Genomic DNA, 124,709 nt, shown 5'->3' on the forward strand with positions numbered 1-124,709 from the left:
ATCTCAGAATAAAACTCTAGCAGAAAAGTATGCATCTTCCTGCGTTAATCAAACATCCAGCGCATCAAACTCCATCCGATTTGTGATTTTCATTGAAAAAAGTCACCTGCGACCCTATGTTTTCTGGTAATTTTTCATCTACTTAATGCTCACAATCCTTGCTCTGAATTTGTCTCTCGAATTTGACAACGCTCTCTGCGAACATCGGTACTGATGTTGCAGTGATGTTTTCTGATTCCTATTTCAGTTTTTCATGATTATCTTTAAAAGTCTCCAGTTCTCACACTACACTTTTATATCAAATTTTTAGAATATAAAATTCCTTACATTTTAAACCTTTTATTTTTCTTCAAGTTTTAATATTTTTGTAAATATGGGTTCTAAACTACTTTTTCGTTTTCAGTCATTTATGATCCTCTAGATCATCAAATCCGCACGAAACAAACTTTTGAGAATATGCTTTCACTTAAAAAAATTCGTAGTTGGAACACCATTTGTTACTTTTTCATTAATTTTTTACAGTTTCCAACAGTTCTCCGACTCTCTATATTTTTGCGATTTTCACCAATTAAACGTCGTTTGGGACCCCCATATTGTATGGTGATTCTTTATCTTCTTGATGCCTACAATTACCTCTCTGAATTTGTCGGTCGAATTCGGCAACACCCTGTATACAATGCTAGTTGTATACGACTACGCGTCGATGTGGCTCAATTAAATTTCTTCCATAATGCCGGGTTTACACTCGGCCAGTTATAAGACAGCCAGAAGACAGCACATGCGCAGAAAAAGGTTGATTTACGTTTGCCATAATTTCATAAGATAGATTCAATCATTCCATGCTTGGCTATAGATTGCCATTTTGACATCCCTAAATTTTTTTTTATTTCACTGCGTATCTTATTAAAATGATGGATATTTACACAAAGAAACATGGTAAAATAAAAAAAAAGGTCAACATACTTAAATTTGGAAAACTAAAGAAAAGAAATGGCAATTAAAATGAAAAAAAAATACACTACAACCTCGCATCAGAAAGAACAAAGAGCAAAAACTGTCGGAATTAATTCTATGATAAGTGATTACTTTTTTCACACCAAAAAACAACCCACCAAATTCTACAAAAACGCAGACACTATAAGAAAAAAAATACAATACAACAGCATGTCATTGTCCCGTCGAAACAATTATTGCCATGGACTGAACAGCATTTTTCAGCCTTTCTACGCATGCGCTGCCTACTGACCGTCTTATAACTGACCGAGTGTAAACCCGGCATAACTCTGTTGGTGATGAAGGAGTTACGAAGAAAGAAGCATTCATCTTGATTGGGATGCCTGGTGTACAATCTCCCTGTTACATCTTCTTTGAATATGACAATCTGTTCGTCGCCTCGTTCACCTCCTTTGCGTCGTTCCAATGATTTTCTACTCCCGTTCTATGTGTAATATGTAGTCACTTCCAAAAAGCATCAGTGCTTTTGCAATGGCTTATAATGTCATATACATAGATTTTATTATTACATAATTATTACAATTTTTAAACTTACTTAAGCATAATTTGATTTACTATTTCAAACACAGATTAATCAACACAGCTCAATTCCAATTTTATGAGAAGCGAAACATTTCAATTCAGTAGAACAACATCTATACAGAGAGACTAATTTCATGATATAATTTGAATTCAAATGAAAATCAATTGACAATCTTCATTCCACCACCACCACCAATGCACTAAAAAATAAGAATAATTAAAAGACAGAATGAAAGACAATGAAAAAAAATTCAATAAAATAAACACATGAAATGAACGCCATGGTGAACGACACAGTTCAATTCTAACGTAATATCTCGCAGAATAATTAAATAAAAAAAAATTCAATAATTTATTCAATTTAATAATGCATTTTGAAACATCAAAATGGAATCATAAAATAATCACATAGCGTACATTTCTTTAATATCCAACAGATGGCACTGTTTTCGAAAAGCATGTTTTTATCTATCACAGGTATGACATCAATGTAATAGGTATATAAAAATACACACATATCCGATTGCAAAGTTATGTCAAAAGAGAGGGTAATAAGAAAGGGTTAATCTTTATTCTAACCTTTTTTTTTTTTTTTCACAACTAAAAATAGGCTCCCTAGTACATGTTAACTAACTCAATAGATGGCTCTGAGGCCCTCCAATTATTACTTGGAATGACGAAACACATTACGGGGAGTGATATTTCAGGCACAGCTATGGACGCGAGAGGCTTCAATGTAGCTTGGCGCGGTGCCTTTCTTGTAGAGTAGTCTGGTAATTCCACTCAAATATGTGTCACACAGAAGGGAATACCTGAGAGAAATTTCAGATTAATATCTGTATTGTTTCTTATAAAATTCGACTTTGACGGTAAAAAAAAAAATAGAGTTGTCAAAAAACGCGTATAAATACTTTTTTATCCGTCCAAATTCGAGGTTCGAAATCCAAATGACACTGAAAAATATTGTTCTGAAAACATTGTTCTACCATTTCATATGGCTTACAACAATCAATTTTCGGATTATAATGCTATTTGAAATAGAGAATACTATTTTTAGAATAACATTCTTTCTCCATTCCCTACAAATTTACAGTATTTTTCGAGGACTCTGTTATTTTAGACGAAGTTAAATTTTTCGACATATAATGCAAATATCGGTTTGAAATCAATTATTGCTTATAAAGAAATTTCGTTTGAATTTTTAAAAATTAAAAATAATTTCCCAATTTAAAGATTTTTTTTAAAATTTACTCCAGTTCTTTTTTAAGCTATTTTATGTAGGTCTGTTTAATATAGTTTTTAATATGAATTTGAACTTTCCTCCTCAGATAAATAATCTTCGATAATAAATTAGATAATAATTTAAACTCGAATTAGGTAATATTTTTAAACTCCAAAAGAAGGTGTTACAACTTCTCTACGTCATCCCCTTCTTATCAAGAAGCAAACACGGGTACCTGTTTTGGATGCCTAATCCAAAAGCATATAGCAATAAAACTTCTATATTGTATTTTTATCACATTTTAATATTTTGCATGACAGTTCAACTAGATTTTCATTTGAATTCAAAATTTTTCGACAAATGAGAATTTTATTCTATTTTAATCTTGTCAAGTGACATCCGAAATTATTTAATGATGTCTAATAGTCCTCGATACATTCACAAAGATATTTTTTTATTGTTTTTACTAGCCGCCTACGACGACCAGCCGGTTCGCCAATCTCAATGATCATTAAAATTTTCAGTTAAATATTTTATATAACTTGTCATTAATAGCTTCTTCATCAAAAAATTTTTAATTTTCAAATTTTGATAGTCGTATAATTCACTCATACTATCATAAAGGCCTTAAGCCATAATGCATTATGTATCTCTCTAATTTTCTGTTAGCTCCCGCAAAACTTCAACTTTAAAATAAAATGGAAATGGTTAAACTGCAATTAATATAACAAATATTTTTTACTGAAACGCGCATTTCTTAATATGAATACTGAAAACAAAATCATTCAGCATTTAAGTTTTACATACATTACAAAATAATTTTCATTATTTATGTAGTGTCTTAAAAATTATTCTACTAAAATTTCTCAAATTCATCATAAAATACAGATTTTAGTTTTTACTTTCAAAGGGATTTAAAAGACGTTAATAACAAGGTCTTTAAATATACTTTAAAAAATTATAAAATCTAAATTTTACACAGTCCTTTGGTCTTCAGGAATCATATTCTGCGAAATATTCTTGACACTGCCACTTTTAAATGAGTAAGTGGACATTTCTATCTTCTGCTATCAAATCTGATTGATTTATGAAGTTTTGAATAGAATAGTTTAGAACAATCAACATTTCAGTAATTTTAAACCAAACAGGCTTGAGAAACCCTGAGTTGAAGGCATCATCTTTGAGACGGTCGATGAGGTGGTCTAAAATCGCCCGTTTTTTTGAACAGTGATATTCAAATTTTCATTAATCAATCAGTTTTAGTGACTGATTTAGTTGATTGGAGTGCAACTCTTTTTATATAAAATATTAGTGTCTCAATAATATTTTGTTAAATATGATTTGCAGAACAGAGGATCCTGATAAAAGCTAAATATTTTGTAGTTTATTAGAACATTCATTGACTCAAGATACATAAAATATAATTATTTACTTCATTTAGACCATTTCAACACATGTATTTGTATTATTAAAAGTTTACAAATTAGTCATTGGGCCCTGAAATGAAAGGATATATATTAAACCATGCATCCATACAATTTTTACTACACAATTCGAGGGGGGGTAAACTCGTGGCATTGACCAATTACACATTATAACCTAAATTTTGGTGAACAACCGTAGTTAAACATCAGCTGATGATTATTCACTGCTCAGCGGTTTATTCGGTATTCTCCAAACCAACCGGTTCGGTTGTCAAATTTCTCCTGTTTTGTGCCCTTTTTTGATCATCCGACACCGGATGATCACATTCTGATCAACTGTTTTTCAGTCAGACACAGTTGCTATTATTGTTAGGTTTTATTTAAAATTAATTTAATTATTTATCTCCAAGGTAGAGTTTGATATTTTGGAATTATATAAGCAATTGGTCTTAAATTTCAGAATTTTATATCATCATTAAAAACTGATATACATGGAACATATATGTGATAAAGTTATATGAAAACAAATAATCAATTGCTATATATAAAGAAAACATGAAGTCAAAATTATTTATTCAAGGCCTTTTAAAATATTATTTTGTAGTACTGTGTACTTCATCCATAAAATTTATGAAATATTTATATTGCTTTCAGTATAATTTTCAGTTAATCAATTGCAAATTTTGTGGATTTCCATTGATTTGGAAGCGTTAAATGAATTTGTTTAATGAGTTACAGGATTGATTTTTGCACTATAAAAACTTTAATTGTTTAAATTAATTTGGCTTCTCTGAAACCAAATGTCCAAAGATTCTAAACATGAGATATCAAATAATAAAGAAGCGAAAATTAGAATTCAAAATCTATTGCTTCTGATTAATAATCGAACGCATAAACTTAGCCATATAAAGGGAGTGCTATATTCAAGATTCAATTCTATTTCTAAAAGGAATTTACGATTAACTTGTTTTATTTTCTAATTATTCAGTATTTCCGTTCCTTGTTAATTTATTGAACGAATTTAAATTAAGAGAATTTTAAAACACTAATATAGAGATTCATTTTTTTAACCGTCTATTCCGGAACAGAGCTTACAAAGTTAGCTTTTAATTATTTATTTTTCCCCCCTTTAAAAAGACATTTATCCCCATTCAACTTTTAAATTGCCCGACCATATTACAGAATAAAAGTTACTACAACTTCTCCTCTGACGAATCAGCATTCAGCTGTGACTTTTTGGATTAAGTTATTTTTCGAAATCGGAAGTTGTTCGAATGTAACTAAGATGGATATGAGACTGTCGATTATTTTGATGACTGTATTATTTTGCTCATATTATCCATTTGGTTGGTATTATATTTGATGACTAACTTTTTTAAAAATATATATTAGTTTATTAAGATATTTTCACAAAAAATCGATACAGAAAGACAATTATGTTTTTTTTAACTAGTTTAAATTCTAGCTTTGTAAACAGAAATTAATCTGCATAAATATAGAATATGATATTGTAAATTCGTTGAAATGTTTCTTATTGCATTCAGTGATTTGCGAAAGTTAAATATTTTTGATTTTAGAATTCTTTGCTCTTTCAGATTTATATATGTATATTATTGTTTTGATTTCTACCTTAACTGAAAAACATCCGCTCACAAAAATCAATTAAAAAAGAATTTTTTTACTAATTTCTTGCCATTTGTTGTAATAATGATTATTTATATTGCATCTAAAACACATTTGTCACTTAATCTTGTATGCATCCAGGTTGCGCATTTTCGAAAAATTGGCACGATTTTATCCTGCATGGAGAAAACAGAACACTAGTTTTTAACTCTTACAATTGCAATGAAAAACTGCATTAAAACTAAAGGAAAAACACTAACTGTAAATTAAAAGCAGCCTTGATTTTTTTTACAAAGATGTATCTATTAATAATTATATCCAGTTTATTGATTTTGAAAAAGTGAATTTATTTTTCTTTTTTTTTTTCTCAAATATCTTGTGATGAATGTGATTTTAGATTTATTACATTATTAGATAACAGTAAATATCATAGCTTTTATAAGTAACAAAATTTGAATCCTTTTTGGATTTATATAAATCTAATTTAATCAGCACAAATATGATGTTTTTATGTTTCTTGTTATATGAGAGTTCAAATCATGAATTCTATAATAGAAATAAATTTAAAATGAAATAAATAACTGTGCTATTCCAGTGAAAAATCAAAGAATATCAGATTTAACTGTCTTACCATAAAGATGAAATTATGTTACTTCATTCCAAAAACAAGTCTACTAATATTTTCTCATATTTTGTTATACTAATGATTTGGTATAGCATTTTTCATCATAAAATTATTGCTTTAACTCAGAATTATAGTTTATATATGAAGTATAATTATTATATCACTGCGACCAGTGAAAATACCATTTTAAATGGGATTGATTTTTAATATTTAAAAATTCCAGAATTGACTAAGAATAACATCGTTTTTTAATTTAACATCATTATTATTTTGTGTTTAAATAACTTTAGAATGGAAGTGCAAAAATAGAACTTATCTTCTTAAACAGTAAATTAGTGAGATCCTAAAAATAAATATTAGTACTAAGATAATTTTATATCTTTTCCATGTCAGATTGTGAGTATTTATAATTAATAATAGTTAGGAAAATTTCTTTTCCATATAGTATTTGATTAAAATTCATTAAGTAACAATTTTATATTAAATTTCTTTTTATTTATCATTAATTTGTCCTTTACCTTCATATTTATTTTCTGGTTTTGTAAGCTTGCAAAATCATTTTCATGTGAAAAAAAAAACAATATTAAAGGCTGATAAGAATGGGATTAGGTGGAAAAAAAAAGTTTTTACATTTCTAACATAGTAATAATAATTTGAGTGTTCTTCATACCAGGTGCTGAAGGAAATAATGTTCCTAAAGGAGAAAAAATTTCTTTATCTATTCCAAGTTTGACAGAAGAAGAAATAAACAGTAACCACATGCCTTTTCATATGAAATGTGATGCTTGCAAAGCCATTTCTTTTCAAGTAAAACATTTTTTTTTTTTTTTTTTTTTTTTTTTTTTTTTTAAATTTACACTGTTAAATGCTGAAGATGAGAGATAAATAAGTTCAATGCAAAATTAACAACTTGTTTGCTTTCTACAATATATTTTATTTGTTATTTTTAGCTAATTGGTAGTCTTTAAAAATAATTGAATTGTAATAAAATTGATTGCTGATAATCAATGGTCAGATTTATAATATTTGCTTTCTGACATTTTTTAATTTACTGATATAGCTCTTTTAGTTAATGCAGTGGTAGTAATTATAATTCTGAATGAAATGTTACATATGTGAATTAACAATGCATGTCCATGGCAATGTCTTAGAATAATCTTATATAAAATAATTTGTATTAAACTTTTGGTAAAAGTTTACAATTGGGTGTCCTTATATTTTTTGACAATTTTTTTTATGCCAAGATTGGCGCCAGGGGGATTTTTGGTCGGTAACTCAACTGTAATGTCAATGAAAACAAAACATAGAAACCAAAAGTTGTGCTTCATCACTGAAATTTGTCGTCAATCGAAGGGGCACCCAAATCTGCACTAGAACCAAACTTCTAAATAATTTTCTGTTTGATCTACAGCAATCATAATGTAATATTGTTTCTCTTTCAGCATTGTAGCTACAAAAATATGTGTCAAATACTGCAACTTTACAAAGCATTTATTTATTGTTATTCATCTGACCTCTGAATTTGGCTTTTTTAAAAGAAAAAAAACTTATAATGACAAATATGTATTTGCATATTTTGTTTTCAGTCAAACAGCACTTTATGCAATATTAAATTGTATAATGTTTGGCATTAAGCCAAGGATTTATATGCAAAATTGGAGAAACATCGCTCACCTTGGTATATATGACTGTTGTTCTTGGCTCATGTGACATTCAAAATCAACGAAATATCACATATATTTTTATGTATGGCTGCTGTATTTGGTACATTTTGGCATGCAAAAAATTACATGCTTTTTCACTCTTTGCAGAACAAGCATGTAAAGCTCTCTCTTTACTGCTCCAGTATCACTGGACATATTTATAAGGGCTCTTTTTAAATTCTACTCTAACCTACTACTATATTTATAATCTTAGGTGAATTTTCAAATTCATTTACCACCACTCTAATAAAATCAACAAATCGCAAAGGATTAATACTTGTATATCCAACTTCTGTCAAGATTATGTAAAATTACCAATTTTATATTAGATATTTGTGTATTAATCACTTGCTACGGATGAACTTTTAGCTGAACTGCATGCCACTGGCAAATTTTAGGCATGTCATTGGCAGATATAGTCAATAGACTAATATGATATCTTGTGAAATTGATTTTTCATAAATATGTTATTTTTAACGATTAATCACTGGCAAGCTTTTAATATACTAGTACTTTTTATTGTATAGATATTTTGTAATCTCAAGAAAGAGAAAGAAAATGAATAAACATGTTGATTTATGATTATTCATAACTCATTTACAGCTTAAGAAGTTTTAGCTGTTCTAATAGTTGATATTTTTACATTTATTTCCGTGTTCCTGTATGTATTTATCGTAAACTTTATATTTTCTAAATTAAGTTTCAGTGCAATCCCTATAAAGAGAGACATTTAGTGTTTTACTAATATTCTTTATTTAAATACAGAAGAAATATATTATATGTAAATTGGAAATTGAAGTATTTAAAGAAAGATCTTATATTTTAAATACAATGAATGTCATTTAATTTGTTTGTGATTAATGTTATCATTCGTTTTATATTATCAAACTTCTCTGGTCCCAAACCAATGTATTAAAGTATGTATAAAAATATTCATTTAGTGTAATCACTGCATTGTTGATATTTTCAGACTTAAAGTAGAAAATTGATCAATTTTTCATTTTTTAATCAATCTGCCAGTAATTATCTCTTCCTCTGTCAAAGATTATTTTCATATTTTATAATTAATCCATGAATTAATTGCATGAAGAAAAATTAATTTTCATTCAAAATCCAATGGATAATATATAAATAATATTCAACCCTTCTATTGGCCAGAAACATGGAATTTCATTCTTTATACATTCAAGCAGTGTTGTTTTAGAGAAATTCAGGTACTGGTTAGTTGCTGGCCAATGGATTAAAACATTACATGCATAATAATACTAAACTGTGGACAAAAGCACTATTAGAATTGCTAACTATGTTAATGCATTGTTATGGAACTGATTATGTTATTTATTATTTAAAAACTATTTCTGTAATTTTAATTTCTAAAGAATTAATCCGCTCAATGAGACATGTATGGAAAGTAAGTACTGTTCTGATATTAAAAAGGAGTAAAAACTTTTTGCAAAATAATTTTAATATCTGATGAATGAATACATACTTTCAACTATTAAGTGTAATTGCTTGCTTTTATTGAGGTTAATTCCATATTGCTTCATCAGATTTATCTCCCCTCTCACCATTTCATTACTTTATTAGTGAAAACAATTATAATTCCTTAGATTTTTTTTATGTCCTATCAATTTAATAGTAATTCTTTAATGAATAGTTTGAGGGTGAAAAAAAAAGGAATTGTTACTCTGCCCAAAATCAAAACTATTACACTTTGTTTAATCTGTTCTCAGGGAAAACTCGTATGTGTTCAACTTGCAGTGAACCGTTTTCTCAAAGTAACAAAATTCTAAAACTGGTTATACATACTTCTTTCCTTATTTTAGATTGCACAACCTATTTTTCTGAGAATATTAGAGTAATTTCAAGTGTTCATAGTCATAACCCTCTGCAAAGATTTAACTAAATCCCTTTCTTATGTTAGAAATCAGTGCACAATTTTTTGTTTTAATTGAGAGCTGTGAATTAAAGTTCCTCAAGCCCCACTACATTTTATAATCTCCCAGATTGATGTTTGGGTTCTGGGCTGATGAAAATCTATGAATTGTTATTAGCCATTATAAGTTCATGTTCATAAGTTCAAAAATTTCTCACTTTCTGTACAATGATAATTATTTTCTTTCAGGAGATAAAAAGTATGTTAGTAAATGGTATATATATATATAAGGCGTAGTGTTTCATGTAAAAAGATTAATCTATTAAAAGTTATATGCAATAATATAAAAATAGTACTTACTTTCTATATGCACTTTGAATTTTGAATGACCAATACTTTTTCAACAAAGCTAACCCTTTAATATTTGTTTTATGTGCAATTTATTTTTATTTGAGATTCGTGAAGCCTTTGATAAAAAAAGAAGCTACAGACAGACTGATCTGGAGCATCATGAAATTTTGGACATTTTAGAAGAGCTTTGTGGCAAAGGATTTAATGAGTAAATCTATTCCTGCTGTTCCTTTAAACTACTGAATTTTTCTGACATTTTTTTAAAAATTATTATATTTGCAATGCATGCGTTGCATCTCAAATTTAATTATCTAGCTTTTTGTATTTAAAAATTTGTTTTCATCATATCAATTATTATGTTTATTTATTTGTTTAGTTATGGTGTGAAACAAGTTAATGGTGTTAACAGACTCTCAGGACCAGGTTTAGAAACAGAGCATGTCATGGGCATGACTCAAATGGGTGGACATTGGCCAAATAGGTATATGACAAAATAAGTGTTTCAGTTTTTTTCCTTACTAAATATAATTATAAAAATCTAATTTAACACATAAATCTTTTTATAGAAAAATAGATTTAACTTATAATCTGCTGCAAAATCACTTTTTCATTTCCATGCAGAACTATTCTTAAACAACTCATTCTTGTACAACTCATATTTTTGTACTCATTCTTTCCTGATTCTTCTCTATTAGAGAAGAGGTCCACTTGGGATTTGTGGCAAAGGGTTGTATATTCAAAATAAAATTTCATTAAAATATCTTCTCTAGAATTCAGGCATTCACTAAATCTCTCAATTTTAAATATTTTTTTACTAGTATGGTGTAGAAGTTGAAAGAAGGAAATACTGGCTCCAATATTGTCCTTGTTATCAAACTAATTTCAGAATCTTTGTAATCCATTCCAAATACTGCCTTAGATTTTTAATTATCATGTAAGAACATGATGTTGTTTTGGATCGAGGTTTTTGAAGCCCCAAATTGCGTAGGCAACAAATTGGCGATTTATCGCTTTTATCATGTGAAAATATGACGTTGTTTTGGTTGGGGGGGGGGGTGTGAAGCTCGAAATCGCGTAGGCAATGAATAAAGCATAAATGGGGCGTCCTAAGCTTTCTCTTGGTGAATCCCTGCAAAGCACCATAGAAATCCTATGGATTTATAAAAGATCTCCCCCCCCATGGAGTCATCTCTACGCATGCACAGATGGTTTTCGTTATATCTCGTAAATTATATATGTTAGAGACATGGGATTTTCACTTTTAAGTACCCCGGGGGTCCTCTAAGTATCCAAAATTTTGAATCCATTACGCATACGCAGTACGGACTTTGCTTAATATTGGTCGGATCGATACCATCCGACATGGGTCCTACGATAGTCTCGAAATGTCGATGTCAACTTCCGGTCAGACCGGAAGTTGTTATATCTCTACTTCTATGCAACGTAGAGGCGAGTGCGATCCGTCTACACACTCGTCTCGATAAACAGAGTCGAATGACATTGTTACTGAAGCTCTGGTCTCGATAGGGTCCAAGATCGGATCTCGAAATTTACAATTTAGAGTTACATAGCGTTTGCTCGTATCGTTGGATAGTACTCGCCGAAATGCACGTAACGATACACGAGTTTCACGTTGCTACTCCTAGTGGTTCGCTAGATACCGCCTCTCAAAGTTGTAAAAATTTGAATTTTCGAGCGAGGTTCTCGACCTCATTTTTACACAAAATCTCTTTACGACTGGCATCGATACACTCTACTCGATGTCCTCTATTGAACGATGTCACATTTACGTCATTAGAAGCCGAGAAACGGAAAAAGAACGTGTGTTGTTTGGGGGGAGGGGGTTGAAGCTCAGCTCGAAATCGTGTACCTTAAAACCTTCAATCAACAAAAACGAATGATTGAAATATAAAATTAGAAGCTGATCAAATTAAACATGAACGTAAAATAGCTTTAGAATGGGAACAAAGAAAGCGTAAATGTGTGCAGTGTGTTCGAGATTCTCAATCGCAACTTCAAATACAGATTGTGTCCATTTGGATTCTGAATCACAAACATCAACGCAAAACGTCTCCGTTTCGATTCTGAGTTTCAAACATCGCTTTCTAGCTCTAAGCAATTCATCGAAAAAAAATGTTCTCGCATGTTAACTTGAAATTTGCGATCGTGGATTTTATTTTTTCTTTCTTATCTCATGCACTGAAATAGGAGGTTCCGAGTTATTTTGAAGCTATTCTAACTGTATGGAGATTGCTTAGATTTATAAGAAATGCATAAAATTTTAAGTTATTGAAGGGGGAAAAAAAAGAACTCCGAATTTTATTATTTTATATAAATTAATGTCCCTTTTGAGATAATAGAATCCATTGAGTGGAAGGCCTTTGAGATCTGAAATTGTTTAAAATAGTGATATTCATTATTTCATAACTTAGTTTAGGTTTAAAAAAATCCTTGCACATTCAATTTTTCTTTAAAATTAAGTGTAAAAAGAATATACCATTAAATGTGAGTAAATGGAACATGTATAGATTTCATAATTCTTTCAACAATATAGTTTGTTTGAAATAAAAACAATTATTTACATCATCTAAAGCATGTTTCCAAATGAAACTAGATTCCTATCTCTGATGATTGAGAAATTACTTAATGAATACATTGAATTAGAGTGAATGTCTTATATAGGTGTATAATAAGATGAAGTTTTTAAAAATCACAATATTTAAAACACCTATTTAGTACAAAAGTTTTGCAAAATGACTGTTAACATAAATTTGAAATTCAGCTAATTTGTTACAATGCAATTATAAATTATATAAGTTCTGATAAGAAATCATGAGTGGTAAAAATTAAACTGTCAAAGAAATCAAATTTGGCACTCAGTATGACTTTAGAAATGGAGGAACTCGCCCTTTAAAAGTAAACTGCACATGTACATGCTATAGATCTTTCTTGCTAGCCTCAATGACTGTATTTGTGAATAAGTTCTTACTATTATTAATGCGTAATTCATTAAATTTGTGTTAATTTTGTTTGATATATTTGAATTATTTCATTTTATGCAGAGCATATAGAAATATCTTAAGACAAAATCAAACGACTCGAGGTCTACATATGGGAATGCGTCTAAAAGCTTTACAAATAGTATATTGCATTTTCAAAGAAAAATAAACCAAGGATTTGATTCAATTTAATAAATGGTCATTACTGTCATATTTCAAATAATTATGGGTAATTATTCAATATTTATCATAACAGGCAAATGTTACATAAGGAAAGAAAATATTAAGAACACTTTGAAACAAGAAGCTAAACTAAATTCTTAATATGTTTTTCAAAATGAAAAATTGAGAGAATTTATTAATAGAGAAAAATCTCATGCTTTATGTAAAACTAAGAACTTTTAAACATGTTTTTAAAATTAAAGTACCTGAAAATTTTTAATTACTAATATTAGCATTAAAACCAGGTAAATGCTTGAAGAGACATCATAAAGCAAAGAAAAAACAGCTATTAGACTTTCTTTTTCAGTAACAGAATCCTTTTAAATTTGAATATATTTTTGATTGTACTTTTTTAGCATAAGGATTTCATAATTTTTTCTATCAATAGAGAATATTAATTTGTGAACTTATTTCCTTTTGCTCTTTTTCAACCACGGGTGTGATGTGGAAGTTTGGAGAGGGGAATGCCAGCTCAGGTGTATATCGTGGTTCAAAATTATGAAGTCCGTCCCAAAATAGCCCAGAACTCAATGAAATATATATATTGGAGAATGTAGGTGCCATTAAGATGTAGGAACATATGCATTATATTTCGAAGGACTAGTCACTTGATTTCGAAGATCATGTTACATGCCAAATTTCAATCACTCATGGCTTCATAGAGCAACTGCAATTCATGAATGCATTTTTGTAAATTTTATAACAAGAATAGTCAAATTTCAAAGTTCTAACTTATAAATTAGCAAAGTTATGTATATTTGTTATGCTAATTTCAGTTATTAATAAGATCAATAGTCTTAATATGTTGGTATATAACTTAGCCTAATTTAAAATACTTGGGCTATTTATAATTTCTAAAGCATAAAACAACTCCATTTTTTTTAAAGCTACTTGATAGAATGCATATCCAATGCACCACCATTAAATATATTTTTTCAATTTTTGGCTAGGAAGCTTTTAAAAATGCCTGGATTGATTTAGCTTTACAATTGCTTTTCTATAAGTCATGTGTTTGGCGCAGCATGGCCAAATATGGCTTTTGCGCCACTAAAACAAACCAAACTTTTCTTTATTATATATATCTTTTAAATCATCAAAAGACAAAATAAAAAGTATCCCTTCTTTATCTTTTAACCCTTAGAGAAACTGATGGTTGTAATGTAATGAATCAGGTTATTAAGAGGTTCAGTAATATAACACAAAAAGTTGATTTAATAGATTGAGAAAATGGAATAAAAATTAATTTTTGTAAGCAAATTTTTCAGAGTAGCCAATTTCATAAAGGTTCATTTCTCTACATCAGAAAAATTAAGATTCTAAAATGTACAAAAATGAATTTATGATAAATGATTTTTTTATAATACTTTATCAATAAAACTGGCAAATCATATTATTCATTCTGAAATGTTTACAATTAAAATTAATTCTTGCAACTTATTTTTTCCCTCTACATTGCCTCAAATATGAATGTTTTATTTCTAATATTTTGTATAGTATATAGTATGAGATAGATAGTATAGTCGTAGATCAATTCTGGAATTTATATAATTCTTTGATTTGAAACACACTGGACCTTTATCTGTATGTAAAGTTCTAAATAATTCAACTTCATTATTTTCCTGCAGATTGCGAGATATGTGCTTCTATTATGTTGGAGAAGCAGGCGAAATTGACATGTATGATACAAATAAGGAAGGACCAGAGAAATTAATGGAATTATTATGTTATGGAAAAGGTGTTTATGGCCACTGTAGTCAATTAAAGTCACCTATTAAAACAGAATTATAAAAATGTATTCCTTATGCAAATACCATGAGCACTTAGAAAATATAAATATACATTTCATACTTAGATTTTGTTGAAAAAACACATTCTTATCTGTGATATTTTGTTTAGGTTTTGGCACAAAATAAATTATTTTGACTGTATAAAAGGTTTTATTTTCATGAATTAAAACATTTGCTATCTTATTTTCACATCTCATTATTGTGAGGAATAGTAAAACTATAAAATGTCCAAATTATTTTAACTTTTAGGAATTAAGTATGTAAACATTTGAAGATTCGAACATAGATCTTTCACAAGTAGTTCCTTTTGTATTAACTAAAAAAGACACCTTGTTAGTAAATGCCATTGACATGCAGTTTATAATTCAAGTGCACACAATTAAATTTTAATTGAGAAAACTGAATACTAAATGTAGTATAAAAGATACCAGCTGTTAAGTAACAGAACCATTTAATAAAAAACAAAACTTTTCTTTCATAGCCACTAAAAATGTGATGTATTTTAATTTGAAAAACTATATTCCTGGTTATTTCAAGCAACAAATATACCAAACCAATGCAATAAAGCTTTTATTTTGATTACGTGAAACAGTGAATTACAAGTGTTCATATGAAATATAGTTTACTTTTGCTGAGAATGTCAAACTAATTTTTGTAATAGTAAAGTAGTAGCAATGAGAAATGGGGTTTGTTTTTTTCTCCCCCAGCATGAAATATTAATAAAAATGTTAAGTATACAGGAATGAAACATAAAAATATGCTTCGGAAGCAACGTTTAGTCCAGCTGTTGGAACATTACAAAATACACAAGCCAATACAACACACATGAAATGAATGTTAATCTTGAGAACCTTCAGTTGACCTAATATCATCAATTTTGAGAATCATTCTAACCAGTTGTGTTGCTAAACTAATTTGTTGTCTTTTGCTTGTAAGAGTTTCAATAACATGTTGAGCTTTCATATCTGTAAAGAATAAAAATGACTTACAATGATATTTTTGAAATTTTATCTAATGATTAACAATTTGTGAAACTTGTATTCAGTAACAGAAAACAATTTTCTAAAATTACTAATTGGATAGCTCTATTATAATAATAAAAAATAAAAAAAACATTAGCAAGAAAAATGATAGAAATTAATAAAAGCTTATATAATAACACTTTAATTTTATAATATGGAAAAAGACTATATTGGAGCATTTTTATCAATAATTTATACATTCACGTTCCTATTTATTTTAGAGTTATAACTCTTTGTCAGTCTGCTTCAACTACAGGTAGCAAGTAAAAAAAAATTGAAGATATGTCAAATCTTTGCTGACATCTCACTTTTAATACAAAAAGCGAGAGCTATGAAATAGATTAAACATTTTTTTTTTTTTCATGTTCGAGTTAATACCCATTAATTGTACATCATGCATTAACAGAAATACAGATTTTGCACAAACTTCTTAGTGCAAAAAATTTTATTCAAAATAATTTTTAACTACACAGAAAAAAAAATCCAGGCATATGTTCTAAATAAATGAATTCATGTTATCATTGAGAACATTACCAGATGTAAAGAAAAAAAAAAATATGAACACATCAAAGTCAAATTTCTATTTGCAGAATTCAGGCAGCAGACAAAGAAGAAAAACACAAATGAAATTAAATAACACTGAATTTGAAAATTAATTTTATTTCAGTAAATATTTCACTAAAATATATGAATTATTATAAAATACATTAGGGCTATTACAAGATTATACATGTTCAGTAACTTTAACTCTACAGTGAAGGTCACTAGTTTTTGAATATAATATAAAAATTTTATTACTAAGAAAATTATGGTAAATTTACAGTAGAAAATCGGAAGCAAAAATTGATAAGTGACTTTTATAATGGCATTTGTAAATTGCCATCATATATATTTTTTAGCTTTGAATTAACTATGAATAAAATTGACAATTCAAAACAGAAATAAGGAAGGAAGATTCAAAAATAAAATTATTTTTAACTTACCACAGGTACCTTTACCCATGCAATCTATACCTAGCCATGGGTTTTTCTCTTTGATCTGCCTAGCTTTAATAGCTGTTACTTCTTCCATGGGATTGAGACCACTATTTTCAGCCAAGGCTAAGGGTATGCTCTCTAATGCATCAGAAAAGGCACGGAAAGCATACTGCTCCATTGAGGCGATCTAGCAAAGAGGAAAAATGGCAAATATATTTTATGTTTCTACATTTATAAATATATATATGTAACAGTTACTAAAATTTCCCAAGAAAAAAAAAATCTAAATACCATTTATATATAAATCAGATTGTTGATTTTTTAATATGACAAAAATGCAAAGATAAACTTTGAAATTCTTGATAATTTTTTTTTTCAATTAAAAACTCTCCCCAAATTACAACAATGAAACAGAACAATTTAAAAAATAAAAGTATTGAAACATTTATAAAGCATTTTTGGCAAATGTAAAGATTCCACATCAATGTTAGAAATAGTAATAGATTGCCTTGAACTTCATACAGAAAATCAACTACTAACACAATTTTTCTTTATGAAAATCAAAATGGCACTTCAGCAAAATATTCAATATCATACTAAGAAAAATTGCTATTTTTAATTATATTGTGAGATTTTACAATTATTTAGAAATATTCAATAACAGTAATATAAATCTGCAACCTTTCTTTCATCAAAGTCAGTTGCAAAAACAAAACAATGTCATTATCTGATCAGTATAACAAATATTTTTAAAAGGTTAAAATGCTTCATTTTCTTCCATCAAATTAAATGAAACAAAAATATCGTTACGAATACAAAATTTTACATTCAACAAAAAAGACTTACTTTATCAGCCTGTTCACCAACTACAAGAGAACAAGCCATTTCCACAGAGCCACCACCATATACAATTCTATTATCTTTTACTAGATTTCGAACAACACACAAAGCATCATGAAGACTTCTTTTTGCTTCATCTACAACCTGAAATAAACATATCATTAGAAAAGAATAAAATATATCAATTTTTTTTAAAGAAAATTACAAAAATATAAAGTTAAAAATTAAAATGGATGATGCAAGATTTAGTTCAATTGTATAAAGAAATCATTTTTACAAAGATATGGAATAAACAAAATGAATCAACTCGGCACTTAGCATAAGAATTTTTCTAATGCTACCAAACAGTCCTTCAATCTGCATGCAAAACTATAGTTCTTATTAAAAGCTGAATTATCTCTCTATTTTTATTTCTTTTACCTCCTAATTAGATGGTATTCTACTAGTTTTCAAAACCAAAAATGAAAACATAAATCAGGCATAGTATTACACACAGCAACTTGGTGCTTAAGAATGTCTACTGTTTAAATAAGATGTATTTTCAAAACCCACAGTTAAGTTCAATTTCAAAACTATGGAGAAAAATCGAGGAATTAAAAACATTCTGCTATGGTCGCATACAGTCAATATTAAAGTTTAACAGTGTAAATTAACTGACATTAATATCAGCAAATTAATCTCTTCAACTAATTTATTTCCAAAATAATATATCTTTAAAAAATGCATGAACCAAGACTATAAAGTATTTAAAGTATAGTCAACTGAATGCCAAATCTGAAAAAAGTATTCATTCTAAAGCGATTTATAATGCTGATGGTATCATCCTATAATGCAGATTTAACATACTTCCAGTGAGAATCCTGTTGTTGTTTATAATGGCACTTGCCATGGACAAGCTCGCTGACGAAGTCAGTGATTTTAAGCTAAGGGAGCGTCTCTTGTTTTTAGTAGCGCCAAAAGTACGTCTTAGCTACTCACGCAACACATTCGCTTGCACAACCCCTTTTTACAGGGGGGCACATTCACACCTCTCACAGATAGAACAGGAAGAACAACCATGCCCGAACCCAGGACGCCCAGGTCACGGGGAAGACGCGCTACCCCTATGCCAGGACGCCGACAGTGAGAATCCTGAATTAAATCATGAAATTAAGAATTCGGAAAGTTGATCAAATAAATTGAGCCCTAGTCCTTAAATATAGCAAAAAACAAATCACCTTTGTTTCAAAAACTAAAGTTTCAAACTTCCTTAATAAATAAAATTTGGGGGGAAAAAAACCATCTATGAAACCAAAATATACCAATTAAATTGTTAAAAGATTTTTAAAAACTTAAAAAGGGGGAAGGACTAAAAAAAGTAAAAATCTTCTGGTTTAGAGGTTTACTAAATGATTTACTTAAAATTTTACAAATATATTAGCTAGTTAATGAACTAAAGTTATATTTCTATTGATTCTTTAAATATTGGGATTGAAATGATAAAATAACATTAAATTTTCATTTTTCCCCCCACATTGTGAAGCATTAAAATAACGATAGAATATTTCTAAATTAACAGATTACTTACTCTAGTTCAGGAACTGTGGAACATATTATACTAAATTTGAACTAAAAAATATGCATTAGATTTTCATTTATATTGAAAATTATACCAAATTTGAATTTAAAAAAATACGCATTAGATTTTTATTTATTAGGATTTTTGTAAGAAAATTTTACCAAAGATTATAATTTCAGAAATAAGCACATAAAGATGTAAAATAGCATTAAAACATCTGTAAATGCGAATATAAATATCAGTATGATTTCCCCAAAAAATTGGCTAAAAAACAATTTAAATGGTTTATAAAGAAACTTGTTCAAACATTAAAAATATTAAATTAAAAAAAAAATTATAATTTCTTTAAAAAAAAAAATTAACTATTCAACAAAATTACTTAACTTATAAATGTAATTTATCACACATTAATATTTCATATAAATTTTTATTTGCCACTTAAGTCATAAAAACCTTTTTGGATAAAAAAAATAAGTTACAATTTTAAAAAAAAAAAACATGGCATAGGGAATAATTGCAAGATTATACATAGAACAAAATCGCTATCTGTTAGTGTTTGAAAATTTAAAAAATTAACTTTTTTAGAAGGAGGGAGGAAGGGCAGAATTTTCGCCAGTAATTCCAATGTGAACTAAATAACTCACCATCTTATTCCCTCCTCTAATGAAAATTGTCACAGCTCTTGAATTCTGGCATTCTTCAATTACAAGCATTTTATCTTCAGTTGTTCCAAAACTCAATCCCCTCACAATACCAGCTTTTCCAAGCTTTTCTGCAGTCAATTCTTCAAAACGAGGAACTATTCTTCCACCGGTGGCAATTGCTATAAGCTAAAGAAAAGTAACTCGTTAACTATTATAAATGAATTCCAAAACTACTCAACAAAATATTTAATTTCATATTCTGTTATGCTTAGAATATGCATTATATATTTCTGTGACAAAACTGTGAATATAAATAAATATCAGACTTGAATTTCAACAAGAACTTAGAAAAGGTGAAAATAAATTATTTACCTCAATTTCAGGTCCACCAACCCACCGAACTGCCGGCAGTTCATGTTTCAGAAGCAGATGATTAGCTTCATCATCAAAACCCCATTGACAAATAACTAAATTTGCACCTGTGTTCTTGACCTAAAATTGCATTAAATTTTTAACTGAATAAAATATTTTAAAAAATCTAGTAAAATGAGTTAACTGTAAATTGTACAATTAAAGCTATCTGATAAGAAAAAAAAAAAAATTATATACAATGCTAGTAGTAAAATCATGATTAAACAACAAACCTGTTGAACCATCTCAACGAATTTATCTTGCTCATATTTCACAAGCTCCTGATAGCTTTCAATTGATGTGACATCCAGCTTATGCTTGGTCTTGGGCTTTGGTGGTTCAAAGGGGCAAGTTAAGATTGCTACTTTAGCATCTTTAACTTCTTTAGGCATCTGCGGATGACTGAAATATTTATCAATAATGACTCCTTTCACAAGAATAGAATCTTCTAAACGACCCCCTTCTTTTCCTTCAATTTTAATGAGCTCAAAATCAACATCTCTGCGCTCAAAGTCAGCCACAGAAAGGATAGCTTGTACAGCAATTTCTGCAAACTGCCGCTGACATCGGTTAACACTGAAACAAAACCACAGAAAAATCTTAAAAATTAATATAATGATCTATTTCAATGCAAATTATTATTTCAAAACACAAAATGGCCATGCTTCAACTCTCCGAAAGCTCAATTATTTTCATCCAAGATGAGCCTTTGCCAAACATTTTTTAAATAATATTTCATCACATCTCTGAAATCTTCGAAATATTTTATTCTTGGAATTTTAAGAATATGTATGCATAAACATGATTAATCATTTTTAAAATGAATACGGATATTAGAAAAAGTTGAGTATGTTATTCTATATCAAAAGGTGAAAATGAAGCATATTTTATACCCAAGAAATTTGACATAAAAATTTGAAAATCAATAGAAGTATTCAATGTGCAGTTCCAGATATTTCTTTTAAGAAAATCAAATCAAATTTTTTTTCATCACAAATTGTTCTAAAATTAAGACCATTAACAAGAAAATAAAAAATATAGAAAATTGCTACAATTTTTCAAAACAATAATTTATGACTAAATGGCAAATAGTTTTTCTATAAAAAGTACATTTGCAACAGAAACATAGGTTAAAAAACAGTGTGTAGCAGAATTTTTAACATCAGGCAAAAAAAAATACATCTATACTTATAATAAAGCTTGATGTGTGTGTGTGTCTTGGCGCTCTACAGGCCAGACCGTTTGACCTACAGCTACCAAATTAGGTACACGTATACCTTGGAGGTCGGGAATGTGCACCTAGGGCCCTTTCCTTTTGAATTTTTAATTATTAATTAAAAACTAACTTTCCCACCAAAAAAATCTTCATTTCCCCATTGTCAAATGACTAAGGCTTCAGTATTTTTTCACATGCTAATGAGGTTACACTCAACATATTTCGACCGATTATTTCTAACTATTCTGTTTATTTTCTTAATGTTTGATGCATTTAAAATTAAACATTGTTAATTAATCGATCTTTCAGATTCATTCTGAAGTACTTTTGAATTAAAATAAAATAGAATAGAATAAAGGAAATTAAAAATTTCTAATCTACATAGGGTTACCCCAACTGGCGTAGAAAAATTCACGCATTTGCATTACCGTAACTGGCGTTGAAAATTCACATACGCATTGTGTTCTAATTGTTGACAACTATTTTCAACGGATGCGGACTAGATTTAAATTATTTTTAGGTTAGTTGCATACTTTTGTAATTAAATGGTATTTATGTTAGTTATATATTTTTTGTATATGCTTATAGTTTTAAGTACATCGTTTTTTAAGTAGTTTTTTTAAACCTGTTTTCGACCGATTATTTTAAACAATTCATTTTATTTTCTTAGTGTCTGATGCATTTAAAATTAAACCTTGTTAATTAATCGATCTGCTCCTGATGAATCCGAGAAAATTCTGTTGACAAATTCTTGAGATATTACAAAAATTAAGAAAGAATTCTTTAGTGCCCATAAGGTTTAAATGCTCAGTGACTCTGTTTTCAGTAATCATATTATAAAAAAATGCTTTGTTCCAGTAAAAAATATTATATTAATTGCAGATTAATCATTTCCACTTTAATTTAAAGCATAATTTCTACGGGAGCTAACAGAAAATTAGAGGGATACATATTAAGTTATGACTGAAGGCCTTTATAATATTATGAGATAATTATATGACTATCAAAATTTGTAGTTTCAAAATATTTTGATGAAGAAGCTATTAAAGTAGGAATTACATAAAATATTTCATTATTAAAATTTTAACAAGCATTAAGATTGGCGAACTGGCTGGTCACCAAAGGCAGCTAGTTATTAATATAATCTTACACTGATAGTTTCAGCTACACAATAATCAATGATTTACTTGAAAAATAGAGAATGTATATAAAAACACAGCAGAAAAAGTTTTATTATGTAGTTTACATTACTTTTCATAGAGAAAAAGAGAAATCAAAAATTACATTTTTGATCCTAGTGTAGTCATCGCTGTTTGTATAAGTGCCTCTAAATTGTCTTTATCAACAGGAAAACTTTCTGCAATCTTATCCAAATACTCAATCGCACAGCGAGCAGCTAATTCGTAACCATCTGAAATTCTAATAGGATGGATGCCCTTGTCTAACAATTGCTCAGCATGCTCCAGCAAAGCACCTAAAATAAATATATTTTAAAGAAAAATTGATTTTAATACAATATTGGAAACACACTAGAAATTCCATTAAAAAACCAGGTTTATTTTTATTTAAAACAAAAAGTAACAACAACAACAAAAAAAAATAAAAATAGCATACCTGCTAACACAACAACTCCAGTTGTACCATCTCCAATTTCATCATCCTGAGACTGTGAAAGCTCTACAAGAAGTTTAGCTATCTGATGATCAACATCCATCATTTTTAAGATGGTGGCCCCATCATTAGTGACAGTTACTTCACCGTCTGGTGAAACCAGCAACTTATCAAGGCCTGTAAACACATAAAAAAAGGGCCAAATGCAATTTATTAACGAAAATGAATTATTAATTTATATGCAGATATTTATGAGTTACAGAATTTTATAATAATAGCCAAGATCATAAAATTAAGATTATTTCTTTTTCAAGATAATACAGAGATAGTTCAATTTATTTTTAAAATTGGACAATAATTGCAATCCTTTTATGTGCGATACACAGAAAAAAAGTTAATACTATGCCTATCAGCCATACCAACAATTTCAATCTAGTACTTTTTACGTTTATTTGTATCATTAGAAATGGCTTAAGGTTAAAAAAATATTAACTTTTCTATACATTTAAAAGAATAGGTAAACTAAAGAACCAGTCTCCTAGCTTTCACTATTTCACTAATTTTTATGTTACACAAAATTTTGCTAGATGGTTGCCTGCCCATCATCACCTATTTTTACACAGAATCTCAAATATACTACTTCAGTTTATATTCTCTATGGGGATAAGAGTCTTTCAAGTCTCAAATTCTGCATCAATTTCACAACACATTTATTTCATAAGAAACAAGGGTGACAAATCAAAAATCTTGAAAACTAATTGAAATAAAACTAACATAATAGAGTAGTTCAGAATGTTAATATGTTACATACACATATAGAACACATTATAGAACAATTTCATTAGTAGGACAAACAGAACAAATTTGAAGGGGGGGGGGAGAATAAGAATAGCTAATGAATATTTCACTATTTTTAATAATTTTATGACACTCATATATTTAAAGTGCCAGTTAAAGTATCAAATGAAACCAGAGAGAAATGTTCATGAGAAATAAAGAATTTTAATAAGATGCCATAAATGAAAGATATCATAAATTTTCCATATAATTTTGATTAATGAAGTTTTATACAAATTTCTGACTCCAAAACATATATTTTTGTTTAAAAGAAATTATATTTTATGGTCTTCACAGCATAGAGGTCATCCATTTTAAAAGGTGTTCTCTTTTATCACAGATTCGCCCAAATAATTAAATGCACTTTCAAAATGAAAAAAACAAATTCAGCTAGTTAAGTCAAGACAGTATTTCATTTTCACACCTTCTTTTAGCTTGAATGTTGCATCATAAAGTAAATAGCATTAGTAATTCCAGTTCTTATTTAAGACAACTAAAAATCTATTTGATAGATTGATTTCTTTTTCAAACAACTTTTTATCTATTAAAATTATAATGTGCAAATTATCGACATTGACAAAGGAACAAAAATTATTGTTTCACAATGTAGAGCCGAATTAAACATGAAACTGGTTCATTTAATAGGAATGCAATTTGAAATTCTCTTTGGGAATATATTTAATTTAATTTTCTAATAAACTGATCTCACTAAGATTTCAAATAAATTAATATAATCATAACTACACAAATCTAAATAAATTCAATACAGATTAAATTATCAGGAGAGGTTCTTTAAATTCTGAACATTAATTTTTAAAATTAAGTAAAATGTTAAAATGATATATTTGTTCTAGATAAATTGTATAATGCCTTGTCGCCAAGCTGGCAAAACATTTGTCATACCATTGCCAATTATCACTAATGATTTTTTTTTTAATTTCTCCAAAAATATTCAATTTTTGTTTTTTAGGAATACAATTAAATATGTCTGAATTATCATAGCGACTATAGGCTAGGCTAGACTAGGCAATCTCCGAACTAGACTTCGGCTAGAGTTAAGACCCTATAAAATCTTAAGTCAAATCAGAAAAATTTAAGAAAATTAGCAAGTGTCAATAAAAATAATAACCCAAAAATTTTAAGTAGAAAATCTAAAACATAACCACTTTTATAAGAAAGTTCACGATTCCTATTATTTGTGCATTTTCTGGAGGCGGTTCAAGGTCACATTTTCTACCAGTACCAGTAAAGCGATAGAGAATGTGACCTTGAACCCGCCTACAGAAAATACTGACTACAGTTTCATTATTAATTATCACTTGTTCCCACTGCCCACCATTTTCAAGAGATATAGCAAAATCTTGCAACACAAACTTCAATTTCTTAATTTTCATGCAATCCTGGGCTGAATTAACCTTTTGACCACAGCTGAAAGTCGAGGAATTTTATAAAGCATTTTCTTTTAACAAAATCTGTAAACTAATTCTTCAGGTTAATATGAATACTATGTTTCAGCAAGCACATAGACCATGGTCACTAATCTTTAATTCTTTATATAAGCTTCTTTTGGCCAGTTCTAATCCAATATAATGCTGTTTTACTACAGCAATTTTAGGTTAAATTAAATGTATATTTTGCATGAAGATTAGAAACATAAAATTAATGCAAATAGACTAACCAGATTAAGGGTTACTTTTAAAAAAAGTTAAATGTATATTACAATTTGAAGCTTATAATTACTTATTTAAGAAAACCACAAATATTAAACTATCCATAAAAGATTCAACAGAAATTAACTGCAGTCAGTATTCCTCGCAAATACGTTGGTCATGGGGTGGGGGGCTGTTAATATTATTTTATAAGGTTTATAAGGGAATGCACAACGTAACTCTTTACACGTAAACGTAATTGTTTTTAAAAAATAGTTGTTTCCACTTTATAACTGAATAAAATTATATATGAAACTGAATTTATACATTGAAAATGGAAATAAAATTTTACTAATTAACTCGAGCTTAAAGAAATGATTTAACACAATCATATTACAAAATATAACAAAAAAAAAAATAAGACATAAAAAATCAATAAAATCTTTAAATGCATATAGATAATTCTTTAGTCATAAAATTAATCATTTTATACAAGAACACAGATTTTAGCATAGCACAATTCAATACAAAACTTACAGGCAGAAATAAAAAGTGGGAAAAATAAGAAGCACAAGTTGAAAATATTTTTAATCAATAAAAATTAATATATATATATATATATATATTTGGAAGTCGAAATTACATCATTTAGTAAGAAATAAAACTATTTTAATTAATTTTAAATATCATACCAAATTTTTAGCTATATCAATTACATAGTAAAAATTATCATTATCAGCTGAAAATAAGGCACTAATTTTTGACAAACATACCCAATAGAAATCTAAAGACAAAACAGAGACACAAAAGTTACCTTTTGGACCCAGAGATGTTCGTAAGGCATTAGCAACGCTTTTACCAGCATAAATATGAGTCTGAAAAATAAATTATTAACATAAAAAAATATTTTCATTAAAATCATAATAAAATAAAATAAGTATAAATAAAGTTTCCATAACCTACAATAAAAAACATTACTATAAAATATACAGATATGATTATCACTAAAAATTAATTTAATTGTGCTTTAAATGCAACTTTCAGAAATCCATGTTTAGATTTTTTAAAGGCATCCGTTGAAATTCACTTCTACAGAATGCAAGGTACACTGTGAAATCAAACTCAAATGTGCAAATTTGGTCAGATGTATACATATCTATTAATGGTACAAAATATCCAATTACTTATCTGGCTTAATGTCTCTTTAAATGCCAAATTACTTAAAATGACTTAAAACAAAAGTTTACAATTTTTTCTTATATACAATTTTTTTTTTTTTTTAATTTCTCTTTCTTATAACATTACTAGTTTTCTTATTTATCCACACTTGAAGTACGCAAGTAGAAGTACCTTTGGATCCTCATATGCAATGTTAAAACAAATTGCAATACATGCTGTATGACGATACAATTATAAACTTTTGTCAATAAGCTTTATAATAAATGAATACTGTTTCCAGATCCATGATTCTAACTAAACACCATTTATAGAGAGAGTATATGATAAACACTTCTCAGATGGTAGTTATTTTGTTACCTAAACTCTGCTTTAGGAAAATCGTTAATAAAAAGAAATTTTATCTAAAAGAACGATTTAAAAAATTTCCAAACATAAAAGGTATTTGCATCTTATAATTTTGATTATTTTTTTATCAAGTTAAATGCAACTACTAATTCAAATTAGCTTGTAATAAAGTTTAATAAGTTGGATAATGCTTAGTAATGTTTTCAAACAATTTTTAAACTGATCTAATCACATATACAACTGGTAGAGCAAGGATTTACATCCTAAGTACTTTTTATTATGAATATTGATTATAGGGAGAAATAAAAGAAAAAGTTGTTAAAAGTATACTATATACTTATACAAATCAAAGGTTTGCAAACTCTTATTTTTCTTTCTTTTCTATGGGTTATAATTTCCAAAAATGGCACTTTTTTTCGTCATCATTTTAAGGAAGACAGAAAGGAGGGACTATGAGAGCATATTTGGTTCTTGCAATATTTCAAGAAATATTAATTCAGCATTTTAACCCCATGCAAAAATTGACACATTCACAGACAGTTTTGAAATGTCAGTAGAACTGGCTATGTCAAATTTTAATGTTCTTCTGGATTAGTGATTTTTTTTTTCTTTTCGAATTTAGTAATCTCTTATCTATGGGTATAACTGTCATTTGTAATTATAATGTAATGTAATTATAATTACAAATGACAATGACTTGTATGCAAATAAGTTATGGTCATACTATCTGTGAATGTGTTAATAACTCAACACAATTAAAATAACAATGAAGCTGGACTTCAAATTTGTAGAAATTCAAACTGAGCAGATTAATTATAGATATTGTCATAATTTCACCCATTCACAAGTCTCATATGGCATCTTAAGGGCTCTTTCACCTTAAAATTCTGCGAAGATGGAACTGCTTAGTAAATATATTTCAGCATTTAAAATCTTAAATGTTATAGCAATTTAACTATGCATATAAGATTTATCTAATATTAGAAGTTACAAATGAAGAACTGAATATTTCAAAAAGACTAATGGGTGTGGTCAGTAATTGGAATTGACATTTCAACAGTTTTTTCAGGACACAAATGATAATCCAAGCGGCTTTTTGCAAAACATAATTTGAAGAAGTAGTTCTCCAGTTCTTTAATGCTTCTTATTCTTCATTATTTTAAAGAAAGTCAAATTATATATATTAAGAAACTTTTTTTTTTTTGGTCTAACCCATAATAAGAGCATAACATTGCATACCAAATAGAAAGGCAGAAAGGAAAAAAGAGCGACTGTCAGAACATAACTAAATCTTGCAAAATTTGTTTAGTTAATAGTTTGAACAACTTAAAAAGTAAAGTTACACTGAAACCCGAGTTTCATTTATTAAAAAATTTTAAAGTGCAGCTTCATTAGAAATTATTACATAAACATATCTGTGTGCAACAATTCAGTAGAACAATTAATAGGCTATTGACAAAATAGCTGGTTGATCAGCTTAACTATCTATTTTACACAAAAGGGTATTTTCAATTCAAAAATCACTGATAGTTCCAGTTTCAGCCATAGATATATAAAAAGGAGCACATACTGAAAGTAGTATTTTCTCGCCATGTTTGTACCATGACAGTCATAATTAAATTACCACTGGAGCAATTTTCTTGATTATAAAGGCAAATATTTTGTACAATTTTTTTAATTTGGATTGTAATTTCAAAGAATATTAAAAACATTTACATCACAACCAACATTTATCTTACACTGCCATTCTACAATACATGCAGAATAGGGAAAAGAAATTTGTTTTCAAAAAAAGAGCTTAAAAGATTTAAGATGAGGGGAGAACAAGAATTTGGTTCACATACAGTGAAATCGGAATTAAATACCACACATTGAAAGTTTTATAAATCATTTCGACTATGAAATATTTGCAGATGGTATAACCACATGGAGATGAACAAAGAAACTACATAGATTTTCTTCCCAACTTTCAAGTTTAAATGAAAAAGTCATGAACAAAATTACAGAATATATTTTATAAGATAATACAACTCTCATATTTCTACTTTATTATTTATTTAATTGCATGTTATTCATATGGAGAGGAAGGGAGGGGGCATTAGATTGGCAAACGCCATATTTGGTCACTTTTCTTTCTAATATAATCGAGTTGATATAAAACAATCTTTATAAATAGAAGATACCCACACAAGATTTTAAAGAAGCTATTCTTAATTTAAAATATTAAATAAGTAGCCCATTTAATGCAACAAAAGTAAAAGAAAAGAAATAGATTGTCAAATGCATCTGTGATTTAGAGTAGCTTTAATAGTTAACAAAACATTTTATTACTTTAATAATTAGCAGAAATAGACTTTTTATAAACAGAAAGTTATTTTTACCTTGACAGCTTCAATTCCTGTCAACCTAGTTTGTTTGTCTTGGTCTTTTAAAATTAAGAATGGTCTTCCGTATTCATCAAAATTTATACTACAAACAGCAGCCGTCATTTTTCTAATTTTTCACTGCAAAATTTTAACTAAAATATTTAAAATTTACTTGTGAATCACCGCGTTCACAATTACAAAATAATATATTGACAATCTTTTGATGCAAATGGATTGCTTCAAATCACCATCATTTGCTAAAGCAAACCGGCATTTTTTGTGTTTTTTTTTTCGGATTCTGGTGCTTTCTTCAAAAACAAAGATTAGAATTGGAAAAATAGACACTACACAAATTCTACTTTCTTAATAACCATACGTGTCTGTTATCACCACCAGGCAGAAATAATTAATTTGCAAATAAAAATTCTAATTTTTTTCACTATTATGATGGACAATTATAATATTAGTTGTTTCTAAAAAAATTCGGAATTTTCAAATTTGTTAAAATTTTAACTCATTATTGTTAAAATGTAATTAATAGTAGCAGCTGCTTCCAATTTCATATTTTAAATACATTTCACTGCAGTATCAGAAAAATTAAATATAATTATTAGAATAATGTTAATATGAATTCAATACTTTAGAATTATTATTTTCTCATCTATATTTTATGTAATGAAAATTAAAATAACTTCTTTTATTTATTATTATTTTTAAATTTCCAAAACTAAAATCGCAAATGCGCTATCTTTTGGAGAACTGAATAACTAATTTTTTCCGACGGAATAGGTCAGATTTGGCAATGTAAACAGATTTCCAGGTGAACATTTTCTCTACAGTCTTCATCATCAAGATCAACTATTTGTTCAAATAAACTGAAAAAATTCTTAGAGATAGATTCCATTTCACACGTATAGCAGTAGCAGAGTTTGTGTATACCTGTATTAATAAAAAAAACTTAACTATGGTAAGTAATTTTAGCATTTACTTTGGTTTGGTTAATGGGAAATTTTTGCGCACTGTTGTGGTAATATTATACCTTTTCAAACTACTGAAATAGGTCGACATTTCTGGATACTTTTTTATTTGCGTAATTACTAAATGAAATATTTGCCATTTACGTTAGTCGTAACATTTGTTCTTCTAGTAGCATTTTATACGCATGTATTTCGTTAAATCTCTGATTTACGTAATTTGAAATATCTGTTCCTTAACTGCTCCCAATTCCATTAGATTTTCTAACATTTTTTTTTTTTTTTTAACATTTCATTTACGATTCTTATTGACTAGTTTTGCTATTACTGTTTATTTGAAATAATTGTTATTATCTATATTTCTCACTTGCAATTGAGATTTTCTTGTGAAATTTTTACTAAAATGATACAAATCTGTAAAACTTTCTAAATAAGCATATTCTGTATGTAGTCGAAGTAGTTATTATTATACTTAATATATGTTGTATTAAATTCATTTATAGTAGAGTGATTTAAATTATGTTTTAAAGCTTAAATTTTAATAGTTTATCCCTTCTCTCATCTTTATTTTTATGGAGAGCAAAACTGCTGATAAGTTTAATTTTTTTTTTTAAATTTCTGGATAAAATATTTATAGTGACAAAAAAAAATTATCTCTGTATTTTATAAGTTGTATGAATATTGACTTATACAATAATTCTTAAAGGACAGCTGGTGTTTATGAGTGAAAATCCCACTGTGTGTCTAAAACATGTATTATGTTATGAGATGTTTCCCTTGTTTTTTGTTGTATATTCATAGCGAAACAGTTTATTTCAAATTTTTATTCAAGATTTAATATTTTATTTATATCAAAATAAATTTCGAATTGATCATCAAATATTTTTCATTCATTTTCAAATAGTTAACCCATTCCATGCGTTAACTCATAAAATCAAATGTTTGCAATTTTTTTTTTTTTCACTGTCAAAATTATATGTATCAAAAAATGCTCTAAAAACAATGATTATTTGAGTATAAAGGAGGAATTAATTTTTTTGTGATCTACTAAATTTTTATTATGTTCTCTTCTAATTTTTTTAAATTTTAGACTCCTGTTTTATGCTTTAATGATTTTGAATCATTTAGGTATTTTCTGAACTCATTTAGCCCTTTAAATTATATGTAGTATTGATGTTTTTACCAAGCAACAATAATATTTAGCTTATTTTTATTTATTTAAATGTTATTGTGTATCTTTATTAATGTAATTTAATTTTCAGGCATAAAAAAAAATCCAAATATTATTTTATATGAAATATTTAATTTTATTAATTTAATTCTTTTTTACTGTTATTTCTAATTTAATTATATATATTTTAGTATATTTTTCTGGAGATAAAATTATTGCATGAACATTTGATAAATAGTCTGTGAAAGAATTTAAACTTAATTGGAATTTTTCTTATCTGTATTTTGTCTCTAAAAAAGAGTGGCATGAAATTATTTAATATTTTAATCCTATAATACATCATGTAGTTTCTGATAATTGTGTAAATTTTTAATGGGAAAGAATTGGTATTTTTTTTTTATTATTAACATTTAATTTCTTGTTATTGTGTTTGGCATATGGTTTACATTTATTGATTTTCTGCATGTTTTATATATTTTTTTAATATCTTATATAAAAATTAATTTAATTTTTAATATCTAATAATAAGTCTATATTTTGTCACTAAAAAAAAGTATTCAAAATATATTTTATTGTAGGGTAATATTAGTTCAAATTTGATGTATCTTATCTTCCTATATGTAAAGTGATGTTGATATTAAAACCTTCCTGCTGTTAAGTAAGAATTCTTGTACTTAAGTCCTTTTTATTAAATACTGAAGCTACATTACGATAAAAAAAAAAAAAAAAAAAAAAAACTTCTGGTTGCCATTTTCCATTATATATTTTTATTAGATTTAGTTATTTATTAAAAAGTTTTATGAACATTCTACATTCCACAAAAATGACATTAAGTGAAGTGAAGAACAGAATTTATTATCTTCGGAGTAAAAATGATTGTTTAAGTTTAAAGGCCACTCTATTGTCTTTTTATTTGCATTTGTTACTAAGATTGCCTTGTCTTTCTTTTTTCTTAAATGAAATGTAGTTAAATAATATTTTTAATTTGTTCTTGCATTGTATTCTATGTGGCCTTCTATAAAGGAAAACATAGAAACCCTAGTGATAATTTTTTTAACTATTTGATTTTTTTAATTTAACTAAGTTTATATGAATAACCTTGGTTAATTATAACTTTCCATATGAAATAAATTAATAAATTGAAATTTATCAATTATTTAAGTCGGCTATAAAATGCTGAAGGCCCATTCCATGGATTTTGAAACCAAGGGGCAAATTTTTTTTTAATCTATTATCATGGTTATAACACATAATTTTAATGAAAAATATCTGATTTTGCTTGTTGTTGACTTGATTTTTGTGTAAAAATATTAGATCTCATCAAAAATTGCATTTTTTAAAACCTTGGCTGAGAATTTGTAAATGGCCTGTTTCATTATTATATTTTTTAAAGGTTTCTATAATTATTTCACCTTTCATAAGGTGCCTATAGAATTTTAATTTTCAATTGTTAATATGTTTTTAGTAATACTATATCAAAAAATTACAAATTAATGTCTATTTTGGCTTTGTTTTAACAATCAAAGCTAATGAAGATTGTGGAGTGTCACATACATGACCATTAAAACTTTTTTTTTATTTTTTGCATCATTAAATTAATAGAAAGTTCTAAATTTTTATTTTCTAAATATAATCATACTATTTGATGAAACTGCATTTAAAAATTTAAAAAATATTATAATTAATTTATAATTTTCAATGGTCAGGTATGTGACTTCAAGCAGTTATGTATGTGACATTGAATTATAAAATCCAAAGCAGTTATTTTAAATTCATCTCACCAGATGGCAGTACATTCCTTTACTTCTCCAGCTATAACCTAATGTTTGTTTTTAAGCAAAGGTTCACAGCACACTGTGTTTGAAGTATGCTGCAAGTCAGATTTTGCTATCTTTAAGCATCTTAGTCTTATTTTGCTATTTTAAGCTTAAAATATGGATGATGAACAAAGAATAAAAAATGCTACTAAACAAAAGAGATATTATGAGAAAAAAAGAAATGATCCTGATTTTAAAGAGAAAGAAAAGCTAAGGCAGAAAAAAATAAGAGATTTAAAAGCAGCAACTATGACAAAAAAGGAGAAAAAGAAACAAAAGCAAGCAGCTAGAGAAAGGCAGAGGAAATGCAGAGCAGCCAAAAAGATAAGTAATTCTACAAAAATTTCAAGTTTGAATTCTTCTATTGCGACTACCCCAGAATGTTCTCCTTATACAGTTCCCCAGACACTTGGCAAAGCAGTTAAAAAAACTTTGAAAGCCTTACCAACCTCACCTCGAAAACGAATGGCTGTAGTCAGCAATTTAGTGGAAAAGGTAGGTTTAAAACTGCAAAAGGAAAGAGAGTCCAATATCAGTGATAATAATCAAAACAAAGAACTTGTGGCAGACTTCTTGTGCCGAGCAGACATAGTCTACACTGCTCCAGGAATGCATGATGAAATGATAATTTGGGAAAATGGCATTAAAAAACGTGTTCGTAAACATTTTCTTACAATGTATATGAAAGAAGCACATGCTTTGTTTAAGGAAGAAAATCCAAGCATTAATATTGGATATTCAAAATTTTGCAGTTTAAGACCTAAAAATGTTCTTCTTCTTAAAGACACACCTAGTGATCAGTGTAAATGCAAGAGTCATGAGAATTTCATTCTTTTGTTAAAAGGATTAAATATTGATTATAACAATGATTTTTGGAAAGAAGTGCTGTGCAATTCAGACTTGGAATCAAAGTGTTGGGAAACAAAATGTGATAAATGTAATGCTGGAAAATTGCTTTTAGATTTTATTGGCAAAAAAGGATTAAATAATGCTTCTAATGTACAATGGCACCAATGGGTTAAGTCAGAAAATAAGCGCTTCTATAAAGAAACCAATGAAGGTTGCATAGCTGAATTAACTGATAATGTTTTAGAAAATTTTCAAAGTTTTAAGCAGCATGTAAAAATTAAACGAATCCAAGCTGCTGCCTTTCAATCTGATATAAAGCAAAGCAATACTGTTGTATTGCAAGTAGATTTTGCTATGAGTTATTCATGTGAGTGGCAAAGTGAAATACAGTCTGCACTATGGAGCCGGGAAAACGTAACTTTGTTTACAGCTGCATTATTTGAAAAGAATTATAAAACACAGAGTTATCTTATTGTAAGTGATACTAAAGATAAATCTAAGCTATCTGTGTCTGCTTTCATTTTGAAGCTTTTGGAAATTATTAAATTTCAGGCAAATAAACCAAAATTAATAATTTGGAGCGATGGACCATCCAGCGAGTTTAAAAACAAATTTATTTGTTACTTCCTCTTTATTTTATTCAAAACACAAAAGCATTTTTCTAGTTTCGAATGGAAATATTCAGCAACTTCCCATGGAAAGGGAGTTGTTGATGGGATAGGAGGTACTGCAAAGTCCCGAGTCTATGCGGAAGTAAAGGCAAGAAGAGCTATAGTACAGAATGCAGTTGATTTTGCTACAGTTGCTGCAAAAGTAGTACAAAATATCACTGTCATTCCTATGCTGCAAAAGGATATAGATAAAACTCAAATTGATTGGAATTTAGCTAAGGATGTTCCAGGAATTAAAAAAGCCCACATAATTAAATGTTTGGATGAACACATTTGTTTATTTACAAGTCAGCAAAATTTGGATACAACTGTGCAAGAGCTATGCTTTTGTAAAAATACAGAACAGTGTTTGAAAAGAACTCCATTACTTGCACAAAATCACACTTCTGCATATATTTCACTTGGCAAGTTTTTACTTGTAAAAGTGTTTGGAAAAAAGTCCTGGAAGCCTTATGTAGCACAGGTGTCTGCATTAGATAACACCGAAATCAATGTTATTTTCCTAAAGCAGGTATCCGTATGCAACTTCATTTATCAAGAGAATGATATAGGAGTTATTCAGCGGGATGACATAATTAGAGTATTGCCAACACCTATAATTAACGGTCGCAATACTGTAATATTTCAAAATGCAGTTATGTGAAATTGAACGATGTCACATACATGACTACTTGTCACATACATGACCTGTAAAGTTACATTTTTTTTTTAATTGAAAAATTAAAGAAATATTTAATGCATTTATTAGTTTGTCTTCATTAAACCTTTTTCTTATGGGAAACTTTTTTTAAGCACGTTTCATGCATATAATTCACTGATTTTTTTAAAGAAAGTTGGTGTTATCAAATCACAGTTCCAATTTTTGTCACATACGTGACTATCTAAAAAAAATTTTAAAAGGTCTCTCAAAATTTAAATACAAATATATTTTTCATTACCATTTATTAAAACTCTTTTTTAATTGTCTAACAAAATTAAATTTTTGACTTTCACTACATTTGTACATAAATTTATCAGATATTTATGCATATCTTTTAGTCCGATTGTCACATACATTACCGTGGAATGGGCCTGAATTTGTTTGCTCTTTTTTTTATTTTACTTCAAAATATAAAACGTAACTTCTTGTTAAAATATCTTAATGAAAGTATTTTTTTAAAAATTATTTATTAAATTATTTATTAAGGTTATTTTGCTGAAACAGTTTCATGTAAATAGGTTGGACTTATGAAGTGATAAAAGCAACATTCGTATACAGCCTTATGTGTATGATTTCTCAGGCATTTAAAAAAAAAAATATCAGAAGTAAAATATATTGAAATTTATATTAGATTTGGGCTGAAGCTTTTATGGCAATAATCTGGTCAGAGTGTTTTTTTTTAGGTGTTATTAAATAGAATTCTATTTTTTTTTTTAAGAAATAGTTAATAAGGGGGGGTTAAAATTCAATTCTTAGCTAATAACTTATGGGAGAAAAGTAAGGGATCCAAAGTTTTAATTAAATTTATGGAAAGAGAGCAATGGAATGTTTGTGAATGAATTTAAACTTTTCATTTAACGAAGACAGTATTTATTTCAGTTATTTTAAAAGTTTTATCTATTGCAAAAATGATATATTAACTTAATCTTTATTGAAATTTAAAAATAAAAAAAAAACCTTGATTGTGTGAAATAAGTTACTTAATAGTTATTTATTAGTGAATATGTTTTGAGAGGTTAGATTTTATTCCTTAATTTCTTTTTAATTGCAAAGTATCAGAGCATTATATTCAAAGTGTAATGTTATAGTTTGGATAGCATATGAACTAAAGGTAAATGGAATTTTTGTTTTTAACTCTGAAACTCTCATCCAAGTACCACATTTCTTTGCTTTGCTTTGAGAATGATAAAAATAATGATTATATATACATACTAATAAAAGATGAGTGTTTTTGAGCATTGTATGACAACTTGATGCGAGAATGAAAACACAAAAGGTCGTAAAATTTTGGACAAACACAGTTTGTATTGCATCAGTTGAATAAATATAGAAACTGTTAGAAGTTGGAAAAGGCAACAATTACTGCTTTTTCAAGGAAGGTGAAAAAGTCTAATTGAGTTTTTTTTTAATTATATGATTTTTTATTAAAATTAATATTGCTGGTGATGTCTAAATAAAATTTTATTGTTCTTAGCTCTCAGTGCAAGTTTGAATTAAAAATTTCTTTCATTTTGAAAGAATTCATTGTAAACACATCAAAATATGCTGAGGAAAAAAATCCTTTTTGTGAAAATTAGCATTTTTTTTACAGAAGACATAGGGATATATACAGTTGTCAATAACAAATTTTATTTCCTTTCTTTAATTTTAAAATTTTTAAAACATTTTATTTGATGTAATTGAAATTGTGAAAACTATTGTTTATCAACAATAGATCGGTAGAAACTGATATTTAAAAAAATCTACATACAGTTATGTACTTTTTCAAGTTAATTTGGATATTTTAGGTAGTTATTATAAAATTATAATAACCAAATAATGTATAAATCAAAACCAGTCATATGTGTAAAGTTATAGTCATATGGAAGAATGTGTAAAAATTGCATATTTTGACTATAAAATATTTCATTGAATAGAATAGAATTTTATTCATTTCCTAATAGTTGTACTTGCATGTATGCAGTAGGCAGAATAGCCTTAAACTAGAAAAAATTTTTATTTTGTATTTAAAAACAATTTCTTTTTTAATAAGTCTGAATAATTTAGACATATTGTTTCTCTTTTAGGGAAATGAAACATCGCTTCCGATGGAAATGTGCTCCACTTGTAAGTGTTTTTTTAACTTTTAGGTGAATGTGAGGAAATATAATTGAATAAATCATCCAGTTTCAATGCATTAAAGAAGATGTTTCCTAATAATAGTTTGAAAGAAGGTTGTTTTGCAATATCATGTGAATATAAAATTTAGAAAATGCCTTTTGATTTCGAAACTTTTTCAATAGGTTTTTTTTTTTTTTCTAAGAAATGTTACTTTGAAATGAATAATAATGCAAATTTTCTATTCCTTTACAACAAATTGTAAATAATAATATATCATTTAGGAAAAACTGAAAATCAATAGAATTCACTCATACTTGAATTTTTAATGAGTGTTCGTAATTTTAAGTTATTGCCCTTTCACTTCATATGTTTGTCCAAAGTCGTATCTTATAAGCCGTCAGAGTAACTTTTCTGAAAAAAATATTTACACTGGTATTTAAAAATTGAAGCGGAAGTACATATTATGTTAATTTTTGAATACAAAATTAAATTGTGGATGATCAAAAGAAGTTGAAATAATGGGGAAATAAATTTTGCTTATTCATTGATGAAAATGGAAATGTTTTAAGCTATATGATAGGTTTTAAAATTATATAAGATATAAATGGTGAAAAAAGCAGTATGGAACAAAATACATCAAATATGTACTTTGCTCTTGAGTTGCTTTTCTCCAGTCGATATAGCAAATGATTTAAATCAAAGAATGCATGTAGATGATTTTACCCATGGAAATACTGTAAGTAAATTAGAAGAATGCTGCTCACATAACCCAGTGACCATCCAGTACCTGAATCTCTCTAAAATGATGATGCTTGAAAGTACATACAACAATGTTCTACATTCCAATCATTATTGGTGAAACTCATTGGCGCGACTTCCTATGTACCTGCTGGTAGAAGAATTAAAGGCGATGCTCTGGAATTCAAAATTGCCTAATGCATTACTGCACAGTTGAAGAAAATTTATTAAAATTCAAGCAATTATTTGATGTTTTGATAAACTTGTGTACAATCGACCACCCCACCACCACTAAATGCAGCTGTATCAACAGTGTTTTAATATACTGTCAGGATTTCAGGAAATAATGATTGTTATGTAAAAATTATAGCCAGCATAAATTATCAGAAAGAATACAAATGAGTATGAATGCCTGAATGTCATTCTGCATGCAGAGATTAGAAAACCATACTAGTTTATTTCCCTATAAAGTAGTCAGATGTGTTTCTTTGAGTATTTTTAACTGAAAAAAAAGAAATGCAAGTGGTGTTTTGAAAGCATCATATTGATTCATCCATAATAAGTACTGTACACAGATGAAAGCAGATTTTGTTTATTGTCCTCTTCAATTTTGATAACTCTTTTAATCCAGAATTGCCTTTCTCTTTCCAGTATTTTGGAAATTGACCATTTTAGATGTAGTATACATAGTTAGGAAGTGTAATGTTGGATTGGTTTGCATAGTTTTGTCTTAGAAAAAGACACTACGTAAATACAAACTTATCTCCAGAATACTATTCCGTTGCCTCATGTATTCTTTTTTTTTTTTTTTTTTTGTGAAATAATTGGAATTTTTTTTTATTTATTTTATTGATAATGCTCAATGGCATTTGGTCACCAGTATTGGTACTCTTCTTGACATTAAGGAGATATATTTAATGGATTGATCCACATACTTCACTTTAATTCCATAAAACACATATAAAATATGTATGTAATATTATGGACATCATTGTATTAACTGATGTTTATTCTAGTTCTGTGGCATAAAACCAAAGATGAAGAAACTAAGAATTAGGAAATATAGGATTAAAGTAAAGAAAAGAAATCATGTAATTTATGCAACATATCATACAACATTTGAAATGTGACTTTTAGGATGAACAAATATGTTCCTTTTTAACTTCGGAAAAATTAACTCGAAATCTATACTGCTGCTAAAACTGCTACTTTATATTTGAAATAATTTATTAAATTTAAATAATTGGGAATTTTTGATTGCAGTTGATCCTGATGAGATCAAAAGGTTGGGGAAAAGGTTTCGCAAGCTGGATTTGGATAATTCTGGATCTCTTAGTGTAGATGAATTTATGTCTCTTCCTGAATTGCAGCAAAATCCTTTAGTTCAACGTGTGATAGATATATTTGATACAGATGGTAATGGAGAGGTTGATTTCAAAGGTAATTTTTTCTTTATTCAGAATATGAAGAATGCTGATTTGCTTGTTAATTTTCTTTTTGTTTTAACTATAACTAAAGAAATATGAAATACTTCAAAAGTTCATTTGATCATATCTATGTTACAATAATTGTATTCCTTTGTTAAACGTAATTCTTTATTTTGTGTATTAATGTGTTTTAGTAGTTTAAATCTGAACAGTAAATCAAGTCCTTAAATTTAAAATAATTAAGTAATTATTAAAAATTATAATCTAAATTAAATTTAGTTTTAATAAGCTTGTCCATAATTTCTATAATCTAGTTGAAATCTATAAGCTCTGCATCTTTTTCTCATAACTGTAATTGAAAGGAAAATTACCAAGATAGTTTTCTGTTTCTTTACATTCTTTTCTTTGATTTCCAGAGTTTATTCAAGGAGTATCTCAGTTTAGTGTTAAAGGAGACAAAGAATCTAAACTCAGATGTAAGTCTTTTGTTTGATGTCCCATCTTCATTAGTCATGTGTGTTGTAGAAATTTACATTTCTTTATGTCGAATTTTTCAGTTGCCTTTCGTATTTATGATATGGATAATGATGGATACATATCAAATAGTGAACTGTTCCAAGTTCTGAAAATGATGGTTGGGAGTAATTTGAAAGATGTTCAGCTTCAGCAAATAGTAGATAAAACTATTTTGTTTGCTGATAAAGATGAAGATGGAAAAATCTCATTCCAGGAGTTCTGTGCTGTAAGATCCTTAATATTTGTTTAAGAATACTTTGGTGATTTTAAAATTAAATATTGTCAGATAGAGTAGTTTTGTTATTTGCATATATCTAAATTTTGAACCTTTTTCTGGTAGAGAGGGTGATTTTTCTGTCTTATTTATTTAAATTACGCCCCCCCCCCAGTCCTAACAATTCAAATTGCTATAATTTTTAAGGAAGGTTGTAATAAATGAAATTAAAACTAATTTTTAAAAAATCATTATTTATATCATGGATTTTGAGAGAACTAGAATTATATTTCTTGTATAGTTCACTTATGTAATGTTTTTCATGTAGGTCTAAAATTTATTGAGTCCATCAGATTTGAGCATGTAGCAGTTAAGTCTAAACCTGACCTAAAAATTCTGGAATTAATTCTGAGTTTAAATAATAAAAATCATAAAAAAATGAAGTTGCATTTAATTTGAATAATTCATTCTAATTTGACAATTATTAAACACTGATATATTATTGTGAGTGGTAATTAATTTAAGAATCGGTTAATTGCTTGAATATTTTAATATTTTGTTTTATCAAATAATTAGATGCCTATGGAGATTAGTTGGTCTGCCAAGTTTAATGGTTACTAAAAATTTCAGTTACATATTTTATATTTCTGTATCTTAATGTCTTGTGCAGCAAAATATTTTTTTAGTTTCAAATATTGATAGACATATAACTCTTATTATTTTAGAAACCTTACACTATTCTATTTATTTTGCTATAAATCTCCTTTTTTTTTTTTTTTTTTTTCTTTGTATTATACACCCAGTTACATGTGATGTTTCATTTTTAGAAATTTTATGTTCCATATAATATTCAATATTGTCTGTGCTTATTGGTATGAAGTTGTGCAAATCTTTATTAATATTAATGTTTATTTTATTTATTTAAGATGGTTGGCAATACTGACATTCACAAGAAGATGGTTGTCGATGTCTGAAGTAACTACATGTGCTATTGCCTCTTCATCAAAACTATTATACATCTCTCCTCATTTGTAGATAGTGTATGTACAGTTGATTTTATTGCTGCCTTGGTCTATGCACTGAACTGTGTATGTAGATATTAGTTTTATATAAACCTCGTAACAGAAAACAAAATTATACTGGCACATAAGATTTTGGGGTAATATCCGTATTTTTGTGGTTTGAATTATATGTTATGTACATAAAATTATTTAAATTCAAGAAAAAAATTAAAGAATCTATTTATTAGAGGATAAATTTATCTGTATATAGAGTGAAAAACTATACAAATCACTTTCAGTACATTATTTTATAGAAATAAAATTCTAGTCTGTTTTGCAGTTAAGACTTTAATTAGGTTTTGACAAAATTTAATCAAAATATCCTTTTTTTTTTTTTTTTTTCATTTTTCCAATTAGTGCAATCAAATAGTGCAAAAATTTGAATGATATCAAATTATTTTCTGTTAAATTGTGTATTTTTATTTATTCTTTTAAATAATGTATTATTATGGATGTTTAAATTAACTAATGTATTATTATGGATGTTTAAATTAACTAATGTATTATTATGGATGTGTTTAAATTAACTAAGTTTTTAGATCCTAATAAAGAATAATAATAATACTTTGGGGGGAAAATAAGTCTGAGATTTGGAAGTACAACTTGTTTCAGTGCATACTGTGTAATATTGGCCTTTCCCTCTGGCTTCTCAATCAAATCTCGTTACACACATAGCTTATAAAAATCATTTGGGTTGTTAGATTTTTAAGAATTTTGAGCGTGACAAATAATGTTTTTTTTTTAATTTATTTATTTTTCAGTTTGTTTGGAGTGATTTTTTTTCTAAATTTTATTGATTTATATCTTCCACTATAGCTCAATCTGTAAACTTCCTCTGAAAGATATTTCATATAACCATTTTTACCTTCTGTATGAAATATTTAAGAGCAAAGTTCTCTTCTCTCTCACCAACAGTAATTTTTGCTGTGAATAATATTGCCTTTAGAAGCTACACGATAACGAGTTGCATGGAAATATTGCTTTGGAAGCTAACTGAAAAACAGTTTATCATCTATTTAGAGTGTTATTGTCTTGTGCTGTTTGAATCATGTTGAGTTTTTGAATGTAATGCTTTGCACTTTTAACATTTGAATGTATCTGGAGCGTGTTTTGGATAATTAATTCCATGTATTATTATTTTAATTGTTTTTCAGTGTTTGATCTCATGAGTAATTGTTTCCACATTTTGTGCGAAATATATTTTTTCCCGTAACTTTTTCTTTTTCATTTTATGCTTCTTTGATTTATTATTATTTTTTTTAATGTTTTGTTTTGTTAAATCTGATTAATATTGGTTTCACTAATTGTGCAAAGGCAATGGAAATTATTATTCTTTAATCAATTTATTATTTACTGTGATAAATTGTTGTGCAACTTTTCTTAAAAGGAATGTTATAATTGTGCTATATTAACATTATTAAATATTTATGAATTACAATAATTGTTTGAAATTAATTATTGAAAAATTGAAATTATTAGATTCTAATGAATATTGAAATTTAGTTACAAATGATGACAGTGCTGAATCAGTATTTTGCCTTTACACAATCAAAATTTTATTTAGAATTGCTTCTACTGCTTTCAGGCTTTTGTTTTTTGTTTTGCAGTTATTCAATGTGTATGTGTGACATAATTTTTTTTAATAACCACAGGAATTTATTTTCCGGAGTGTGAACTCCTTTTGAATGTTAGTAAAATTCAGGAAGCACGATAAAAGATTTCGGTGTAGTCACTATCTTTTTATACATATACTATAGGCACTCTAAGTAGTAAATTTAAAATTAAAAGCATTTTATTTCAATCTTTAATTAGCAATGAAATACATTTATCTCTGTATACACAATAAGATTATTTGTAAATAAAGTTCTATATGAAACAAAGTTTGTATTGAGTATTTATTTCAAATCTCTAGATTTATTTTGGAAATTTTATTGGTGTTAAAGGATGCATACATTAATAGAAGATAATACATCAAATCTTAAAATAAAGCCTGTTCTGAAAAATTTTTAAGGGTCTTTAGTTAAGGATATCAGTGATGAATGCTGATTAAAATTTAAGGAGGAAATTAAAAAAATATATATTTTTATTAGTGCACTAAAAATTGGATTTATATATTGGTTTTTAATTTATTATTCATTGTTAATATTCTCAAATTCTTTATCGGTTAGATCATTTGTAGAAAATAAAATTTTAACTGGTAGCTAAACTCTGTGATATTTAAACTAAACTTATTTTTTAACTAAACTTTATTAACTGGCAATATTTTTATTCAAAATATTAAAATATTTGCATTGAAAATATCATTAAAGAGTTCAAAGCTCCAGTATAGCCAGAAATTTAAAAAAAAAATCAATTGCAAATTTCCATTATACTTTAGATGCAAAACTAGTTTAATAAAAATCTTTATTATTCTTGGTATTTAATATATTATTGGTAAAAATAATTCATTCTTTTAGTTGCATATAAGAATTATTCTACACATCTGAAATCATAGAGAAAAAAAAAATTATTTTTTTTATTGGAAATGATTCTTTGATTTTAATGTAAATGCACTTTGGTAAAACTATAATTCAAGGTTTTTATGGTAATGAAGTAGTTTTACAATTTAAAAACAAAGCTCTTTTTAGAGTTTATGAAAGTTATTATGTGTAAATTATTTTGCTTTTCTATTCATCTTGAGATATTTCTGGTTATTTGAATAAATTTCAATATTTAAGTACTAAACAAAACTGAATTTAATTTGTACTTTGTGCATCTGGAAACCATTTAACAGAACATTATTTTGGATTTGATACATGTTTTAAGCGATGAAAAAATTATAAAAATAGAACTTGTTTAAAATAGAACTTCAAAAGATCATATTTTTGGAACTGCTGAAAATTATTTTAAAAAGTAGAGCACAATTTGTTACAGGTATTTGATAATGGCCATCAGTGCTTGGAAACAAAAGATAAGACAAGTCGAATATAAAGACAACCAAAGGATAAAGAAAATATAATATTAAAGGAAATGTTAAGGAAATACAAAATAGAAGCACAAATTCAAGTAATATCACCATTGGCAGATGAGTCTTAAAATCCTATTATTGTTACTGCTTAAAAGGAATTTAATTTACCGATTGGAATTAAGGTAGTTTAAAGGTAATATTATTTATTGGCTGATAATTTAGACCCAATTCCAACATATTCATAATGATGAAGACTTAAACGAAAATAAATTTCAGTATATCATTGAAAGTGAATCCAAAATCTGAGAAGTTGTAGAAAGCTTTCTACCAATTCCAAAAAAATATTTGGTAGAGATGAACTATTGGTAGAGATTCATGTTAGAGCTAACAAAGCTGATATTCATAAAAAAATTACAACGGCATTTCTTTATGAAAACTGATTAATGTACTTTGATACTTTATCTTATGGTAGAGTCTATTTCCAAGAAGAGTTTTGAAAGCATGGATCTGAAATACTTCAGCTAATACTGAATAGTATTTAATTGATATGATTTAATTTCCTTAAATCAGAAACTGAAGGGGGGGGGGGAGAATTAAGCTAGCCTTAGTTGGGTGCAGAGGAAAATCTCTAATCATATAAAGAAAGAATTTCCCCACATGATAAGTACTTATAGCTGCAAATTTATTGACTGTAATTTCAAAAGATGTGAAGAAAGTATATGCTCTCTGTGCAGTAAAGCATTCGAGTTCAAATTGCGTTTTTTTTTTCTCAAGAATTTCCTTTTGAGATGGAATATTTTAAGCTGTTTTGTGTGTTTGACACCACTGTATATAGCTCGTAAGTACGTAGCCTTTTTGGAATATGTAGTATACTGCAGGAATCATGTACAAGATACTAGATGTTTAGAATAAGGAAGTTCTGAAATCAGTACGCCCGATACTTGCAACTCAAGAGTTTCCTTCGAGACACTAAAAATAAAGCCTGTATCAAAATGGTAATAAAGAAATCTGTCCAAAAAAAGTCTTGAATCCTGGGTTTGAAAAATGAAAAAGCAAAAAGAGAATCTACCAGAAGAAATTGGATATATTCCAGTAAGTAAAAAAAAAAAAATCATACAATTTTTACTTCATAGCGTTAAATCTGATAAGTATGAAAATACTTGTTGTAGAATAAGATTAAGAAATTTAGAAAAACGGCGCAATTCTTAACGTAGGAACTTTGGTCCACTTCTCTATATGTGACACGATATAAGCGATGAGCTACAAGCATGTCCTAAGAATACATAAACATAACAGCAAACGAAAAGTTGGTTGTCTTCAAGCAATGTTATGCTAAAGATTTCCTCTTTTTTTTTTTTTTTTTTTTTTGTAAAAGAACGGGATAGTTTTTAAACGGGTTAAATAAGATTATTTGGGACTGAAAAATGTAAAACAAAAAAGCTGAAGGTTGTCAAGGCTAATAAAAATAAACTTAATAGGTTACCATGGCTTGAATATCTTTTGCTTTTGCCAGACAATTTTAAATTAAAAAGAGGTTTCATGTAAATTCTCAAGCTCAAAATATGAAACTTGTATGGAGTAATCTTAGAGAGAACATGAAGGCATCATCATCGGAGAGGTTCCTAAAGAAAAATGGAATTATCTTGCCACTACTTGCCTCATCGACATATGCTGAAGGTAAACATACAGATAGTATTCGACCAATATTTAATGGGTTTTTTTTTTTTTTTTTTTTTTCAAAACAAAAAGGAACTCTCAGTCTCAATGATTGTGTTAAGAAATTATCAAATATAATAGAATTAATTTCATCTGTAATAACCAGATTTCGTTTGCATAAATTTGGCATTACAGCTGATATATGCAAAATGTTCTTATAAATAAGTCTGTAAACAGGATATATTTCTTACTTTTTTTTTTGTATACGAAAGATAGGAAACTCATTGTCATTGCACATTTGTCCCAGGAGTTTATTGAGGCTGTTCTTTCTTATCCAGAACCATTTGAGGAAGACATGCAAGGAAATTAAAGATACTCTAAGGATAATCTACAACTTATTCATAATTTCTATGTGGATAATTGTTTAGTTATCGTCAACACGGAGTCATAGTTGAACCAATTTATTAAAGTCGCTCTGAGAAAATGGCTGGAAGAAAATGTGATTTGCGAAAGGGGCAGTACACCAAACCATCTGAATCCACAGTAATTCCAGCAAACATTCCGGGAATAATTTGGGATAAACATTGTGATCGTCTTACTATAAATATTTTTTATCTGAAATAAGCAATGAAGGAAGTCATGGAAAGGGATATTTTAGCTGCTTCGCACTAAGTTTTCGATCCTATAGGGAAATTACTAATTCGTGGTGCTATGTTCGAAACTCTGGCTGGAAACTGAATTGAAAACTAGTTGAATTAAAATTTGAAATTGATATAAAAACGATTCAAGATTATCTGAATACTTTAACAAGCTTAAATATTTAAAACACGTGAAAGTGCCATGATGGTTTATTCTGTAATAGATTCATTTCTTAACTGAAGCAAGTCAATTAGCTATTGTTTTTCTACGAGTTAGTGGTAAACACACTGTTTATGTACAGCTGGTGCAGTGCAAAACTGGAATTCCTTCTTAAGGGAGCAAAATGTGCAACGATTGTTCGATTGGAACTTCTTGATTGCGCAGTTACTGCTTATCTTTCCTCTGAAGTCCAAAAATAATTTCAAAATGACAATATTTAATTCTGGACTGTTTTTATTACAGCATTATCTTGACCAAATCGAAAAAAATATTGTAATGTATTTGACCAGAAGCGTGTTCCAGAAATAGAAGGTGGACGCTTGAAAACGCGTTCCTTGTTCTTTGATTCTTGCAGATCGGTCAAATAAGAATTGTCCACCGCAGCAGCTATGCAGTTTGTAATAGAAGACAGGTCGAAGGTAACTATATATTCCACCTCATGAATGGCCAATGAATAAAATGAAAAGAGCGATTATGCCCTTCGTGATAAATATCCAAATAAAGTATATCTAGAGCAATCAACCTATAGTAGAAACATCTGAGTGGTGGCATGGATTCTGCATTTTGTTCATAACATCTCATATGAAAGAACTTAAAAGATGGTTCATAAAAAATGCAAGCAAACGAAAGTTTTAATTTCCAAGTCCGCGCAATTAAAGACTTTTATACATGAAAAATTTCTCACTAAATTGTCAAAAAAAAAAAAAAAAAAAAAAAAAACTTTTGAGAGTAAAAATCAAACTTGTGGACAGTGATGAAAAGAGGAACTTTAGACGTCCAGTTCTCTTACCTGCTAATACTAACATGTCTTTAGCAATTAAAAGTGTCATCGAAAATTGACGTTATTTTCTTGACAAGAACAGACCTGTGAAAAATATTCCAAATGCTTCCTTCTAGAATACTGGCACCTCTGAAGTGAAACGTCCCATTTAGAAGAATCATAAGAACTCCTCCCTGTGTAGATCTTCTGAATTCGTTTGAATTTTCAATAGATCCAATGTGCGAAAGGATTTAGTTATTTTTCAAATTAAAAAATTTTCTTCCTCTAAAATTTAGATTACGAAGTTCAGTCTGTAAGTCTTACATGGTGATTATGTTTCATATCATAAAAATATTTTAATTCTTTTTGCCGAGTTTGTAAATATTTTTTATATCTTAACTCCTAAAAAAAAGTCTATCATAACTTAAAGAGATATAGAGAATTAATGAAGATCACAGAGGCTCCTTGATACATGCATCAGAAAATCGTATACAATAACTTCAAAATTAAACCATATGGAAAAAAAAAAAATCTTAGTATTTGCAATAATCTTTTGCAAGATAAATTTTCTAACTTATGAATCATCTATATCATGTTTTCGTAAGAGATCTAGAACAATATTTAACCAAATTTTTTGAACATTTTTCGGCTGCCAGAATGCGAGAGTGCCCAGTTTTCACTTGAAATCACACCCGTTTAGACAATCAGTAAATCGCTTCAATAGAAGTATAGCCAAAGGAAATTCTTCCATTAGTCATAGGCGCAGTGTCATTGAAATCTAATTGAATATATCGACTAGTATACTGCTGACAACCAAGTGAAAATTTATACACAACTACCACTGATGATGATCCTCTCGTATCAGGAATGGATTTTTATCGTTCTAAAAGTGATCGCTTTGACGACTGATGCTTCTATTGCGATTAAAGAGACTTTTGTTGGTTCAAAATATATATTTGGAGAAAGATGGGTGTGATTCTACATGAAAGGCCTGCTTGAAACTGGAAAATTCCATACATCAACCATGATCTTGTAGTTATTCTTGGAGTTCACGAACATTGCACATGTACTACTTATTATGTCAATGAATTATCAGCATTTTTATCTTTGGAATGTTAGAATTCTGAATTGATTCTAACGGTACGAACGGTGAAACGATTCTTGTCGGTACAGTAGCATAAGGTAAAGTAAAACATAAGTCAAAATGTCAATTCTTGTATAACGTCTCATCCTTTCCGGAGAAATAAGAATCGTGTAATTTTTAATTGCTGAAATGTTTTGTAAATACACTTCCTAGAAGAATACCGGGAATTCGGAAAACATCGTGGTATTTTGTAGCTGGAGAAGCATTGCCATTATATACAGTATGAATCATCAGCATTTCAAAACGTTCCTCGTTACTGGAGTATATTTCTTCCAAATGTACACAAATGCGAGCAAAGAATTTTATTTTATTATTATTATTTGCCCGGAAGTTATTGATTTTTCAAGTTTATTTTGTTTAAAAAATCGTTGTAACAATCAAAGTGAGCATATGATCAACAATATGCATGATTAGCAAATTTATTTCAAGTCATGATGATTGAATACTGAGCTTTTAGGCAAATACTTTCATGCGACATTTTTTTTTTTTTTTTGTATTAAAGAAATTTGCATTTTTAAAACAAATGTATCCATCAAAATTTGTGCTGTGCCCCTCTAAATTTAAAAATAAACATATTTTTGCGAATTTTGTTAAATAGGAGCTTGAAACTTGGTGTATAATATATGAATGCAATAGAAACATTTTACTTAAAGACATTAACCAATAAAAAATATATGTATATACACACATGCATTTTTTCATCAATCACCATAGAAGCTAAAATGTTTTCATTCAATGGCCTGCTTTATTTAAGAAACTTTATAATTGTAAATATATATCAAGTTGCAATAAATATTAAGGGAAATAAATACTTTTTCACTTTCTTCTAGTACTCTGCCTATTTACCTTATCAAAATATATTTAAAGAATTTTTTTTTAAGAGCGGATTTTGGTAACTCATCTTTTTCACTCAAACAAGACTGGGTTTCTTATATTAGATGAAAACGAATGAATTCAATCAGTTAAACATTTCCTCTAACGAAATTCAATCAGTTATTTAAAATTTTGTAAATGTATAAAAGTAGTAGGAAATTGACTTCAAACTGATGAACTCTTATTTACAAGAGGGATCAGAGTTCCGGAATTTTTATGCCAAGATTTATGGACTATGTAGTTTGTAATTTTGTTTTTTAAAAATACTTATATAACCTGCCTTCTAGAATATCTTTCAAAGTATGTTGATTACGTTCTGTAATAAATTGATACACAATTAATTTTTATTCATTTATTATAAACAATAATCCAGGAGTAATACAAGACTCGACATGTAAATAAAAATTGATCAAATGTATAAAAGATCTGTTGTCGATTTCAGTCAGCACAAATTGAAACAAATATGCTATCACTTTTGCATCACAACTGCATGAAATAAAAATCTTCACCTAAAACTGATGAAATTGTTACACTTCATATCACAACAATCTTCATATCACAAATGTTTAAAATACAGTGAATAACTAAATTTTATTGGCACTTTGGAAAGAATATATACAGGCATTTCTTTATATTTTCCTCTTGTAAACATTGAAGAATATTTCAGTATATATCATTTCAAACAGTGATAAAAACATTTTTGCGGTGCATCCATACAGCTATGATAACCCACAATGTAGTTCCCCACAGGTTTATAAAGAGTTCATTCAGATGTGTAGAATGCACTTGCCATCTCCATGGAAACATATTGTGAGTGAGCTCATGTCCAACATATAACATTATAGAATTCATACCTAATATAAATAAGAAATTCATATATTTAAGAGTTTAAGATTATTTAGTATACATAACTTCTTAAATTCATAAAATTAGAATTATTGAAAGAAAATTACATAGTGCTATCCAATTAACACATAAATTACAATGTTCAAATGCTAAGGATTGGATTTATTTTATAAGCAAGGAAATTAATTTTTCAATAAAATTCCTTTATTCAAAATATACAAATATTTGTCTTAAGAAAAGAAATAAAATATTTTTTGCAGAATATTTTATGCTCAAAATGCATATTATTATAGGAAAATTTCTCAAAAAAAAAAAAAAAAAGTCTTACTTAAATGCTGATTTAAAAGGAAACAAGTATCAGTTAAAAATATTTATATGGGCAAAAAGTTCTTTAATGTTATATTTTACTTACATTAACCGAATTAATTGAATGAGATACTTTGATTTACTCAAAATAACTGAGAATTTCATATAAATTTCCTCCAAACAGAAAATTCTCAAAAACCCAGGGCAAAACGATTTAGAATCGAATTCTGAAGTACTTATAAATTTGTAGAATTTTAATTATGAAAAAATCATTCTGCATAGAATAATACAAAACCTAAAAAAACTTTAAAAAAGGTATCAACATTTGTTTTAATCAGACATTATACACTGGTATATATTAATTACCGCAAATTTTGTTTTATTATTTTGTTAGTTATTTAAGTGGATTTCACCTGATACATATGTATAAACATAATAATAAAACATTCATTATTTTTAAATGTGTAAATACTAATTAATATTCCTACAATGAAAGTAATTCTAACATTTGAAAAATATATGAGCAATCTCAGTATTTTTTTAAGATTAAAAAAATTATGTTAGATGATACTATTTTATTTGCAGAAACTTAATATTTTGCGCAACAAAAGTTAATTGCATAGCAACTGATGTTGGATCTACTTTTCCCAGATTCACTATACTACTTTAAATACCTGTTTTAAACAGTTTTATATGTTTAAATACAATAATTAAAATAATTTAATTGTATGCTGGTACACATATAATACTTTTCAATACTCATACAAAAATTGCTAAGATAGAAACTTTTACTATTATATTTGATATATTCTATTAATCAAAAATAATATTAATTCGATTACTATGCAGTAATTTTATAACATTGAAAAAAAATTACAAATAACTAATGCGCTAATCCAAAAGAAACAAAAATAAGTATTCAAAAATATACTAATTCAACAAATTTACCTGCATGATAAAAAGGTCCCCCACTCCAAAGCTTATAGACATCATTTACAGCATAGCATATTGAGAGCAATACAAAAGCTAAACTAGAAGTTGCAAGAATGAAAGAAACGGACCTAATATAAAAATAATAAAATAAAATAAATCAACAAAAACACCCTTTATATTAAATGCAAACTATTCAAAGTAACAAACAAAAATGCAGTATCTGTAGAATATTATAAATTTCATTTGTTTCAATTTGCAGTCAAAAACATAATTATGTATCTAATAATCCTTTTTTTTTAATTTGTAAGATAAATTTAATGGTAATAGTTCCCATTGAAATTACAATATATACTTAATAGGAAAAAAAATTGGATTTCAAGCATCCTTAGACAGCAAAAAAAAAAAAAAAAAAGAATATTAAAAATTTTACCCGTCAAAAAAAAAATGTATTGATTTAACTTTTAATTTAAATTATTTAAAATTCTAATGAAGCTTGTAAAAATAATTTCAGACATATGTCATTGATTAAAAAATGCCTTAACATAAAAAAAATAAAAAATAAAAATAAAAAAAAAAAAATTTGAGTATAAATAAAGCAAAATAAAGTTTTTTTGAAAAGAAAATGGACAACAAAAGAAGAGGCAAAGTGTACACAGCAATCAAAATTTATCATAATATTAACAGAAGAATAATTCATAATAAACATATGTATTCATTATGTACAAATGTCCCTTATCTATATTTAAATTCAAAATTCTGTTTAAAAAAAACAAGTAAAACTAAAATTAGCACAATAATAATTTTATGTTGTTTTAATATATATGCAAATGATACACTGTTTCAAACAGAAATTTATAGTTACATTGGTTTAAATCTGACATAAAGCATGTTTATTTTATGGTATTTATAACTATTCAATATCGGAACATTTCTGGAAAGGAAACTTTTGAAAATGGTAAGATATTTAAGACTAATTATACAATGCAAATTTAGGTTAACCATCCATTCATCTATCGATTCAATAAGATATTACTACTACAAGAGATATTTACACATTTCTAGAACAATTTCGATAAAAAAAAATTTTTAAATGTTTTTGGATAAATTTCTGGAAATAGCTTATGCAGTAAATTTCCCCAAGAGAATGCGCTCTGCATTCTTCCGATGATAGCCAGATAGCAAAGTTCGCAGAGAAAGGACAGAGAGACATTAGCCGAGAAGTGTGCTACTGGAAACACATGATCCTCCGAAAAAGGCCAAAACTGGAATTCTTGCGTAGAAGAATTCACCTGCAAATGCCCAGTGTACCACACGTAGGTGAAAAGAAAGATCCTTTGAACAATATTAACTGTCCATCTTCATGTAATGTAAATTCCTTCTTCATCACTGGATTCTCACTTGTAAAAATCATCATAGTCATCCTTTGTTAATCAAGAAGCTAATCCAAGTGGTCTGATGCATTAAAACCCCATCACACTCACGCTTATTAAATGGAATAAGTAATACCCACTGCTATATTTAAATGAATACTTCTTTCAAAATGTTGTATATAAATAAACTGTGAATGAAAGGGTATGATATGTTTGTACACTTTCAGAAGATATATATTCCTATACCGTAATTCAAAAACATCATGAAATGCATGGCATTAAAATTTCTTATAATAAGATAAGCACCATTATTAATCAGAAAGGAGGAAACCATTAATCATTACTTCTGTATGAAAAGGAAATTCCACAGGAATACTTGAAAAATGGTAAGCACTACTTCATATATTTTAAAACTGAAATTATTAGCAAGAAGAGAAAATCTGTCAAAGCAGAAATCAATTTCAAAGCCTTTAATACATCTGTAGCAACAATAAATAAAATAAAACAAAATTTATAAAATATGGAGTTGGAAAATAATGTTTATCGACTTTTGACAAGCATTTGGCTCGCTGTAGAATACTTCATAGCATTCTACATGAAAACTATTTAACAGAAAATAAATGGAAATGCCCTGCGATCCTTGATGAAGCATGGGTTCACCTAATTGGTGAACAAAACCGTTGTAAAACATCTGCTATTGAAAAGAAAAGAAAAACGTTGAACCTTCCTTCCTTGAATAAAAAGAAAGTTTCAGTACAGGGTTTATGATTGTCACAAAATTCTTCCATAATGGGAAATTAAAAAAAAAAAAAACTATTATGCCTTTGGTCTGGTGAAAAGAGTTTTTTTAAGTGCAACACCATCACAATTGATAGATTCTAAAAAGTAGTGGAAGTGGAATGGACATTAAATACCTCTGGAAATTATATGAAAAGTCTTGTCATGGAAATCATGATGCAAATTTATAGTCTGGAAATAAAAACTACCAAATCAGCTATAGGCGATTACACTTAAAAGTAATCTTTATCTTTTAAATGTCCACCAAATCGTTCTCAAAATGTGTAAACACCCTCTGTAAAAGTAAGTATTAATGCAAACTTTCAAAATATATAAAGAAATTTTTTTTTAAAATACCATAAATTTTTGTTGACTGGAATCCATCCATCATTTTTGGAAAAGCAACACAAAATACCAGCAATGCAACCCTACAAAATGAACAGGAATCACAGATATTAAGCAAATAATTATTTATTAACGTAACACTGTGCAAGGTTGTATTTATGAATCACTCGACTTTTACTCCACATCAATCAAGCTTTTCCTATATCCAAGATAATATTTATCTCCGGTTCATAAAAAATCTCATAATTAACAGATATGCCTAAAAAATACTCATGCATTCACTTATTAATTTACAAGGAACAGAATGCAAAACTAAAAAATTTTGACAATTTTTTTTAATTGTTATGGCCTGCTATAACTTTAGATAGTTATTTTTAAGTGTCAAATAATATTGCAATTTTTTTTTTGGGGGGGGGGGCAGTAAAATACTAATAAATGAAAAAATGTGGAAATACATTAAATTTTAGCTCATTTTTATAATTTTAATGTCAAACATCAATTGATTTCATTGCTTTTTCTTTAATACTTTCATTGCCAGAAAAAATTACCTCTTTTCATATATCTTCATATGTACAAGTCATATTTTGTTCCTGGGTCAGCAAACATGTAGTTTAATTAATTAAGCATTTTTTTTTAGTTCAAGACATAGCACAAAAAGAAATTATATTAATTTATTAAATATGAAATAGAAAACTTTTTATACAGCTAGCTTATAGAGAAGTATAGGCTTTACATGACAATAAATGATAGCTTCTTAATTATTAGTTGTAAAAATAAATCGTATGTATTGTTTTCATAAAAAAATACATAAATCAAAAATTAATTTTTAAAACCATTTTTCTTACACAATTTACATTACAGTTATACAATTGATAGTTAAAAATAATGCAATAATATTAATACTTTCAAAGAATCAAAAGCTGAAACTAGCTTTGCAAAAGTAGAAATTAATATTTCTTTACAACACGTACAGTAAGAATGGCCCAGGTCATCCAACGGATAAGGCGAGCTTTAGGCTCTTTGAACATTAGTAAAATTTTTCCAGCCTGCAAAGATAGCAAGTGTTTTTAATATAAAAACAATGAAGCACATAGAAAATTTAATAAAAGATTTGGTAGTAAAAAACAGGAAATGGAAAGAAACAATACAAACCTGTAATCCTAAGAAAACTAAGAAAATAGAAGTGAAATATCCAAGTATACCTTCAGGATCATAAGGTTGGGTGCCACCATAGATAATCTAAAATGTAAGAAATACTTGGGTATTCATATTATAAAAACCATATTAATGTATTGAAAGTTATAATGGAAAAATTTTGGATAACTGCTTGCTAAAATCAACCATCAGAAAAAGAAGAAAAAAAAAATATTTACCAGAACAATTGCAAATAAACATATATTTTGCACATAAAATATAAGTAGATATCACTAAAACCGCTTGAAATTGCTATTAATTCACATTCATAAGATTGACACTAATTGTGTGATAAATGCAATAACATTTGAAATTAGCAGAAATTCTTTAAAAATTAAAATAACTAAGTTTAAAATTATTTGCATTCAATACAGAATTTTAAAATAAAATGAAAATGCACAATAAAATTTCAATGATTTAACTTTTTACATAGATTTATTTAACTGGTTTTTTTTTTTTTTTTTCAATATATTATGCCATCTGTATTAGACATTATACCTGTCAGGAAAGAATTTAACTATTCATCACAAATAATCAAAAAAAAGGGAAGGACAAAAATTGCAAATCCATCATTCCACTGTAAAGTCAAATCATACTGAGACTTCTCATTGCTTTTTTTATGAATGGTAATAAAAGACGAAACATGTGTATGTGTATTTCTTGAAACAGTATCCCAGGAAAGCTGCAAGCCTAACAAGCAAAAATCACTTTGAATGTAGATATATCACGAATTATTTCTCATAATAATTCTTTTTATCATTCAAAATTCTAAGCAGGAACATTTTAATGGTCTTCTATATATTGTGGACAAAAAATTCTATGACACTTAACCCTACAGTGCACTGCACAACTAATTGACTTCATGTTTTTATTTCCAATTATAAGTTTCACATGACTGTTTACCCAAAGTACAACAATGAGTGCTTGGAAATCTGTTTTTAAATGCTTTTTGATAAATATTTGCACAAAAAACCTATATATGGCAATAGCAGTACAAGAATTAGATTTAAACTGGAAAATTAGGAAAATATCAAGTTAGCTGTTGTAAGAACAGTTCTACCATAAAATATACTTTTTTTTTTTCATTGCAAAAAAATATATAGGTAAAAAGTCTTATTTTTGTTGCAGAATTGTTATGCGATTTATGTCACTGGGAAATTGTATAATCCATAATATAACCATTTGGCACATTTCAAATTTTTTTAATTTCAAAAAAAAAATTAACATTTAAAAATAATTTTCTAAATTATATGCAGCCATTCAAAACGCATAATTTTTTGTAAGAAAAATAAAAAATCATGCATGTAAGGGTTAAAGAATTTCCATATTTAACCATCAACATTTATACCAATACTATCTTGTTGCTGGGAATAATTAAAATAGTTATCTTTATTTCTTCATTTCCCAATCATCACATTCTTTTTTGTTTATTGTGAATACAAGATAAAAATAAGCTTTTTATTATAAGAAAATTAAGTCCTACCAGATTCTTGCAAGTGGAAAAATAATCTATTGTTCAAAGTTTCTTCAAAAATTGTTAAACAATCAATATTATATTTAGAATATTCAACATGGAACAGTATATGGCCTTATTTTAAAATGTTCATATGCACAAACTTCTTTTGCCATCAATTGATCAACATTAATAATTTAGAAATAGAAAGCAAATGAAAAGCCTAGTATACACAGTTAGAAATATGAAATTATATCAAGACTTACTCTTAAACTTGGATGTTGGTACAAATGAGAAGGTCCCAATAGAAGTCTGTCAATATAGCCAGCAGCTCCACCTGTGCAATTAAAATATGCCCCCTGGTCATGCAAGCCACCAGGTCCAAAATAACCCCTAAGCACACAGGAAAAAGAAGCTATCAAGCAAATTGTGATATATATATGAGAGAATAATTAAATCAACTGAAATTATTACTAACAATTTTTTCACATTTATCGTCAGTTTCATGAATTTAAAACAATATATTTCATCTCGCACATTGCCATTCTTCAGTCAAAAACAAAATAGGATAGAGAAAAAGTATTTTTCAGAAAACCTCAATTAGTTTCTGATAGCTTGCTCAGCATTATAGAGATGCTGAATTGTTGTTACCATACCTTTGAAATTCAATATTTCTGGAATGGCTTTTGCCAATATTTGTATTTAATCATCATCATACTGATTAATTGTATGTGTATGCCACTTTCTACCATTGTTTTTTGATTGATTCTAGGAATAATCACAAGGCAAAAATAACAGTCCCCCAAAGTGGCAGCTTAAATTTGGAATTAAAAAGAGTCCACAACAGTGAAGAAAACTTAGAAAGGATTTTTTTTAATGGCACCAGCTTCTATCCAATGCAAGTCTATATGGAGAATCAGCACTAGTTGTATCTTTCTCTGCAAGTAAGATAGTATTCTCAACAAGACACTGGTTTTTAATGTTTATGAGCAAAATCAAATTTCACAGGAAAATCAGCATCCAAAATTGGAAATGATAAATCCACTACCATAAACAACTATTTAAACTTATATCATAAGCTGAGATCCAAATTTTCAAATACCTGAAGTTTTATTTTAGCTTTCTAAAGTGTAAGCCATTTTGGAATCTTGTATTCAGTTGAATATCTGGATACAGAACTTCCCGCTACATCATTATCAATAAGAAAGTTTTAGATTTTGTTTTTTATTGATAATGTGTAATTGGGACTGGGTAAAATTCCATATGCTGCCACTGTCAGGAATGCTACAAGGCATAACACACCTATAAGCCATTTGGCTGTACATACGATATCAAAACATGCCAGAGCCATAACTGTGGAATGATCTAACATCAAATGAGAAAGATGTACGAACCCTTTTCTTAAGATTACTGGTTTGGCCTTTACTTAACTCAATAACCTCTTTTGTAAAGAATCAGTTTCAGCCTGCTATGTGTGTAAACTCAAGTTTTCACAAATTGCTAAAACTTCTCAATCAGAGGCAGAAATCTCAAACTTGTCAGCAGAAAGTGAATCAATATCCCCAAAGGAAACAGACAGGGTTTTGAATAGAAACCAATAACATTGGGTATATGGCTACAGCTCTAATAGGCAATGCCCCATCAAATAATTCTATTAATGCTAAAGCCAACTGAACAATTTGTAGTCACTGATCACAAGCATCCAGAATAGACCAATAATAAAGAGGAAATCTTTCAATAGGACAATACTAGACTATATACATCTTTGACCACTCAATGAAAGTTGGAGCTTGGTTAAGATATCTTAGTTCGCCTTCTGTATAGTTTTAATTTCGCATCTTCGGATTATTATTTGATAAAAGAAAAATTAATTTCCTAGAAGACTGTAAACAACAATTTGAATGGTTGTTTAACAATAAATCAAGGACATTCAATAAAAATGGGATAATGAAACTTTAAAAAAATCTCAGATTATCTTATATATCTGTGTGGTAGCACTTTAGGCTTGACTGTTTGATCTAGAGCTTCCAAACTTAACACAAATATAATTTTAAAGATGAAAATATGCACTTTTTTTTTATTGAAATTCTAAAAATAATTTTCATATTAAATTAAAATTTGAAAAAAAATCTGTTCAATTCTGTTTTTGCCATATGAATATTTTTTCTGCATTCAATAAATTTTTAAAAAATTTAGCATATTTTCCCTACAAAAATAATTTGAATTCCGAACAAATATTAAATAATAGTACAAAATTAGTTATTATGAAATAATAGTTTAAACGAATGTAAATCATAGTTTTTGTACTAATGATAGTACAAAAACAAAAATTTTGGAAGAAAGTTATTAATAAAAGTCACTATTAAAATTGAGATATTTCTTCGTTTTTGTTTTAAAATCCTAATTATATTCAGTCTTAATCAATATTTGCAAAGCAGATTTCAACAAAGCAAGTGATATATTTTATTTAATAGTCAGAAGAATCTAAAAGGTTCAAATTAATATTTAAAATACTATTAACATGAAGGAAGTTACTAACTTTTAAGTTATAAACTAGTTAACAATGTTAAAAGACTAGATATAGAGAAATGCAGAATTTTTTTTTCTGGCTGAAAATACAGGAAATTCATAATAAAATGAGCAGAATTGAAAAGAAACTTTAAAATATTTTGCTGATCATGTAACATACAATATTTAATTAAAATTTTTAGTGACCATTAATCTCAACACAGCTGGCCACCAAAAGCAACTAATTATTGAATAAACTTCATTATAAATATTTTTAAAAAAATTTCAAAATATCTCAAAAATTTGAAAGTATTTTCTGAAAAACCCAATACAAAATAATTTATTACTTGGGAAGTGACAGGTTTAAATTTTTTACAAATGAGAAGAGATTCTAAAATGATATAAAGCTCAAATTCATAATATTAGAAAAATTTATTTTTCACTATACTGATTTTAAAAAAAATTACTTCAGAACAATAAAAAATGTTTCAAAATATTGAGATTGGAATAATGTGCCTATGCTATAAAATTCTGTTTGAATTTTTTCTGATTTTTTTAAAGAAATTTGCATGGTTTAAAAGTATAAACAAAATAAATTTTATAAATGCACTTCAGTTATTTATTAAAAATAATACATGTTTTGTGAACAAGTTCAGGTCTACTATATTTCAACTAGGAACTCCTAAATAATCAAGCCCAAGTAAGAATTAAAGTAGTCTTAATTATATCTGAAGGAATTATATTTGTTCTATAGGCATAATGTAGAGCATATAAATGTAAATAAATAAAAACATTAAAATCAGAAGAACCCAAATAACATTTTTCAATGCCTATCCATATAAAAAAAAATCAACTAAATTTTTTCAACTTGATTAATTTATGCATGTTAACTGTTGAACAATGTCTATAATACTTAATCTGATACTTTTTTTTTTTGAAATTCTGAAATTGCCTTAGCTAATAAAAAAGTTTTAACCCATTAATTTTTTAATTCACAAGATGGTACATTAAAAAAAATCTAAAACTTACTCTGGACAATCAGGTTCATGGACAAGATACATGAGAAGAATATGTGTAGTTAAAAATGCCAACATAATCAACCATTCACCACTATAAGAAATAATATCCCTGAAGGGAGAATTAGAATGGCCCTAAGAAAAAAAAAATAAAAAGACATTAATTTTTCTATAGTAAAAAAGAAAAAAAATTCATTGGCAGCCAAAAAAAAAATAATAATCTAACAAAAAATGAATGTGATGTCAAAAAAACTAATATGCAAAAGAGCTAAACTTAGGATCTCAAAATGGATAAGAGGCAATAGATACCAAAAATTAGTCTTTAGTTTTATTAAGTACATATTTTATCTGATTAATAATGATCTTTCAATTAATCCTTAGAGGAAAATAAATAATTAAAAAAGAGCTTATATAAATTAAAGAAATTGCAATTTCCTGTTTGATTTTTCAAAGCCTTTAAAAATTTACATCAAATCCCATCTCCAAATTTTGGAGAAAATTCAGTTTTACAGAAACTTGGATGCATTCAAGTTTTCTCAGATCTCATATTTAAACTGAACTTTTTAATAATGCCTCCATATTCATACAATTTTTCAAAATTATAACTGGGATTTTTACTATAACTATTTTCAATAGGGCAGAAAATTGTGTAAAAAGAAATTTTAAAAAAATGAATTTAGAAACATTTATACAAACAGATACAAATTGCATTTAAACAAAAAACAAACTCTAAATTGAAAACTTGCAATATTAGAGTGAAAACCATGCTGAAAATTTAACTTCATTTTAGTTTACACTCAAACAAATTATTCAAGGATTTCTATCCTAAGGATTATTACTAACACCAAAGTTAGTGTCCGATTTAATAACTTCATCCATTATTAAATCAGCCCTCATGATCATCAATGCTAATAATAAAAATGAATACGGAAAATGTTTCTGACAATGACTTTGCAAAATCGCATATCATTACTTTTATTTAAATGAGTAAATATAGAATCATAGCAGAAAAAGATAATTTGATTTATACTCCTTATATCTAAAGCAGATACATTTACCCTACGTGTTGGAGAATGATCATTTATCGAAATAATGCAATGTCATGCCCATAACGCTGATTTAAAAAAAAAAAAAAAAAAATCAAAGATAGGTATAGAAGAAAATCCATGATAAATTTTGATCAAAGCATTATAAACACAATTTACCGTGTCATCTGCAGATGCATAAAACAAATGTACAGTTGCTACAACAAAATAGCAAACTCCAAATCTCTGCAACACTCCTAGAATTCTAAGTTCGTGCAAATTCACATCTGAAATAAAATACAGAAAACAATAAAAATCTTCAAGTTTAGCTACTCGAAACAACATACTAATTTAATGTAAAAAAATCACCATTTCTTGTGCTTTTAGATAAACATATGATAAAAAGTTTAGGTTTAAATAAATCTCTAGAAAATTTGTATGCTCTAAGAACGAAAAATTGAGTGGGAAAAAAATTCATAATAGGCCCTATCAAAAAAGCAGTAGACTTCAATAATTAGAAGAATTACTTAGTCTAAAACACCAGGAATAAAAAACAGAGCATATTTATAAACGCATTAGTACAAGATTAAAGAATAAATAAATTGAAACTTCTTATTAGTTTAAAAGTGATAAAAAAAAATCACTATTTAATAACCTTTTTGAAATCCAGAATACATGTTGAATAAAAGGTGAAAAATCAGGAAAATCCAACAGCATCAAATGGTTCTCCCTTTCTCTCTATGTTTTTTTTTTTTTCTGTTAATTATAGAGCAGTGTTTGCTTGTTGCAAATTTTTTTTTTCATAAAGTATTTACAGATATTACAACAGAGGTAAATCTCATTTTTGTTTTGCTGCCTTGATTATTTTACAAGCCGTAGTTCAACTTTGATGAAGAGAAAAAAGACAACAAGTTGCACAAATTCAATAATTAAATAAGATGGTCATTAAATGATTTAAGCCATAGGCATCAGTCATCATAAAATTAAAAATGTTATTCAAAACAAATAAAATTCCAACAGATAGATTTTTCTTTATGCAATTAAATTCAGAAAAAGATATTCAATGGTTTGCTTTCCATACATTCTTGTTATTAGAACAACTTTTGAACACTTAAGCTTATAGGAAGCTACATATTGTAAATGGTTCTCATCACAAACTTCTCGAAAGTTTGCACAGTCTCTCAATCATAGTGCCAGCAAACCAAAAATCAACATTTATTCAAAAATTATAAAACTTCAATTCATGCTAATTTGATAACAAATTAACTGCAGCAATTCTGATTAGATTTCAAATGTCAAGGCATACAATGTAGAGAGGGTTGGCAAGTTCAAAGATGAGGGCCTACAGCTTTAAGGTATAGTGCAGGGACGGATTAAAATTTTTATATCTCTCCCAAACTCCCTTGCTATTTAAGATGGCTCAAATTAGTTCAATTATAATCTATAACTATAATGTATGCATCATAGCAAACAATCTTTTGATAGCTACAACCATTTAGAATTTAAACAATGAATTAGCTGAAAAGAATTTTTTTTTAATGAAGCTGCAATTGCTTGGCATTGCATTCAAATGGTTGCCATTTTACAACAGATATATAAAAATATACTCAATATACCCTTTCTCACAAATTTTTCATTCGAAATGCTCCTTTTATGAATAGTTATTTTGCCCAGAAGGAAATTTTTTCCAAGCACTTAATTCAGTGCAACTTTTAATATTTTAGTATACAAAGAAAAACTATGACAATCATAAAAAAAATCCGAATTTGAGACAGATTAATCTATGTTTCAAGCTCTTTGAGTTCATAAAGTACATTTTTGGAAATATGCCAGTCTGAATACAATAACTCAAAAATGCTTTCAGATGGACAGATGAAATTTGATGCATGGTTTTTAAAGCAAATTTGCAGATTTCTATAAATTTTCGAACAAAATCCATTCAGAGGAAGTTTGTCTGCCCGGCTGGCCAAATACGAGTGAAAATGATAAGTACTAAATGGCAAGAGACAAAATTTAGCATATAAAATGAAGTGGATCCATATCAGCTATAGCTGTAAACAGATGGGCCACCTATCAGTATTTGCACATACATATAAATGCAATGGCTTAGATAAATAAAATTTAGTTTGTGATCTTGTCAATGAAATTGTAGTTTTTGGTTTCAATCAACGAAGAGGGAAAAACCTAAAAATGCATATTTGGTTTCCTTCATGACACCATGAAACACATAACCTTTATGAGTAAGGCTCAAAAAATAAAAATCCGAGTACTCATGGCATTCATGGCTTTGCCTAAGATCCAACTGTTTTCAAGGGAAGAAGGGAGAATAATATCTTCAGTAGGAAAAAATTTGAAATAATTCCGGGATGGGGGTAGTTTAGTTATATTAATGTCCTGTTTTAAAGCAACACTAGGGCTATTTTGGGACGAACCTCGTAAGTTTGAACCACGGTCATATGGCGAGGACGGCACCTAAGCTGGCACCGCCCTTTCTGAACTTTAACACCACACCAGCGGGAGGACGTTTGGCCCCGACGGATTTAACGTTTACCAGACTCCCTTATACGACGATTAATTAATGGAATCGGGTCTCGAACCTGAAATCCTCTGGTTCCGAAGCCGAAACCTTACCACCAGGCCATTGCGGCCCTTTCGGGACGGGGGGGGGGCAGGGATCATTCCCACTGGTTTATAACTGAAAAAAAAAATGATCTTAAATAGAAAAAAAAAATACTTATCATAACCTCTGTACTTGAAATAAAAAATAATTTTCAGGATTTCGCGATAATCATAATTCACTTTCATGTACACATGCTAAAATTAAGATTTTTAAAACTCGAAAAATGACAAATTTAAAATAGATAAACAATTACTTAAGCAAATTGTGTTCAACATCACCCCAAGTATAAACAATTTCACAGAGCGCTTAACGATTTTGTAAAATATCTTCTTCTTTGACACAATCTTTCTTAACTGAGATTTCAAAGAAAAGGCCATTGACATGCCCATCATCCAAATAAACCTAGATGAAAAGAATTGTAATAACCATAAAAGAAAGTGAAAAGATTTTATTCTACAACAGTTCAGATATTTTGACATAAATAAATATTCAGTTCTGGATTATTAACATCAATTTATACTAATTTAATTGTTTTTGTATTAGATTAAAAAATGTTAATTAAATCCATGCCGTGTAAGCAGGCATCATAAAAAATAAAATTATTTACATTTTCTTAATATTATTTAAATAAAAAAAATAGCCCAAAATAAATACTGAAAAAAAAAAGTGTTGAAATGTGAAACTGAACTGGTTAGCTCATTAAAAGTAGAGCCTAATAATGTTCTCCGTCTCGCAATGCAAATGCATATATATATATGCCATTGCAAACTGTATCAATTGTAAACTAATCATAATAACTTATATTAAAAATTTCCTAATGCATTAAGTCATTTGTCTTGCTATAACCTTGTTAAAACGTATCATTTTTATTCCAAGCATAATTATGCATAATTTTGTTACAATTAAATATGCATAAGAAGTCTATGTTACTATTAAATATGCATAAATATCCAATACATAAAAAACATATCAAAACAAATTTATCATACAAAACAAATGAGAAAAAAAGTGAAGTAAAGAGAGAGAGAAAGGGCAATTAAATAAAAATAATATAAATAATATAAGCAAAATTAAAAACTCTGGAAATGTACAACATATTTTTCAAACATTAAAGGCGAAATTTGAATAGGTTAATATATAAAACATGCAAATGTTAAGGAATATACATGAAAAAAATATATCAATAATAAATGCATTTTTTTTAATAATAATTGTTATATAAAATTTTTAACCAATGGGTGGAATGGGATAGAGATCAGGAATAAATGGAAATAGAAAATATTTATTATCTATAGTCACTTTTTTAAAAACCTAAAATAGTATCACATTTTAAAATATTATTTAAAAATTTGTTTTATTTTTAAAGTTTTAATTAGCATTACATCGAATTCTATAAAATTTTAAGTATATCCCATTTATTTTAGTATGCATTCATAAAATATGAAAAATATTACTTTTCAATTAATTATATGTAAATTATCATTTTATTAACTTTAAATACAAAAAAAATTTGAATGAATACTAAACCAACACTTCAGAATTTAATTTTAAAACAAAAATTTTGGAAGTGACAGTAAAAAAGAGTCAAAATAAAAATTTTAAAATTTTAATGCCATTAAATTAATTTTTTACTAAATTTACACTTTTAGAATGGCTAATTTACTAAAATAACACTCAAATTTTTTTTCTAAATAGTAATTGCATAAATTTAAATGCAAATTTCCTTTAATCAATACAAACCAAGGAAATACAAGATCTGCTACAGTTAAACCATTCCAGTGGGCATGCTCAAAATACCAATATCTTCCTCCGCCATAATTGACAAAAATCATCACAATAATAGCAATTCTAGAGGAAATATAAAAGATAACAGGCTGTGAAAAAAAGAATGGAATTCATGCATTTAGCTGCTTGATGTAAGTGAAAAAAAAAGTAGATACAGCTAATAATAAGAAAAAAGTAATAAGAAAAACCTAAGTGCATACAAAACAGATCATTACAACATGCAACAAAAGCAGAAAGAAGCAAGTGAAATAGAAGAGGAAAATGAGGAGACGGAAGTGGACAACTTGCAACTTTGTGCACAGTTTAAAAGAAAATTGCTGATTGTGCAATATGCACTTTGCATTTTGAAGCCACTAATTTTAAAATTCACTATGAGGTGTTAATAATTAAGGCATGTGCAAAATAAGTAATTCAGCCTGAATAAAAAATAACATGCGGAATAAAGATGAGTTTCCTGTTGTAAGATTTTAAAAAGTATTGAAAGACACCAACCAAGGGAAAACTAAATCTGCAACTGTTAAACCATTCCAGCGAGCATGATGAAAATATGTATATTTGCCACCACCATAATTCACAAAAATCATGATAACAACAGAGATGCTGAAAAAAGAATAGATAAGCTCACATATAAAAGGAGAATAAAAAGTTTTTTGCACACAACATAAGAGTTATTCAACAAACAAAATAAGTAAAGCAATAAAACATGAACTATATTCTTCAACATGTTGCCACACATTTAAAATTTAATGATCATGCTGAGAAACAGAGTTTTTTTTCAATTGTTTATGACCGTCTTAAGAAATTGAAAATCAATCATATGTTCAGAAGCGAAAATTAACACAATTTGCTAAAGAATTTCCCAAGAAAACTTTCAATGAACTGTAACTGTCATTTGCTTATCTGATATTTTTCTCTCCACAAAGCAAATGACGGCTACAGCCATCATTTGCCTATATATCGCCAAAAATCGAATAATAATATTCATCATTTGCGGCAACATGTTAAAATCAAACAATTCAGACTAAATAAACAATTTCTACATTCATTTTAAAATACTTTTTACAAATTAGTTTTATAAAGAATCCATTAATGAAATGAATAAACAAAATTGTTTCATAAATGACACTTTTATTTTACGACTTCCATCTATTTATGGAGCAATATGTACTTGTAGGTGAAAAATTACACTCTTTTATACATTCTACAGATATAATGAAAAAAGTAAGCCCTCCCTCCCTTTAAAAAGTTCATAGCTCACTTTATCAACTTACAACTCTTTCAGTTACAATTTTTTCATTCTCCTACTAATTTCAATATATAATTAAAATTTTTAAATAAAAGATATAACTTCAATATATGATTCGATTCTTAATTTTAAATCTATTAATACTTTACTGGAAAACGCTGCATAAATAACTTTATGCACCAATCACAGAGTGCTAAAAATAAATGATTTTTTTTTCCTTATTTTAAAAGCATATATTTTTTTTAATATCATAGCAAATTAACAAATATTATCATAGCTCTTTTAATAATAATGGGAAAATACATGGAATGAAAAATTTTGGAAACATTTATTATAGTAGAAATAAATGAAATTGTAAAACAAACAGAAAACAATCACTACAAAATTCACTAAATGAAATAAAAATATTGTAGAAAATTCTCAGATTTCAACATATTAATTATTAACAGAAATGCAAGCATGTTGTTCATCTCAAATTTATTTTTTTATCATCTTTTATATGCATGATGGGAATTTTATAAATTGAATTTGTCTTCATGATACCTTCATTATAAAAATCACTCTTTTCAGGATAAGCAAATAATGTATTAATGAATGTGAAAGCACCAAAAGGAAATCAATTTAAGATTGGTAATAATCATTTCTTATCTTTCAGTGATAATATCAGTAATTCAGCGTATCGTACCGCAAATTATTAATACATTTATTATAATTGATTTTACATTTATCTTTATATATTTTTTAATTTATTTGAATCATCATAATTTTCTTTATTTCATTTGATTGATGCATTTGTCGCTTAACTTTTACAAGATTAATAAACAAATCTTTTTCTAGACCAACAAACTTATATTAAAACATTAAAAGTAAAGCAATTAAGCTCAACCATAAATGTGATAGGAGGATTATATAGAAATCATCTAAGGATCTTCGAACAAGAGACAAAGCTCCTTAGTTCTAAATAATTTTGAATTGACTTGTAAGTTGCGATTTAACACTTCAATTTGAAGTCACATTTTGGAATAGATTTTAAAATTTTCAACCAGCTTCAACAGACATCAAAACCAGGATGCGAGATTCTTGACTTCGATGAACTTATTACGAGCCTCCAGCTAAAATGTAACAAAAATACAACTCATCGTCCTTTATTAATAGCAAATATCTACAATTCAGCTTTATGCTTTCTCATATTGATTTAAAATGCACACTTCGAACTAAGCTATATGATATAAACTAATATCATTGTGAAGGTGAAAAGGATTAAGGAAATATTGGAATAAACATAATTAAGAGAAAATTTCTTGGAAATACTTTCGATTGGTCATCATGATCAATGTTTTATCTTTAATATTTAAAATTAATAGACTAAAATGAGAAGTAAAAATATAACTGACATTTAAAAGCAGTGACTTTGAAACATCAAAGTATTTCGCATGTTTTTAAAAAAGATTTTAAAAAAAAAAAAACGAGAATATTTTCCATGACAAGTTATGTAAAATAAATCAAAATATTAAGAAATTCCTCTTCTTATTTAGTTTCCTACCATATAAAAATATCTCAAAAATTACCTGTAGTATTATTGCAATTTGTAAAACAAAACAAAAATGTAAAATTAGGAGAACTAAATGCTCAACAGTCTAATAAAAAGATATCAAATAATTACCCTCTCACTGTATCCAATGACCTTAATCTCTGCTTAGTAGATTTTGGTTTTTTATCATCAATAGTTGAGCTGGCAGAAAATGCAGCAGCTAAGTCCTAAAAAATGAATGAAAATAAAAATTTCAAATTTGGTAATAAAAATACAAAACAGAATATTGTATGGATGTTTTATATTTTCAAATAGAAATAAAATAAAATTTTCAGCTGATTAAATTATTGTAGTTACCAATGATTACAAAAACTTTTTTTTAAATTGTCAACAACAAGAATCTCCGTGGTAAAGGAATTCCCAAATAAACAATTATTATATTTTCAAATTGTCTCTAAATAAATGCAAGAGAATAAGAACTTTGCTGGCGTCCTTGCATAGGGATAGCGTATCTTCCCAGTGATCTGGGCGTCCCGGGTTCAAATCCTGGTTCGGGCATGGCTGTTCTTCGTCTGTGTTCCATCTGCGAAGTGTGTGAATGTACCCCCCCCCTATAAAAAGGGGTTGTGCAAGCGAATATGTGTGTTTCATCTTCATATGAGCTAGAAGTCAGACTTCTGCCCTCGGGTACTCAGGGGTCTTTACCCTCAGAAGCTACTGCACCCCCTTCCCGTGGTAAAGCGGACACGACATCATCATCAGAATAAGAATTTTAAACAAATTTCATATCGTAAGATCTTAATGAATAATATTTATAATATTTAGACTACTTTGATATGTATGCAAATGAACAGAAGATCTCAGTAGTCAAAACACAGCATTAAACAATAATTTTAATGTTTGCATATAATGTATAATTTAATAAAGTTGAGCAGAGCATGAAAAAATTCCAAATAATTAAATTTATGAATAGTAATATTTATTATATATAAAAAGTTAGATATTAAAAAAATTCAAATAAGAGTACAAATATCAGCAATTAATAAAACAATTAATAAATGTGAATAAGAAATATTGTAACCAAATATTCTAGAATTTAAATGAAGCAAAAAAAATCAAGAGATAGTAAGGATTTTAAAAATGTAATCTGCACAAAAAATAAATACAAAATAAACCATTTAATTCAAAAGCAACTTGCAGCCCATAAATGCATTAACTTGCAATTCAAAAGGATAAAATAAAAATTACATAAAAGTGCAATGCTAATCACAAGCAGATCATGTGCTTTGCTATAGTGTAGTATTTAATTCATGTATAAAAGCTGATCATACACAGACAAATCAGTCTTTCTAATAAAAATAAATATATTTAACCTTGTCACTACTAACCTGGCCCAATCCAACCATACTATAGTAATGTTCTATACTAATGGGTATTTTATGGGGCAATTTTCTCTTTCAAACAAGGAGTGTAGACTATAAAGCAAGAGCATCATTGATGACTTGTTTTAATCCTGCATCCCTTGTTTGAAACCGAAATCGGCACCAAAACAGCCCATTAGTATAAAGCTTTCATGGCCAAGTTGGGCAGGATTACTAGTGAACAGGTAAATAAACAATTATGTTCCAAATAAAAGTAAAAAGCAATAAAATACTTATTGCTCAAAAGAAGAAAGTGAAAAAATTTCCAATAAAAAATATGTAAATACAGTTGAAAATAATAATTTCCTGGTAAGCATTATACAGCTCTTCAACCACAAAATTATACCTGCACCTTCCAAGCAAAAGCTTCATTTCAAGCAATCAGCTCCTTGTGCATAAAGCAGTTCATGCAAGCATTTATAAAAATAAAAACGTCAACTTACAGTACTTACATCCAAAGAATTACGGCGGAATAAAGCATTAAAGAAAGCAGATCTGTAAAGAAAGAAATACAAAAAAATTTTACAAATAAAAAATTTGTTCTTAAGTTAATTATTTTGACTTGGTAATTAACACAATAACAAAAAAAACTGTAAAATATTTATATTATTCCTTTCTGTAGGGTTTTGTATGCTCAAAAATACTTTAAATCATTCTTTGCATTTAAATATTTATAACTGACTAGCATCCTGTTAGTCTTAATTTGTTTCCCAAAGATTCCCTATAATGTTATTTTATTGAATTCTAGCACAGTTATGAAAATCATTTTCTCCTATCCTTTTATATTTCCCAGTTTAAAATAGTTTGTTGTAGTAATTACCTCAATCCAAATTCCGTGACATATTAAAGAAGAATTTTTAATAATTAGTTATATTTTTACAGCTTAACTAAAAGATAAGTAATTTTGTTAAATCAGCAATTTTTTACAAGATCATAATAAAATGCTTTATACAATTCTTCAAATGTATTAGTGAAGATAAAACTAATATTAAATAATATTTATATAACATTTAACAAATTAATTTTTACATTTGTGTTACAATATTTTGCAAACAAAAGCAATATAATATAAAAGACATTGAAAACTTAAAAATAATTTTGAAACACATAGTCAACATTGCATTTTTCAGACAAGCAATTTAATTTTTTTCTTTTATTGCTCTAGTAGTAAAATCCATATAACAATAGATGTATATGTAATAACACCTACAACCTCCTCATACAACTGGCAATTAATTGTCTTTGTATTATATTTAAAGGATGTAGGGGACACTCAACTTAGCCTCATGAGATATCTTTGTACGAATGGCTATGTAATTATTTCCTCTCTAAGTTAGTCTTACATACTATAAAATGCAATCACATAAAAGAAAAGAAATATAAATCTCCCCTGTTTTTGAATAATTTACAATCTAAGGAGATCATTTTTTTCTAATACTAAAAAGAGACAAGATGTTATGAAATGGGACGAGATAAATTCATTACAATAATACTTGTATAATAATCATGCATTGTTAAAAAATAACATATCATAATCATGTATTGTTAAAAAAATGAAATGCATATAGAGAAGCACATAGTACTAACAATATAGAGAATTCTTTTTATAGGCTGCATTTTTCTTACCTGTATACAAGTCCGCCTAGAGCATATAAGATGAAAAGCAATCCATAAAATGACAAAGCAATGATCATAGCTGTAAGATAAAAGAAAATCCATTGATAAATTCTGCTCAGTATGGAAAAAGCTGATAAAGATTTACAATTAAATTCAAACATTATGAATTGTAAGTTTTATTTAGCATTTTACTACCTTAAACTATTATTCTGTTTTACTTTTAATAATTCATAACACAAGTGATAAATTTTTAATAAATTCTTTCATACTGATACCCAAATAAAAATATGCAAGGCTTTTCATACAGAAACTGCAAATATATATATCTGTAATATACATACAGATATGTAAATGTATACATAGATTGTATACATATCTTGTACATAAAATAAAGAAATATTATATCTATTCTATTTTTCTATACTATTATTTCTATTTTCTATTCTATTTTTTTGTTGTTGTTGAAAAATCTTATAAAATATTAAAATTTTTAATAATTTTATGCAAATCTGAAATGTAATCAATAGATGGACACATTTTAGAATATCAGCATACCAAGCAAACTGGGGGAGACAGATAATAACATTTGGAAAAAATTAATAATCTTATATTGAAAGTGTGAAAATAAAAAATTCTTATTAATGATAATGCAAGGAAAAAACAAAGCATATAAAATTTAAAATGAAAAAAAAATCTAAAATATAAGCAGCTTTATTTTCCAAAATGTGATGAAGTTACAAGATATCAGTTGCTTTAAAAGCACTCTATTATTCATATGCAATTAAATTATAATAGAACTTTAAATAGTAACAAAAATTAATGTCTTGATGTAAATGATTCCAGATATTAAGAAGTAATATTGCATCACATAATTGTAAGTGACATGTGCTTAAATTTAAATTATGTTTCTCAATATCTAAACTTTTAATAAAAAGAGTATTAATATCATACAGTTGAATTCCAAATTTTGTTGTTTCAACTCATAAAAATATATATAAAATATATAAACTTCATATCCTAAAAATATACACAAGATTTATGCCTCTTTTTTTTTAATTAAAAACATTCAGAAAAACTTACTTGTATTTAGGAAAAAATTCACCCGAAATAACATTTATTAATGAACAAATGTTCATTAAATATAGCTGCTTTTATTTAGAAGCAAATATAAATAACATAGTTAATTTAATTATATTTTTGTAAGTTTGAAATTAATTAATTCACTTTGAAAATATTTTTAACTAAGTTTCTTGAATACTTACGATAATAAGTAACTTCTGCTTCTTTATCACAAATAAGAAAGCATCCAGTTTGATTAACATCAACATGATACCAAGCTTTTTCACCTAAATAATTCCTACTCAAACTAAAAATAAAAACAATTTTTTTTAATGAAGATTCAAAACAAAAATATTTTAAGCAAACTTTGCAAAGATACAAGTTTGACACTTAAGATTTAATGAATAATTACAACTCAGAATAGCAAATGTATCATAGTGTTAACATTTGAAACAAAGTATTGAGTTGATTTGCATATAATACAAAAATTATCACGGTAAATACTCTTCAAAATTAAAAAAGTAAATTTTTTTAATCTAAAAATAAAATTATTAAAGAATTTTGACATAGCTATCAATGTTTTCCTCCCTTATGAAAAGTTATTATAGGAAAAGAATACATTCAAAATAACTAATAATTTTCACTAAAATATCTTAATTGAATTGATGTACTATTCATTAAATTTTTAATGCCATACAATGAAATGGTCACACAAATCTATCATTACAATTATCCACAAGATTCCTACTCAAAAATCATTCTTTGATACACTACCCATTTACCAGATTTAGCATCCTGCAATTTTCATTTTTTTTTTTTCTTACAAAGATTACATAAAATTTACTATAAAAACATTTTTGGTAATATTACATCTGTCTCAGCAGATGACACGTTACGAATTTGGCAAAGGCTCATAATTCTTGTGAACAGAAGAAAAAGAAGCCCATTCCAAACTCGAAACAAATCTACTTTAACAAGAAAAACAACAGATCAAACATTTTTGTTCATTTGGAATAACAGTCTTTGTTTCCTCATGAAAAAGAAATTACCCTTATTGATTTGCTTTCACACACACACACATACATGCATATAAATATATAGTTATAGAAGGCTTTAAAACATTTTCAGTTTTTAAATTATAAACAATGTTTACTAAACAGGTAGATAAAAGGCAGTGAAAGTTTATTTATCCAAAATTAATACTATTTTATAGTTAGTAATGCATGAGCATTTTTATCATATTCATATAGCATAAAATACTCAATTCACAAATGACTAGCAACTCGGTACTAGATGACTCACTATGCCACATGCAACTAACAGTTTGATGTCAAAGTTATTCTATTTTAATAATTAAAAAATTTTTAATAGCAAATGATGCAGATAGTTGTTATTAATGCTACTGCAAACTACAGATTTGAATTAATGATATTAATACATTAGTTAAAAATCTATAATTTTTTTATTAGAATTATATTAAAAAGCAATCATTCCATAAATAATGAATCTGAGCTGCCATATCAAGAAAAATCAAAATTACTGATCTGATTCCTAAACTAAAATAGAAAGCCCACAAACTTTAGTCCTTCTCGCACTACAACATATAATTAAATGGACAAAGCACCTGACAAATCCAGTAAACATTTAGAATGATAGTGAATCAAATTTATATGCCCTGAAATTCTACAAAACTTTAAACCCAAATGCAAAATCAGTCTTAACTCACACAAAAACAATCACTTTGCATAAATAAAGGCACACACTGGTCATCAAGGGAATGAAAATTCCAACAGTTCAGAGAAACAAGCTGCCATCCTGTCACATGTAAATAATTTAATAGAGTTAATAAAAAAAAAATGAAAAATCAAACAACCTGCCTTTAAACTAACGTTCCAATAGTTTCAAGGATTCGGTCACCAGTTGCAAATAGATTGCTTCTTTTTGGATGTTACAACACAAATGAATTTATTTAATGTAAAGTATTCAACTATCATATGGATAGAAAGTTTCAAAGAAGTTGCAAATACTATCAAACAGAAATATGTAAATATTTTACTGGCAATTTCACTTTAATTTTTAAAAATATACTGATTACCTTATAAATAGAATACTTACCCACATATAGTTTTATTATGTTCATCTTGAACTTTCCAGATTGTGCCAAACGATGCAAGCTTTAAAGTAAGTTGTTGAGAATGATGAGGTAACAATGGTTTAAGGGCTAACATAGAACACTAAAAAAACAAAAACTACAATTTTAAAAATATCTAAATAACTCTTTCACAGATTCATTCTATATAGAATAAAAATTTTAAAAAATTAAAGTAAAAATTATAACTGGAATAAAAAAAAAATTAAAGGAAAAATTATAACTGGAATAAAAAAAAAAAATGAGCAAAAAACTTATTTCTACTAATAACAAATTTTTATTTGTCAAATTATTTGATTTAGAACAACCAAACTCGGAACTTTACAGGGTGCACCTCAGACTGAATTTTTTTAAAATTTTAATTAAAATTTTATATGATTAAAAATTAAGTGAAATGCTTGGTGTTTTTCCAAGATAATTTCATAAATATTAAAGCACAAATATAATCTTTATAACATCGAAAAATTTAAAAAATATCTAAAACATTTTTACAATAATATATTTTATTACTGAAATGACAGATCGTTTTTATTATTGCTATTAATATTTCATCTTGGTGCTTCTTTCCCAATTTTGATGACCCAGGTGATCTGGTTTATTTTTCCCCATGTTGAATACATTTTAGTATGCTTTTAATAAAATTTCTGAAATTTTGTTGCACATACAATGAAATCAAACTTGAGAGTCAAGCAATAGGGAAAATTTTTTTAAGTACACACATTTTTAAACATTGTTGCTCTTTCACCTTATATAAATGGTTGTAGAAACATGTAGATAAAAAAAAAAAATCAGGGAAATGCATAGCAAGATGAACAGAACGGGGCAAAACTTCTAAAACAGTATGAGCTTTGAAGCTTAAAAATATTTTGAAGAAACCATTTTGAGACATAATTATAAAACATCTTTAATGTAAATTTGTAGCAACCATTAATTCCAATGAACCAACTTATAGCCAAAGGCAGTTATCAAGTTTATCATTATGGAATTAAAAAAAAAAGATTAAGGAAAACTTTAATAAATAATATGCACGAATTTTTTAGTTAATCATAATTCTACAAATGGCTTGCATAAGTAATAAACATGTTTAGCCGACATTTGAATAGCAACCTTTCCTACTCTTGAGCATGACTTGAATCACTTATTTAGTAGGGCAATATAATAAATACTCCAGAGAAAGAATAATTTTACTGTAGATTATTTTTGCATGTTTCATATTATTTTTGAATTTGATTCTCTTTCTTCTTCGTCTCATTCCTAAATCTTTACTTAGCTTATTTAATTTTACTTAGCCTCCTCCCCCCCTTTGTTTTTAACTATCTCGTCTTAATATTAGAACAGACATCACTTAATTCCATGTTCATTTCTTTCAATTTCAATAAGAATTTCTGATAAAGGATATTTATCGAAAAAATGTCATTTAGTAAATGAAATGCTAAATATCAGAATTTTAGTATAAGATTTTCTACACTTTTCAATTTCAGCATCGTAAACATGTGAAAACATTTTTACAACATCCGCATTTTTTGAATAAATCTTTTAATATCCTTAAAAAATAAAAAAAGTTTTAAAATATAAAAAAGAAATTAATATAAGTTTAAATAATGGAAAATGTTTATGATTTTTTTTATCACCGAATATCATTTATAAACACACATGCAAACAATAGATGTAGAACAATCCATTTTGGAAAGTTTTTTTTTTTTTTTTCCTACATACTTTCTCTAATACGAAGAAATTATTACAATCGACACTAAATTCAACTTCAATGAATCTACGTGCTTCAAACCTCTCCGAGTTCGAAAAATACACCTTCAGAATTATGACTGTCCGTCGATTTATAAACATGATAGCTCAAAAATACAAAAAGCAAGATGGATAAAATGTGGTCTGTCGTCTTTGCACAAGAGCTGTATATTTATATCAAGATTTGGATGGAATCTATCGCCTAGAAGTTAGTCAATCTGTTTGCACGAATACATTTAAATTTAACTGAAAAACGCAAAACTAACTGCATGAAATTTAGCATATCGTTTCTCGATCGGATCGGATTGCAGATCTGTCTCAAAATTTTAAACATTCCGCCAACATGTTGACTCGCTGCTGACCTGTGCGTTCGTTTGTTGTCGAATTCGATGTCAAAAATACATCATGCTGCATTAATGAAATGTGGTTCAAAATGTAGATCTTATCTGACTTTGGACCTACTTGGTCAGTAAAAGATTCAAAATGCATATTCTGTTTTATTCATTATATTAAACTTAAGGTATCCGACTAGGTTGTACAGATGCTTTTTCTAGAAAAATTTGAAATTTTTGTTATTATCGGGAAATAAAGTCCACATTTCGTAGATTCTAAAACAGACTTTGTTTTTAATATATGTAAGACAGAACAATAGATACAGTAATTTCAATAATGCACAACAAATAAAAATAAAATCGGAAACAGTGGTATTTTTAAGCGAAAATGAGTTGTTTATTTTATTTTTATTGTAAAATTCTCCAAAATAATATTTGATATGTTTATATAAACTCTCTACTTACTCAATCGAAGTGTGCTTATTTTTATCATTTCTGTTAAAAAAGCGTGAAAACTACATTTCTTTTCAGAACATTTGGATGAACTCATTCACAAGTACAATATATAAACGAATTTTCTGAATAATGACTATGATTCACTGTGATTGATTCACGGAAAACATGATATCTCAAAATCAATTCGATAAAACTTCATGGAATTTGTTATGCATATATCCAAACCCTTTGAGGGTGTGATACTCCACAGATTTTCAGATAACTTCATTTAGACATGCTTTGCAGACACTTTAAGTTCAAAATATTTGACGTTAATGAAATAGATAAAAAATCATTAACGGCAACTTCAAATGCTCGTATAATTTTTATTTATTAAACTGAATTTTATCTTGTGGTCTGTTACATTTTATGTAGTTTGATATCTATATATATATGTAACAAATTCGAATCGGCTCTTTAATATGTAACATTATTTTATGTGAAGTAGAATGCAGTGAAGATACTTTTAATTTGTGACGTCGTTTTATTTCATTTTGAAGAAGCAGGCATATGTACAAGCGATGAGCACACAGAACGACACAGAAAAAGGAATGAGGAAAAAGCTCTTGGACATTTTATCCCTGCTCTTATATAACCTATGATTTTGATAGGGAAAATATTTCTTTACAGCGCTAATGTTTTATGAGATTTCGATAGGGAATTTCGTTACACGCGTGGACAAGGTAGGGGAAACACAGGGAGATTTTAAAAAAGAATTTGTCTGATCAGCGGTATTTTATCTCTTCACACGCAGTGTGGGAAAGTTAGATTTTAGCTGATTCAACAATTTAACAAAGCTTCTGTTGAATTAATTAAGTAGAGACAGTGGAATTGTATCACGAAATAAGAGAATATTTTAGAATAAAAGGGGCTAAATTAAGATAAAATCTTGAAAATTAATTAAATTGAAATTAGAGTTAAAATATCATTACATATTATATAATATGTAGTGATATTTTAACTATATATATAGGTGAAATAAAATATTTCCATTATTTTTTTTAACTTACTCTGTTTTTTCTAACATTGAACATTTTCATTAAACAAGCATTTTTTATTTTTTTTGTTTTCTAAAATTAAAGGCAATGAGTATTTTTTTCTTCTAATAGTGACTTTTCAAGTCTGTTTTAGCTATTTGGTACAATATAAAAATTTTATGCATAATTTTTTTTAAAAAATTCATTTCCGAACCTAGTCGGATACCTTAACACAAAACATGCCATAATTTATAAGCATGACAGAAAATTGGGAGGAAGACACTCCGTTGGTTTCAAGGGAGACAAAAATACACTGCCAACAAATAAACAAATTAAAGCTAGGAACAATTACAAAAATTAAGATTAATTATACAACATATGCGTCCAAATGACTAGTGAAAACTGCTGAAGAATGATACTTACATTTTCACATTCCATACTTTGATACAAAAAAATCACTACATAATCGACATTTGAATTTATCACAATGCATGATTCGTCAATGCCAAGGTTTCCACAAGACATGTTCTTAGATTTTTCAACTTCAAGCCCGCTGTAATGCGTGTTCTTTAGGGGAACTTCAAAGTATACGTCAAATGGCTCTACTGGGTTCAGAGATTGCAAATGGGCTAGTCCTGTGCCAACTGTAAAGAATAAAATGATTAAGCACTATTTTCTTTTGTTTCAAATAATTTAATTTAAAACAATTTTATTAATAAACTGCATATCAGTAATAATAGACTTAGTATATCAATAACTTTTTTTTTTTTTTTTTTTTTTTTTTTGCAGTGCCGTTTTGAGATGTATATCAAGCTCACTATTACATCGCATTATTGGAATCAAAAAATTTTAATGGCTGATCTATAATTATATTCTGAAAATATTAACGTATAGTCATTTAAAATGAACGTGCGTGCAAAATTTCAAACGAAATTTAGGAAGTGAAAGAAAAAAACGATTACACGGTTTCATAATAACAAACATGAAACAGATCAAGTTAAATAAAAGTGCTTTAAAAATAGTTGCATTGTTTCACAAACAGTATTCATAACTTTCTCTATGTTGGTTTGAGGTATGTGTCATGGTTCTTAACTCCGGTCTTAAGGTTCTTAAACTCCGGACTGAATAAGTGATATGGGAATTAACATGGCATTAAGATTACTTAATGAATTTAGTAAAATAGAAATTTCAAAAACGATCTAAATGGAATTAAAAAATTGAGGGTATTTAGATATGTATTCAGAGCATATATTATATATACATATACTCTCCAGATAGAACATCAGTGTGCAGATAGTAAAACAGCCTTAAAAAGTTTATTTCAAACAGTACCAGTATTATAATGACATTTGAAATCGCAGAACAAAATTTATTCTTTAAAAGATCCCTCCCCCCCCCCTCCTTTTTATCCGAGAATTCGGGCAAATAGAACGGTATTTATAAGCATTTTACGATGACCGTTCTTGTTGGCACAGTTGAATTTTTCAAAAAAATGATACAAAAATCGATCTAATCATTCTCATCTGTGTAACATACTATAGTGTAAAGACAAAAAAAATCGCTCAAATTGAGGGGAATTTTTTTTTTAATTTAAACTATTTTTAAAAATTTACTCCTATTTTATTTAAATTTTAGAATGCGAAACCTTACTGTGCAGGCGTTTCCAACATCAAAAATTTTTCTATTTAAACGTTCTCTCCAAGATAAACAGCTTTTTACTTAAAAGCGAAAGAACGATGTTACAACTATTCTATATGATCAAATATCTGGGAGAAAATGCAATGGCGTTTTAGATGATCAAACCATAAACTTAAAATAATAAAAAGCCGATACTTTTCAAGACAATTCCATTGGAATATACATGCGATTCTTTTTAAGCAGTGTGTATGCATTTGAAGTACACTGATAATAAAAAATTTTGAGGCGTATTATTGCCATTACGGTGTGTTTCATATATCTCGTAGAAGTAACTGTCCATACGAATGAAGACCCTAGGGTAAGTTCTATGTATTGATTAACACACAACGTGATCAAAAGCATCCGAGCACTTACGCATTCTGCCGATTATCTTTAGAAAAGCTGGAAAAACTGTCTTTGAACTGCTATCATGTAAAAAATATGGTTAAACCCACATTTCGCCGAAACCATTCGATCACCGGCTATTTAAGGAACAGACTACAAATCGATGGAAAAAAAGATATTGGTTTATGCCATTTTACATAAAGCAAATAAGGATTTGAAACTTTGCCAAATGTTTTTATTTGCTACAGGCGATACTTGCATCCATTTTTGTAACAAATAGCACTATATTCGAGAAAAATGTGAAAGACTGAATTTAAAAAATCCCAAATTTTTCCGCATTTTGTTTAATACAAAGTTTTTAGTCAAATTATACGGACCTTACAAAATATGGAGAGAATATAATCAAAGTAATATAGTAAAATGTGAAGTGAATCTTATAAATATTAGAGGAAATATGAAAATTTTTAAACTAAATTTTAACTGATTATGCTTGAAATATAACATTTTCTCCTTCACAACTTTAAAGCCAGATATGCAGGGCAACTTACATAAAAACATCAGTTGAAATAGCATTGAGATTCAAAAAGATATTGGGCATTGCAGTTAGCAGAGTTTCAGTTGCTCTCTAAGCTAAATGATAAGGGGCTTTCCACAAATTAATATTCTTTCAGCTTGTATCTTTGGATAATTATACCAGATTCTACAAAGGTTACAACATTCTAGGTTAAGAAATACTACATACTTTGCATACTTCAAAAAATAGATATATATCATAAATTGTAGCTAAACAAATAGCAGAAAAATTGTGTTAATCATCATTATTTGCATAACCATGATACTTTATGTAACTTGATATAAAATACAATGAAAAGCATTCTCTCAGTAAGGTTAGCTTATTTGGCGAATATGTCAATTATTAAGGGGTGGCACAACCCTTTGTTGTTTTGACGGCTGCTCAAAGTGTACCTCTTTTTTGTAATTAAAAAAACTTGAAGCCCCTTTTACTGATGTGAGGGTTGTGATCTACATTGAATTTGACGTTTCCATTTAACCCTACAGATATTTTATGGAATTTAGATTCGAACTCCTAGCAGGCTGAATTGGAATTTAGAATTCGCTGTAGACCACGACTTCTCAAATCATTGATATAGGCTTTCCAGTTTTCTTTTAGAAGAATGGGATACAATTTATTATATATATTTTAATTATAAACAATGAGCGATATGTCGCGTGTATCTAACTTTTTATTGAATCCGGTATAACTATTTGAAGATATAAGTTTCAAATTTGTAGAAAACTTATCCTTCCTTAAAGAGCAATTCAAAGCATTTTCGATATTTTTCTGAATTCTATAGGTAATCAACTGGAATTTTTATACAGGCTTCTCTGTATAATTAGCTTCAAAAGTGTGAACGAAAAAAAAAAATACACAGTATTTCGTGCATGCCCAATTAAATTTTTTTTAAATAATATTCATATTTCTTCTAATATTTCTCAAATTTATTTGAGATTTTAAAATACTGCTTTCATAATCTTCTGCCACATATTCTGGATTTCGTAAAATTTGATAAAAACTCAATATTTAAAAAAAATCGGGATTTTTTTTAATAACATTTTTACGTTATTCCGAAAATATGTGCGATTTTTACGAACGATATTTGCATTTATTTTACGAAAATAAATGCAAATATCGTTCGTAAGAAATAAAATCATTTTTGGAAGTTTCAAAATAATTACCCGATTTCTATACAACAAAGTAAGCCAATATCCTGTTTTCACTTCATTAATTTCTAATCGGCCTCCTAAATGTCCCCTTTTAACAAGTACGAAGTTCAAAGACAGTTCATTCAGCTTTTTTGGAGATATTCAGAAAAACGAGCAAATGCTAAAGTGTCCTGACATTTTTTTATCACATTGTGTAGCATTTGAATCTGAAAAGTGCCGCTTTCCAGTGCAAGCATCGTTGCACCAGAAAAATTCTTGCTCAATCGTACTATTTGACCTAACGGCTAAACGCACGTGCTTTTCTTGTGCTCTAAATAACTTCTGCATTTCATTTTTATAATTTTATAGAAGCTAATGCTTTTAAATTTGAATATACCTCACGAAATGTAAATTTACGAAGTAAAATACTGAAACCAAGTTAGTATCTTTTTTTAAAATGACAAGATTAAAGTTTTAAATAATGCACAAGTTTTGCAACAAACAAATAATGAATTATCTTTTCTACGATCGGTTCATAGAAAAGAAGATCATAAAAATTATGATTCTGATTGCAAAGAAAGAAAGATGGAAAATAAATTCTCATATTATATATGATATACTAAACAATGGCTCATTTAATAATACAAACGTTTGATTTTATCCGTTTTAGAATATTGCCACACAAATAATAATAATAATAAACAGCATAAGCATGAGATGAATTTAAAAAAAACAAAAAAACAAAGACTCACAGTTTCCACTTCCACACACACAGAAAGAAACTCACTTCATTTAAAACCAGCTGAACTATAAGATTGTCCGACACAATCACTAATTCTAATGAAAGCGACAAAAGCATTTAGTGATTCTGTAATTGGAAAAAAAAAAAGATTACTAAAATGACCCAAATCAAGAGAAACCGGTTGCTGCTAGAGAGCAGTTTCGAAGGAATATTGCGTAAACGATATAGGAACACATAACAGTAACAAATGGTCTGGAATTTAATTTACGCTAAATAACAAATCAAGCATTACGTATGAATTATTAAATCTACCACATGCAAGTATAAAATAATGTAAATTTAAATACAAATGATTTTACTTTTAATTTACACAGATATGCAAGCGATTTTACATTTAATTTACACAGATTTGGAAAAGAAAAAAAAAAGCTGCATGGAATTTGAGAAGGCGGGAACCTTCGTTTTTGTTGTATGCATGCTTTAAAAGTGCAAATGGCTTTTACTTTATATATAAAACTACTTTTTTTTTTTTTTGAAGGAAGAAAAGAAATTGACCAAATACTAAAAGTTTAATATTGCAAATTGAAATGGCGATCAAAATTCAATGCATTTGGAATATTTATATGTCTCACCTTCATGCTACTTCTAACATGTAATCGTTATTATATATCTGCATCGTCATCTGAATCTTCCAACAGCAGTCTACCATTATAGTAACTAATATACATTTGACTCTCTCGTGGTCTTTCAATAAAAGGTTTCTTTCAGATAAATTATTTAAAAGAAAATACAGAAAATGAGTTTTTCCGTAGCTCAGTTTTGCCCCTTGAATGCAGATAAAATCCATTTTATCACGTTCACTTTTTTCCCGCTATATCCTTGAACGAGTCTTAGGGTTCCTTATCAGTTTTCATTTCTAGCGTCTGAAAATGAAACCAAATAAAAGTTTCGCACCTATAAATATTCCCACTTTTGATTGGATCTCGGACAAGTTAAGGAGCAAAAGCCGTGAGTGTTTGCCATTCAAGAATGAGTAGTGCTGGAAAAAAAGTAATATTTCACAGGAGAATAAGACTAAAATAGAAATATAGCGTTTTAAAAACTGTTAATAGCCCTCGAATTTTTAATTGCAATTATCTGGATTATACTTTTAAATATTATAAGTGCGTCTTTTTTTTCGATGAATGGTCTAACAAAAGAAAACGAATGGGTTTCCGTCAGCATAAAGTGAGTGGGAACTAGAACCAAATTACAGCTAACGACAAAAAAGCAAAGAGAAATGAATCAACACAACAAAGGCGAGCTGTGTGTGGACAAGAGAGAGAAAAAAGAAGCATCATACAGTTAATCATGAATCACATATGGGTAATGATTTCAGCATCAAAATCATACTCAGGAAGCAGGATCCTTATTTTTCATCTTACGTAACCACGCAGTGAGCAAATGTTGACAACTTCTACGACTGAAAGTTGGATCTCCGGTTATTTTACTTCGGAAATCGAAGCCACCATTTTGAATGGCAAATTCCGAGCCGAAGATGTTTTGCTATCACGAATTCTAATGATTCTCACAGACAAGCCAATTGAATTCAAACGCGTTCAATTTACTATTAGATTGGCATTCGCAATGAAAATTAATAAATCGTAAGGCCAAGCGATGTCTGTTTGCGGCTTAGATTAGGGCACACCATGTTTATCACACGGACAATTAATTATACGTGGCATGTTCTGCCGTGGGCAAACCATCGAGCTTATTTGTGTTGGCTAAGGACGGACTGACAAAAAATATCGTACACTCCATTGCTCTTCGAAGTGAATATTGTTTTTTTTATTTCATTTTTATACTTCAGGATAAAAACTATATTACTTTTAACGCTTTACGTTTAACTTTTAAGAGATTAAACAATGTATATGTTCGTTACGTTCATGAAATACATTGTATTGAGAAAATGTTTGGTGGTTTTTTTTTTTTTTTTTTTTTAATCGGCGATCATCGTCTACATCGCTCCATTCCTCTTTCTGTCATAGATCCCATCCCCATACATTTAAAATACATTCGTTATTTTTTAATTGACAACCAAAATATTCACTCGAAATAATTTATATGGCAAAACAACGTTTGCCGGGTCAGCTGGTAACATATAAAAAAGAAACATTTTAATATAAAAAAAATCGTTATTGTTTTGTAAAAAAGGAATTACAGAAATTTTTCATTAAATTTTTTAAAATTTAATATTTATGCCTTTACATTAAATAAAAATTGCTCTGAATTATTTTAATGTGCATTAGTACCTTTTCCCTTCTGTATTACTATTTATCTATGATGTTTACGTCTCATAAAACCGCATGTAATCCGAGTTTACTTCATTGTTAAATGTAAACATCTCCTTTCATCTTTCCTCTCACCCTCATTTTGACGAATGAAACCCATCCTAACGCAGACGCAAAACTGCAGAGGGGTTTTACAATCCGTTATCAAACAGTATATACGTCTAAGGCATTAGAATAAAAAAATGTTTGTTATAAAAAGTAAAGGGAGGAAATTTGAGTCAAAGCATTTATGGAAATTTTCAATAAGGAATATATAATTGTCGGTTTTCCACATAATCGGAAATAAAATATACAGCGAACGCTTCTTAATATGATAGCGGTTTATATTATCACTTGCTTGATATTATTAAAATCTTTTGTCCCGAACCGATATAATCAAATTTATTCAAAAATATTCCTTTATTGGGATCATTGCATCGTTTAATGGTATCAATTTTGAAATCGAAAACTGATCTTTCACTTTTAAATCTTCGTTAACGATTGACATTCGTGGAATTTCTCGTTATATATACGTATATTACAACTTTTACGGCGAAATTTATACCAGAACAGATGCTAACCATGTTCAGCAAGGAATGATTTGAAAAAATTGTAAGGTCTAAGTTCATTGTTTATTACGCAAGCGTTTAAAATAAAATGTTAGTATCAAATGAACAGCATACAATTTTGCAATCGTTTACCATAGTCAACTAGGAAACGATTGCAAATTCTTTGAGATATTATGGCACAGGATATCCGCCCAAACGCCGAAGGAAGAAATTCGGATGCGATAACCACTTTTAGGTGCAAATCATATCGGAAGGTGTGAAAGCACAAAATATCAGCAACAGTTAAAAACGCCATTGTGGGAAAATTGCGGTGAAATCTATATATATGAAATAGGCACGAGAAAAATTTTAAGTGATAACGAAACGCAAGCACATACAGACATTACTCTAAGAAAAAAAGTAATTTTGTTTTGTTTTAATTCCGTTTTCCAATTTCCGTTTATTTAACAAAATTGAATATGTCATGAAATATGAATTTTACATGTGAAAATAATAAAAATACAAATACAAAATAATAAACATGCTTCAAGAAACATTAAGGAAGAAAATTCCAGTAATACTAAGAAATATGCGTCTGAGCAACGTTTACTATTGTAACTGCAGAGGAGAGGGCAAAGCAAAATTATTAAATAGAAAAGAAAAAAAAAAAACTGCCTAGGGCTCTTAAATTTTAAAGGACTTCCCAAGCCCAAAAGATTTTTTTTTTTTTCTTTTACGGTATTTTGAAAGTTATTTAACTTTATACTTTTAGCTAATTATAAAGTTCATCCAACCAAAATTGCACAAATTAAATCAGTTTAAATTAATTTCAAAACATTATTCGAATAAAATTTCTAATTAAATACCACTTGCAAATTTTATAATATTTTATAATTCTAAAAAATGAGGCAATTTCTAATTTTTTTTAAAGTTGCAACTTTAAAATATTATTAGATTGTGATAAGAAAAACTTCCTCATTTTTTTAAAACTGTTTTGTTTCAAATAGTAAAAAGAAATATTTTTTAATTCCGGTTGTGCATTACTTTTATTTTTCCGATATATTAAGCTTTTTAGAAAGTGTTCAGAAGTTAAGCGTTTTGAGTCTTAAAATTTGCTACTTAAATTATTTATAAAAATCATTAAAATTGATTTAAAAAATATTTGATTTTAAAAGGCTCAGAAATTTGCATTGTCTAAAAACCCTTGAAAAGTTAATCCTGTCCTGGGAAGGGGAGGGGAAAAAAGAATGTCAAAGAATAAAAAAAAGTCAAATAAAAGAAGATGTAAATGTATATCAGCTGCAAAAAAAAAAAAAAAAAAAAAAGTATCATAGTAATTTTATTTTTTTTTTCCCGTGAATCAGCAATTAGTCTATAATATCATTTGTCTAAATCAAGGGGGAATTTTGCTTGCGATGATTATTACCTTTTCTCTTAGGTTCGATCCTGTCCTAAGTTTTGCTTTCGTAAATCAATTTTTAGAAATTCTTCCTTTTCACTCATCTCAAGTCAAAACTTTTCCACGAATGCAGCTGAAGGCCCTGGCCGGTGGCCTATGAACTACAATAAAGCTCTATAACGTTGGTGGCGATTATTTTTAAAATTAATGCATGATGGATATCGGTAATAAAGACACACTTAGAAAACCACGTAAATTTATAAGGCAAACATTTTTTTTTTTTTTTTAACATTAATAGATACTTTCAAAGTAAAAAAAAAAAAAATTCTAGATCCTTCCGACTGTTAACAAACTTGCTTGATAAAAATAAAAAAATATTTTCAAAATTCTAACATTATAATTTTATTGAATATTGATTTAAACGCGAAACCTTACTATATCCCGATTCGTATAGTCATGTAGAAAATCTAAGAAATCCCTCAAAGATTTAAATGTTCTGAAAAATTGTTTCAAATTCAGGTTTGTTTATTATTTTTACATTTTTTTATATATGGGCCAAATTATCCTAATTAATAAAATTAAGATACACAATTCTTATTAAAATTTTTGTTACATACTATTACATTGGTTGGATCGTAAAAATATTTGCCATGAATCGCAAGTGTCTCGAGTTAGATTTGCTTGCCCTAGAACACGAAAAAAAAAATGATAATGAACCGCAGAAAATAATGAGTCATAAAAAGATAAATTTTTTTCAACAATGTTAGAGAATTATTCATTGTTTTAACAACAAACTAATCTACGCAAAGAATTTCACAACTTACCATTTAAAAAAACTAACTTTACACCCCAGCAATGACGAGAAAGATTAAACTATCGCCTGCAAGTGTCATGAGTTACGCTCCGCATGACGAGAAGCAATAACTAAAAATTACATTATCTGTCGAACAACTTTATCCTTTCTGACAGATACGAAAAGGGATTATGGAATCACTATTGATAATATTGAACCGGCCACAACACACAGATGCTGCGAGTTCGAATCTCTGTTTATAAAGTGATAAGATAAAGCAGGACAATTTTTTCTTGATTCAGCAAATAAATAACTTTTAAAATTAACGGAATCGGACAGGAAAGATGTGAAATGAAGCATTAAAGACAAAAAATAAGTTTGACCAAAGTTAACAGTGGAACTTTCAGGTTTTGTGTGATTCTTGAGAACCTAATCCATCTACTTATTCACATTATAGTAAACTTAACACATTGCTTACGGCGCTCTGCGCGCTCAACACAATCTCACGGCTCGCACATTTTTGAACTCTCTAGAAACATGCTTGTCAAGCAATAGGATGCATATTAATTTGCATTTGGTATTACATTTACATAAAGTATTCTTAAATACTACTATATATTTTATACATGCACTTATTATACAAGATTTTTTACATTTTAACTATTATTTATTTCACAGAATAATGCAATAGAGTGTGATATTTGATAAAGCATATTCCCTTGTGTAATGCTGATCGGCACGATTTGCAACAGTATCTTGTTTTAAGGTATTAAGGACTGCTCACGAATTTTCTCGTGTTTCGCGTGCTATCTATTGTAGACCGTTCACGAGTTTTCTCGTGTTTCGTATTCCGTTTGTTATTGCTTAATAAATAATTATTTAAGAGCGTACAAATTTGCCCAAAAATGTGCTGTCCCAGGCGGCGTATGTCTTATAGATTTCTTTGTAATCCTTAAAGTGTTAAATATTTGCCTCTGGTTGGTTATGGTTGGTCTGGCTGGTTTAGCCGAAAAACATGAAAACGAGATATCTCGTGACCTTGCCAAAATGTTCGGCTTGCTAAAAACGAGAAATCTCGTGACCCGTACGCAATGTGTTAAGAACGAACGTGATAATGTTAAAATGTGGATTACTATCTATAAATTTAGAAAAGCATGATACTGAAATCGTTCAAAACTATTCACAAAGAAGACTGTTGGAATTAAGGCCACACAATTTGATAACTAATTTTTTTCTTGGAAACTTTGGGTAGTAGATTCTGGTGCAGAGGTATGAGAGGTTACTCAAAATGGTGCTTTGTAATTAATACCCTCTTTGCCATCGCAATGCTGATTTATTTAAAGATTTATAAAACTAATGATATGTACCACGATCCCAAGAAAAAAAATTTGAGATGAAGCAATAGGAATAGACAACAATTAAGAGTCCATACAAATGATTACGATACGCTTAATTCTTTAAGGACACACGATTTTAAAGAAAATAAAAATCCTAGTTGCACAGAATTTTTTTTATGGCAGGAAAAAAAAAAAAATGGGGAAAAACATTTCGAATATTTAACATAAAGCATTACTCAAAATAAGAGGGGAAAAAATAAAAACATTTTAATAAATCCTGTTTTACAGGGTGGAACATAATCCCACCACTTCACAGCTTCAAAATTAATATAAAACATTAAATAAACATGTTTTTTTTTTCGTTTTATAGTTTAAAAAATCTATTCATAATATCGCATGCCGTTATGAACGGCAAAAATTCACTGCATCACAAAATACGCCAACCTGAATCACAGTAGCACACACAATTTACTGGTGCGTTTTAATTTGCACAATTTTCACTTATTTACCCATTTACCGTTGTTGTATACCACTGCTAACTGAATAAAAATCTAAATAAAATATCAAATTGTATGTCTAATTGTAACTTCAATGTTTCGAGGTAGGTTAAAATATATCTCATAATACATAGAAAATTATGCAAAAGAAGGGACAGTTTTTAATCCTTTTAGCCCGGAAAAGTTAGGGCACGATGGGAAGTTTAGTTTAGATTTAGTTTTAGTTATATTAACGTCCCTTTTAAAGCAACACTAGGACTATTTGGGGACGGACCTTGTAATTTTGAACCGCGGTCAGGTGACCAAGACGACACCTCAGCTGGCACCACCACCTCTCCCCCCTCTAAACTTCCTTACCACACCGGTTTGGCCCCGATAGATTTAACATGCACTAGAACCCGCTAACACGACGGCTGTTCGGTGGAATCGGGTCTCGAACCTGTAGGTATTAAAGAACTGCTGCAACCCCTCTTCCCTTACTTTTTCAATATATAAACAGAATCACAAATTCATTTAATTCCATTCAAGATACTTAAAATCATGAAGCATCTTACAATATTCCTTTAACATCTCCGAAACTGCATTAAAAAAAAAAAAGTGGTACGCTACGTTTACAATGCAATGACGAAGCGTATTCCTCAGCTGTTGTAAAAGAAAAAAAATTGCGTGTTTTGACAGCACATTTATATCTTCTAGAAACTTTAAAAACAAAGTTTGAAACATTTTGCTTTGTAGAAAAATTTTAATGATAAAGAAAATTTCCTTTGATAATATTTTTTTAATTCAAAATTATTTTACTGTTCATTTTGCTCATGCAAAGAAATATTTCCTTTAATCAACATTTTCATTGAAAATAAACATCAACATTTTCATGATTATTTTCATTTTTCAGCCACAACTGAATAAATCTTTATATAGAAAAGTAAAGAATACAAGGAAAATAAATTAAAAACATGTACTTTGAATTTTTTTTTAAATAAATGTACAGAAAATAAATAGTTATTGATAATTATTTGATAATTTTACCTGCATTAATTGAAAATTTTAATTCCTGTTTATTACCTGAACATTAAATTATTCAAAATGAATTAGAAAAATCAAAATGTACTGCACAAAAAGTCATAAATGCGCGATATATTATTGTTTCCAGCACTAGCAACATTACAATCCATAAGAACTGCAACTGTTGAGCAAATAAAGTTGCAGCATCAACATATCTGAACTCAAAACAGCAAAGTTGTTTTTTTATAACTACTGAATATCAAAAACAAATTGTAAATGACTATTATCTCAGTAGCTTACGCTTTAAATTTAAAAAAAAAAAAAAAAAAAAAAAAAAAAACAATCAGAAACAAAACTTAAAAACGGACTTTCAAAAATGTAACATTTATCGCATGCAGAATGGCAACAATTTCTCAGTGATGACATCAGTCTCAATTCCCAAAACATCACGTTTGTATACGGCAATAAAAACAGAAGAATTATTAAATATGCGACGAAGCCTGAGCAAACACAATGAGTTTCAACAAGTGTTTCATGGAGAAAATAGCTTGTTCCTCTCCAGTTTCCGTCGATTTTTCCACCCATCTGAAATCAAATGACGACTCAGATATAATACGAAAAATTCGAATGATTGTAACTATAGAAAAACCCAACAAATATTAAGATCAAACTGCACAGCAATTTAATTGAAATTTATGTATATCCTTTTACAAAATAAGGTTGATTAAAAATTTAATTAAAAATAATCAAATTTTCTAAACTTCAATCACAGACTTTAAACTAAGAAATCACACTACTGGTCAATATTGTTACGCATGTTTCTGTCATAAGAAATACTAAAAGTTTTTCATGCCGTGAAATGGTAATATAGTTTTACTATCAAGGACCTTGAACCAGTGAAGTTTAATATTAAATTATGCTCAAATATATACATTACTTCTAAATACATTAAAATTACATTTGCGACTATTTGACTGGCCTAACAATACACTACACAATTTTGCCCCTCCCCCCTCGTCTCATATTGTCAATTTAGATTGTCACTGACACCAGATATCCGGGGGGGAGGGGGGGTTATATCAAATTTTAAAAAATCAATAATCAGAAAATCCTGACTAATTCGGGACGATTGGTCACTTTATACTTTGATCGTTCGAGCCAAAATATATCAGAAATTAAAAACATGCCAATAAGTTGTCTTTTCGTTTATAGAGAGAACTCAAAATTATATTTCTAAAAGTAAATAATACTATAAAATTCTTAAGGACTGCCAATTTATTTCTTTTATATAATTGCTAAAAACGGAAAATAATACTTAACTTTTTGAGTGTGTGTATAATAAAATATTTTTCCTCCCCCCCCCATAACAATAGGAGTCATCTCTTCGAAATGTTCTCTCAAATTTTCAAATAAATTGTCATAACATTGTGAACATCGGGTGAGACCAAGAATTTGTCTGACACTGGTGAATGATAGTAACGAAATATAAATCTCTGGCTTGAATCCAGCATTTTTACTGAATCTATCACGAAAATATATATTGCGAACGCTTTTTTGAATGCCGAATGACTCCAAAATTTGACGTAAAACTACAGTTGTAGTCACAAAACAGCGTATCAAATTTCATTCATTTTGATATTCATTGTATTTATGTCATTGTATTTATGAGTTATTGTATTTTCATTCATACGACAGTACAGACTGACAAACGGTCAGCCGTTAGACGAATTTGGTCGAAAATTTGAGCCGTATCTATGTTTTACATGCTAAATTTGTGTACCAAATTTTACCTACTTACGTCTTCGAGTTTGTTATCGAATTCACTCGTACCCCAACAGCTATACAGATTTCCAAAGAATAGATTTCAATCAAAACTTGACAGAAGTCGACAAATTTGGTCGCAATTTCATATAAGAAATTACAGCAGTCTAGCACAACGCATTTGTGAATCATCCGATTCACAGCCAGACATAACACCGCTCCATGCCCCTGCAACTATAACCTTCTGGTTATTTAAACAGTGTAGTGGGCATAAAACGGAGAAAACATTAGAAGATTCTCCTGAACTATCTATTGCTGTGACTATCGCCCAAATTGCCTGATTTCTGACATTTATTGACTAAAATTTGGTAAGGCAGTTTCAACATTAGTTAAACAAAAGTCGAGAGCAATGAGCTGGCCGAGATTCCATTCTAGACAGATAAATTAACAAATCGACATAGTGCCAAAAAGGTATTTTTCGAACTCAGCAAGGTTTGGAACGAGGAGATTCGTCAAAGTCTCGAGTTCGAATTTTTGGACGATCACTTTACTTCCTGTATAATTCGTATACGAGAAAGTAATAAATTATTAGGGTAAGGTTTTTTCTTTCTCCTACTCCCTCTGTTTTCTTTCCTTTTTTCTCTTTCCTACCAAATTAGGATGGCCATATTTACGAATAATCTATGCACAAGAATACTGGTTACTGGTTTAGTGAAAGTTAGGAATTGGAAAGTTGGAATTATTCAAAAACTTTTTTTTTTAAGTAAAAATAACTAATCTTCTTTCCATTTATTTTTTAATAACAGCAAATAATTGTGAAAGTAAAAATCGAAACAATCAAAGAAGTTTTATTTAAATTCCGGACAGAATCAAAAATTCAATCTGGTCATATTAGTTGATTTATCCTAAGCGATAACAGCTACAACGCTAAAGCGGCGATGATGATTAATCAAATCATGCAATATATCTAAAGCATGTAGGAAAACAAAGTCATAAGTTACGTAAACAAAAACAACTATTTATCTCTACTGGTTTATCTATCTTATGATCAGGATGACCATGATTCCTGGAAGTATGAAGCACGTCGAAGCAAAAAAAAAAAAAAAAAAAAAACTATATTGTTCCAGTTGATGATTGCAATATTTCTCAACTATTTGTTTTACCAAGGCATTTCAAAATTTTATGCGGAAATTTAAACAAAATTAATGTTTGAAATATTTAACCTCGATACTCTTAATCAAGTAACCTGATTTCAATCATTTTTGTGGGGGGGGGGACAGGAAGGGACATTCAGAAAACGGGCTCATTTAATTTGAGTTTTAGTTAGATTTTTTTTCTTTTTTTTACAAAAGAAAATGGGGAAAGGATTTCAGATAGAACAGCTATCCTATGGCCCCTCTAAACAGGGCCAGATTAATAACTAGATAAAGTAAACAACCCGAAATTAAATGTTTTGTTTGTCAGATGGTCAAAACATATTATTTAATACCCCTTACGCAGAGTTTAAAATCAATAAGAAAAATATTTGATTTTGGAAGTTGGAAAGTGAAAAAAAAAGTCGGCCCCTCGGCTAACATTGTCCGATGGCCTTTTGAAGGCGTAATCCGGTTCTATCCTCAACTTCCGAGCCAGAACATCGGGGCATTACACCCAAATCGATTTAATATGTATGAAGATCTTTGATTTAAGAGAAACGAATCTCCAAACAACTAACTCAGAACTCTGAAATCACATCTCGGCCATAAGATTTATCGCGGCTCTTCAGTAAAGGGAAAAAAATTTATGTTAAGAGCCAAATTAAGCATTTCAGGATCAGAACTGGATGATTCAGGATTCGAGACTTCGTTAACACTGAAGATCTATCACAAAACATTCAAACCCGACATTATGAAATAAATATCCTTATAATGGCGAGACATGCAATGAATAGAATGTCATTATATGCGATATATATAAGGCTAAGGTATGAGGTACAGAAATCGCTCTTATTACATATTTTTAAATGGCAACAGCCAAACATAAATAAGATCCAACACGAAAATAGGTTTAATCATCGTCAGATGGATAATCGCTATGGATACTGGTGACCATAAATCATTATTTTATAAATGTGGTTTTTATCATATCTTAAAATTCAAAAATTAACGTACAATTTTTATCTTTATTTTTAAAAAAAATTTAATTGCAAAACATGGCTTTAACAGTAATTTCTTAAACGCATTAGGAAACTCAGTTTCAGAGTAATTGCCCATAATTAATTATGCTATTCGAATAAAACATCAGACATAGTGGTCAAAAACATATGTTACTATACTATACTATAGTTAATATTATGATGAGATTCAAATTCATCCATCGTAGCGTTCAGTAGCGTGCTTCTGTCAATGTTAAAATTATGATTTAAAAAATTGCTTTATTTGAAAATTAACTACAAAATAGGTTATTTAGTAAAAAATTACTTTATTTGAACATTAACTACAAAACAAGGTTTAGTTTAGTTATATTAACGTTCCGCTTTAAAGCAACACTAGGGCTATTTTGAGACGGACCTCGTAATTTTGAACTACGGTCAGGTGACGAGGACAACACCTCAGCTGGCCCCCTCACTCTCCAAACTTCCACACCACACTACACCAGCGGGAGGACGTTTCTCCACGACGGATTTAGCGTGCACCAGACACGTTTACACGACGGTTCTTCAGTGGAATCGGGTCTCAAACCTGAAACCTTCCGGTTTCGAGCCCCAGACCTAATCACCAGACCACCGCGGCCCCTAATTTCAAAACAGGATTTTAACTTCCGTTTTTATTTTATAGTATATAAACTTTTCAATTTGCATCGACAGTAATTAGTAGCATATTTATTCAACTAAACTCCTTTTTTTTTAACCGTGTTAAATAACGTGAAATTTTTTTAAACTGCTATTCATTTACATAGTTTAAAGGGGTTAATCTGGGCGAACAAGCTGGAAGCCAAAGGCGGTTAGTTATTCAAAACAGAGCAGCCTATCTCCAATAATAATACTCGAATAACATTCCGATGTGACATCAATCTAATAAATCAAATTATTTAGCTCAATATGTATTCTATTTTTTCAAATTGACAACCTCCTGATGGTGTTTCATACTATTTAATCTCCTGCCTGCCTCCTAAAAACTCTTTACATTTAAATTAAGAACAACGAATTTTAAAAACGAATTATAATGAAAATAACAATGAAGTAACGGCTGAATTGTTGTATTTTATAGTTTCAAATGATTTATCTTGCAAATTAAATACATGGAGCATTGAAATCAGACGATTTTTAAACTAACGTTATGCAGCTGTACAAAAGGAATCAATTTCAATAAATACACACATAACAGAAGTATCACTCGAAGTCGGCAACTGCAATTTTAAAAACCATAGTTTAAAGAATATTCCAGCACCTAAAAATTTTCCTTTTCTCTTAAAAAATATTACATATAAAAATCATTCAATCGGCCCAGAACGTGCACACCATATCTCAAAGCCTCTTTATCTCTTTTTTCACTTTTTCGGTGAGATTTCAGATATGCAAGTACGTCCGAACCTGTCTAAGAATTTAAGAACCAATTATCAAATGAAATGATCCGCGGCATTTAGTGTGTATTTTAAGAACATTTCGACACAAAACAGTGCTCAAGAGATTGATAAAAAGAAATATGCCGCATTGACATTATATTGGTGTTTATTTATAATTACTTTTTATCAAACCAACACACAATGCCGGATATCTTTGCCTTTGAAAGATGACAGCCGCCAATATCTCCCGCCAAATCCAATTATATTTTACTTTTAATTACATAGGATTTTTTCCCCCGAGGGAAGAAATAAAAGAACGGCTTTTTTTTTTAACATTGAAAAGGGAATTACTTTGGTCTGGCCGCTTTTTTTAAATAGACGCTCTTTCTGTCTATTTTAAAAATATTTTTGATGCTGTCACTACATAGAATCTCGCAGCAATTTTATCAAATAGTTTTAATAAATTATCAGCGTAACAATAATCAACAGCGATGACGCTATTCAGCGAGACACAATGCGAGAACGGTAAAGATTCCAGACAAAGTGCAAGTGTCGCGAATGAGTCCCGAATTTTTACTCTTTATTCATGATTGAGGAAATTTTCCAAACTGTTTTCACTTTTAACCATAAATAAACAGTTCATATGATAAAATACATAAAAATAAAGAAAATTTTATTTAACATGTTCGCTGCCGTGATGGATGCATGCGATTCGTACCTCTATCTAATAAGATGCTTACTTATTAACTCTCGTTTAAATTGCAGTAAAGAAAATACCTAATTAGATAGTATGAGTGAATCACAGGCGATTCACGTGCTGAGCAACGTGTTAGAACAAGGAGACAAACTAAACATAGGCTTGTTCTACTCCCATCAAATTCTACATTGACTGAGAATTTAAGCTGCCACGCGAATGCGAGTGGTACGGCAGTAATTGTATTAAAAAAATAATTATTGGAGAATTTTTCAAACCATTAACTTAGCCTACATAAAATGCATACAACCCATTATTTACAGAAAAAACGAAGCACGTCATTTTCATTTCTATAAAAATTCAGACTACGAAATCGATTTTCTTCAAATTTTCTTCGCTAATAGTATGATTCAAACTGAAATTTTTGATAAAAGTTTCATGACAAGTCATTTTTTTAGTAACAGCCATCTCCAGTGCGCATGCGCAGCAATGTACAAACAACATGGCGCCAAAGGTTTACATAATAAACTGAATTTTGAAATTGTTTTTATTTTCTACGTTTTGGCTTTTTAAATAAGGTTTCTTTTACATTACTGATGTTGAAATTATTTTCAAATTTCAGACTGCTTAAAAATTGATTCTAAATTTTATTACATGCATTTAAATGGTGGATGGCGAAAAAAATTCAGCAATGAAAACGGCTGCCTTCATGTTCCATTTCGTAGAAGTATATTTAAGTTATCACTTTCAATATTTAAAGAATCATACAAAATTTATTTTAAGTTTATTAACATACGAAAAAAAAAAACTTTCTGATGACTTTTAAAAAAACACTATAATGAGTGTTTTGCGATTTTCTAAGGAACTGACCGGTTTTAAATACACTATTTTTAATTTCCACAAACACAGCTACACTACAAAATTTACAAACACTTATTACAGACACACATAGAAAATTAGGTTAAAGAAAACAGTATGGTGGAAGGATTCCACGGTTTCCAGCCGAAAGCATTCGGCGTTAGCGCAAAGGTTGCGCATAGGGAAAAAGTCGATCTCAGGATGCAGGTCTGCCTTTCAACTGCTTGTCTTCTGTAAAACGTCACAAGGGGGCGCTCTCTATTCGAAGGGAAAAAGATGGCAGGCAAATTGTTTATTATAATTATATAAAAGAGTCTTACATTAAAAATAGTTTTCTGTAGTTTTTAATAGGCTAATTTTATTCGTGTAATCTAAAACTTTGCTATAAATATTTTTTTTATGCTACAAGTACTTTAAATTTTTCTCATAAATACTAAAGTATTAAATTTTTGATGAAATTTTGCAACAATTAATCAAACAATTAATTTTTCATTACCAGAAGGTACAGAAAATAATTTTATCCCAAGCAACGGCAATATATTTGCTATTCGTACAAGCTAAACCGAAATATTTTATTTATTTTTTTTATTATTGCCAAGTTCCATCACGGACAATCTCCAGGGTCAAAATATAAACAACGCAGCATTTTATTTATTTATTTTTTGAAATTTTAGTTAATATTAGTTTAGTTATAAAATCGGAAAATTTAGAAGATAATTGAACTTGATATTTAAATTCTTAATAGTGCTATGATGCTGTGAGACTATCTCCATTATAAAATTCCTGCACAGGATAAACAAAACTTAACCAAGACAAAAGAACGTAGCTTTAATGTGAGATAATTTTGCGGAATCATGTACATGAAATTATAAAAATATATATATATATTTATCTGATATCAAATGTAATCTATGTTGTCGATGAACCTACTGGTTTCTCGAAATACTAGAAATAAAGACAGCGAAAGCAGACACCCAAAATAAAAATTGTCATCTACTATTAATGTTTTTTCCCCTTTTTCTTCAGGTATGATCGACTTCATAAGTTATGGCATTTACATGTTTCTAAGAGTATAAACCAACCCGCTGCTTTGATTTGGCTCAAAATTTGACAAGTGTCTACTATATAGATTTTAAATGTGTACTAAATCTCATCTATCTAGCTCTATTCGTATTGCAGTCATGTCAACTTATATTCGGACAGACGGACTTCCTCTGAACATATTTTACTCAAAATCCGATAGAAATATGCAAATTCGGTCTAAAAACCGTATACCAAATTTCAATCGTTTAGCTCAAAGCATTTTTGAGCTATCTTTTTCAGAGACAGGCATTTTCCAAAAATGTGTTTTTCGAACTCAGTGAGGACTAATACGTGACTCTACTTTACTACGTATGCGAGAAAGTAAAAATGTATAGAGTAAAACACACTTTGGTAAAATTCTCGTGCAAGTATTAAACGTAGGAAAAACATAACATGACAGACGTAAATATGCCGTAATTTTAGTCAATATGCAAAATTTATTCAAAGGACTCAAATTCTAAAAATTTCAAGAGTTCATGAGCGATAATAGAGAACGTGAAGTGAAGGGTGGATGGAGGAGAAGCTTCGAAATTCGCCAGAAAACTGAAGATTTCTGATCCAATTCCAATTATTAACTTTTTATTCTCGCTCATCGATAGAGGAAAAAGATTCCTTTGTCCATTTACAAAATTCTAAGATCTTTGGATTAATAGCTTTGGAAATTCTCTAATGACCACTGACTATATTCAAGGATATATTAAATTATAGAAATAATTCAAAATTAAATAAACTTTTTAACCTTGATAATGAATTACCTATACCGTACTTACATTATGCATGAAAACCTAAGAGTTACATTAATAGAAAATTTCACGATCACAAACACACACACAAAAAAAAAATGGAATTATTGATAAATTTAACTTCACACGTTCCAGTTAGCCAAGTATCATTGTAAATAGAATCCTCTGAATAATTTCAAAGAATTAAAAGATACTTGGATAATTTCTAAGCATGTGAAAACGATAAAAAAAGACTTTTTTCTGACACTGAAAATATTAAATAAACGTTTCCCCACCACAACGCTTACCGAGATAAAAGTTCAGTTAATGAATAATTCCCTGTCACGCCAATGATTAAGATACGCTGTGTAATCTTTTATTCATTTTAGGATGAACTTTTCTTTGTGTCCTTAACTTAGGCTGTATCTGTTATTTTCCAATCTGTTATTTTTAATAACTTTAAAATAAACTGGCTTCCCTAAATTTTGATTATCAAGCAAATTAGAACAATTGTTATAGTCTACAGACAATAAAAAGTACGTTAGTTTATTCAAAATCGCGAATGATATTTAAAAATTTCTCCCCCCCCCCAATAGACGCATTTCCTCGTTAAGATAACGTATTTTCATGCAACTGTTCTTTTTAATTGTCTTTAGCATCATTATTTTCTGGTTCACCGTATTGATCATGTAATCTGATATATATCAAATCTACAGGGCAAGTAGATTTTGAAAACAGTAGGTACTATTAATTATTGTACCATAGATATAAAAGTAAATGATTTTTTTTTATTCTCACAAATGAGAATCTTGCGTTCACATAAAGCAAAAACTGAAATGTCTTCCGGGCAGCAAACTCCATTCAGTCAATTTCACAAAGTCAAGAAAAGTTTCTTAGAGAAATAAATTATAACAATTGAATGTCTATCCAAGCGAAAAATAAAATATCATGTAACACTACAATAATACTTATCCAAATGTCATTGAAATGCAAAATATAATAATAAAACACATTGCATACGGGTCACGAGATTTCTCGTTTTTAGCAGGCCGAACGCTGTGGCCGGCTCAAGATCTCGTTTTCATGTTTTTCGGCTAAATTGATGCATAACCAGCCAGAGGCAAATATTTAACAAATTAAGGACCACAAAGAAATCTGTAAGACATATGCCTGAGACAGCACGTTTTTGGACAAACTTGTACGTTCTAAAATCATTATTTAGGAAGCAATAACAGACGAGACACGCAATACAAGAAAACTCTTGAGTGGTTCGTCACAGACGAGACGCGAAACACGGGAAAACTCGTGAGCGGTCCTTAATGTCTTAAAACAAGATACTGCTGCAAATCATGTCGAACACCTTTGCACAAGGGAATATGCTTTACCAAATATCACACTCTAAAGCATTATTCAAGTCTGTGAAATAAATACTAGTTAAAATGTAACAATTCTTGTATAATAAATACATGTATAAAACATAGTAATATTTAAGAATATTTTATGCAAATATAATGCCAAATGCGAATTAAAAATGTGCATATATGCGTGCTATTGCTTGCAAGCCAGCTTCAAGAACGTTCCAAAATGTGCGGGCCTCGGGAGCGCGCAGGGCGCCGTACGCAATGTATTAAATTTGATTATTTCTTCAAATTTTACCGATCCAGGGGAAAAAAACGGGGAAATGGGACTTTCCACTTCTTATTCATCACGTCCTTATGTAATGTACAAAACTCAGATTAAATAATACAAATATATATTTCTATAAAATTTGAGTTATGCATAATTTTTTTTAATCAGGCTGCATTCCATAATTTTCCAATAGACTAAATGCTGAGCTTTGTTTTTAATTTGGTACATTTGTAAAATTATACATTTATAGTTATTTTCAGACAATGCTAGACGTTTAATCTTTAAAAATAAATAATATTAAAATTTTATATATCTGAATCTAAAGAGTATAAAAATATTATAATCTCCTTCTTCCTTGAATGGAGGAAATCAGCTTTATTAATTTTGTAATTCTATCAATCAATTTTCCTTCAACAAACAAAATCAACATATTAACAGTAAAAGAATGTGGTTCATTAATAGCTAAATCTGTTTGATAGATACAAATTCACATTGACATGAGACTTATTTTTGCTTTCCTTCATTTGTCAAAAATTTCAGTCCTGTCATTTTAATAAAAATGAACAGTATTCAAATAATGTTGAATCATGAACATAAACAGTTGCAATACAAGTAGAAGAATTTAATCATCATCATTAAATAGCATGAAAGGCATTTTTAGATATCAAATATCCAAATAAGGCTGTGCATTTCTGTACAATCTTCAAGTGCTGTTTAAATAGGAACTCTTTGTTTTAATATGAATTTTCCTCATCTTGAATAGCATGAATGAATTTAGATAAAAATAATCTCAAACCATCTTTTATTCTGTCTAACTACAGAAAAACTACAAAACTAATAAAAATAAGTTCAACTAACAAATAGAACCTTCTTTACCCAAATATGTTCAATTAAAAATTAACTTTTAGTAAGTTGATTAAGATTTTCAACAATTATTCCATTAAATTTCAAAAACTTTTGTTTTATTTGTACATTTACACTAGCAAGATAAAATGCAGACAAACATGCAGAGCATTAGATTAAGTTATCAAATACAAATAACACTACTGCACTTTATCACTGTACTTTTCTTTGGTCTGTTAAACATCAGAAAATGTTTACTTATCATGAAACATTTGATGCCTACTCTTACTTTCAGGAGGCGATTAAGTTTTTATGCTTATCAAACTAAAGCAAGAAAAGTATTTCTTGCTTCTTTAGTGAAATCTAAATATCAATGAATATTTTACATGTGTTTATACTGTAAAAAGATATGCTTTAATCAATAATTTCATCTTTAAAACACTGTGACACACCCGACATACTACTCGAATATTTGCACTCAAATTCCTGCATTTTCAATTTCATCAAATTTCAATCACAAGTGAAGAGAAGTTCTTTAGTATTTAATAAAATACAATTATAATCATGCCAAAAAAATTTTAAGACCTGTAATATTTTTTTTAATTAGAAAAAAAAAATTATAGACTGAATGGTTAATACACGAATAAGAAACTTTAAAAGAAAGAATCATGGTTTTATTTCAATATAAGTCATTATTCCTCAAAATAAGAAATTTTCTTTGATAAAAACATGGTTTTTTTAGTTATTCCTGTGATTTTACTAAGTATTCAATGGCATTAAAAATTTAAATAAAACAGAGGAAGTACATAAAATGCATTTAAATTATTTGATTATTTCTTAAAACTTCTTTTTTGTTTTGTTTTTTTACAAACCAATTTGACTAAATTCTTTAACTACTCTTAACTTTACTTGCAATTATTTCAAGATTTAAATACTCTTATTCACATTTTCAGACTGAAAAAAAAAATGAAACTTTCTCATAAACAGAACAAATGATAAATGTTTATAAAATGAAAATATTTGTTATCTTCTATTTCTTACAAATTCTAAAATTGAAATTATGTATAAAATATAACAGCTTAGTTAAACAGATATGGTTATTTAACTTTCTAGTACATAATATTTATTATACATCAAAATTTCATATTTCTTAATAATAATGGCAATAATATATATCTTTACTTAAAAATTCTTCAAATAATAAAAGAATATATTTATTAAATGAAAGTTATCATTACAGAGAAACACCTAATCAAGATTTTGATTATATTTAAAGTACTAAATAATTTGCTATAAAAGAATAATTAATGGATAAAGAAACTAAATTCAAATTTTACTTACCAATAAAAAATATTAATATCAAAAACTGCAACATTTTACTATATATAACAACTGTCTAATCCATAAAACATCAGTTCTTTGTTCCCTTAAGTACTGAAACAAACACTAAATGATTTTTAAAAAATTAACAATACGAAAGACAAATTTCACGTCAATGTGATTGTTGGCAAACAAATGTGCATTATGCAAGCCATGCCTGATTATGAGCCACCCTCTATTTATATCAGTCATCTAATCAATCTTCATCTTGTAATAGAAACAAAGAAAACTTCTTAAAATTTTATAAAGCTTATATAATTATTTTTTAAGCAATATAAATTTATTTACTTTTAATAATATGAAAGAATGTAGAATATTTTATAAATAGCGAAATATAATTATTCGACATATTAATTAAATGCTTCTTGTAGGAAAAAGAATTAAAGAAAAATTCAGTATTTACATCCGATTCCCCCTCCCCCTCTTTTTTTTCTCAGTTAGCTGAAATAAAATCTACCAAATTGATTTTCGTTTTTTATCGCTTTCCTACTTTCACATCACTGTAACTTTGACATTATATTGTGTTTTGTTTGCTGTTGCTATGAGGTTGCTAAGGTATTAATGTGCAATAAACACTGAAACTGACTACATAATTTTACTGATTCAATCGTCAACAAGTTGTTTTTAAAATGGCATCTATTTAAACTTCAATATTTCAAAGAGTTTCAACTAGTATTTTCATGTAGATTGAAATGTAATGAATACCAATAATTAATCTTCATTTTCAAAAAAAAAAAAGAACAGTTAAGTTACATTATTTTTCTAATGTTTTTGAACTTTTGTTTTTAGTGATGAAAGGGGAAAATGTCTTAGCTATTTCAAATAACATTTTGACTTTAATGTTTATGGTATGTCAGTAATGTTATAAAATGGCTTTATATATAGATAAAAAGATAGATGATCCCACTGGTGGGCCACAAAAAACTTTATTATCTTGGCACAAATGCTTCCCTCTTATGGCCTGTGCATCATATGATGACAGCTCTGGTGGTCTTGTCAGCATGTACAAAGATGACAGCACAGTAATCAGAAGTAAAATCACTTCTCGATTGGGTATTCAAGTTACAGCAATGGCTTGGCATCCAACTAAGAAGTGCTTACTGATAGGGTGGGAAAGTGGCGATTTATCAATATGGAGTGAGTTGGGTGGAAGAGAAATCTATTCTTTCTCGAAGCACCATAACAATGTGATATCTATTTTAAAGTTTAGTGAAAATGGTAAAATATTTGTGACAGGCGATATTGATGGAATTCTGAATGTATGGAAATTTGATGCTGGAGGAAGTTTAGAAATTTTATTCACCCGTCCATTAAAATATACAGTTATTGATATAGTATTTCGCAATTCAAACAGTGTAAGTAATGATAGTGAAATAAGTCGTTTGGCTAGAGCAGCTGTTGACGGAGATGAGAAGGCTTTAAATATGTTCTCAAGTTGGCAGGATGATGGAGCCTATGATAGCAAATTGCACTTCTTTGCACGAGATGATGAATTTGATCTCTTTGTTGGTTGTCAATCTGGAATTGTCTATTATGTGAGGAGTAGTGGTTACTGTGAAGGAGTTCTTCAAATGGAAACATCCATTTGTTATCTTGCTTATTATCGAGAAAAAGATATACTGATTGTTATTTCTAAATCTTTGATATTGGCTCAATTTACTATTAACCATGATGGAGCTGTAAATGAGCTGGGTAAAATTAAGCTAAGTGGAAGAAATACAGAAACAGTTGTGACTTGGGCTGGAGATGGATTACTTGCTGTTAGTGCTGGAGAAAGTTCAGTTCACTTATGGAATGTAGAGTATGGTAGAAGCACTACATTAACATTGCCTTCCACTGCCCCTTCACATCAAATAACTTCCATTTCTTTCTTAGCTAGCAAGAATATTTTATCAGCTGGCACCAATCAAGGGTATGTTTTTTCTTGGTATTTAATGTATAAAGAAGATGATGATGATATTATATGGGAAGTAGAAGACATACTGAATGTCTCTGGATACATTAGGAATTTTGAATGGTGTGAAAATCTAGAAGTAATGGGACTTATAACAACATCAGATGTCTACATAATATCAAAGCAAAAGATGTGCTTTGCATTTGATGATGGAATTTCAGCTGTCCAAGTATCTGCTCGTCAAGTAGTTATTGAGCTTGTTTCACGTGATCTTTCAGTGCATCTTCTTACAGAAACAGAAATAAAGGCTGTTTACTTGAGTAAAAATATTGTTGCCTTGTACTGCAATGATAAGCTAATTTTTTATGAAGTTAACTTTGATGATAAAAAGACTATGCACCTTGGCACATTTACACCTGCATCAGAAACTATTCTTTTGCATGATCAAAGTGTTTATATAGTTAATGATACAAGAATTGATATTAAAACCTTCCAAGGTACATTAAAAGCATATTTTACATTTACCAAAGAGGAAGGAGAACCATTTGTCATGGATGCTTGTGGGAATTTTTTCGTTGCTACATCTACATCAGGAATAATAAAACTATGGGACATTAGTGGCAGAGAAGCAAAATTATTACTTACCTCAAACCATGTAAAAAGTGTGTTGAAGGATAAACACATTGCTACCATCAAATGCAATAATAAAGGAAACAAAGTTAGTTTTTCTGCAAGAATCAAAACAAAGACTGGCTTTATTCATGATTCTTCTTTGTATGTGTGGGATACAGAAAAGAATGTGGTTTCAAGATTTGATTTTGCAACTGGTCAAGGTATTGATCAAGATAATGAAGCTTTGGCTGGTAATCAGTTTGGTCAAGCCATTAATGGTCGTTATCCAGTGCAGCACATGTGGGTTAAGGAGGACCCAAGAATGATTGTTTGTGAAGCAAAGTTACTTCCATTGCCTTTGAAGAAAAATTTAGCTAGTAATAGCTTTAGGAAACTTTTGAATAAAAAGAACAGTTTTTCTGAAATTGAGAAAAAACCTGAATCAATAATTGCATCCTTATATGTAACACCTGAAAAAATACTGATAATCCAAGACTATTTCATGTTACAAGATGATCAAGCCAATCTTTTAGGAGTCAAGATTCCATACTTTTTTATACTACAAAAAGCAAAGCCCGATGAAGAATCTGATGACTTTGCTAAATCCTCTTCTGTGAAAAATCATAAAACTCTGGTTCAGCGAAAAACGATGCAAAACTTCATTGGACTTGAAGACTGTGATAAAACAACAAAAGATGCATTGCTAAATTTCAGTTATTATTTTGCTGTTGGATGTTTTGATGAAGCATTTCTTGCAATAAAAGCTATTAAATCAGAATCTGTCTGGCACAATATGGCTCGTATGTGTGTGAAAACTAAACGCTTGGATGTTGCAAAAATCTGTGTAGGTAAAATGGGTCATACTTATGCAGCAAGAGCTTTGAAGAATGCTGAAAATGAACCTGAACTTGAAACTAAAGTTGGAATACTTGCAATACATCTAGAAATGTATGATGAAGCAGAAGAGTTATTTAAAAGCTGTGGTCGGTATGACTGGGTTAATAAAATATATCAAAGTCGTGGACAGTGGGAGAAAGCATTAGAAGTTGCAGAGAAAAAAGATCGCATACATTTACGAGATACATTTTACAACTATGCTAATTTTTTAGAAAGAGAGGGTGAAATAAATGCTGCAATAAAATTCTTTGAAAAGTCTGGCACACATCATTTTGAAGTACCACGAATGCTTTTTGAGGATCAAAGAGCTCTTGAAGCCTATGTTCAGAAGAGTAAAGATCCTGAAATCCATAGGTGGTGGGCTCAATATTTAGAAAGCATTGATGAAATGGAAACAGCTTTACATTATTATAAGACAGCTGAAGATTATTTGTCATTAGTACGGCTCTACTGTTATTGTAATAATTTGGAGAAAGCTGCTGAAATAGCAAATGAAACTGGCAATCGGGCAGCTTGCTTTCACCTTGGTAGACAGTTTGAAAACCAAGACAATATCAAAGAGGCCATCCATTTTTTCACTCAAGCTAGAGCTTTTACAAATGCCATTAGAATATGCAAAGAGAATAACATGGAAGAGCAGCTAATGAATTTAGCAATGATGGCTGGCCCGGAAGAAAAAGCAGATGTGGCACAATATTTTCAGCAGCAAGGTCAGATGCAAAATGCAATTTCGCTTTACCATAAGTCAGGAAATTTAGAATATGCTATTGAATTAGCTTTTCAAGAAGGAGAATATGATTTATTACAGAAAATTGCTGCAGAATTACCACCTGATGCTGATCCACAGTTGCTTCAACGGTGTGCTGAATTTTTTATTCAGAGAGGTAAATTTGATACAGCTGTAAATCTTTACATCATGGCTAAAAAATATGAAGAAGCTCTATCCCTTTGTGTTGAAAATAATGTTACTATAAATGAAGAATTAGCTGAAAAGTTTACTTTGGATAAAAATGATACCGATAAAAAGTTACGTAATTATATTTTAGAGAAAATTGGAGAATCCTGCATGATACAAGAGAATTACCATTTAGCAGCTAAGAAATTTACTCAAGCTGGGGATAAAATAAAAGCAATGAAAGCACTTTTAAAATCAGGAGATACAGAAAGAATAATTTTTTTTGCAAATGTATCTCGACAAAGAGATATATATGTCATGGCAGCAAACTACTTGCAAACACTGGATTGGAGAAATGGTGGAGATATAATCAAACATATAATAACTTTTTATACAAAAGGTAAAGCTCTAGATCTTCTTGCCAGCTTTTATGAAGCTTATGCTCAAGATGAAATTGATGAATATCAGAATTATGAAAAAGCTTTAGAAGCACTAACAGAAGCTTATAAAAGTCTTTCGAAAGCTCCTGGTAGTGCAAACTCAGAAAAGCTTGAAAACCTTAAAATGAAAATAGAAACTGTGAAAAAATTTGTGGATATTCGACAGCTATATGAAAGTAATCCTGAAGATGCAGTGAAGCAATGTAGAGATCTCCTTCATCTAGAGAATGTAGATGCAGCTGTTCGTAAAGGAGATATTTATGGCTTTCTAATAGAGCATTTTTGTTCACATGAAAATTACAAGGTTGCTTATTCCATATTGGAGCAGATGCAAAACACAATGCCTGATGTTAATTTGCCATATTATATCAAAGTAGATAATTTAAAAGCTATTTATAAGGCTTTAGATTTAAAACCTAATGTCCAATCTAACTTTTTGGACACAAAAAAATCTGATGATCTGTCGGATAATGAAGAAATTGAAGAAGAATATCAATCAGTAGAAAACAGATTTTAAATCAGAAATTATTAATCACTAATTATCAGTCACGTTACAGATTTTTTTTTAATTCACTTCATTTTCATCTTACTTTCTTAATCCTAATGCAGTCATTATTTTGTAGTTAAGTCATCAAAACCATAAAAGTTTACAAAGAAGTATTTAATTTTAGATGTCAGTTGCTTAAAAAAAAAATTCAGTCAGTGTTGTATTATTGAAGCAGTTCAAATATGAATGTAATTCAATAAACACATAAATACGTTAGATTTATTTAATTTATGCATATAAATATACTTAATTTATGTAAGAGGAATAAGATTGTTTGAGAATATTTATTAATAAAATTTAATTGAGTCATTTTTTTACAAAGTTTATTATTTTTATATTTATTTTTAATATTTTTGTTTTAATCTGTTAATTCAATATTCTAGTCTGTTATATGTTTTTTTAACATTCATGTTTTATATTAATATAACAATCCTTTAGTTTAATGTTATGTATCTAGTCTATTGCTGTATGATTTATTTTCATTATTATTGTACAGATCTCATAATTGAATTATCTAGTCTGTTATTGCTTTTTTTTTCTAATATTTTTTATGAATGCAAATAATATCATAATTTTAACATGCATTCAGTAATAACATGTCATTAGATTTCATTTTGATTAACAAGTAAGAAAGTAAATTACAAAGAAAATCTGTAAAGCAGAGTATTTTGAAGTACTGGAAAGCATAAAGGAGCAGATTGTTGTACCCACACAATATATATATAAAGGAGTAAAAAATAATAAGTTCATCATATTAATATACAATGTGCATTATATTAATGTACTCTACATAATTAATATTATATGTATTTGTATCCTTTATTTCTTTGTTGAGTGTTGCAGAGTTCACATTTTTCTTTTTTCCCCCTTTTTAAATCATCGAGTTAAGCTGTTATTATTTTCTAATGTGAAAGTAAATGACAATTGTGACTACGAATAATCCCATGAAAATGTATTGATAGTATAATTTGTTTATGAATATTTCTAAATGTTTAATTCACATATTGTTGACAATATATTGAATTGTTCAATTAATTTTTGATTTAATTATTTTTATTAAATATAATGAGACATTTCATTACAGACATTAAAAACAATTCTCATAAAAGAAGCTGGGGACAAACTTTGTAATTTTGAACTATAATCAAATATAATAAAGTCAGTATTTTCAGGGGCACTCAAATAATCTTTTACATTACACCAATGATAAGCATTGACCATATCATTTAGTCTGCACAACTCTAACACTCAGTGGAATGAAGATGCAACCCACTGGATTTTGTAATGAAAGCTGGAAAATCTAAAATCAATGAATTTTTTTCAAATCTCAAATATGGTAATCTCAGTAACCTATAGGTCTCTGAAGAAACAAATTTATCTGATTAGCTGCAATTTATTAAATAAAACACATTTTAAGTTCAAAGCTTATATTTATTGCACAGATTTATACAGAAAGCTGTATTATATATAACTAACACAACTGTATATAACTTCAATAGCAATCCATTGTTTATGTCATGCCTATGTCGTTGACCTCCACATGCAATGACTCCTACATAACTTGATGGTACTGGACAAATTGCTACTTATAGAAGGCTATGCATTAAACATGTATATTGTTTTTTTTAACTACATAATTGATATAGAACTCCCCCAAAACTGTAATTTTAGAACAAGCTACAAATTATATTCCATGCTGGTTGCATTAGACAAGGCTATTAACAAACAATTGTCTATGATTGTTTAATGGTGATTTTGAAGTTACATGAAAACTATTGGAAATAGGTCTCACAGTTTTGTACTGTGATCAAATAGCAAGGGGAAATACAGCACTCCACCTCTCTCCACCTGCACACACCATAGATATAATAATATTTTATGTAGTGTGCACTGGGCTCAAATATGTAAGCATTTAATAGAATCTGAAATCAAAGGCATGTTGCTTGGCCATCATAACCTTGATAGCTATTCTTTTCCGTCCATTAAATGTTTCTATGTGACTATAAAAACCAAAATGATAAATATATTTTTCTATTTGATAATAATAAAAATTTTCCAATAAATTTTGGATTATTTTTTAATTGTGTATTTTTATGCAGATTTCCATGTTAAATATAGTGCCTTGAAAATTTGTTATGAAATAAACTGTATAAGTATCTGTAAAAAAGGATTTTCTAACAATAAATTTTAAATTGCTCATTCAGAAGATTCCTGATATTACTAACAAAAAAAGATTATTATTTTTTTGATGAACAAAGAGTAAAATATGTGATTTTGTAGTAATAAAAAATAAACTGAATATAACTACTTAAAACTGAACTTATTAATAATATTACTCAATGTCTCCACTGTGCCTGAAGACAAAATCTTACTTTTAAATGTTGAAATTTAGTAAGAATTCCATTTAATTTCTGTGAATTGCTGCTTTTTTTAGTGCAATATTATTATCATAAAAATTGTGTTGTTTGTAAATGGAGCATTATTTTATGCAAAATAAAATAATGCTGCTAAAAGTAACAAATGTAAAATATTTATTTTACATTTGCAAAATTACTTATTCAAAACTTCTGACTTAATTGAATTCAAATGCTTGTTTACAATTACATTATTTAATGATATCAATCAATCAGATATCAGAAAGATTATTTGATTATCATTAAGGTACTTATTTTATCCAGTATTTTTTAATGAGTACCATATTTTTGGATGAGGATAGTATTTTTTTAATAATTGATGATCATTCATATAATATATATTCCATTGAATTATGCAAACTTTATTTTGTTGCAAATTGTATTTTACGTATTTCTTCATGTTCATATATTTCATATGATAATTATTCCTTATTTGCTAGTAATAATTATTCCTGATAATTATTACTAGCAAATAAGATAAGTATTTTTTTTTTTTGATGGAAAAAGAGTGAAACTGAAATTCTGTAATACTTGAGATGTAAATATATTTTCACTTATTTGAAGCCAGCTGTGATATAGCTTGATTTTGTTAATTATGTGTTAATTTAAATAAAATTGTGGCACATGCATTGCATTGATATATTCACCATTTTTTTTTTTTTTTAAAGATCTAGCAACATTTTATATTTTTAGTACAGGAAAGTGTAAAATATATAATCATTCAAAAAATGTTTTATTAGATTAACATAGCAATTAGATTTGTTCCTAAACTTTAATAACAAGTAAATATGACTTATTTAAATTAATTTTCTGCCAAATTGTGCAATATTTAGTTTTTAGCAAAACATTTCTTAGCAAAAATCTAACACAGCATTTAATATACAAATTAATTAATATTTGACGATTATTAAAGATTCTCAAAATTATTACTTGATATTGAGTAAAATCAATGTGAAAATATTTAAAACTTTGCAATAACTGTCTTTTTGAGTATAATTATATTTTGTGCTATAATTTTGAACAAATCCACCATATTCAAAATAAATTAACTAATAAACATTGAAAGTGATATGAGATAAATTGGATACAATTTTATAAGTTACAGGTGAATGAGAAAAGCATCCATACCACAACTGTTATTTGCATAATACTATCATTTTCTATTTTATTTATTTTATTGCTGCATTTATAAAGCAATTAATTTCAATTATGAATTATTTAATTTTGAATATTTATTGTTAAAGTTAATTTTATGAATATAAAAGTTATTTGCATAAATGGAATGTGACTTTAATTTTCTGAAGAATAGTTTTGTTTTATTTCAATAAATGTTTTGTACAAAATGCTACATAATGATGGCAAAAATATATGTTTGGAATCTTTTCTTCAATTCCTTAACATAAAATATGTGAATTCTTTTTATATGCCTTCTCTATCCACTGGTGGATTAGGATCCACATACTTCTTCTCATTGCTAAAAATAAATATATTGACAAAATATTATAACTAATTGACATACATTAAACAAATAAGCTACAATAAAAAAAATGGAAGCAGGAAATTTGATGTGTTTTCTGATAAATAAAAACCTTTAAAATTTGTTTCTTTACAAATAAAGCATGCTAGTCAAGCAATCACATTTCAGTATACTGATTAAAGCTGCATTTAAAATAATATACAAAGGAATAAATAGCAAAATATTGTAACCCCAAAATCAAATCTTTATTACATATAATTAATTATAAGTATCAAAATATTTTTTTTCTTTTTCCAGAGTTTTGAAATATTTGAAAAATTATGCAGAATTCAATTATTGAACATTAGAAAGTGTAAAGAAATGTTTAAATTTAATTTGATTCTTGATACTTCAGAATCTATATTTAAAGCCACAAAATAAATTTTTTGATGTTCCTTGTTTTAGAAAGTAAAAAATATTAAAGTAGATCCAGAAACTCAAATATTACTTACTTAGGAAACCATCTGTGTTTAGTAGTATATGTCATTTTAGCTAATTCTTCATTTGTGGGGCCATCAGGTTGAAATCGATATTTGGCATCTCTTCTATACTGTAACTTAAGGACAGAATCCCCCTAAAAATATTTAAGTGTATTAAAATATTAACCATTAAACCCTTTTATTTATAAATATGTCAGATACAGGCTAGAGCAGGCTACCGCTATCAATGAACTCAGAACAAGTGGGCTAGCAATTATTAATTCTGTATACTTGTATCAAATTGAAAATTAGAATGAAATATTTCTTCACATATAAAATTATGTAGAATGATTTTTACCAAAATTTAATTCTGATAACAATTTGTTTCAAAATCAGGATTCCTTCATATATATATATAACTGAATTTTAGATAAGGATTTCACTGAATTTTAGATAAGGATTAGTTCACTAAAATCAGGCTTATACACGACATTAACTGATATCATTTTGCTCAATATTTGAAACATGTTTACTAATTCATCTATGTTTCATAAGTTTAGAAAATGTTATTTTATAAGAATGCTGTTTACAACTATTTCTTGACAATCGGAAACTTTTTTTTTTGTGAGAAATTTAAAATATATTTAAAAACTAGTTAATGAATTAAATCATGTGGAACAAACAGTTTTGTGTATAGTTACAGAAAGATATAAGCAGTGAAATCTTAATAGCCCGATTATTTCGGATTTGCATCATGAAATTAAAATATCAGCCTTACATTAAAATGCATAATCAAAAGGATTGATAAAACTATTTATAAAAAGATTTGCATGGTTTAGAAAAGTTCATTTCTATTAACACTTAGATCAAAGATATCTTTAATAATTTGCTGTGCAGAATAAATATTGTTATTAAAAATAAAATAAGTATTTACAAAATATTTAATAAATTTTATTTATTAAAGTCACTGCAAAATGTGATGCATTGAGTTTTACATAATGCATTTATATAATTATTTTTTAATATCTTCCAGTTTAGAAACTGTTATGAAAGTTTCTATTCGTAGTTTTTAAAAGCTAAAATTAGTCTGCTTGAATTCCAACAATATTTTTTCAATTAAATAGATGAATTTTAATTTTTCCTATTTTTTCATATGTGTTTTAGGATATCCGTTTTCCAAGGGGAAAATATTAATATAAATTTCTATATAATTGAATAAGTGTTTTTTTGTATTATATTTATAATACTGAAAATAAATAGCAGTAAAAAATTTTCAAATGCAGTAAAACCGAGGATACCCACATTTGTTAGCATATAATATTAGTTTTAAAAAATAAGATCCATGACAAATAAATTTGATATAGATTTTTTTCCTCCTTCCACAATTTATAATTTTAAAAAAACTTATGACAAAGAGTATCTTACCTCTCTTAATTCAGGCTCAATCTCTGGTAACGGCTGCAAAAATAAATTACTAATAATAATAAGGCATAAAGAGAATTTCAAATTTACAGTTTTAGGAATACAGCTATAAGAAATTTTATTTTAAATCCAAAAGCAAATTTCATATATCATTTTTTTCACTAAATAAATATGCAACCAAAGACATAAAAAACTATAAGGAATTTCATTTAAAATTTCAATACATTTTTAAAGTAAAGATAAGCCATAACACATGGATATTTTCACTTAAGAAGGACACATGGATATCTCCACTTTTGAAATATTCTCTCTGGAAATACTTCAAAAGATTTTGAGGCCTAAAAAATTGAGGGAACTTCAGGTAGTTATTTACTTTAACTATTTAATAATCCAACATTGGATATCATATGCATTTCTACAAGTTAGGGGATCCTCTCAGTGCAATTTGGCCAATAACCAAATAATATGTTCTGATTTCAACGATGTTTGTAATGTGAAATGTATTCTAAAAACATAACAAAAAAGTGAGAAAAAAATCATGTCAACTACATTTTTTCCTACATTCCATTTAAACATGAAATTGGTACATAGCATATTTTAAAAATGGTTGATAGAAAAATGCCAATTTAAAAAGAATTGTAACTCAAATTTAAAAATGTGTAAATGGACAGAAAAAACTATGTTTTATGCATACCTTTTTTTAAATATCAAGCTTATTTCATGAATTGCTTTTTCAAAATGGGAAAATGCATCTTCAAAACAATATTATTGTTTAAGAATTATATGACATTCACTGCAAATTGTTTTAATTGATTAACAAAAAGAAAATACAAATGACAAAAAGAACAACCAAACTTCATAATCTCCTGAATAAACCTCAACTACAGTTGGCCTTATCAAATAAAAAAGATAACTGCGTGTTGTGCTGACATTCTACAGGCCAGAGTTTGACGTACAGCTACCAAATTTAGCACATATATATACTTTGGAAGATGGAAATACACAATTCTAAATGATTCTATTTTAAAATTATAGTGAGAATTTTAATTAAAAATTACAGAACATTTGGTATACATTTGATACAAATTATTTCTACTTGAATTTAGTTTCATTTCATTCTGTTGTAATAAAAGAATACTAATGGTATGGTGCATACTATTCTATTATCAACTCCTAAAACATTCACCGCTAATTTTGGAAGAAAAAATGCGTCAATGCAATACAATTTATAATTGGATAATGATAAATGTTGTGGTTTAATTTCAGCATTTATAAATATTCAAGAATTTAACATTTTCATCAAGAACTTAAAAAATTAAGTTATGAAATCTTAACCAACAAAAATGATGACTGTGTATATGTATGATTGGCCCTCTACAGGCTAGACTTTTTGACCTAAAACTATGAAATTGGGCATATATATACTTTGGAGTGTGGAAATGTGCACCACCAGGCAATTTTTTTGAAATTTTAATTAATTTATAATTAAGCTGAATTTTGCCATTTTTTCACGATAATTTCCGAAAATATTATTACACAAAAATGAATTTTAATACTATTACAAAATTTAATCCTTTAATGATATCAATTTAATAATCGTGAGAACTTTTTTCTGAATTTTAGCAATTTTTTAAAAATTGCTTGATTTCCAATAATAGATTACATTGTATCCAGAAATTCAAACCATTTTCAGTGTTTCATCAAATATTTAATCATGAAATTCTCTTCTGTTGTTGAAATTTAAAGAGAAGATTTCTGTTTAATGCATGTATAGTTTAAATGCATTACATGATATTATAGTTTACATGATAAAATGAATTTATAATGATCTAAAAATTAGAAGATAAATGAATCACAAATTTATGTTTATTATAGCACTATAATATTATACATACTGTTAGAAAGTTCATGTACACAATAAGTAGAGCATATGCAAAATGATTAAAATAACACAGCTTTAATGTCATAATTTGACAGAATCATGGGCATGAAGTTATATTTAAATAATTTAAATAAAAATATAACCAAAATCATTCGGGAACTAGCTGGTCACCAAAGGGATTAGTAATAAAGAAATAAAAAATATATGGATTTTCAAAAAATTCTTAAGTTTTTGAACTGGGAAAAAAACAAACTCTAAAATAATTCATTTGCTAGTTGATTCAAATTATATTGTCAAGTTAAACTAAATTGACCAGTTTAGTAATAGAGAATCCTCAAATTCTGCACTGCCAGGTACTTTGTACTAACTGTAATCTGTACTTGGCACCAACACTTCTCAGAAAAAGACACATCTAGCACATATTCTTTGTTTCTTTTTACTAGAAATTACTCATTGATAATTTTCTAATATATAATTCATATTATTGCATCAACTAATTTTGAGCTATTTTTGGCAAAGTTATCTCTTACTTTCTCATATATATGAAGAATACAAAGAATGAACATAGTAATTGTCAAAAAATTAAAGCTCGAGACTTTAATTTTTTAAAGTCTTGAGCTTAAAGTCTTTAATAAATCTCCATGTTTTATATCATAAGAAGTCTGAAAAAACATTTTTGTCTGTCTGTCCAGCTGTGCAAATATAAGTTGACAAAAAAACAACAATATGAAAAGAACTAGATGGAAAAAAAATTCAGTACACAAATTTAATATCTTAAGTGCAGATAACTATCAAATTTAGACCAAATCTGCTAAAGGATGAGTATCTGTTGTTCAATAATTTTACACATATTAAATGTGATAACTCAAAAATACAAAGATTTAAATCTATGAAATTTGGAATTAAGATTTTGCAACTATAATTGTAGTAATTGTGTCAAGTAATCGTAGTATGAAGGCATCCAATATAAATATTCGTTATTCTGGTGCTTTACAGCAACCAGCTGAAAAAAGAAAAACTAATAATAACAACCCAAAATTATTTAATTTTAATTTAAAATGCATATTCATCACACAGAATATATAATAATTAGTACATAAAATTCAATTATCTTCAAATATGCATTTTTTACTTAATGAGAAATATTATTTTTAAATCAAACTGCCTATTTAAATATATATCATACTTTACAATCAATTTGTGTTGTCACAGTCAAAATTATCAACTTCAATATATAAAACTATTTTAAATATATATTTTTTAATTCAATGAATAAAATACTTTTCTATCTAAAACTTATGATACTCAGCCATTAAAATATTAAATTAAAAATGTACATAAAATATAAAATATGCTTTAAAAAATATTCTTAAGTTTAATGAACACGTTGTAGAAAGAGATAACAGTTTCAACAAACATTGCTTTGGTAGAAATGCTATGTTAACTTTAACTTACTCTAGTATGTTCATACGGAGGGGCTTCTTCAGGATGCCAACAACAAATTATTTGACCATTGTTAGTCAATACAACCCATGAATTCCTGAAATGGAAAATAAATTGAAATAACTAATTTAAATTTAAATAAAAATCAGAAATGAAAAATATCAATTAATAAACATTTAGGAAAAATTATTGGAATCTATTTTTTTTAATCCCCTTTTTATTCTCAAGTGCTTGAAAATTTTATGTGTTGCTCTTATACTAGCACTGTCTCAAATTAAAATCCGCCAAAACTTAGCAACATCTCACCAACATTCCTCATTATTAGTGTAACATATAGTAATATCAATATTCAAGCTTGGTTATTATGATTAGAATCCCATTGAAAGAAAATTACCCTTCTTTTTAAGTTAAGAGAATACAAGACAAATACTTCAATAAATGGAATTGTTACAAAATATCTTTCATAACTTCACAGTTTTTGAATTAAATATTGAGTATATTTAAAGAAAATATGATAAAAGAACTTTCAGTTTTGTGCATTTTCAAAAAAACAAAAAAAAAATGTCTAAAGGTATAAAAAGTGAAACATATTTTTTAAAACATAAATAGGATGAAAAATCCATGAATTTTCAAAAATTATATACAATATCATATATAATATGGCCAATATTTAATATGCATACGTTGTTCCAAATAGCTTCAATAATTATTTTAAAGCAATTAATACTTTCATTTTACAAAACGAACAACATTAATTTGCAAATACCATAGAATTAAAAATAATTTTACAACTCTTAAGACACTCTATTCCAATTAATATCTGGTGAAAAGTTATATAATTTTACATTGAATTATTTGTATTTAATATATACATAGTGTAAATGAATATTACTCATAAGGAAAGACCATATTACAATTATGTAACTTCTTATTTTTCATAAAAATAGTCTATATATATATATATATATATATATATATATATATATATATATATATATATATATATATATTGTGTATCTTGGAATTAATATAATACTTAATTTTCTACTTACTTAATAATTTTCTACAAAATTGGTATACAGTGTGTAAAATTCATATAGCAAAAACAATTTTCTTAAAGAAACAGTAAACCTCATAATAAATTTATCCTACATTTAAAACTTAAAACCTCTAGTCAAAAAATTTTTTTCATTACTATTTCATTCATAAAATAAATCTATAATAAAAAAAAGTCAAAGTTTTTTTTAATATCAAATTATGAAACTTACTTGTCTTTTACAGTAGAATATAATGACTGACTGCTTATAGGCATAACATATTTATAGCTTTGTATTCCTGAAAATTTCAAAAAAAATTAATTAAAATTAGATTAAAAATAAATTTTTAAACATTTTTTTTATATAACTGGACAATAAAAACTTAGATGTTGGTGCAAAATATCACCTCTAGTTTTTAAGAAGCCCCTAAAATATGATAACAAGAAACAAAGATGGTACTTTTTAAGGAAGTGGGAGGGAAGGGGATATTGGATGAAGAGCAAATTATAAACGTGCTCTACTTTGTGTATCAATACTATCAAACTGGCATAAACATTTGGCATTTTTACAAAAAATGCAGGGGAAACAGTATGGAAACAACGATGCAGAATTATTTAAAAATAGATATATGATAGATACATTTGCTTTATCAAAATTTTTAGTGTCAATATAATAGAAACAAACATTGGAATGCAAAAAAAATGTCACACATTAATCATGTTATATAAATAATTTTTTAATATTTATTCATAGCTAATTATTAAAGTTAAATAATCACAACAAAAGTAAAATTTAGAACAAAAACGTTAATAATTCTTCATTGGAATTACTAACACTTCCAAAGGACAAAATCATGCATTGAACATTCTATGACATTCATTCTTCACATATCATTTTATTTTTTTATAAATTAAAAATTTTATTCATTAGTTGAATTTAAAAACCTAGATACAAATTGTAATTAATACATCAATTACATTCCTATGTCTCTATTATAGTTATTTATATATATACCAATTTAGTTCTGTATTTACATTTAGAAATTGTTACAATATCAGCTATAGTTGACAGTAATAATAAATGAACAAATATATATATATATATAAACTTTAACAAACTTCGCTAACATTACTTAATTAATTGCACTGCATTAAATTTAACTTTGCATTAAACTTAAAATATAAATCAAAAATTAATATATATTATGTTAATGTTTTTTTTGTCTTTTTTTTTTTTTTTGTGAAATCTGGATCTTCTAAATTATACTTTAATTTGCTAGCATGTAAGATTTCAGATTTAATTCGTACAGTTTTAATGCAAGTAAACAATAAAATTAAAGAGAGAAAAATAATTTAATTTTTCTAAATAGAATGGAAAATGATTTAAAATTTAATAATCACATGAATAAGCATTCATCATAAATTATTTATTTATTCTATTAATTTATTTCATTTAGCACACACGCTTTGATATAAGAGCTATAATTGGAATTTTAAAAACATTAACTAAAAAAATGTTTACCTTTAATATTCTTTGAAAAATTTGTAAAGAGGCTGACAAATCTCTTCATATTATTTTGGATGATATACATATTGGTTTACTCTTTCAAATGAAAATCAAAACAAATAAATTTTAAAAATTGTTTATTATTTACTTCAGCTGGTGATTACTGTTGCCAATATATCACTTTCTATAAAATAAATTGTCTGCACAGATGATTTTTTTTTTTTTTTTTTTTTTTGAGCTTAAGTTTGATTTCCGGTAAATGCTTTGATAAAGAAAACTTTCAAAATTTCAGGAATCATCAATTTTCAAGGAATACAGTTTCAAAATATCAACTTCTATGCCTATCGGAACTGGATGTTACATATTTTTTGTTGCTATTGATTTTTTTAAGCTAATAGTTCAGAGAGAAGAATTGTAGGAAAGGGGACAGCAGAATTAGATTTTTTTCAAACCAGCTGGATGGAAATGATCAAGATTTCGAGAAATAATACGAAATATTCGCAATATTGCTGTGACATCTTCAAGAAATTGTATAAAGTTGTTATCGAACAACATCATAAAAATATCGGACACTATCTTTGTGCTTTAATTACATCATATCATGATCCGGAGTTTCGAATCCACAGCGACAGAAATACAAAAGTGAACACGGAAATAAAATGCACTGTGTTTCATTGGCGGAGCATTTTTTCCACGAACGTAAATCTGAACTGAATTCCCTAGGTAATTCAGCTTGTTGCACATTATTTTATAATATTATATTATTCAATATTCAACAATCTTAATATATATAAATTACGTGTCACGTTGTTTGTCCGCGATGGACACCTAAACTACTAAACCGATTTTAATCAAATTTGCACACCGTGTGCAGTTTCATCTAACTTAAAAGATAGGATAGCCCTTTTTTGAATTTTTAATTAGAATTTTAATTATTAATTAAAAACTAACTTTCCCGCCAAAAAAATCTTCATTTTTCCCATCGCCAAATGAGTACGGCTTCAGTTTTTTTTTTCCCAACAGTCATGAAGCTAGGCTTAAGATTTTTCGGCTGATTATTTGAAACGATTCTATTTATTTTCTTAATGTTTGATGCATTTAAAATGAAACATTGTTAATGAATCGATCTTTCAGATTCATTCTGAAGTACTTTCGAATTAAAATAAAACAAAATAAAGGAAATTAAAAATTTCTAATCTGCATAGCGTTACCCAAACTGGAGTAGAAAATTCGCGCATTTGCTTTAGCATAATTGGCGTTGAAAATTCACGCATGCGCATTGTTTTCTTATTGTTGACAAATATTTTCAACGGATGCGGATTTGGTTTTGATGGTTTAATATGTTTCCGACAGATTATTTCAAACGATTCTGTTTATTTTTTTAGTGTTTGATGCATTTGAAACTAAACATTGTTAACTAAACGATCTGTTTATGATGAATCTGAGAAAATTTTGTTGAAAACTTCTTGAGAATAAATTAAGAAAAATATTCTTTAGTGGCCATAAGGTTTAAATACTCAGCGACTCTGTTTTCAGTACTCATATTAAAAAAAAATGCTTTGTTTCAGTAAAAAAAATATTATTATATTTATTGCAGTTTAATCATTTCCACTTTAATTTAAAGCATAAATTCTACGGGATCTAACAGAAAATTAGAGAGATACATATTACGTTATGGCTGAAGGCCTTTATAATAATATGAGTGAATTATATGACTATTAAAATTTGAAGTTTTAAAATATTTTAATGAAGAAGCAATTAAAATGGGAGTTCCATAAAATATTTAATTATTAAAATTTTAACGTGCATTAAGATTGGCGAACCACCTGGTTGCCAAAGGCGGCTAGTATTATATAATTTTGAGAATACTGTTTAATATCATATCAATAATATATGTATGCTACTAGTGTCTTTGAAATGTAATGCGACTCAAGTACTATATTGTGTAATATTATTATTATATTGATCCGCAATGGTTTCCGATATTGTACAAAAGAGATTTTTCGGTTGACATCATTTTTCAATAATATGGATAGTAATGAACATAAAACTTAATAAGAAAGGTCTATGCTTTTTAAACATACAGATAATTACAGTTTTTCTGGTATTCATCAAATTAATTTCCAATGCTCTAAATATTCTGATAATTCAATCTAATTACTATTCGAATATGAAGAAAAACATTAGATGATTTACTACGTGCCTTAATATTTTTTATAACCAATAAGCGCTTCATTCCAGTTTTTAAACTTACATCTAATTTCGAACCCAAGACCTTTGGGATTGTAGGCGACGCTTTCTCCATCGAACCAACGAGAACTTGAAAGGCGCTTGTCGATTTTACTAATTGTGCTTTTGACCGTGCATTTTTTTTAAATTTTTTTTTTTTTTTTTGGCAGTTTCTAGCTAAGAATGTGATTGAAAGTCCAAGAAAAAGGGACTGGTTACCAAAAGGATTAGCTGCCATCTTTATTATCAAAACCCAGTTGTTTTTTCTCAACAGTTATCGTCAATTTCAAAGCAAAACGTAAAGCGGTATGGGAGGGAAAGAATACCATTCCGGAATATGCTTATTTAAAATAATTTCACAAACTGAAAGCAAAAATGATGCCACCTTAAAACAGCAGGTTCTTTCATTAATCTTTACTTTTCAAAATGTAATTTACATTTCAAATTAATAAGAGTAATTAACCATCCTCCAAATAAGAGTGGAAGGGGATTAAAATTAAAATTACAAATATTTTAATATATTTCATGCTTTGATTCTGAAAACTCCAAATATTTTCTATATTTGCGTACCCATATCATGATTTTATATTTAAATTACATCATTTTAGTTTAATTTGAAATTAGTATATTTTTTTTTAAGAATCCTCTTTAACATTTCTATTATGTTTATGTTTTGATGCATATATTCATAATGATAAAATTTTTATTAAAAATAAAATACAATTATAAATCATGCATTGTTTCATTGTTAGCATTGTACGGCGATGTGATTATATTTTTGTAAAATGAAGGGAGCGAAAGATTTCGAATTCGGTAAATTAGTTAGTTTTGATCGACCGGATGTTTCAACATTGGGTTCCGAAATAACATCATCTATTGAAGATTTGCAAGGTAAAATTGGTTTAAACGAAGGAATTATGTAAATAGGTGATTTATTTTATGTCTCCAAAGAGAAATCATTTGATTGATCGGTCAATTGAAAAGATAGTGGCATGAAAGGTTTCCATGGTAAAATAACAAACCAGGTTTGCCTGGAAAAGTAATAAACCATCTGGCAAGCGACGATAAAGAAGGATTAAAATTAAAATTACAAACTTTTTTTCGTTTTGATTCGGAAAAACTCAAAATATTTAGCATATTGTTTACCTATATCAAGATTTTGTTGCAATTATGCAATTTTAGTATAAATTGAAATTAGAATTTTTTACAAAAATCACCTTTAATATCTTCATTATGTTTACGTTTTGCTGTATGTATGCATACAGTTAAAGTTAGATTTAAAATTAAATATTAAATACAAAAATATATTTTTTTTCAACATTGTAATGCGTTATGATCTGGCGACACTTCATGAAAAAATTAGGGTCCAGGAGTGGAAGAGGAAGGTTTGAGAGAGAGTAACAAGGAATTCGTAAGAAAGATGAAATCTTGAGGCTCGAAAAG

At 28.0% G+C, this 124,709-nt stretch overlaps 6 protein-coding genes across 12 annotated transcripts; 3 read left to right on the top strand and 3 right to left on the bottom strand.

Moving 5' to 3' along the window:
• Positions 1-5,411: 5,411 nt before the first annotated feature.
• On the top strand, positions 5,412-15,478 carry LOC129987413 (marginal zone B- and B1-cell-specific protein-like). Its single transcript, XM_056095388.1, has 5 exons — positions 5,412-5,528; positions 7,104-7,237; positions 10,465-10,568; positions 10,737-10,841; positions 15,207-15,478. The coding sequence occupies exons 1-5, from the start codon at positions 5,468-5,470 to the stop codon at positions 15,367-15,369; spliced, it is 567 nt and encodes a 188-aa protein (XP_055951363.1). The 5' UTR covers positions 5,412-5,467; the 3' UTR covers positions 15,370-15,478.
• Positions 15,479-15,914: 436 nt separating this feature from the next.
• On the bottom strand, positions 15,915-30,334 carry LOC129988839 (T-complex protein 1 subunit epsilon-like). Its single transcript, XM_056097115.1, has 10 exons — positions 30,039-30,334; positions 26,948-27,008; positions 23,651-23,824; positions 23,321-23,510; positions 21,054-21,396; positions 20,782-20,901; positions 20,410-20,595; positions 18,214-18,351; positions 17,374-17,554; positions 15,915-16,333 (listed from the first exon to the last, which is right to left on the bottom strand). Exons 1-10 carry the CDS (start codon positions 30,144-30,146, stop codon positions 16,206-16,208), a joined length of 1,629 nt encoding a protein of 542 aa, XP_055953090.1. The 5' UTR covers positions 30,147-30,334; the 3' UTR covers positions 15,915-16,205.
• A 477-nt stretch (positions 30,335-30,811) lies between these two features.
• On the top strand, positions 30,812-44,141 carry LOC129988129 (calcineurin subunit B type 2). Its single transcript, XM_056096270.1, has 6 exons — positions 30,812-30,990; positions 38,272-38,311; positions 40,307-40,483; positions 40,887-40,946; positions 41,028-41,212; positions 42,127-44,141. The coding sequence occupies exons 1-6, from the start codon at positions 30,988-30,990 to the stop codon at positions 42,172-42,174; spliced, it is 513 nt and encodes a 170-aa protein (XP_055952245.1). The 5' UTR covers positions 30,812-30,987; the 3' UTR covers positions 42,175-44,141.
• A 6,930-nt stretch (positions 44,142-51,071) lies between these two features.
• Positions 51,072-104,286, bottom strand: LOC129988031 (heparan-alpha-glucosaminide N-acetyltransferase-like). 7 transcript variants are annotated; one of them, XM_056096117.1, is made up of 18 exons: positions 88,796-88,811; positions 88,589-88,657; positions 79,671-79,891; positions 75,667-75,785; positions 73,755-73,858; positions 72,502-72,571; positions 71,319-71,370; positions 69,587-69,681; positions 66,633-66,740; positions 65,146-65,294; positions 62,453-62,559; positions 61,261-61,382; positions 57,990-58,116; positions 56,229-56,315; positions 56,048-56,122; positions 55,089-55,159; positions 52,600-52,712; positions 51,072-51,353 (listed from the first exon to the last, which is right to left on the bottom strand). In XM_056096117.1, exons 3-18 carry the CDS (start codon positions 79,770-79,772, stop codon positions 51,178-51,180), a joined length of 1,677 nt encoding a protein of 558 aa, XP_055952092.1. In that variant the 5' UTR covers positions 79,773-79,891; positions 88,589-88,657; positions 88,796-88,811; the 3' UTR covers positions 51,072-51,177. The 7 variants fall into 7 exon arrangements, with proteins under 7 accessions (XP_055952092.1, XP_055952089.1, XP_055952087.1 ...); XM_056096114.1 differs by lacking the exons at positions 66,633-66,740; positions 88,589-88,657; positions 88,796-88,811 and adding exons at positions 67,170-67,277; positions 104,075-104,286 and having other exon boundaries at positions 71,328-71,370; XM_056096112.1 differs by lacking the exons at positions 66,633-66,740; positions 88,589-88,657; positions 88,796-88,811 and adding exons at positions 67,170-67,277; positions 104,075-104,286.
• A 502-nt stretch (positions 104,287-104,788) lies between these two features.
• On the top strand, positions 104,789-109,466 carry LOC129989370 (intraflagellar transport protein 140 homolog). Its single transcript, XM_056097868.1, has one exon. It carries the CDS (start codon positions 104,983-104,985, stop codon positions 109,366-109,368), a length of 4,386 nt encoding a protein of 1,461 aa, XP_055953843.1. The 5' UTR covers positions 104,789-104,982; the 3' UTR covers positions 109,369-109,466.
• Positions 109,467-113,121: 3,655 nt separating this feature from the next.
• On the bottom strand, positions 113,122-121,211 carry LOC129988503 (39S ribosomal protein L42, mitochondrial-like). The gene is made up of 6 exons (XM_056096750.1): positions 121,053-121,211; positions 119,763-119,829; positions 118,507-118,591; positions 115,173-115,205; positions 113,781-113,902; positions 113,122-113,286 (listed from the first exon to the last, which is right to left on the bottom strand). The coding sequence occupies exons 1-6, from the start codon at positions 121,120-121,122 to the stop codon at positions 113,232-113,234; spliced, it is 432 nt and encodes a 143-aa protein (XP_055952725.1). The 5' UTR covers positions 121,123-121,211; the 3' UTR covers positions 113,122-113,231.
• Between the last annotated feature and the right edge of the window lie 3,498 nt (positions 121,212-124,709).

This window comes from Argiope bruennichi, chromosome 10, assembly GCF_947563725.1.
Source record: "Argiope bruennichi chromosome 10, qqArgBrue1.1, whole genome shotgun sequence".
Taxonomy (NCBI): domain Eukaryota; kingdom Metazoa; phylum Arthropoda; class Arachnida; order Araneae; family Araneidae; genus Argiope; species Argiope bruennichi.

Excerpts from the sequence above, each read along its gene's own strand:
- LOC129988503 (XM_056096750.1), bottom strand. The coding sequence starts at position 121,122 with ATGTATATCATCCAAAATAATATGAAGAGATTTGTCAGCCTCTTTACA. Across the intron at positions 118,592-119,762 it reads TATTCTACTGTAAAAGACAA|GAATTCATGGGTTGTATTGA; the intron begins GTAAGTTTCATA and ends TTTCCATTTCAG. Across the intron at positions 113,287-113,780 it reads AAACACAGATGGTTTCCTAA|CAATGAGAAGAAGTATGTGG; the intron begins GTAAGTAATATT and ends ATTTATTTTTAG.
- LOC129988031 (XM_056096112.1), bottom strand. The coding sequence starts at position 104,108 with ATGTTGCAGTTTTTGATATTAATATTTTTTATTG. Across the intron at positions 62,560-65,145 it reads GTTGAACACAATTTGCTTAA|ATGTGAATTTGCACGAACTT; the intron begins GTAATTGTTTAT and ends ATTTTATTTCAG. Across the intron at positions 58,117-61,260 it reads CATGAACCTGATTGTCCAGA|GGGTTATTTTGGACCTGGTG; the intron begins GTAAGTTTTAGA and ends CTGTGTGCTTAG.
- LOC129988839 (XM_056097115.1), bottom strand. The coding sequence starts at position 30,146 with ATGACGGCTGCTGTTTGTAGTATAAATTTTGATGAATACGGAAGACCA. Across the intron at positions 27,009-30,038 it reads CAGGAATTGAAGCTGTCAAG|ACTCATATTTATGCTGGTAA; the intron begins GTAAAAATAACT and ends TTTATTTTTCAG. Across the intron at positions 16,334-17,373 it reads CATGGGTAAAGGTACCTGTG|ATATGAAAGCTCAACATGTT; the intron begins GTAAGTTAAAAA and ends TATTCTTTACAG.
- LOC129988129 (XM_056096270.1), top strand. Across the intron at positions 38,312-40,306 it reads GATGGAAATGTGCTCCACTT|TTGATCCTGATGAGATCAAA; the intron begins GTAAGTGTTTTT and ends TTTTGATTGCAG. Across the intron at positions 40,947-41,027 it reads CAAAGAATCTAAACTCAGAT|TTGCCTTTCGTATTTATGAT; the intron begins GTAAGTCTTTTG and ends CGAATTTTTCAG.
- LOC129987413 (XM_056095388.1), top strand. The coding sequence starts at position 5,468 with ATGGATATGAGACTGTCGATTATTTTGATGACTGTATTATTTTGCTCA. Across the intron at positions 10,569-10,736 it reads TGTGGCAAAGGATTTAATGA|TTATGGTGTGAAACAAGTTA; the intron begins GTAAATCTATTC and ends TTATTTGTTTAG. Across the intron at positions 10,842-15,206 it reads GGTGGACATTGGCCAAATAG|ATTGCGAGATATGTGCTTCT; the intron begins GTATATGACAAA and ends ATTTTCCTGCAG.
- LOC129989370 (XM_056097868.1), top strand. The coding sequence starts at position 104,983 with ATGGCTTTATATATAGATAAAAAGATAGATGATCCCACTGGTGGGCCA.